Here is a 125,073-nt window from a genome sequence, read left to right as displayed (position 1 = left end):
AGAGTACACACACCGAGACTCTCTCAGGGATGGCTTGAGAGAATACAAAACTAAGGCAGGTAAATTCAACAGAAGGTTTATTAACAAAAGGTGTCCACAAAAACGGGTAAACAAAAAGCGAGATCACAAAAACACTCTGCAACGTCCAACTGAAGGTGTCCTCCAAAACGGGAAAAACTAAAGGCGAGAGCAAACAAACACTCTGCACAGATCAACTAAGGGTGTCCACAAAAACGGGAAAAAACTAAAGGCGAGAGCACAAAACACTCTGCTGGAAGCTCCAACTCCTCTCACGACCGAGGCTAGGCTGGGCTGAGGGCTTATCCACGGGGCAAAAGGCTCCTGGAAGAGGGCAGACAAAAACACAGGTCAGAATGGACCGGACGCACACAGAAGAAAAGTCGACTGACAGAGGAAAGACAGACTACCACGGAGGTAAGCAGACGATCTGACGAGTACTGGAGGGAAAAGCCTGGGTTAAATGCAGCTGCTGATGAGCTGATGATCTGCAGGTGTGAGAGGAGGCAGGCAGGTGGAGCTTGACTGGCAGGTGCAGCCTTACTGCACGGTCCTGGACAGACAGGGGGAGACAAACAGACAAAACACACTGGGGAAAACAGGGGAAAATGAAACAAAAGGGAGAAACACACTGCCAGGTCCTAACATTCCCAGACACATGGATAAAAGGTGGAATTCAGAAGTTGTCAGATGTCATAAATAACGACACTGTAGTACCTTTCAGCAAATTAAAGAGTAAATATAACCTAAAAGATACAGAATTATTTAGGTATATTCAACTGAAAAACTGGATTTCTCACAATTTTGACTTGGGAAAGAACACCAGCCTGGAAATATCCAGTATCTTATGCAAAAATGTCAAAAAAAAAAGAGATCGATTGGTTCTATGTACAATTTACTGATAAGCAAGGAAACCGTGATATACTATTAGAGAATAATTATAATAAGTGGACTGAAGACGTAGGCGCTGATGTTAAAGACAAATGGAAAGAATGCTTGTTTGTAAGTTCAAACACACATCGTCAGATAAATGTTTCAAGCGCTATATGGTGACTCCTTCATGCACGCCTTTTGGTACTGCAAAAGTATTAAGACGATTTGGGAGAGCATAGAGAGGTGGTCATGTAAACAGAAAAATTATATTCTCTCCATGTGAAGGAGCTAGCCTATTACTAGCCACTGAGGTGTCTTACCCTGGTGTGAGCTGTTCGACGCGCTTCACTTCGAGATACCGTGACTGTGTCGCTTCTTCAAAAATCCACAGACAGCTCTTGTTGCAGCATGACAATACCTTTATTGCTTTCCTTTGCACCGATTGTGTAAGATATGGAAGACCAAACACAAAGCTTCACCGTACTCCCTCCACGCCACAGCGGTCAAAAACCATTTGCCCTTCCGGGTTCAACACCTGACGTCAACAGATTTCCTCTTACCTTTGTAGGTAAGAGCATAGGCTGGTATTACAGCGACACCCCGTGTTCACAACAGTGATTAACACACAAATCTTAACACATTTGGCTCCTACACACCGGCCCCTAATTGTAATGGCAACAAGACATAACAATTCATTCAAATCATACCAAAGGAGTCAAATTTCACAGTAAGTACATACCAACAATTTTACACTCCATACACCAAACAATGTTTTGTCACTGGTCGTTCAATGACACTTGATTTTGTCTGTAATCTCACAGAACGCACAGGACCATGCCTATCTGGAAATACCTCAAGGACTCTGCCAAGTGGCCAGGAACCACGAGGAGCTGAAGGATCCATGATCACAACAATGTCTCCAGCACTCAAACTCCTCCTCTTCTGGTTCCATTTTTGTCTTTCTTGAAGCAGAGGTAGGTACTCCCACACCCATCTCTTCCAGAAAAGATCTGAGAGGTACTGCACTGGCCGCCATCGCCTCCTCACATATTGATCATCGGGTCCAAACACTCCAGGTGGAAAGGATGGTTTGCCCTTCAGGAAAAGAAGATGGTTAGGTGTGAGTGGTTCCAGGTCATTAGGATCCTCCGAGAGTTTGGTAATTGGCCGATCGTTCAAAATGGCCTCCACTTCACACAACAATGTGTGTAGCCCATCATCATTCAGCCTTTGCTGATGCAGAACTGAGCTGAGAACTCACTCACCAAGCGGATCATCCGTTCCCATACACCACCATGGTGTGAGCCTGCTGGTGGGTTAAAACTCCAGCGGATTCCAGTCTGCGATAGAGCTCCTTGTATCCTGTCCTGGTTTAAATTAGCAAGAGCCTTCTCCTCCTCACAGTAGACAGAGTGTGACTTCGCCCTCCATGGCCCAGACTTTGATGTACATGTTTGAGAATGAGCATAGAAACATGCTGCTCTTTGGAGAGAATGAGTGGATGCTTAGCTTCCTCTGGCATTGATCCCCTGCTCAATCTACCTCCGACTCTCAAAAGTCCGTCCTCCAGAACTGGGTCCAATCTGTATATGGGACTCTGTTGATTCACAGTTGCTCTTTTTGATGACAGAGCAGCAACCTCTTCGCTGAACCTCTGTTGCTGGCAAAAGCGAATGATAGCAATTTGTGCATTCAATAGCTCATCCAGAGTCAAGATGTTACTCCTGGGCTGAGATGCGACCTGCTGTCTCTCTCCCTTTGCAGAATCATCCCAACTAGAGGCCTTAGAACGATCCACCACAGAAGCTGCTGACTGCCTCTTTAGGAGACTTCGTTCTAACAACATAGCCTTTAACCTAAGGATCCAGGCAAGGGGGACTAGAAACATCACACAACCCGATGGCATTGGCTGTTGCCTCCTTTCTGACTTCTTTGTCTGTGGCATCCAGCGTGACATCCAACACAGTCTTAGGCCAATCCTCTTCTTCCTTCCAAAGAAATGCTGGACCCTTCAACCACCTGTTGCCTTTCAAGAAATCAGAGACCTTCATTCCTCTCGACGCATTGTCAGCTGGATTGTTTTTAGTACTGACGTGTCTCCACTGTGATGGTTCAGATAATTCCCTAATGGTCGAGATTCTGTTGGCCACGAATGTATGAAAGTGCCTGTCTTCATTGTTCAGATATTTCAACACTGAAGTGCTGTCAGTCCAAAATACTGAATCCTCCAACTGGATGTTCAACTCTGCCTTCACCATTGAGTCCACTCTGACAGCGAGGACGGCTGCCGTCAACTCAAGTCGGGGAATGGTTACAGCCTTCAGTGGTGTTACTCTGGCCTTACCAAGCAGAAAGGTGACTTGGATGCAATTTTCCTGATTCAGCATCCGGATGTAGGTTGCCGTTCCATATCCAGCTTCACTGGCATCTGCAAAGTGGTGCAGTTGAGCGTGCTTGACTAATCCAAAGTCCACTGGCTTGATGCACCTGTCTACACTGAATGCAGTCAGCAGATCCAGGTCCTCAATCCACCTTTGCCATCGATGTAAGATGTCCTGTGGTAAAGCATCATCCCATCCACAACCTCTCCAACAGAGTTCTTGCTGCATCATTTTTGCATGCAAAGTGACTGGTGCCAGGAAACCCAGAGGATCATATATGGAACTGTTGACTGATAACATGCCACGTCTAGTGAGGGGCTGATGTTTAATCTCCATCTTGAATCTGAAAGAGTCAGTCTCCACACACCACTGTAGACCCAGAGCTCTCTCCATGGGAAGTTTGTCTCGGTCCAACTCCAAGTCCTTCAGGTCCTTGGCTCTTTGATCCTCAGTGATGGCTTGTAAAACAACTCGACTGTTGCTGATCCATTTTTCCAGGATGAAGCCTCCCTTTTGACACAGAGCAACAAGATCTTTGCTTCTGCTTCTGTGGCTGAGCTCTTCAGACAGTCATCCACGTAGAAGTTTTGCCTCACTGCCTGAAGCACTTCGACTGAAAAGGCGCACTGGTTATCCTCTGCAGCCTTCCTCAATGCATCGCTTGCACAACTAGGAGATGACACAGCACCAAACAGGTGCACAGTCATTCTGTACTCCACAAGATCCTTCATAATATCTCCACCTGGCCAGCAGAGAAAACGAAGAAAATCTCGGTCCTCTTCTAGAACCTTCACCTGGTGAAACATGGCTCAAATATCTCCCATGAAAGCTACTGGCTCTTGTCTGAAGCAAGTAAGAACACCAAGCAGCGAGCTGGTAAGGTTAGGACCCTGCAGGAGCTCATTGTTCAAGGAAGCACCTTGGAATGTGGCTCCACAGTCAAACACCACACACAGAGATCCTTTCCTTGGATGGTGGACACCATGGTGAGGAATATACCACACCTTCCCACTGTCACGACACAGTTGTTGCTGAGGTACTTGCTCTGCATAGCCCTCGCTAATCAGCTCGTTCATATACCTTGCATATTCCTGATGGAAGCGATTGTTGTGACGGAACCTCCTCTTCAATCCTTGGATCCTCTGATTGGCCACTGCAAAGTTGTTGGGCAGAGAAACCTCTCCTTTCCTAAAGGGCAATTTCAAACAGTACTTTCCTTCCTTAAGAACTGCTGAATTTTCCACGATTTTAAGAAACTTGAGGTCTTCTCTGGACATTTGCTTTTCCTCAAAATTCCTTTCGTTGAACTCCTGATTGTATTGGCTTGCCAGCATTTCTTCCAGTTTACACACAGACACTCGGTTCACTGTAGCTGAGTGAAGCTCCTGGTCCATATCGCTGCCTCCATCCAGCGGGCCATTAACCACCCATCCTAGCACGGTTTTAACAGCATATGGGCCACTCCCTTGGCTATTAATGACCTCCAATGGTTCCAAAAGTTTGGGTGCGTTGGTTCCTATCAACAGGTCAACATTTGCCTTTATGCTGAGGATGTGCACCTTGGATAAGTATGGCCACTTACACAGGTCTTCAGATGTTATCATGTCATTGGTAGTGACTGGCATCTTCTGCTGTGTGATAATCTCTGGAAGAAGATAGAAGTCATTGCTGTCAAGACCAGATACTTCTACACCAAATAATGAGTGGGCTGGAGTCACCTTTGTTTGTCCCATTGTACGCAGCAGGAAGTTGGTTCGTTTTCCTGTAACATTCAACTTCTGCATTACATGTTCAGAGCAGAATGTGCCTGAGCTGCCAGGATCCAAGAAGGCGTAAGTATTTATGATGTGATTTCCCTTTTATACTTTAACCTTTACAGGACGGATGGATAACACACACCGGTCCTTACCGGCCCCTGTATGTCCACATGTTGTGAGTGATCCAGAATGTTTAGATGGTTCCCTTTTCTGTTCCAAAGCTGTAGTTTGCCTTTTGATGTGAAGCAAGGTGGGATGAGCTTGACTACAAATTTGACATGTCAAGCGCCTCTCACAATCCCAGCTCATGTGACCAACACATAAGCATGCAAAGCAAACCCCCCTTTCCCTCAAAAAGATAAGTTTTTCCTTGTGCTTCTTTCCCTTAAACTGCTTACACTCCTCCAGTGAGTGATTCCGAGAACAGCAGAGGCATCCTACACTTTCAGCCTTCCCTGGATGAAATGTTGGCCCTTTAACTTCTTCAGGTGGTTCCATAGATGTTACTGTGGTGGCAACAACATTTCCTTTAACTTTGTTTCTGGGCTGTGACTTGAATCTGGTGAGAGCTTTATTCTCAGCGGCACTAATTGATTGATCTTGTATGTCACCAAAAAAAGAAAAGAATGCTGACACGACGCTCAATAAATGCGACTAAATCACTGAAACTAGCTCTGTGGCCTGTTGTTTCCATTATGTTGTGGGCTTTGGTTCTCCATTGTTCTCTCATTTTGTATGGCAACTTTGAAATGATGGCTCTCATATTTACAGGCATGTCAAGCTCCTGCATGTACTCCAGTTCCTCCATTACATTGCAGCAGCCGCGTAAGAATAAGGAATAGGCCTGGAGTGTTTTCACGTCCTCTGATTTTATTGATTGCCAGGCCAATGCCCTTTCCATGTATGCAGTTGCAGTCTTGTATTGGTTACCAAAATGTTCCTGTAGCAGACCCTTCGCCACTGCATAGCCACGCTCAGGAGCCATATGCTGACAGCTACGCACCAGTTCCCGTGGTTGTCCTCTAGTGAACTGCTCCAAGTAATACAGGCAATCCACTCGTCCTGCCTTTTCCTCAACTCCTTGCTCAAAGGCTTTAATGAAGGCTCTGTATTGGAGAGGATCACCATCAAATATGGGGATGTCTCTTGGTGGTAGGGACAGTGAACGCTGCTGTTGTACCAGAGCTGCTGTGATTTCATTTTGCCTCTGCATGATGGCAAGAAGGTCTCCAGATGGATTTTGATTGATTGGTTCGGGATATGCAGATTTTACTTCCTCATCCTTAATATGAGCAGTTGCATGTTGACACTGAAAAGACTGTGACATTCCCAGGAGATTGTTTTCCTGTTGCTGTTCATTGGAAATATGTTGAGGATTTGAAGTATTTTTTAACCATTGAACTGTTTCCTTTGAATGCACATCCATTGTGTTATCATGCAGTAATAACACTTTTGTCATGTCATTTTGGTGTGTTGATTTACATGTTTCAGGCTTGAATTCCTTTGCCTTTGGGTTTAAGACGCTGACATCCCCTTTCCTTTGTTCCCTTTCCACATAAGAATTCATGCCATTTGAAGGTGCTTGAGATGTGCTTTTCAAGTTAAAGGCCTGTAGTACTGCCAACTTAGCAGCAGAGGCAGCTAGCTCAGTTTAGAAACTTCAGCTGCTCTTTCTTTCTTATTAGCTGCTGTTCCTCCTCTTCCAGAGCATGTTTCGCCTTTAAAGCTGCAATGTGGGCAATAAGTGAAGCTCTCTCTGCCTCAGCTTTAATCCTAGCAGAGGACGTGGTACTAGATTTTCCACTATTACCACTCCTTTCAATTCAATTCAATTTTATTTGTATAGCGCCAAATCACAACAGAAGTTGTCTCAGGACACTTTCCATATAGAGCTGGTACAGACCAAGCTCTTTTATCTACAGAGAACCAACAATTCCCCCATGAGCAAGCACTTGGCGACAGTGGCAAGGAAAAACTTCCTTTTAACAGGCAGAAACCTCGGGCAGAGCCAGACTCCGGGTGGGCGGCCATCTGCCTCGACCGGTTGGGTGAGAGAGGAAGAGCAAGAGAGGGAGAGTGAGACAGACGGACGGACGGACGGACGGACAGACAGACAGAAATGCAGTCAGAGAGAGACAGAGAGACAGAGAGACAGACATGCAATCACAGTAACAGTGACAGTGGATGTAATAACAGTAGTAGCAGTTGCAGTGGATGTCAGGCAGGGCCAAGACAGGAGACGCAGCTGCAATCCACAATCCAGATTCAGCCACTGTGGAACCTGCAAGACGACAAAGCACAGAGACTCCGGGGAAGGAGCTAAGTTAGTAACACGCCGTGGTGGGACATGAAAGCGTGCAGATGGAGAGGGACAGAAGGACAGAGGCGCTCGGTGTATCTTTGGAGGTCCCCCGACAGTCTAATCCTATAGCAGCATAACTAGGGGCTGGTCCAGGACAAGCCTGAGCCAGCCCTAACTATAAGCTTTATCAAAAAGGAAAGTTTTAAGCCTACTCTTAAATGTAGAGACAGTGTCTGCCTCCCGGACAAAGACTGGAAGATGGTTCCACAGGAGAGGAGCTTGATAGCTAAATGCTCTGACTCCTGTTCTGCTTTTTGAGACTTTAGGAACCATAAGTAGACCTGCATTCTGGGAACGCAGTGTTCGAGTGGGGCAATAAGGTACTATGAGCTCTTTAAGATAAGAAGGTGCCTGGCCATTTATGGCTTTGTAAGTAAGGAGGAGAATTTTAAACTCTATTCTAAACTTTACAGGGAGCCAGTGCAGAGTGGCTAGTATTGGAGAAATATGATCTCTCTCCCTGGTTTTTGTCAGAACACGTGCTGCAGCGTTCTGGAGCAACTGGAGAATATTCAGCAACGAATTTGGGCAGCCTGATAGTAAGGAATTGCAATAATCCAGCCTGGAAGTTACGAATGCATGGACTAGTTTTTCTGCATCATTTTGAGACAAAATATGCCTGATTTTTGCGATATTACGTAGGTGAAAAAAGGCAGTCCTTGAAATTTGTTTTACATGGGAGTGAAAGGACATGTCTTGGTCAAAGATGACTCCCAGATTCTTTACAGTGGTGCTGGAGGCCAGCGCAATGCTGTCCATAACTGCTATGTCATCAGAAAGTGACTTTCTAAGATGTTTAGGGCCTACTACTATAACTTCAGTTTTGTCTGAGTTTAGCATCAGAAAATTGCAGGTCATCCAGGTCTTTATGTCATGAAGACATGCTTGTAGTCTAGTTAACTGACTGGTTTCTTCCGGCTTCATTGATAAATATAGCTGGGTATCATCTGCATAGCAATGAAAATTTATTGAGTGCTTCCTGATAATTTTACCTAAAGGAAGCATATATAAGGTGAATAGAATTGGTCCAAGCACAGAACCCTGCGGAACTCCATAACTGACTTTAGTGAGCACAGAGGAGTCGTCATTAACGCGTACAAACTGAGAGCGATCTGACAAGTAGGATTTAAACCAGCTTAGCGCAGTTCCCTTAATGCCAATGAAATGTTCCAGTGTCTGCAATAGGATGCCATGGTCAATGGTGTCAAATGCAGCACTAAGATCCAATAAGACTAGTACAGAGACAAATCCTTTATCAGATGCAATTAGAAGGTCATTTGTAACTTTAACCAGTGCTGTCTCTGTGCTATGATGTACTCTAAATCCTGACTGGAAATCCTCGAATAAACTATTATTGTTTAGAAAGTCGCACAGCTGATTGGCAACTGCTTTCTCAAGAGTTTTTGAGAGAAAGGGAAGGTTGGATATCGGTCTATAGTTGGCTAAAACCCCTGGATCAAGAGTAGGCTTTTTAAGTAGCGGTTTTATCACAGCTACTTTAAAGGACTGTGGTACGTAGCCTGTTGATAAAGACAGATTGATCATGTCTAATACTGAAGAGTCAATTAGAGGTAATACTTCTTTAAACAGCTTAGTCGGGATAGGATCTAAAATACAGGTTGATGATTTTGATGATGAAATTATTTAAATTAGTTGGTGAAGGTCGACAGGAGTAAAACAGTCTAAAACTGCGACAGACTGAGTAACAGTTTCTACGGTTTCTGTGTTTGAAGACAAAACAGTACCTGTTGACGGCAGGAGCCGATGAATTCTGTCTCTAATAGTTAGGATTTTATCATTAAAGAAGCTCATGAAGTCATTACTGTTCAGAGCTAAAGGAATACATGGTTCAACAGAATTATAGCTCTCTGCCAGCCTGGCTACAGTGCTGAAGAGAAACCTGGGATTGTTCTTATTTTCCTCTATTAGTGCAGAGTAATAGGCTGCCCTGGCACTGCTGAGGGCTTTCCTGTATATTTTAAGACTGTCTTGCTAGGCGGACTTCTTCCAAATTGGTAGAACGCCATTTCCTTTCTATTTTCCATGAAGTTTGCTTTAATTTGCGGGTTTGAGGAGTATACCATGGAGCTAACCTCCTCTGTTTAATTTTCTTCTTTTTTAGGGGAGCAACAGAGTCAAGTGTCATACGCAATGAACCTGTAGCACGATCAACCAGGTAGTCAATCTGGGAGGGACTAACGTTAGCATAGGAATCCTTTGTTGTATTGAAACATAGCATTGAATTAAATACTGATGGGATCATATCCTTAAATTTAGCTACAGCACTATCAGACAGGAGTCTGGTATAAGATTTTTTGCCTACTGGCTGATAGTCTGGTAATATGAATTCAAAAGTTATTAAATGATGGTCCGATAAAAGAGGATTCTGTGAGGAAGTAACAAAACACAGAGCAAATTACACTCAGAGGAACAAGAGCGACAAACGCACGCTACTCCTAAGGCAGCAACCAGAAACAGGAAGTGAGACAATACGCTTACCTCAGCACGTCAGCACGTCACTCCTTTGGCCTGAATGTTTGCTACCAACATTTGAAACACTGTCATCTGGATTTATATCATCATCAACATCATTTTCATGTGCATTACCCTCATCGGAAGAAACCCACATTTTCACATTAGCAATACACTCATCATTTGAAAGCATTTTGGCTTTGAACCATATTTCATGTTTTTCTCTTTCATCACATGGCAGCAAAACCAACAGAGAATCATGCATGCATTTTGCTTCTTCACACATTTCAATCAGTTCATCAAGAGCATTTTGAACCTTGGTGTTTTCACCCTTTGACATTAAATTTTGAATTACATTTCTCAGAGTAGTTGCTTTACTTAGTTTGGCCTTTCTGCCATTTTGCAACCTGTCCAATTTCTCGGCAAGCGCTTTAGCCGTCAGTTTAACCACCCGTTTTTGAGTCTGAGTTTCAACATCGCTAGTCACACTACCGGGTCTACTAGCAGTTTGCGCGCCAGTCCCGGTGGTAATGTCCGACGCCGCATCGCGCATTTCCATATTGAATGAACAGTCACTCAATTAGCAGTCCGCCGCAACGAAACGAGTGTCAATTACAAAATTTATTATCCACGCGCGCCGGTTACCAATGCACTGGATTTATATCTATGTGTGCACACAATTTAGATGGCCATCAACGAGTGTAGCGCTACACATACCTCCTTGCATTGCATTGGGCGCCGTGCGATGGTCCGATGCTCCACAGCCGGCATTAGCATTAGCAACCTAGCTCCTCCGCGTCTCTCCCGTACGGCAGCAAACCTGGCTCCAAACCGCGGCAGCAAACCAACAGCTCCCAGCAGCTCTCCTCGTCCTCCCGGATCGCCTCCTGGCTCGCCCAAAACGTGCTGAGGCTTCCTCACTGGTTCCAACTGGTGAAGGTTTTTGACAGTATGAAGGAGCTAGCCTATTACTAGCCACTGAGGTGTCTTACCCCGGCGTGAGCTGTTCGACGCGCTTCACTTCGAGATACCGTGACTGTGTTAGGCTTCTTCAAAAATCCACAGACAGCTCTTGTTGCAGCATGACAATACCTTTATTGCTTTCCTTTGCACCGATCGTGTAAGATATGGAAAACACACAGCTTCACCGTACTCCCTCCGCGCCACAGCGGTCAAAAACCATTTGCCCTTCCGGGTTCAACACCTGACGTCAACAGATTTCCTCTTACCTTTGTAGGTAAGAGCATAGGCTGGTATTACAGCGACACCCCGTGTTCACAACAGTGATTAACACACAAATCTTAACACATTTGGCTCCTACACCAAGAAAGTGTATTTTTCATGATATAGAGACGATGAGATATCCAGCTAGTTGGCAGACACTTTTTTCCCCTCTCATCTTTAAAAAGCTTTTTGTTAGCTAGTTTTGTGTACTACGTGTGTTCAGCTCTATCCTATGCAGGGTGTGGGGGGATAAGGCATGTGGGGTGGGATTGGTGGGGTGAATGGAAGGGTGGGTTGGGTGGGAGGGTGAAGGGATGGTAGGGGTGGGTCTGTATAAGCAATTATAAGTATTGAGGGAAGCAATGAACGTAAAAAAAATAAAATAAATAAAAATAAATAAAAGATGAAAATCTGATGTAACTGATTTTGATTAAATTCTGATGAAACTTGTGGTGGAATGTGAAGGCCAAATGCACAAACCACAATCAGGCCCAAAACACAACACAACAAAAATAGCCGTCCAATTGTTTTCAAAGAAATCCTTCTTTTTTAACGAAATGCCCAATAAAGATAAAAATTGTAAAAATTCAATAAAGATAAAGGGTGTCAAATAAAAATAGAGGATGTCCAATAAAAATGAAAAAGAGTCCAATAGAATAAAAGGTGTCCGATAAGACGTGAGTCAGAAGTCCGATAAGAGTCTGATAAGAATAAAACTCTGCAGGAGTCAGAAGTCCAAGGAGCAAAAACACTTTATTGTGCACAATAAAGGGGAACACGCTCAGAAACACAAAAGTGCAATCCTGACGAGCTCCGAAGTACAATGGTCAGTGCTCTATTTTTATACACTTCAGCTAGGTGTTTACCACGCCCTGTTGGCATCTTTTGTTTTTTATGAGTTGCTTCTCATCTTACACCTTAAGGTCATCTCAGGGCAACTGCCCTGACCTTAATATCACCTATCTTTCCCAGATTTGCATCGTTACATTAAAGGTGCATCCCAAGGAGGCAGTCAATTTATTTTTCTCTCTATTCTTCCCAAATTACATCATTATCTTTTGTTTTTTGTTTAATACTTAAGGTAAAAGGTTACAACTTTATTGCAGGCACAGAGTGTATAACAAAAAGCATAAAAACAATACTTTGGTTATTAAGTGCACATAAAGTGATCGTGACAACTTTCAATCCATCAGTGATTATAGTAAACACATAATTATAAAGAATATATGCTTTAAGGTTACTTCAGGACAGTGAGGTTATGTTAGGTCACACACAGTAGCAGCTGCCAGAACACCTACAAGGCCACGAAGGGGGGTGTCACCATGAGGGGTTTCGAGGAAGGGGGGTTTCAAAATCTCGGGCAGCGAACACTGTCCTCAACTCTCAGACCATGAGCATTCTCCTTCCGTCATATCCATGATCACTCCCCCTTCTGTCTCAGTGTATCCCAGATTCATGCTCAGTATATCGGCTGTGGCCAGGTGTCATTCTGAGGGCAGTGCATCACAATAACACACTTCATCAGAGCTACTATAATATAAGGCTCAACAAATCTATCTTCTTCAGTCATTTGCTACCATTGATTATAACACTATATTCTATTTCTCCAGTGAATACATGACATCATCACATATCTGTTAGAAAAATTTACACTACAAACTCTGATTCTGAAATTGCTCTTTTTTTCCTCTGTTGTAGATGTTTTGATGTACTTCCTGGTAATTAACTATGACGACCCACAGAAATTAATAAAATAAAATTCTATTAAAAAAAAAAAAGATTTTCAGCTGGGCTGTGGTCTCTGGACTCTCTACATTTCATCCAGACTTTTAATAGCGTCATCTTTAGAGACTTCTCTCCACTCTGTGGGAATTTCACCTCGGCCCTGGAATCTTAAATTATAGTGATCTTCCAGTTGCTCCTGAAATCGACACACAAACCAGATCCAATATTTCAGCTTGGACTCATCAGGGGTAATTCTCCAGTTAGCATACCTTGGCCCAGCAGTTCGGTACTGTTTGTATCGAACAAGCTTTTCTGGATGTTCAGAATCTGGATAGAAACTTCTGTCACTTGCAACACTTGTTGTGCAGAAGTCAATGGACAGTTCCTTTGTGTTGTGGAAGTGCCAACCTTTGACTGCATCAGGTCGATGAAAAGGCACGCTGTGGTCATCAGGGCTGTGATCGTCCATGGTGTTGGTACACACTGCTGCACAGAATGGACACTTTACCCAGCAGCACTTACACAGCTGCTCGATGAGGATTTCATCGGGCTTCATCCTGAATTCCTTCATCTTATTCAATGAGATTCTGCTCATCTCCTCTGTGATGGATACAAGGCCTTTCACCATCTCCTCTTTAAGAAAGTCGAAATTGTTGATGTCGCTGAAGTTTTGACAGCAAATGGCGAATGTCAGCTCATCTTTGAGCAAACTGGAAAATTCCTGTATCCACATGTCTATGCCTCCTCTCTTGGTTTTGGTTTTCTCTGTCGCAGCAAATAGAGCTTGACCCACAAGTTTTTTGATGTGGTCAATGTTTTCCTTGAGTATGCTCAGTGCTTCATCTTTGTTTTCTTTAAAGATGTAGTTCTGTGCTGTCTCCTTTATGAAAGTCTCGACTTGCCTCCTTGGGTGTCGGATGTAGGTGTAAAAACCATCAAAGTCCTCTTTCTCTGCCAGTGACTTCAACATGTTTTTCTCCAAGTCCAGTCTGTTCCCGTTAAATGCTGGGAAACTGCACCTCATTTTTCCGGCAAGATCAATGGCGGTCTTGTTGCAGACCACCTCAACAGCGGAACTCTTCAGCTTTTCACAGATCAGTTTTCCGAGCACAACAGCAGATGAGCTTCCTTTGCAGAAGCTTTTGAAAATGTCATAATGCTGTATTTTCTTGCTTTCTATATAACTCCGTGAGTCATTGTTCATTTGGAATTTCTTGTGGGACTCTGACAGCCAACCCCCTGCTCTGTCAAATATATACAGCAAGAGATCAACCAAAAAGGTCTTCTTCAGAGTATATTTCTGCTTTGACTCAAATTCAGTCACTTTTTCTTTGACATTGTTCGCCACTTCCTGCAAGTAAGCTGATCTGTAGCCCCTTGTCACTACAGGTTTGGTCTTAATCGTATCAAGGGACTGTTTTTCAACCTCGTCAATGAGGGATCTGATCAGCTGCTGTTCTCCAGACTGAAAATAGCCCCAAATGTAATCTTTCATTTTTGTGGTATTTTCTGAAACAAATCCAGCAAATCTGTTAATAGGATTAAAACATTTTCTCTGCACTCCTGTGGCATTTTCCTTCTCATTCTCTTGAAATTGTTGACCTGTGTTACATAACACATAACAACTGTAATCACCAACTGCTGATATATTTTTGTAGCTGCCACTGCTTCTGGATTCAACAATGAGAGACCACTCAAAACCAAGCTCTTGAAGGATAGCAGTCTGATCTTCTTCATATTCGATGTTCTCAATAGGTTTCGTACCTGCAATTAACTCAGTAACCCAGGAGTTCCAAACAGAGTTGAACTGCTTCTCAAGTTCCTCTTCATCTTCTGCCTTGTCTTTTAACTGATGAGCAAGTTCTTTGCTCTTCTGCAGCAGCTTGTTCTCAAATTCTGTCTTTTTATCCTCAAGCTTTTTACGAGCACTCCTCTGCTGGATAACTTCATCCAGTTTTCTTTTCATTCCTCTCACAAGTTCATCATGAAACTCCTTGATTTTGATTTCAAATTGGCCTCGCCACTGCACCAATATTTCTTTGTTATTGTCCTCATCAAAGTAAGTTGCAATTTCTTTTTTGATTTCTCCATAGGTTTTGTTCATTTCTTGAAAAATATCACTAAGCTCAACCTTGTCAAGTTTTCCATTTTCTATTCTGGTATAAAGCTGGTTTTCAATGGTCAGCATGTTGCTCCTCAGGGCCCATGTCCAGTTCCCATACTGGACCTCCAGTTTTCTGTACACTGCAATTTCAAGTGTATTTTTGAAACTGAAAACAAAGTGTTCGTTCATCAGAGCATTCCACAGGTCCTGGATTTTGCTTTTGAACTGTGAGAGAGTAATCCCAGGAGACTGCGAAGCTTTAGAAAGGATGAAGTTCTTCAGCTCTTGGATGCTCTCACTGTACCCTGGGTTCGGAGGAGCCATAGGTGGACTTCCCTCCCACAGTTGGGCAAAGTACTTAACATCATTTTGCACATCAAATGCAATGATGTCACTGAAGCACTCAAGATCACAACCCTCCTCTTTTGCAGCCAGTAGGGCCATCTTGTCCAGTTTCTCCTGCAGCCGTCTCTTTCCATCCATGTTTTTCTCTGCAGCTGCAACATCTGTAACATTCTGGTGAACGAACACACAACTTGGAGAAAGTTTCACTCTCTTCATCCTCATGAAAGCCTGAACAACAATCTGCAGAACATCTTGCATCTCAGCTGGATTCTCACCAAAGATGTTGATCAATGTCATGTTTCCCAGACCAATAACAAATGTTGCCAGTTCATTGTCGCGGTGTAGGGTGGTGTTACCTGCCAGCTCGAGAGCACGCAGTCCTTCAGTGTCCACCACCAGAATGTAGTCAAACTTAAAGTCCTTCTTGATCTCCTCTGACACTCTGACCAGCTGCATAAAGGCACCCTTGGTGCACCTGCCAGCACTCACTGCAAACTGTAATCCAAACATGGCATTCAGCATTGTTGATTTTCCACTGCTTTGTACACCTAAAACTGACAAAACAAAAATTCTCTTGTCGCCCAGTTTCTGAATGACTTCAGATAAAAGACTAGAGATCCATGTTACAGGCACATGACCTGCATCGCCATCCATCAACTCCATTGGCTGTCCTGATATCATCAGCTCTGCAGCCAGTGCTGGGTATCTGGACCAGTCAGTCTGCCCCAACTTTGGTTGGTTCTTCAGAGATGCATGAGCTTCATAGATCTGTCCCATTTCTCTAAAGATGTGTTCCAAGCCAAAGGTTGCTGCCTGTAGTTTTGTTGATATTTGATCCAGCTCACGTTGCTTGCTTTGTAGCTGATCAGATTTGTTATGCTTCTTCTTCAAAGCCAAGACCTCAGACCACTTCTCATCATATTTTTGCAGAATTAAACAGAGGTCATCTGTGGAGAGGGCATCTATTAAGATCTGAGTCCATTTCAGGAAATACTCTTTCTCTGTTGAAGACAAAGATGAGAGGCTTTCAATGAATGACTTCATCAACTGACTACAGGAAGCACTGCATTGATCTTGGCGTATTTTGATCAGTTTCTGTTGCTTTTCACATTTCTCCTTCTCAATGTGTCCTTTGAGGTGATGTAATTCTTTGTTTATGATGCACCACTTGTGCCACAGTTGGCCTTGACAAGGGAGAAATTTATCTTTTATCTTTGAAACATCCATCCCAGAAAGCAAATGTACTGTTTTCATTGCAGCAGATTTCCCTTTTTGGCAGAGTTTGTCGTTTTCATCCACTCGGATTCCAGAGACCTCAGCCATGGTTTCCAGCTGGAAGGATGCATGTGGTCCGGACAAAATGTTTCTGATGATTCCTTTCAATTCATCAGAGATACTTGACTGGCTGCTGTCCTTTAGACCTATTTTGTATTTTCCCTCTTTCAATTGACTTGTACCACGATCATCATCAGCAATGAGAATAATGAGAGGCTTCTGAGACTTGAAAAGGGCTGAGATGACTCCTGCACTGCTCTGGCTTTTTTCTAGAGTTGGTACAAGAACAACACAGACTGAAGATTTTTCAATCAGTATGTCACGCTGTTTTTCAAACAGCAGAGCATCACCATGAAGATTACAGAAGGCAACACAGTCAGTGAAGGCATCATTGAGTTTTCCAGCAGGGCAATACCAGGCAATCTCCGCCACCCCGTCCATCAAATAACGAGACTTGGTGCTGCCGGGGCAGTTTCTGTGGAAGAAGGTGTTGTGACGCTCGTTGATCAAAGTGTTCATCAGCTGAGATTTTGACAGTGACAGTGAGCCCAGACGGAGAAATAACACCATGGCTGTCTCAGCCTTGCAGATGGGCATGTTCTTCATGGTGACGATGTTTGAATTATCTCTGATTTGAGTTATCTTCCATGTTTTTCTTATTTGTCTGAATGTCCACAGAGGACAGTCAATATCCTCTGTGACCAGGTCAGGAACAAGCATCGGTAAGGCGTACTGACATTGTGATAGCTTTGTGATCATGTTCTGCTTAAAAAAGCTGTCTGAGCAGTGAAATACTGCCATTTGAACATCCATAGGATGGACATGAGTCTGTTTTGACTGATGAGAGTCTACACAGGTGCTTAAAAGGGCGTATAAGTCACTGTCATCTGTCTCAGGGGTGTTAAACACTGGAACAGGCGTTGAATAGCTACCTGCAGCACTGTCTTGTCTTACAGGAATATACCTGCCTCTGTAGTCTAACATCATCAGCCTCTGAAGAAAAGTATCAGCTAGATCTTTCTCACATGTGTCCTGGTCCTGTTTCACAGGTGGACCCACTTTAAGAAAATCTGCTGGTGAAAACTTGTGTTTATGTTTGTCTTGAAGGTGAAGTCTGCCAAGCAGCATTTCAGTTTCTCTTTGATATTGTGTCTTCCTGTTAATCTCTTCAGCTCTCTCCACTGGCTGCTGTAAATATGTAAATAAGCACATACTGTATGAAAATTATAACATAATACAATGGGATAGAAAGTAAATATGGCTGAAGATCTCATGAATTAAATTTTCTTACCTTGTTTCCACTCATATCCATATGTAAGGTACCTGCAGCAGAATAATGAACTTTGTAATTAGAGGGCCACAACAATGAGATGTTAAACATGTTTTTTTTCTTATAAAACATTTAGAATGTTATAATCTTAACTGTTTCATGATCTTGTACCATTAAATAATGAATTCAAATATTACTTTTTTCCTCAGCTGCAGATGGTACAGATGTCTCAGAGTGTTCGACATCACCAGGTTCAGTCACTGGATCACACTGAGAAAGCAAATGATTTTAAATCACTTTAGGTTAGGCTGGTCATAACTATTGACATTAAGTCCACAATTCAGCATACAGTACAGCACCCAAAATAAAAGCAAATGAAAAACAGCGTAATGTAATGGCAAGAAAGTGTTTTCAACTGGACTGAACTAAAAAGGAAAATGTGTCCGATCTTCAGTTCAGTGTGTACAGTTGTGAAATAGGTAATGTTTCACAGACGAGCTAGACTTGGGAAATAGAAATTCTTCAGTGACTATTGAGGATGAAGAGATCTCACCTTTACCTCTGTGTCGGCTGCGCTCTCCTCCAGCTCCTCTACTGCAGGGCCAGGATCACCTGTTTTATCCTGCTGAAACACTGAGAAATCCATCCACTCTTCTTTGTGGGATTTTTGGTCTAGGTGCTCTTTCTGCTCTTTCATTTCTTTACATAGCAGTTCACTGTAGCCGTGCGGATCATTTTCTGAGACCATGACATCTATCTTTTCCAGCAGAGCTACAATCTCTTTTTCATCCATCATACTTCTTGTGCACATGTGGTACCTTTTTTCATCAAAAGCACTGTTAGCTTTCAGGTCTGTCAATGCACTTTCACGTTTTTCATTGGGCTTGTGAGTCACAACTGTCAATAAATAAGCAAGGGATCCTCTCCCAAAAGCTTTTTCTAACCACTGCACGCCTGAGCTGTACTGGCTCTTATGAAGCCCATATGGTACGAGTAAAACAAAGGCATGAATTTCCTGATTCAACGGGAGTTTGCAGATGTTTTCCCTACCAAGAATGTTAATGACAGAGATGTGCCGACCACAAAAATCATACAGTTTGAATGAAAACTGTTCCACAACTGCTTGCTCGTCGTGGTCATGGTCATATAAGATGTTTTTTGATCCGATCTCCATGGAATTTGTGTCACCGATTAACACAAGTGTGAGTTTAAGCATCACTGAAACAAAATAAATGGAAACTAACATCACAACATCATAATGCAGAGATCATTAAAACAAAGCTAGACGGAATTTCCAAAACTCAAATATGATCTATAAAATCTGCTTTATAGTCAGTTCTTGATTGAAATGTCACCTTGCCGGTTGGTTGCAGGTGGTACAGACTTGATTTCAGACTCTCCACTTGTGCTTTCATTGTTCTTCTCTGAGTGTTGAGCTTCACCAGCTTCATTCACTGGACCACACTGAGAAAATGTTATTCAACAGTTAGTTCTCCTCATATAAAATAAGAGCAAGGTACAAAACAAAGTGCAGCAGTGAGATACTGATGACTAATGGAGGTGAAAAGTTCTTGCCTTTACCTCAGCATTGGCTTCACTCTCCTCCATCTCATCCTCTGCAGGGCCATGTAGGACAGAGCAAAATACACAGCATCAGCACACGTTGGTTAGTACTGCAGGTGAAATGTTGCAGGTTTTTAGTCAGAGGGACTGAAGAGGGTGTGACAAACTTCATGCATCCATTTGAAATGTGGAGGAGTATATCAAGGCATGTTCAGCATAAAATGCAAGTGGGGTGTTTAAACTGCAGTCAGTTGTAGAATTAGAGTAAAGGGATAACAATTAAAATTCAAAAACTGACACCTGTTTTGATTGGTAGCTTGTCTGCATGATATGTAGTCCACTGATCAAATGTCCTGACCACACATTCACTCATGACAAAGATTAAAAGAAATGAAACATCTCACCTTTTGTCATGTTTCCTGAGCTCTGCCTGATCTGTGACGATGCGGCTGCCTTGTCTGAAATCCTTGCAGACCCACTTTATATATGAGATCAGACCCCTCCCACATGCTCTTAACTCTGTGATGTGACAGATATTTGAGAATCTCTTCATGCACAATACTCCTCAGAGATGTTAAAAGGAAAAGTGAAAGTGAAAGCATTTCATTACCCCATTAGGCTTAGAGGTCACATTAACCACACAGTGCCAAGGACATGCTGCTGTGCTGACACTGAACACTGAACACCTGTCACTTGAGTAGCTACACCTGCTATAAGAGTTCACATTTGTTTACAAAGACATGAAGTATCTGGGAGGTCCATTTATATTTAACACATGTAAAAATAGGCTTGTCCAAAAGAGGACAAAAGCATTGATACAGTCTCAAGCTCTCAGGTTTGTTTTCCAGCCTCAAGCTTTTGGTTTCATTTTAAACTGCTCCTGATGATACTTTTAAAGTAAAACTGGAAGCTTGAGAATAGATCGATTCATCTGTCCTTTTATGGAGAGAGATCTCTCTCTTAAGTAAAGCAAACACTACTGAAGTACAGTACAAGTACTAAACGATGTAGTTAGGCTAATGATTCTTATTCTTTTTATAACAGATGTGCAATCTATGATTGGACGAAAAAGTGACATTTTTTACCTTAAAATGGAGAATATTATCACTGTGCGGTGCCCAGACCATGCATGATGCAGGCTACAAATGCCAGTCAGTGACATTAAGACCTACAACATGAAGCAGTGCCAACGATAAGAAAAACTCTAAGATCTATTAGATTTAAAAGATGTATTTATGTTTCCAATAATGAACCCAGAAAGCAATGAACAAACAAAAGCAGAATTTTCATGAAATGACATGTATAGTGTAGATCAGACCTTTATTATTTCAGCCACATAGAAAAAAAAAGGCAACTAATACTGATGAAAGCTTGATAAACAGTTCTACATGTTAAAGGTGCAGTCATCACTATCAGCTGTAATTGTACAACTATCTTAGTTTTGACCACACCATTATTCCTGATCACAGTTAATTTATTTACATCGTGGAGAGCTTTTATCACAATTGTTATAAAACAACGGTCCTCAAATTTCTGGTTCAGCTTGACCTCTGACCTTTTAACCCGACTTTGTTTACATAAAATAAATTTGCTGTTGAACATCATGGTGATGTAGTGAGTGATGTTCTGTGTGAAAAAAAGAAAAAGAAAAATCCATTCAAATTTAATTGTTCCCCAGGATATCCACTCAACTGTTATGGGTATAATTAATGCAGGTGGGACATACTGACATACATAAAGTCATTATTAATAGTTTGTCATGACGAGTCCATTTTGTGGTGTCCGACTCATTCAATGACTTATATCTTTAGAATACTTTTAATAATCTGTATAAAATCACGGCTGCAACGTCATGAGGGGAAGGATCAAGATCAGCATCGGCCATCCTGTCGAGGCTGCAGGCAGACCAGGATCTGGTGGGTGATCAGTGACATGAGCTGTAGATGCATGTGAGAGGGGGAGGAACGTGTCTGGAGAGGAAGATCAGAGTATCATATCAACGTTCAGCCTCTCTGACTTGAACCCAAAATTCAGCTCACTGGAAAGTTTCTGCTCTCTTTCATAGACTTTCAACATCTAGACTTTGATCTCTTCCTCCTCTTCAGAAAAGGCATATGGTGTTTTGCGGCCGTGGGAAAGAGCAGGAGAGGTGGTGTTGTTGAGCATCCTCGTTCCCTTCGTGAAGGAGCCTCCGCCATAATGGCGGGACAGCACATCAGCTGCCCTCTGGAACCTCTCTGCCTCCATGGCAGGCTCTGCTCTGTGAGGGGACCCAGCGTACTCATCTGGTGACCTCTGGGACCTCCTGTCCTCCTGTTGCTCTGTCCAGTTAGAGCTACAAGAGCGCCCCCTGCTGACTGACCTGCTTCCTGTGGAAGAGTTGGGTGAAGTCACCGCAGGGCTCTGCACAGGCGTCTCTGTCAGAGAGCTCTCTTCCTCTTCTTTCTCTTCCTCGCCTTCCGCTTCCTCGCCTTCCTCTTCCTCGCCTGCTGTCCGGCTGTGATTAGACATCTGAAGGCAGGTGGCGTTGTCAATCAAGCTCAGTACCTCAGACATCAGGGAAGGGCCAAGGTCTACAGTGAACGAAGTGAGGGAGTCTGAGCGCGTCAGCGTGATGCCACCGCTGTCTGGTAGAGACCCCTTTCGAACGTCTCCATCTTGAAACTGTCTGTCAAGGCGAGAGAGGCGGGGCAGAGTGACGAATCCAGACTGCAGGCCTGCAAACAGACAGGAAACACACCAAAGACACTGACTTGAAAAAAGAGAACATCTCAGAGACATGCTTACACTTGAACTTCGTTTTTACTACATTTTCAGCTAGAAGTCCATTTCCAAAGTGCAAACCTCTGACAGTCACATAATGAAGACTGTATGGGTTTGCAGAATTGCACTTTGAGAGGGAGGTAATAAGATAAGGTAATAAGAATGAGAGTTACAGTGTTGTAATTCCAGCAATACACCACAGGGTGGCAGTATGTAACAACCCACTGACCCACTGCTGAGACTTTCCTGCAGGGACAAACTTGAGCTTTCTGTCTTCTGCACAGACTTCATGCTACAAGATGTCAGACAGAAAACAGGAGGAGATGAAAGAGTGGTATGATGCCAATCATAGCATGTGAAGTGAATGGAAACTAGACATTGCCATGTTGCTCCATGATCGGAGTCCAGTAAAGACCCCAAAGAAGGCCACAAGCCGAAACATGCTGGCCTGATAATTATACTATACTAGGCTTTTGCCTCTTGAGACCTTTTCTCCATGTAGAATACTTTGAAGTTGATAATGGTTTGTTAATTTGTCAATAATAAAAGAGATATGATGTTTACTTTCCTCTATCTAAAACCCAACTGGTAACTACTGAGACAACATGAAACCCTGGATGGAAATAATGATATGAGTGACTGAGGGAGAAACCCACTTGTGACGTAAGGCTTCCACCATCCTTCAGTTCACTGAATCTCTATGCCAGCTCCGCATCACTCCATTGGTCAGATTCCTGATGGATTGGGTAAGGAATCTGGAGATGGAAAGGGGATTTCCAGCGCAGGCTCCACGCTGCTGCCTGATAAGCTCTGATTGGTTAGCAGATATAACGAATGCTGTATTTATGCCATGCGTTCATGCAGTGACACATGCAGACGCAGATGACAGGAAATGCCCACTGAGTATCTTTCTTTCTCCCAAACCAGCTGTGTGTTTGTGTTTCTAGACCTAATTGTGTACAGGTGTTGCCTGGGTGATACCAGATGACTCAGAAGAAGCCTGTTTGTTTGCTGGTTGTCTTGGAGGAATGCGGGAACGATGCTGAAAGGGAGAGGGCCACCTCACTGTCTCTGTTTGTGTGTTCACTGACATTTATAGTCCTGTTTGCGCCAAGCGTCGGCTCAGCAGCTCTTTATGCTGTTTGGTCTGCTGGAGAGCGAACAGAGAGAACTGCGACTGTAATGATATACTACACCACCACTTCGAGCTTTTTTTTCTCTAATTCATGATGACTAATGCAGTGCTGCTCTGCCACTCGGCTTCAGCCCGTAACTAGGTCATTGATCATGCTGTCTGGATTTCAGGACCTTGCAGGAGCTTTTTTAGGATGTTCTGTCTCAAACTCATGAACAAGATATTCCCAAATCTCATCTGTTTTTCTTATTATTTAATTGAATGACTTCAAATTAGCACCCAAAATCCAGTTTGAATTATTTAAGCTCACATGTTTTCCTAAATGCAGTGTTTGTTGAAAACTCTCACTATCTATCTCACCATATGTGCAGACGGAGTCGTCTGTTGAGCTGATGGAGCTGGGGAACAGCACCCTCTGTAGGCACCCATTGGGGGAGTCCATGTTGAGCTGGGGCAGGGAGATGGCATTCTTGATGATGGGTGAGATGTCTGGTGGCGGGGATGACAAGTCACGGGAGCCCCCTCGCGGCCGGGGCACAGAGTTCTTCCGCACATGCCGAAAGGTGCGTGTGAAGAAGCCGGTTGTCTTGGAGCTGTTTGCCGAGTCTGGACTTCCTGGCTCCCTGGTGCCCCCATAGTTGCTAAGGAAGGAAGTGTCGCCAAACACGTCCCCGCCACGGCCAACATGCATAGTGTGTCGGAAGTCACCCAGCGGCGGGCTGATCATGTCCACGGACAGCTCGCTCTTGAAACGACGTTTCCCCTGAGAGCCAGACACAAGGCCCTTAATCCCTGGCAGCTTTCCCAGACTCATGGTGACAGAAAAGTTGTGTGATTTCCCTTTAATGCGAAAGAGAGTGTCTGAGCTCTGATGTGTCAGTCAGGTTTAAATTCCAGTTTAGGGTCCACTGTAAAACCAGAGAGAAAATAAAATTAAAATGCCGGGACAAAACACAAATATGTGGTTGTTCGGTCAGCAGAGAATGTGTGTATAATCCATTCTCCACACGGTCAGAGCCAAGTATTCATCCACTGTCTGCCCACAGTTTCCCTTCCTGATCTACGCTGAAAGATGCCAGTATGGATACAAAGTCAGTCAAGTCCCTCTCTATAACTAGCTCTGCTCTGTCCCCCTCTCATAGTACTGCATGTCTGTCCAAAATGACCAAACGCCCTGCTCACTTCTCCTGCACAACAGCAGCTTTCAGTCGCGACTAAATAACAGAGAAGACGAATTACAAGGTCATACTTCATTTCCTCTTGTTACTGCAGCTCATGTGGTTGGAGAGTTTGGGGCTGGCTGGATCCTGATTCAGATTTGGTTCAGAGAATGACAGTTTAGAAACACAAAAGTAAAAAAAAAAAAGTAAAAGTAAAGTAAAGAAGCAGTGTCCGCTTGAGTTCAGATCTTTTTAGACCTGCAGAACTGTGTTGTCTTGGTGTCACCCCACCAGGAGGCCTTGTAAAACCAAAGTATTTTTAATTTGCCTTTTACCCAAACCTAGTAAAAGAGGCTTTAAGTAGCAGACAGGTTTCATTTGAAAGCCAGAGTGAGACTGTGTGTGGCACCTGCACACTTGATGATTTAAAAATAAGTCTGTTTAGGAAACGTAATCGGATTGAGTCATTTTATAGGCCCGTTTCCACCGGACTGTGGCACCCCTTCTCACTCTTAACCCTACAAGGATTAGTACCTGAGTTTATGTCTGGGATGTCACTCAGTTCTCTGTGGTTTTGATCCTCACTTTAGCCTCCCATCCACGCTGCATGCGCCGTCCTCTGGCAGTGACGAGCGATCGTCCCTTCATTTACTGATTAGTGATCATGGGCTACTCCTTTTGGCTCCAGAAACCTTCAGTCAACGTATGTGATCCTGCACAACTGAACGTCAAAGCAGCATTGTCCAGCAGTGTCTTCACTGTCCTTTTTGCTTGTGTGTCTCATCCAATAAGCTGTTCTGCACTCGTCTCCTTCAAACTCCAAGCAAAAAGAGTGGGGGGTCCACTGCCATGCACCGTCTCCCACGAAAGAGGTTTATCCATGTGTGGCACCGCACTGTCCGTGGGACATCCCGTCACCAGGCCTGCTGCTCTGCTTCTTTGTCCTCTGTTCCCTGGTCCCTCTGTACGCAAGAGGCCAGGCCTCTGAGAGGTTACCAGAGCAAAGGGAGAAGGAGGGCGACGCTTTCTTGAAAAGAGTAATAAAGTAAGGTGCCGTAATCCAGAGAGTATTTTGTCTGCATCACCCTGGAAGAAAGATAAGGCTCCTCCAGGATTGTCCATGCACTGGATTAGCTGCTAATCCTTTCTGCCTTTCCTCCCACTCTGACTCCCTCACTTGCTCTCTGCCGTCTTCAATCCACTTAGTCCTCCGGTGCTTTCTGAGTAGGGGGCTTCTGCGTTTTCATTCAGTTCGCCTGTGGCCGGCTAGGAGGACAGACAGGGAGAAAAGGAGAGAGAAGTGAGTTAGGCACCAGACCAAAGACCAAAGCAGGAGCGTTCAGGCGCTGACTGGCGCTGGGAATGTTTCAGTGTCTCTCTGTTGTCTGAGGAATCAGCAGGTTCTCAAGGATTTGTTCAAGGCCAGGACTTGACAAATAAAACCTGAGTACAGAGAGAACTTTGAGGAGTCCTTTGACTTGTGACTCATATGATTAATATCCATTTCAGGTCAAGCACTTTCCATTATTCTCTCCTGAGTCGACAGCACTTATCTATCATTATACAGATTAGGATCATGTTTACTTTAGCACGATTAGTCTATCAAATGAAATCGCCAACTAATGTGATTGATTATTTCAGTTATTTATCAACTACAAATTCCAAACATTTCCTGCTTCCATCTTCTTTAATGCGAGGATTTGTTGCTTTTCTCTAGTTTTCATCATCACCTGAAACACGATTTCTTAGCCTTCAGTGGAGAAATTGGGGTTGGGATTTTATATTTTAAACAATTAATTATCTAACTGGTAAAATAACTGAGAACTTAGATGATAAAAGTAATTGTTAGTTGTAGTTTATTTTAAAGTTGTTTTATGGACGGGTAGTGATGTTCGTAGTGTGATGTTTACGTGAGCGGGAATCTATTTAACTGAATGAAAAATGAGTAACAATTTTTTGTGATGTGACATGAAAACAAACCATCTGCACATGTTCGAACACACTGAGCTGCTGAGATGTGAGGATTATCAAGCAGATTTAAACACAGCATTAATACCATAAATCCCTTTCTTCGGATAGATGTGTATAAATGTTTTCCTACAACTTCCTGTGTATCTGTTTTTCCTGGACACACTCTGACACCTCCTTCCTGTCTGCTGAAGAAATGACTCCAGGGCAAAGGGAGCACTGATAAGCTCCAAACACGTGACCTCACCAAACCGCACCCACTGTTGGATTAATGTCACAGGAGTCACCAAGCGAGGCCGCTGCCTGGCCAATCTCTACCTGGGATGTGACTGCTTGAGTGAGGTGATGGTGCCACTCTTGCTGGGCACTGGCCTGGGCTTAGATTACCTTGCCTAAATCTTCAACTAATCCCAGTTTTTCAACAGGACAAATGCTCAGCGGTCGCATTCACACACAGCGAGGGGAAGATTTGATGAAAGCATGGATGTGACAGAAGGAGTAATCAACTTAGGAGAGTGACCATGCAGAGGAGGAGGGGAGGTAGGATGGATTTTAGCTGTTGCCTGACCATTTCTGATCCCACAGCTCACTAACATTTAGCTTAAGGGAGCGATTAGGGCCTGCCGGGCACGAGAAGGTGAGGGCAGATAAACATTAGCATCTGCCTGTCGTTTTGGGGCTGCATTTCAGTCATCAGATTCCTAATTTAACATGTTTTCTCCTGCTTTTACAGCTGCCAATTACTCTGGCTTTTATATGGTTTTCTTCTGCCCTCATGGTTGTGTAAGCAGCAAACTTCATGTACAATCAAGTGGAAGACCAGCACAGAAATTCAGTTTGGGTACTATATTTGGGAAAATGACCTCATTAGGAACACTCAGAGAGACATTTAGATCTACTAAACATGTTATTTATCTGTAAATTGTACCTGCAGACATCCATAAACAAGCTTGTTTTGCATGAGCTGCCTGACTGATTGCAGAGGCAGACGGGGGGGACAGCACGCAATGGGGAGAGCAGACCGGATGCCATCTATTATGGCCATTAAATAGAGGATCTGAGGACGCTGATGGGAAACACATTTTTACCTCCTGTCTTTAAGTGTTTTTTTCTTATCCCCCCCAGACTTCTATTTTAGCCTTTTCTTCCATAAATCTTGTAGTCTTTTATCTGCGTTTTTCCCTCACACACACACACACACACACACACACACACGCACACACGCACACACACACACACACACACACATACACAAACACTGCCAAACATGCTTCCCTTTTCTGTCAGGCTCCGCGCTCCAAGCAGATTTACTGTGTTAGTCAAACATCTGGTACCACAGAGCCGCAAATTGCAGAAAAGTGCTCTGATGACATTTGATGGACCGTTCAGTCACAGCGGCTCAGAAAGAGACCCATCTGTGCACTTGTATAGTACACAGACTCAGACACACACATGCACACGCGGAGCTGTGTCACAGTGGGTCAGCTTTGAGGTTGCTTCCTCCGCTGGACCGGAGGGCCGTGGTCCTTTTACAGCACAGCACCAGCAAACTGTGGTTGAGGTCAGAACACCCTGACCATTACGTAGGGCTCCAAAATATAACATGTACTCAGTTTACTAGGATCCACTGCTGCTACGTGGCAATACACTGCAAGGCCTGCCAGGTCCTTATGGTGAGGCTGTCTGGATGTGTCCCTGCACTGCATACACTCGAGTATCTCATATGTATCGTATCTCGTATCTGCCTGCAGTGAAAGCTAAGATGATTTGTGAATGTGATGATATCTCATTGTGATGTATGGTATCTGAGTATGATTACATGGGTGCATGATGTCGTCTGATGGTATCAGGCTGTGACCACAGATATATTTGATGTGACTTGTAATTCAACTTCCTGTTCACTCCCTCTCACATTTTCCTTAATACACCACAGTGTCAACACAATAACTCGTAAGAAGAGACATTGGGGGAAAGAATTTGCTGCAAATTAGACCTCCCCAGCTGTACTTCACTGGATTCTTTTACAGCAAATAAAGACTCAAACAAAACATGACGAAACTACAGGAGGCTAAGCAACCAAATCAATCTTTATGGCCAAGTTAAGCACACGCCACCATTCACTACTTTCAAGAATTCTTTTTTTCTGCACAGGACAACAGAGCACAGGGGAAATGAGGCCAAGCAACACAGAAGTTCAAACAAATCTCATTCCATTTCAATAGCCGCGCTGAACAAAGAGCACAAGGAAATGTTGCCTCTCCAAACTTCCACATAGCAAACATAAACAGAGAGGCACAATTAAAGTGGCCGTTTGAAGGAACTCGTGGTCTCTCAATCAAATGTTAAAAAAGTCTGTGTGATGTGTGGCAGGATAAACTCAATGACCACGGCCTCCATTTCCAGCTTGACAGCTCACTCTATCATCATCTAGATTTGTGTGATTTTTCATTTGGTCCTTTTCTTTTATATCTAATGTCATGATCTTCTTCCTTTTTTAAGCTTCTTTCATGGTGCACCATCACAATCACAGAGAACATATCCACATTTAAAAATCAATCAAACAATAAACCCATTATTATGCACATATATACTTAGTTTAGCGTTCTGCTCAACCTTCTGCAGGCAAGACACTCTGCAGCAGTGTCCCACGCTGACCTACACTGTCCTGTTGACACTTCAGAAGGCCAGATGTTTGGATGGATGAAGGACAGTCTCTCTAACCATGACACCACCTCCCGGACAGGCTGCCAACCCACTGATCTGAGATCTGGCACGACTCTAGTACAGTTGTTCTGTGGTTCCACCGGAAAAGCAGAGTGACCAATTGATTTTGTGAATGTTTCCACCAAACATAGTCTCACCACCTCAGAGGCGAGCTGCAGTGCTCCGTAGGATGTAATGCTGGATGAACGGAGGGCAGAGGGGAACATAATGTAAGCCTGAATGAGACTTCAAAGAAGAGTCATGGTTTTTGAGACTCTTCCTCTTATCTTCCTGTTCCTCTTATATATTTTTAATGAAGACCAGCACAGTCTTTTGACTGCTGCAGTCTGGACACAGATTATCTGGCCTCTTTGGAGCTCTGAATTTGTGTGCCAGATGTTATTTAAAGCTGACAAAGTTTTTTCACACCTATACAGCAATGATTCCGGAACTGTGGTAGTCCTTCCATGAGTTGATGACATTCATTTATAAGAATAAATTAAATGCCAAATAGAAAGATGGACTAAGCATTTAAACAGCTCTTTTTTTCCCACAGGTGCAGACTTTATGTTTGCACATTGATAAGCTATAAAGTCACGCAGTATGTGACAATAACGCATCTGTCAGAAGCACGTGGGCATCAGAGATCCGCCGTGAAGCGTCACTGAGCGCGTGTGGCTGCTCTCACTGCTCTCTTCTTTTACGCACAGAGACACACACGTAATGTTATAGAAAGCCAACAAGGCTGCATTAAAGTTGGACTATGTATTCATTCACTGAGTGCTGTTGATTTAATGTGACCATTACGTTCACTATTCCCAATACACGTCACGCGCACGTCCAACAAAGAGATTTACACACTCCTCTTTTCAGAATAATCTTACCTCAGAATAAAGTCAGAGCGCAGTCCCTTCTCAAAGAGACAACTTCACCACTTGTTGTCTGTGTCATCCTCTGCGGTCTGCACCGTATGTTTCCGCTTGGACGTGAATTTTGCATCAGTGCAGCTCAGCGCAGCGCAGCGGTTCAGCGCCTCTGTGCTGCTGCTGCTGCTGACAAGTGGACTGCAAGGAGATGGAGAGGAGGGAGAGAGGGAGGAGGAGGAGGAGGAGGAGGAGGAGAGGGAGGAGGAGGAGGAGGAGAGGGAGCCGGAGGTGGGTGGACTCCAAAGGCGGTAATGATAATTAATGTTTGATATTGACTGAAGCCCTAATGTCTGGTGTGTGTGTGTGTGTGTGTGTGTGTGTGTGTGTGTGTGTGTGTGTGTGTGTGTGTGTGTGTGTGTGTGTTCCATTTTCTGATGGCCAGAAGTGACTGTTTCAAAGACCCTCAAGTTCCTGAAAACTTTTTAGGGGTCCTGCAAGGTTTGTGGAATGTAAGGGGACATGAGTCAACAAGCTTACATCAAATCATGTCAATTTTCAATCTGAGCAAATCTCTGAAAACAAATGTGAAAGATGTAACAGCCCATGAAAAAAGAAAAGATGGAAGGATAGAGCAATACATGTCCAGAAGCATGTGAGACTGAGGCTGTCAAAGGAGCCAGTGCGATGAAGAAAAGCATGACTGAAGGCTCGATAATAAACCGCTGCGACTCATCACACACTGTCCTGTCAGTGTGTGCGTGTGCCTTGTGGTGTATGTTCATGTTTATGATTTATCAATGTGTGTGAGATGTCTCCTGGTGCTTGAACTCATCAGCTCTGTGTGCCAAATGTTGGACACATTACTGGATTTAATGGGCAAGGACTGCAATGACTTGGATATTTAATGAAAAACATGAGCACACACACACACACACACACACACACACACACACACACACACACACACACACACACACACACACACACTCAGATATCATCCCTGACCTTTACCCAGCTCTGTAAACACGTTCTCTGAAGAGTTCCCATGGGTGTCATCAGCCTTTCTTCTCGCTGTGACCCCTCTTCACCTCACTCTTGACAAAAATACACTCATCATTTTGCAGTTGGGCATGCAACAATAGTGTGCATGTGTGTGATAGTGTGTATGCATACTGTATGTGTACAGCAGGATAAGACACTAGTCCTTTTTCAAAAGGCATTTTTAACCATTTGATTTCCACTGATCCTGTACGTCTTTGTGTAACGCTCACAGCAGCCCATCATCATCAAGTCCAGTGACGTGTCCATCAACACACATTTATCAGGACATCAGACCAAGACGCTGATTAGAAAAAGGTCATTAATGAAGTGACTTGTCCAAAATATAATAAAATGTCCTCATGATGCAGATTTGGCTAACAGAAATCAATGAGCTAGCTAGACATTAATATCACATGAGGAGTGGGAAAAAGAGGAAAGACAGAAGAGTCTGAATTAACTGAGGGACGACATAAAAGAGAAAAGGGAGCGGGGTGGCCACAGGAGAGGAGGCTGAGGAGAAAAACCTGCGGAAAAGGGAGGCGAGTGAAGAGAAGGAGGTGAGAAGGGAGGTGGGATGGGCCTTGAGAACAGACATGAGAAATGGGGGGGGTCATCTTGTCTGTGAATCTGGGAGGGCGAACAGCTCCTGTTGACAACAGCTGCAAAGTATCAGACACTCTGTGATGAACAGTGAATGTGAGGGCGAGGGATAGAAACCCGGGCGACAGAGGGGGAGACAAAAAGGGAGAGAGAGCAGTGACAGGAAGGCCAACAGTATGAACTGTTGTGTTGGAAATGTTGCCTGCGTCAAAAGTGTGAGATTGTGTTTTAAACATTATTATACATTGAAGTTATGGTAGGAGATATAAAAGAGGACAAACAGGCCAAAACATGAAACTCATGGCAGGAGAAAAGAGAAGGGGCTGCAGAGGAAGGAGTGCGAGTCAAACAGGATGAGAAGTCCCTGAGACAGAAAAAGTTTCTCTTCACAGGAAATGACTTTCTCACAAATCAGAGAGGCAGCCAAGACGCTTTAACTCTTTTCAGACCCTAAAGCTCCTTTAGCATTTAACAGCTCGCTGCTGTCCCCAAATAGATTCACACATTTAAACGAGTCATGTATGAATCAGGAGAGCTGATTCCCGTTCGCCCAGAGCATCACTCCTCGTGGTGGGTGTCCGTCAGTCTGCTCTGGAAGACAGATCCAGGTTAGACTCCTGTTCTCATAAAACCCAGATGTGCATTTGGAGAACATTATTCAGGAAATGTGACTGTTCATTTGACGTGGGGTGGGGGGGCGGGGCTGGTGGTCTGATGAGGTTGATATATGGAGGGTTGGGTTAGGGGGTACATGAAAGAAGACGACCCCTGTGTCTTTGTTTGGATTGCGCTGCTGTTTCCGTGGATTCTGAGCTGCCAGGAAGCCGAGTGTTGGCCCAGAGACAATAGAGCATTGTAACATCAGTCCTCAGTGCTTTCTAAGCTACAATGAAAAAAAAATGGGCATGAAAACACAGACACACACTGAAACACTTAGTTCTGACAGTCACTGAACAGTGACCTCACCTTTTTTTTTTTTTAGAAACCTGCTCTAAATTTAGGAGTCAGATGTTTTTCAGAAAAAGTTCTGAACAGAACGTCGCATATCAACAGCCCCGCAGCGGCTATTCCTTGTTGACTACATCTCAGGAAACTGCGTCTTCAGTGGACACACCAGCAAAATGTATTCATTGAGGATCAAATACTCAGCCTATGTATCACAGCAAAGCCTCCACAGATACATATCCAACTATTCCTGCAACATAATCTCAGCTTTTCATGTTGGCCTCCAAAATGTTCACTCAATAAAATGCCCCAAAACACTCAAATATACTCAATTTATTGCAACACGTTATTATTTGTGATTTTCTGGTGACACGTGGAAAATGTGGAACAATGCATGTTCGATGTGTCATTCCTGTGAATTCATGTTTACTACAGCTGCGGTCCTTTGTGAAAAGAGGGCTTTAAACCTTTAGAGTAACTTGTTAAACCTACAGGGTCTGAGGATTATCCATCGAACTCCACTTACAGGGTGTGCAGGTGGGAAGCTACTGAGGGATCACATGTTTGATGCTGCATTAGCAACTTCTACTGGTTGATGGTTTTGGATGCAGCGTTTAAGTTAGCCAGCTCAGATCATTAATTTTAAAACTTCAAGTAGTTTGACTATGTAACCTCACTTCTGCTGATGTACATAAAGGTTTTTTTTTTTTTTGCAGATATCCAATATTTTATCATGTTACTCCAAAACACTCACACCAGAGCAAAGGCTTTTAAGCTCTGTGTCAACAGCCCCTCTGAGGCTGCCAGACAGTGTTCAGGCACCATTAGATGACTTACCAGAAAGGATTTTTTAATCCTTTCTCTATTTTGTTCTACTACTGTCAAGATCGCAGTCATAAGCCAAAAAAACGTGGAGAACCACGATGCTGAAGCTCAGTTCTCTACAGTGATGTGCGAGTCGTCCACTCATAATGTTCAGCGACATGCCAGAGTCTTATGCAGCGATCATGTTTGACAGACCACAGAAAACAGCTCGGAGAATTCTCAGCAAGGGTTAATCCCTCGTCCCTGCATGTCTGCCTGGCGGGGAGACAGATGATGATGTCTGGGAGAGCTGGTGAGAGTTGAAACCAGCCATTGTGCTTTCCAGACATACTGTATTAATGGTTCGAGCATGCACACAGATGCTGACAGACGCTGGAGACGGAAACAGAGACCAAAGATTGCCAAGAGCTTTATTAGGAAACTTAATGGCTTCCTGTAATCTTAATGAACAACGTGAAACTCCTGTAAGACAAAATGCCATTGTTAATATTTGCGTTTGTTGGATGACCCTGAAAATGTTCTGTTAGAGATTACAGACAAACATTGTTGTTTTGAGCCAGAAATAGAGCTTAAGTGTCTTACCACACTGCCACTCTCGCACTTTATTGTTATTGTTCCCCAGAGGAATGCTTTTCTTCCCGGTGTTTGTTTTGTTGATGTCAGCTTAAGAGGGAATCCATGAAGCCAGGGAAATGTGATCCAGCAGAGGGTGAGGTGACGCCTGGACGTCATCTCCAAGTTTGTCCATTAAATTGCAAAAAAGAGCAGGGACATTACATCCGCTTACAATACAATATAATACAGCACATGGGCTGAAATGCAAGCTTAAATACGCACACATAAATACTCAGACAGGCTGTCGATGCCAAAAGTGTCGTGACTGCTCTATTACTATAACCCTGTTCCTGTTCTGAGGCAGCTTTTAGCATGTGGTTAGCAATAGCTGCGTTTTTAAAACTGTTTGTGTATCTGGAAATTGATGTGCAGCGGTTGCTAAAAGTTGTCTATGTCTGCAGTTCAAATGTGTGGTGGAGCTCAAATTTAGACAGCTATGTAACACCCTGTAATTCAAACGTCAGCTCAAACCTCACCGCCCTGGAAGGAGAGTGACAGGAAGGGGAGCAGGCCGGGGCGTCAGTTTTCACTGGCACCACCAAGTCATGCGTGAGTGCACATCTGTCTGCCAGTGTGTCGGAAAAGACACTCCAAACAATATAATGAGCTGATCAACGGGCAATTCATACATTGTTATCTGGGTGTCAGAGCGAACAGGGGCACTTATGGCCAACTGTGGAACCTGAGCTGAGGGGGTGACGCTAGCGCCTAGACTGAAATGCCTTTTTTTTTTAGAGCTACAGTATACATTTATGCTTAAATGTTTATATTTATAGCTCTTCAAAGCGGTTTCTGGTAGAAAACTGAAAGAAACATTGGGCCATCCAGTGCAGAGTTGCTATAGTTTTGCATTTTTTTCAATTCATTTTTATTTTTTTTACAGAGGGAGCAGGTCCTCTTCTATGGACTCCGCCATGTTTCTACAGTAGCAAAGAGCAGACAAACCAAACACTGGCTATGGAGAGGGCCTATATGCTTGGAAGAAGAGGCTGAGGCCAGGGGTATTCAGTTGGTTACAGTCTGCAAGCTCACCTCTAGATGCAACTGCAAGTTCTTTAATTATAATATGGAGTATTTCAGAATAGGTATTAGTTCACTTTGTGAAGGTACCTGACTGACAGTCACGCAGACCTCCCAGTCTCAATAAACATATGCACCAATGCCTCCTCATGCTCGTTGTGAAGACAAATTTGTCCAAAATGACAAAGACAATATTTTTATTCCAGTAAATTAAAATGTTTTTCATACTTGGTTTTAGTTTGTAGTTTAGTTTTGATTAACTATAATACTACTAATAATAAAGACTTTGAGTCAGTCTGAGTCATAAGACCTTCCCCACTCCTGTCATTCAGAGCACTGCAGAGGCCTGAACTAAGTGTTGATCTAGAGTGATTTAATATCTTAAATATGTAAACTTATGCTCAGTTGCTTCTTGATTGTGACCAGCATCCAGGCTGGAGAATGACTTGTCCCAGCCCTCAAAGTTTGCCCAGATGAGCGTCTGTGAGGTCTGATTTGTATCCAGAAGGGTCAGCCACGTTGTCTCCACATGACGTTTGTGTCTGTGAAAACAAAAACTTCCTTCACACAGCAGGTCATGAAAATGAAATCAGATTTTTAAAGTTCATTCACTGGTAAATAAATACTCATAAAATGGCCTCTGGTTTAGATTTTCTCACATTTTTGGCCAACTCACTGTTTTTCCAAGCTTCTTGTTTGCTTCGATAAGAATTCCTTCCTTCACTCTGACCCTCTGGTGTTATTGATGTTGATTCCATGTTAAACAGGAAATTGCATGGTTTTGCTGTGGGATGTTTACAAGATCTCATTAAACTACACTGGTGCTGCCATATAGGACACAGTTGCAGAGCTGAGAATGAGAGGCTATATTAACTGTATAGACCACAAGTGCTTTGATGGTCAAGGCACATTTATCACCACAGCACAGCACCCTTAGAAATCTATCTGTGGAGTGGAGAAAAGAAACGTTTCATGGTGTCTGATATTTATTTCTCACTTAAAATCTCAATTTTCTCATAAGGCATCAAAGGTATCTTGAGTACCACCAGCCTGATCAATAGTGAAAGCTACTGTCACTGCATCCTGCCTACAAAAGGAGGCATAAATCACATGTCAAGATTTCAATCTGTCTCAGTTACTCATGGCCCCATCCCTCTCTATCTCTGCCTCTGTTTTCCAAAAAAAGTCAGAAAAGACACATTCTTCACGGACACAAAGGGGCGATTCTGTGCAGCCGCCAGGCTTGAGTCATAGATGGAGCCACGGGGGGTCAGCTGCTGGGTGAAGAGCCGGGCCTGTTGTGTGCCGGGCAGGATCAGAGTGGGACAGACATAGAAATGAAACCAACAGACGCTGGAGCTGTTTGAGCATTGTTGAGTATACATGAAATGTTCTTTATATCAATTCAGGTGTCTGAACTAAAAATCTTTACATGTGGAGAAACCTCTTAAATTTCTCTCCAGCTCACTGTCTGCATTAGCACACACATATGAAAAGCAAAAGAAACGTCCTTATTCCACAAAGAGCAGCAGTGAGGGTTGTCAGGCCCACCCAGGTCCCTGCTGGACCCAACCTGTCCTCTGCTTCAGGACAAATCATTCAGCTACATCACCACGGTCATGGTGGTCAAGTGGGTTGAGTGTCTTCCCATACAACTGCCTTGTCTTGTCTTTTCAAAACGACGTTGAAATAACTCTTGCTCAACGAAAGTGAACACTGCACTTAAAGAATTCTGCACAGTCTATTTCTGTGTCACTGAAGTGTCACAATATCACACATTCCAGCATGAGCAAGCTGTGGGGTCCAGTGCTGCTGTCAATGGCCCCTCTGTGCCGCTGTCACCTCAGAAACAACAGGAATGCTCATGCACTGCAGCCCGCCCTCCCTCCCTCCTCAGACCAAGGCCCGGACAGACTGCTGGAGGACGGATCGGTCTGTCGGAGGCAAAGAGAAAAAAAAAAAAAAAAATGGAGGAAAGAACAGACAGAATAAAAAGGTCTGCAAGAGGGAGTGATGAAATAATGACAGAAAGAGAGGAGGCGTGACTGTGTGAGTCATAACCAGAGAGAACCAAACAAAGACGATAGGAGGAGATAAAAACACATGGAGGCAATAGAGTCATTTAAATGACCTACTTCTCTCAGCTCCTCACTCGTACCCTCAAACCAAAGGTGACCAAGCTTTTTCTGCTGCCACTCCCAGGCTCTGCAAAAGTCTCCCGTCCCACCAACTTATTACCTTTTACGGAGCCTTTATTTCCTTAATTATGCATACCTGTACTGAGGCTTCTTTTGGTTATAAAGATAAGACTTTATGGAGTGTACACCTGGGAAATTTAGTCATTACAGCCAGCAAGTATTACAAAAAGCAATATCAGTGGGTCAGCAGGGTCAAGATAAAAGTACAGATAAACTGAGCTGACTTGATTTGACTGTTTCTTGTCTGTAAATTCTTACATTTAAAATAAGTTTCCAGATACCTACAACAGAGAGACAACACAAACAACACTGCTCAACATACTGAGTGTGATGCAAAATCTGTATTTATTTCTGCAAAAGCAATTACGTAAACAGTTTATTCAGAAGACTTTGCAGATAGAGCATCCTCGGCTAACATCACTTCCTGCAGTGAATATGAGTACATGATATGCAGTAATGTCTCCGTCACATCCTCTGCCTACATTAACCCACACTATCTCTAAGCAACAGTGCCGAGACCCCAAGCGGGAGGCCTGTTTGTTTAGGGGAGGCCCAGAGACGGAGGGCAGCCTGACATTTCCTGTCCACATGCCAAGAAAAAGATGCATTCTTCTGCCAGGCACCCCATATTTCCTGTCTGCCTTCACACTGTAACCGAAGGACACATTTCACCCCACGGCCTCCACCCAGTCCCATCTCACACTCAAGAGTTACCCACATGATTTCATGTTCATCCATCATTCACCTCTAAAATGTACATAGTCTGAACTGTGACACAGACACAAACTCACCTTTTCTTCCTATTTGATGCTTATTTGGATGGAGAAGAGCACAGCTGACGAACGCGGGGCCTGTAATTATCTCACTAATTTGCATACACTTTCAGGCCACTTGCCTCTACTTGTCTTGACCTTTCATCACTTCCTGGTTTTATCTGCCATTATTAAGCACAGATGAGTTAGCTGATGGTGCTCCGCATCAAACAGTGTGAGTCAGCCATCCCGGTCATTATAATACTCCATTCATTGCAGTCAATCTGTGGGTAGAGCTAGGGGTGGCACAGCCATAGGTTAAAAGAAACAAACAAAGAGAGAGAGGGTGAAACTCTCTTCTCTTGGCTGTGCTGCTGACTAACCTGCTCCCTGTCAGGGCACAGAGTCCTCCACATAAAGCTGTCTCTCCTTCACTTTTACAACTTGAGGAGCTATTCTTATTCCTCGTGGTGGCGAAGCACCTGGGAAGTGACTCACAGTGTTAATGAGTCATATTCTTGAACAAATTTCCGTGACAAGCCTTGATGACAAAGCTCCCAAATTACTGAAACTGTCCTTTCTGAACTGAATACTTTCCACTCACCACTGAGAATATATAGTAATATGATCAGTGTTACTTCTATAATGTTACATGCTAGTTGCAGGTTTATGAGAGCACAATCATTGGTTGAAAGCGCCATCTAGCGCTTACGTGCTCCATTGTACGGAAATCAGTCAGGGGTCGCTTTCTAGACACTCTCCAGAGCAGTAAAGACAGGGTTGACAGAGGACATCCGTGGTGATGTGCTGCTAAATAGGACTTTTTTTTCCCCTGTCTCCTCGGGTGCTTATTGGCTGGTTGTGGTTGATCGAGGGTGGGGGAGGTGAGTGGGCCAAGGTGTGCACTCCGGTCAGGTGGCGCTCACACACGCACACACAGCCGTCAGCGCGCAGTTTCACTCTGGACTCGTCTCTGGAGCTGAGTGAGATGTAAAGCTCTTGATTGCTCGGTCTCATCTTCAAGCGGATTCAAGCAGGTTCAAGACATGAGTGGTAAGTGTAAGAGTTTAACTGTTACTTACCGGTGCTGGTTTGAAAGGTACCTCTGGGAAATGATCGCGGATTTATCAGTCTGTCACCGTACGGCTGCACCTGAGACGGCAGCAGGGCTGTGCTGTGCCCTGATACTGCTGCGTTATCAGCGATTAAGTTCTCAGGTCCGGGTTCCGGTTTGTGTCAATCTCTGAATCTGAAGTATCAAAACAACAGGTTTAATTCTCACATTTTACACAATAATCCATCACATTATGTACAATCCTCAAACGTGTAGGTCTGTAATCTGCGTCATATGAAGCATCCAGTGGCAGGCTGTGAAATGTGACACTATGGCTGATTTTTTTTTATTTATTTATTTTTTTCTGAGCATCAATTCTCAGGTGATTTCTCCAGAACAGACGCTCTCTTTTTTCCAAACACTGAACACAATAATTGGAGCTCCTGGTTATTACCAACAGTATATTTTCAGTCCAGTCAAATGCAAAAGTGCATCTCATATTTATAATTTTCATTTTGTAAAGCTAGACTTTCCAAAAGTTCACGCAAACGCTAAATAAGATCTGACAGCAAAAAACAACAAAAAGAAAAGGAAAGAGAACAAGATCTTCATTTTGCCGTTCAGATTATCTGTTTTTCACAGTTTTCACTGGACCTTACTTCTAACTGAGTGCCATCAATCATTTCCTAAGAAAAGGTGATGGTAGATACAGGATAGTTTTTTTTTCTTTATTACTTTGTGTGTAACGAGGAGGAGTTACGTGGTGAGAACAATGTCTCAAGACTGTTTATTGGTAATGACAGAGATTCCAGAGTGTCCGGACCTGCCTCAGCCTGCCTGTTAGCACAAATAGCTCAGATCAGCTGCACAGAGCAGCAGGGCTTCACTCTCCTCATCAGTAAATGACAGCATTAAAACACAGAGGGCATATACTGATAGGGTTGTTTTCATGACTGCTTCGTCTAAAGGTTGTTTCTAGAATGTATAGAGTAGGACAAACTCCCTTAACACGTTATCAGAGCTTAGAATGAGAGTGTTTACATGTCTTTCTTAGGCTGATCAGCGCGAGATGAGAAAGAAAGTGGTAACCTCGACCTCCCTGTGATTATAATAGAGTCACTACATTGGTTAAACCAGCAGAAATGAGTCATGGGCTTTTGCCTGTATATCTATGCAGCTTTGAGGGGCCTGTGTTGTTGTAGCGCGCCTTGTTCAGTTATCTCTCATTGGATTTGGGACGCCGGTAAAAGCTTTCCCTCCCTTGCAATCAGCCATTCTGGTATTATTGCGATAACATGTAGACAATCCAGAAAACAACTTCGAGTTAGTGTAAGTATGTGTTTAGCTGGTTTTAAGCAAACTCCTGTAGTGGCAGGCTTACTCACTTTCTCTCTCCTCCGCAGTGTGAGGTGAATGGGGCTGAGAAAGCTTTTGTCTGCATCCCCTGGTGTGTTTTTAGGTGTGCGATATGAGTCACAAGGGTATTTTCATTCCAGCACTCTGAGACACTGACCCACAAAGTGTCCTCCCCACTGTAGTTTATGGCCCTCGTAACAGCAGACGCATGGCTCGACAGGAGTTAAACAGTGTATAAAACCACTGCTGCTCTTAAATAAGTCACAAACTCATGCTGTGTATGATATATAAGTTCATTCATTTAAACATTTGTTGGCTTTCACCTGATCAAGTGGCTTCAAGCTAAATGTTCATGTGTCAGACTGTGTCTGATTTTGTAGGGAGTAAATTCCCCTCAGTGTCCCTCAGAAGATTTCCAGTAATCTCAACTCTCATCCCTTAAGTATGGCAGCAGATAAATCCAATAAGCCTTTTATATATCCTTAAGAATGACTTCTATTCATTCAGCGTTTGACAAAGAGGATTTTTAATTAAGGCTGAAATTAAAGGGATTATAAAATGGTTCATAAAGGATCTTCATGTGCTTGCTTCTGCCGTCTTATCTTCTGATCAGACTGTGATTGTTTAGAAATCATAGTTGTAGCATACTGAAATGTCCCACTTTTTGATGGCTGAGAGTTGCAGAGACAGATAAGCGTAGTCAGACAAAAACAAACTGTGGAATTCTCCATGGGGAAAAATATTTTGTCTAGGACTGGACATTCGATATATCTGTCAGTCTGGCCCTCTGCTTTAAAGTGTGACAAAGAGACCAGAGGAAAAAGCATAAACTCTCTGTCTTCTATTCTGTGTCTGCACAATCCTTTCTCACAGAACTCAGACCTGAACTGCTTGTAAATTTTCGGTCTCTTGCAGGTGTCCCAATTTGGGCAGAGGAGGGGGACATACCTCAGGAGGAGGTGCGACCTTCTCCTTCCTGGTCAGAGGAGCGCTGTGAGGAGCTTTGGGATCGCGTGGAGGGCGTACGGCACAAGCTCACACGCATCCTCAACCCGGCCAAGCTCACCCCGTATCTGCGCCAGTGCAAGGTCATCGATGAACAGGATGAAGACGAGGTGCTCAACTCCACACAGTACCCGCTGCGCATCACCAAGGCCGGTGAGAGGTGGAACATCTCATGTGCAAACATCTGTACATCGCCATCCTGCTAAATTCAACACCTCAAGCAAAATCGTCAGGTTTAATCATGTTTAGATGCCATGAAAGACCAAACATTGATTTAAAAATTGCTTAAGATAGCTAATCCATCACAGTTCAGGCGGAGATACTATGAGGCATGAAATGAAAGGGACACAGTGGTTGTTGAGTGAGACCTGTTTACCAATATGGTCAATGGCTGCAGACGCAGTGGTTCTGACACAGAGCTCATGGAGGCATTCAAATCTGAATCTGATACACATAGTTTTCAATTCACTTACACTTTCTGAGGAGAGCATTATCTCCACTGCCCATTGCAAGTAACTGTGCATGAAACTGATGAGAAAACAGAGAAAAAAGTCCTTATAACTTCAAAACATGACTGAGAAGTATCACGTTTTTTAAGTTTTCTTCAGTATCAAAGTAATCCAGTGATAGCTGAATCTAGGGATTCTCTCAGGGAGACGACGTGCAATATGGTCTTTACTAAGATCAAGTAATGTGGATCTTTTGAAAAACCCCCAAAGAAGAAAGATTATGTGGGAATGACTGTGCAGCATGTTGTCAGAGAGGAACAGGTGGGCAAAGATAAATGCTGCAGTGAGAAAAACAGACAGGAACTAAGGAGAGAGTAAGATGAAAGACGGCGTTAAGTAAAGGGGAGTGTGAGGCAGACGCAGAGAGAAGAACGAGGAGTGAAAGAGGATAAAGATGAAGGGGAGATGTCGCAAGTAAAGGCAGGATGAAGACAAACACCTGAGCGCTGTGAGTTAGCTCATCCTGCAGGCAGTAATTCTTCATGGTCAGGTTGGAGTAAATGACACCCACATCAAAGAGGTCGGACTTTATGGCTGGGCTTGACAGCCTGGGACAGTGATTAATTCAACGTTGTTCCAACTTCTTTGGTTTTCCCTTTCGTCGAACAGGCCGTCTGCTGGACATTCTGCGAGGTCAGGGCCAGCGAGGTCTTCAAGCCTTCATGGAATCCCTGGAGTTTTATCACCCAGAGCAGTACACACAGCTGACTGGAGAACAGCCCACGCAGCGATGCTCCCTCATACTGGGTAAGCGGGGGTTTCTCAGCATGTCGAGGATTGCAGAAGTGTGGACCGTCACAATTTTCAGTCAGACATTTCAGATCCTTAAACTGACTTCAGGCTTGAAAAAAATCAACCAAAACACTAACATGACTTGTGACAGTGTCCTGTGATTGAGCCCTTCTTCAAACTGGTGGCCCAGTGCAAGGACAGTCACACACTTTTGAGCAAACAACCTCGATTTCCTTGTCAGGAAATCTGAGAATTTTCATGGGTACCCTTTCGGTGAAAAGATGCTTTATTTCACTGGAAAAAGACACAATATTAGAATATTCCAGTGAATACATCTGATTTGATGTGATTGGAAAGGCTAACTAGAACTGTGTTAGTGGTTTTTAGACACTATGATGACTACTGCACAAAGTTTCATACTTCAGACTTGAGTGCAGTCTTGAGACTTTAATCTGACGTTCAAAAAATGACTTGACTCCACTTGTATTGGCTGGAGGTTGTGTGAAATAAGATAAGATAAGATAAGATGAGATAAGATATACCTTTATTAGTCCCACAGTGGGGAGATTTCAGGTATTATAGCAGCAGTGGATAGCAAACATAGAGGGCATCAGTAAAAGGACATTAAATAGTTCAATAGTTCAAGAACTAAGACATTCAATCTTTGGAAAGAACTCAGTGAGGTTTATCTCTGAATGTTACAGGCCCAGCAAACAGATCTGAGATACAAGCACTTCAAATGACTCACAAGTGCTCAGTGGTATCTAGTAGATAAGTACTCCCTGCAGAGCTGAGCACGCAATTCTTCATGATAATGATGCTCAGGAGTATATATGAGTATAAGCAAATTTAGTTTCTCTATGCTTCATCCAAAAGCCCCCTTGATCCATAACCTCCACCTGTCTTAACTCCCCAGATGAGGAGGGTCCGGAGGGGTTGACCCAGTTTCTGCTTCTGGAGGTGCGTAAGCTGAGGGAGCAGCTGCGAAACAGCCGTATGTGCGAGCGACGCCTGTCTCAGCGCTGCCGCATGGCGGAGGAGGAACGCAGCCGCGCTGAAAGGAAAGCTCAAGACTTACGTCAGGATAGGCTGCAGCTGGAGAGGTTTGTCTCACTTTTGTTGTGAGCTTAGTTTGTCCCTCTGCGTTTGCATCCACCTATTCTGCTCGCTTGTCTCGGAGAATGACAGGCAAAAATGATCTGTGATCCCCAGGCTGCGACAGGACTGGGAGTCAGCCAGCCGAGAGCTGGGTAAAATGAAGGACAGGCACCTGGAGCAGGCCGTGAAGTACTCCAGGGCCCTGGAGGAACAAGGCAAGGCCTCCTGCCGTGAGAGAGAGCTACTGAGGCAGGTAGGTCTCTTGGGAGCAGCATATGTAAAACCAGAAACTCTTTACATGTGAATTCCGCTGTGTTTTCATATTCCATTTAAATTGATTTTACCTGAGGATGGTTAAAGAGACTGCTTTTCTCACCACAGTCAGCTTTATAAACTCAATGAGTCTACAGATATTGATACCTAGAGGTTGTCCAACACAACCACAGTCATTTACTGAGAGGATGAGTCATTCCCTTTCTTTCTACCACCACATTCCTCAGCTGCGCCTGACTTTGAAAGCAGCTGTATGCAGGCTGCAGAAATGGTAAATTTGCTAATAATAGTGATCTTCTTGTCTCAAGTCCCCCAGCTTTTCCCGTTGCCAACTTTAAAGTGCTGTTTTAGGTGCTCCACGAGGGCCATACATTTCTATTTAACGTAAGGGTCTGTTTGCCAGAGGCACCACTTGTCTCAGGCTCAGGGCAAGAAGAATCCAAATGTTTTCGTTTGACAGATTGATAAGGCAGCAAATAATACCGCCCAGGGCACTTCAGGTGAAACTGCTTCGGCTGGCATGCAGCTGCAATGTAAGACCTGAAGTGAGCAGCTCAAACTATGAAGATGTTATCAGCCTCACTTTTATTTAGTTTGAGCACTGCCACAACCTGTCGACCATACCTCTGTGGTGCAAACAACTTGGCTATGAACCTGGAAATGTTTGTGGTTAATAATTTCCCAAAAGATGGTGATGTTAACAACCAACTGCATTATTTCCCCTATGGTCTTGTTACCTCATGTGCAGTGTGCTTGCTTATATAGGTATGCGGGAGGTCTTGTAATTGTGCATAATAAACACTTAAGTTTACTTTTTATTTAACCCCAACTACTTCTTGAATAAGAGTTTGGAAAGAAGATATGTCTGTACCACATATCCCACATAACAGTCCTGCACTGACAAGTAGTTATACCACAAAAAGCGTGTAAGTCTTTTATTTTACAAAATTATATTTATACCATTAATATTGATAAACAGCCGACAAGTCATGTCATTGCATCATGTGTTACAGCAGCCTAAGAAGTGCTTGGTGCAGAAAAGTACAGAGCTGCTTTTCAACATGTCTTTATGGTTACTTTGCCTCTTCTCCATACAGGTAGAGGAGCTCAGGTCCAGGCTGACAGAAGCAGACAATCTCGATACTCCAGGGAATAATATGCCAGCAAAAAGAAACAGTTTGCTCTCTAATGGAGTAAATGGTTCTCCACCTGCTTTACTGGAAAAGCCGCTGCAGCATGCTGAGGTTCAGAAAGCTGAGAATAAAGGAACTCAAGTGAGGGACACAGTTCCTGCGACTGGAGTCATAGTATGTTTTTAAATCTACAGTCTGTAATATGTGACAGCTGTTGATGCTTTTTCCTCATAGTCCTCAAGCCAAATGTTTTGTAGCCTGTTTCAAATGATGTCCCTAAAGGTACAGTGTTTTATGTCCTAAAAATGTCCTCTCTGTTGTTTACCTGAGGCTCTGATGGATATCCTGCAGCAAGACCGCAGGGAGTCTGCAGAGCAGAGGCAGGAGCTCTGTGATGTCATTACCAGACTACAGGGGGAGCTACAGAGCACCGAGGAGCACAGGGACAAGGTGAACCGGTGTCACAACTTTTTCAACTTTAATTAGTTGTCGAAAAGTGTGATTTGCTGTCAAACGCAGTGTTTTGTCTCTTTTCTGCCTTTGAAGAGGCTGTAATGGTAAATTATATTTGCAGCTAGAGTCGCAGTGCGAGCAGCTGCAGTTGAAGGTGAGAACTCTCCAGCTGGACTGGGAGACTGAGCAGAAGAGGAGTGTGTCCTACTTCAACCAGATCATGGAACTGGAAAAGGAGAGAGACCAGGTGAGTATGAGCCTGGACTCGTGGCTCACGTGTGGCACTGCCCAAAACAATCTCTAACCAGCTTACAAAGTGTATTTGTCATTCAGTTTCCCGCATATTAGCATCCCTGACGGTTTTTACACCATGCAAACTTCTTCTTTCTCTTTCTTTTTGTCATCTTTTTGCCAGGCTCTGCACAGTCGAGACAGCCTGCAGCTGGAGTACACCGACTGTCTGCTGGATAAGAACCGCCTGCGTAAACGCATTGCAGAGCTGCAGGCCAACCTGGAGCAGCAGCAGAGGGAGCTGGAGAGAGAGAGGGAGAGGAGCCGGGAGCAGGTGGAGCAGAGCAGCCCCTGTCTGCACTGTGTGAGTTAACACTGGAGTACAGCAAGTTGGGAGTGCAGCACTGTCTTTTGCTGCTGCAACCTCTGAACATTTTACACATACATCATTCCCTGCGCATTCTCCCCAGTCCCACTTGTCCCTGTGCAGCGAGGACCAGTGCTACGGCCCTTGCTGTTCCGTCGGCCTGGACTTGAGACCTCGGGCCAGTAGTGCCCGTCTGCTGCTGCGGAAGGTCAGGGCTGGCATTCTGCTATTATTTTACTCCCATTCATAATAACAGTGGAATCATCTTTTGCCACGGCCATGATTTACATCAGAATCAGTTGTAGGAATGTGGTGCTGTTGTCACATATAGCCGCTACTTGTGCAGTGTAACCTCTTCTTTGTCTAAGGGATCATTTCCATAGGACACAACTGCTCTGCAACAACATCTTTTCTCCCATTGTTATCAAACTATGTAAAGAATGGAGCTTTTGGACCCCAAAGTAAATTTCTTCAGCTACACTAAGAGCTTGTTATTGTCTAGAATATGAGACGTAGTAGATTCTTATGCAATTCTCAGCGTGTTAGCACCTGCACCACACCTCTCACTAGCTCATAGGCCGTAATACCATATTTACATGTTTTCCTGTGCCACAGGCGCCCTCTGGAGGCCAAGCCAATGAAAACTCAGAGGGTAAGTTGTGACTGATGATTCTCAAGTTTAGTGCAGGACAATACTTGATTTATTTCTTATAGATATACTTTATTTATTTTTAAAAAATCCCTCTGCTCCTTCACAGACTCTCGCTCCAATTCTGAGGAGAATCTCCTTTTGTCAGTGAGTATTACAGCTCTGCTCAGAAAAAAAGAGAGAAAGGATGACAGAGTGAGAATATGTGTGTTTTTCTTTACCTTTCTACCCTCAGACAGAAGACAATGAAAAGGAAATCAATCGGCTCTCCACATTCCCCTTTCCTCCCTGCATGAACTCCATCAACCGGCGATTCAACACAGAGTGAGCTCATCAGCCCCACATAACCCTGCCGATGCATATTTTCAGCCTGTTCTAACTAACCTCATTTGATTGACATTCATTCTTTGTGCTTGAAAAGGTTTGACTTGGACTCCTGGGGCAGTGATGAGAATGATAACATTCCAGGTATGTGTGATTCTGTCATGTTTTGCATGAACCACTGTCACAGTCTTCTTTGCAAACAAATGAGGCCCTCAGGTGCTCCCCACCTTCCATTAGTTATCCATCATACTGAAAAAAATGCATGAACTTTGAAGTTATGAGGCTCTGTGGTGTCTTCAGGTGAGCAGAATGAACCGTCTTTGTGGGATTCCTGGAACTCCCTACACTCTCATCTCTTCCCCCCTGACCTGGTCAACCTGCCTGCAGTCTCCTCACATCAACCCGATCCCAGTGTTCCCAGGTACAACCTCACAGTTTTTGCCACCTGTCACTGAAAGCCACTAAAAATATTGTTAAAACTTTGACATATGTGGTTCCTTTCTGCTTAATCATCCATGGTACCACTAATATGCTGCTTGTAGCAACATCTAATACCATCATAGATAAGAATGATGATGCAGCAAAAGCCTTACAAACATTTTAGGGGATTTATTTTACTAGTGAACATTGGCCCTGTCACAACAACTGCATTATCTCATGTTTATGTAAGTCATAATATGTAACCAACAGTTCATTTCTAGCTGATACATTTTAATACAATAGTGATTAACATCTCATGAAACATTAATATAAGGGTTCAACTGTTTTCAAAAGGGTTTAATGCTATAAATATTCACATAACATACAACATGATGTGAGTATATACTGAAATAAATTGTTTGAGCTCAAAACAGAGAAGTTAACTTTTTAATTACAGCCAGTCGATAGACTTGTGGAGTTGTACCACGTTTTGCCTCCTGTGCATGTCACACCGTCCTTATCTGCTGCTGCCCATCTTTGCCATCTCTCAGGATACCCCCCAGCTCCCCGTCTTCAAGCCCCCCCATCTCACCAAAGCACAGAAGATCCAGTCTAGCTGATGATATTACGATAATCGGAGGAAACCGGACAGGGATCTTTGTCAGCCATGTGCGAGCTGGTTCCCCAGCTGAACAATATGGGCTGAAGGAGGGCAGTGAGCTGCTGGAGGTGTGTGTCTGCATAGTGAATAAATCATATGTGTGAGGGTTGTTTGAAAAAAAAAAAGAACAGGAGAATTCAAGGCTGGAGCGTAACTTGCTTTCTCTTCATGTTGTCCAGCTGGAGCGGGTTCTGTTTGGTGGGGGCAGTGTGCTGCTGAGCCAGTGCACTGCTGAGGTAGCCCACTTTTCTCTGCAGTGGTGGACCGAGCCTTCAACGCTCAAACACCAGAGCAACCCAGAGGGTGAGTCCGTTTTCTCAGAGGTTTGACAGAAATGGATGTAAAACAGCAATACCGTTTTCTTTAAAAAATGTCCATTCACGTCTCAGACAGAGAGACTAAGCTGACCTCTCTTACTCTCTTACAGCATACGCCAAGCTGTGCGCCCAGCTCTCGGCACCTAATTTCATGGGTGCTGACTCGTTCTATGTGCGTGTCAATCTCAACATGGAGCCCCTCGGTGACCCGCCGTCTCTGGGTGTGTCCTGTGATGACATCATACATGTCACAGACACAAAGTACAATGGGAAATACCACTGGCGCTGTTCCCTGGTGGACCCACACACAGCCAAGCCCCTGCAGGCAGGAACCATGCCCAACTACAACAGGCACGCCAATTAAACCTTCATTTTACTGCTGCATTATTAGAGATGATGGGGATTTTTTTACACTAGCTCTGAAAGACAAACATTAGCATTAACATTAGCATAACATTGGTTTGAATCACAGTTTGTGTAAGGAGGGTAAATAACCTAGATTGTACCATTTTCAATCTCAGGGCACAGCAGTTGTTGCTTGTAAGACTACGAAAAATGGCCCTGGAGCAAAAGGACTTCAAGAAAAAGGTCGGAAGACAGGAACAGCAAGCTCAATTTCAGTCACTGTACTTAACCAAACTATGACAGAACTGCTAAACACAATAAACACAACTATTAAATGCATTTTTCTAGTTCTTGAAGAAAGCATCTGGACGCGTACGATTGGTCAAGGCAGTGGACCCCAGCTGCCGCGGGATTGGTTCCACGCAGCAGGTCCTTTACACACTCAGCAAACGTAAGCAACAGCGGTCCCTGAATTCAGCAGCATATCTATGTGATAAATCTGCTTTGTGTGTGTGTGTGTATGTGTGTGCACGTACCCTCATGCATGCCTCTCACCTCAGGTCATGAGGAGCACTTGATCCCGTACAGTGTCGTGCAGCCGGTGCAGGTCCATACTAAGCGGCCGGTCATCTTCTCCCCTTCTCTTCTCTCCTGTCGTCTCATCGAGAGGCTGCTGCAACCAGCAGAGTCTGGTTTGAAGTTCAACACCTGCCCGCCAGGTATGTGCACAGCAAACACACTTAAATCACCCATGATGCCCCAAACGCAAGTGAACAAAAACATGGTTCCTTATTTGACCCTCCAATGACACACCCTGGTCTCCTCGTCCCTCTGTTTCCTGTTTGCAGAGCCAATCCAGGCTTCAGAGAGACGAGACAAGAGAGTGTTTTTGTTGGATTCCTGCAGTCCAGAGCAGGCTCTGGGCATACGGCTGCAGTCAATTCAGGATATCATCAGCCAGGTATTAAAAAACACATATCTGTTGTCTTTTGTTTTCCCCTGCCAAACAAACACATAGCCACACCTTCTTATTACTCAACTTCACCGCATTTTGCTCAGTAATTGTAATCATCTCAATAAACAATCATAGCTATCGCCTATAACACCTCTTCATTTTATGGAGAGAGAACATGTTCAAGGTAATAATAATAAACGTGAATTGTCACGTATTATTCCAAATCTCCCTCTCTGTCTCAGGACAAGCACTGTCTGCTGGAGCTGGGGCTGCCCAGTGTTGAGGGCTTATTACGACAGGGGATTTACCCTATTGTCATCCATATCCGCCCCAAGAACAAAAAGCACAAGAAGCTGAGGTATGTGCACATCCATTCAGTGCTACAGTGGTCAACTTCAGATCTTAGCTGCATGCTGGTGCTTCATTCAGACTTGTCCAGGTTCACCACACACATCACATCATTCACATAGAAGGGTAAATAAGCATTTTACCTCATGTACAGATGGTGTGCCATTTTTTTTACCTTACAGATATGCAAAAAGTCTTGTTTTGAAAGAGCCCAACATGTTTCCCTCTAATTTGCCTCATGTGACCCTCCAACACTTGAAACAGGAAGTTTTTTCCACGGTGTGGAGAGGACAGCATAATGGAGGAGGTGTGCCAGGCTGAAGAGCTGCAGCTGGAGACGCTGCCCCTGCTCTACTACACCCTGGAGCCCAGCGCCTGGAGCTGCACTGATGAGCTGCTGGAAGCCATATGCAATGCCATCCACAGCCAGCAGAGGGCGGTAGCTTGGGTGGAACTGGATCGGCTTCAGTAGAGGAGAGATGTTGTGTAAAATGTGTGTATTCACAAGACAAACTAATTTTCCTGTCTTTGAATAAAGAATCTGGCAGCTGCCAACAAGCAACAAACAACAGCCAGGTTTCTATAGAAGATTAACAATTATTGTTAGATCATCTTTTATTTCCTTAGATTAGGCCTATGTACATGTAAACAAACGGAAATTGCATTATTATTACCCATATAGCCAAGCTGGACTGGCAACAATGGAGGAATAGTAGGAAAAAAATAAGGTTTTATTATACAGTTTTATTATATAACTGTACTTTCAAAATTGTTCTTGGGGATCACACAAGGTGCCTATTTGTGTCACTTGTCATTCAGTTATGATGTGAGTGGAAAGTTAAGCTGTGAGGACACAGTTGAGCTGTGAGGGTATAGCTGAAGGGGATTGTAGTATGTTATAAGCAGGGATGTAGTGGAGGGTACAAATCTGCTTATCTGCATTTTGTATTTGCAATAAAGACAATAAAGTGTTTATTTGGGCTGACATAATCTTGAAGATGTAAACCACAGGTCTACAGGTCACACTTAGTATCATACTGGTACAACGGCAGGTATATCAACACAGACTGTTTTAAAAAGGAAAACTTATATTTCTAGGTGGGCTGTGTATTACTGAAAGTCAGCAAGGGCTGCATTTGTATTTACAATACATTGTACAACAGAGGCTGTAGATCACTGTGGCCAGATGGTTTTGTTTTTTAACTACCACATCACTTTTTTCCTTTTGTAACCAGTTTAAGAAATAAATTAATAATAAAAAGGAATTGATTTATTTTGACTTCACTTGTTTGCTCAAATGCAAAACAGATTTGGTATAATTGTTTTAAAACTGAAAGAGAAGAGGAGCAGACATTTAAACATCAGTGCAGTAGCGAGACTGATTGAGGAAGTATAGACAAAGTAATGGAAAACAAAAACAACCTATTTTTACATTTAGACACATGCACTCACGTAGTCTAGACTATGAAAGAACTTTAAAGCATACTATACATGTGTTCCTGTCAAAAGTGATGAAAGTGCTTTGTTTCTCTGGCAAATTTTCAAAGCTACGTGGAACTACCAAAGGACGAACATTCATCATCCTGATTAATCAAATTTTGTGATAAATCAATAAACTAAGTGTTGTAAACCTCTTAAAAAATATATGTTAGGACAATCAAGAAACTTTTGTCTTTCTGCCACTAAAGTTACAAAAACATCGCAGCATTTCTCATAAATGTGCGCACAATTATTCAGCACAATTAGTAAAAACTTAAACACGTGAAAGTGCTCTTTGTGTTTAAGATGTAGATTAAAATTGCAGCTCAGGGAAGCAATCTCAAGGCCTATTACAGTCTCGCGCAGGTAATCTCACTGTAATCACAGATTTTGACCTGTTTGTTTACTTATTTATACACCGCGTGTATGACGTCATTTTTTCAGGGAGAAGACGCCCTCTAGTGGATGGTGTCGGTAGCGCCCTGCTCCTCCTCCCCTCTCTGATCAACAACCAGCTCGGTGATATCATATGCTGCCTAAACCTCTACACAGAAGCAAAATGGCCGATAGTAAACTAAACGATCATACAGCGTCTGACAGTCATCAAGGGGTTATGCATGTTTTGTTTACAGCTTGAGAACTACAGTCGCCCAGAAAGGATAGTCGCCTTTCCTCCGTTTTTCTACGATTAACATTTCGCCTCTCGGTGATGTCATTTCTTATTCAATTTAGCCTTGGAAGCCTCGAAGAACTAGCTCGCTAGGCTAGCTACCTTGCTAGCCTGCTAGCGGTAGGTCTGCAAGAATTTTTGCACAGAAGCACTTTATGTCCTGTGTGATTCCCGAGGTGAGTATTTAACAATAATGTTATGCTCTTTGATAGCTTTCGTTGTGTATCTCCTGATAGATAACAATAGTTATTTCCGCCTTTACGCAGCCAGCGATATTTGGGTTTCAGTTTTGGAAGAGCTTCGCTTGATACGCGTTGCAATGCTGAAGAAACGTCCCTGAAGTTCGTCGTCTAATTTGGCCCTGTCGACCGTTAGTACTGATTGACCAGCCTGCTAGCCGTCAGTTCGCGGACTTGTTCGTAACATTAGTGTTTTTTGTGCCAGCTGCAAAGTTACGAATTTCAACAGTAAGTAGGCTAAACTAAATGCTCCGTGGTTGAAAATAAGGTGCATGTCGCTGGCTAACATTACGTGCCTGTTGTTTGCAGTCAACTGCGTAGAGGTTAGATTGGTCGCGCGGGGCGACAGAGGCACCTTGCTCCCGGACTGCCTACCGCCGCGAGCCCCCGGCTCCCCGGGTCACGGCACGGTGCTCACCAGCCGCTTTAAACTCGACTAGCATTAGCTAGTTGCTCACCCGACCGAAGCCTTTCTGGTGGTCCCGTGTAGCTGCACAGCGATTCCTTATTGGCCTGTTATTTACACGAAATCCAGTTTGTTTGCTCCTAATGCGACAGCGAACATCTGCCATTGGGGGGGTTCTCACATATTACACAAACTGATTATTAAAGATAATGTCAGTTGCTGCATTTATATAGCGTACAGGGAAGGGTTAAAGCCATAAGTTGTCTAGTTAGCTGACATTAGCGCTGTGTGACATGGTGCTAATTATGTGCAGCTTAGCTAACAGAAACACCGGGCCGAGACGTATTTACAGCTCCCTGGTATTTGAGATCCCTTTAATCTTCGGCATGCATTTCTAAAGCCCACTGAAGTATATTTTACCTTCCATAAAAACTGGCTAACGTGACTTGGGTTTAAGTCTTGTATTTTGCATATCTCATAGGTTTAACGTTACTTTTGGCAGGGTGGGAGGCGGGTGAGAGGTCAGAGAGCCTTCGTGACACTAAACAGATTAACTCACATTAAAGCTAGTATTCTGTGGCTCACGCTGCTATTAATGTCTCTACTGCAATGCAAAAGAACTTGACTTTTCCTGACATGTTTTAGAGTTTGAAGTCCCTTGTTTGTTTGGCTGCTGCCTGTGTTGTCTGTTGGTTGGAATTGCAATCGTTTGCTGGTTAATAAATTATGCAGTGAGAAGCGAGGCTGCCATGGGCTGCTGTCAAGCTGTCTGTCCGTGGTTAACGTTACAGTCCTTACAGCACGGACTGTATAAGAGAATACTTGGCAGTAATCTGATAAAATACACATTATTCATTTTTGGTCGAACAATATAACTGTGTATGAAAAGGCTATCCTTGTGTGAGCATTGAATTACTTTCAGTGTGGCCCAAGGTGTACCATTAATAATTGAATGTGTACATTTCTCTGCACAGACAGGAGAATCAGGAAAGGGAGCAGTAGTTCATGGAAGACAAGAAAAAGAAGAAAGAAGATAAAAAGAAAAGGGAAACCTCTCAGAAGGTAAACAGTGTCACCAAAAACCCACACATTGACTGTGTCTAATTTTGTGGAGAATATGTGTGAAATTCCAGTTCCATATCATTATGACTTATGGCCAAGATTGTTTTTGTAGAGTTGGAGCTGATAACATCTCAACATGAATTTTCACTATTTTATTAGGTGACCAGGGTTTTAAAGCTTGGAGCTTTTGTCATGTGCGGATATTGTAAAATGAATTTTCAATGTCCTGCTTAAATTTTTTTGCTTGAACAGGGCATTGCTATTACATTTCTCAGTTGCAGTATGACCAAATCCTACAAAGATTACATTTGTAAGTCCACGTAGATATATGTAGATAGTGATGTCAAAACAAAATAACATCTTCTTGTTTTCTTTTTTAATTTGCCACCAGCAAATTCTCTTCTGCTGTGTGTCTGACTCTGATTCTTTCTATTTTAGGTGCCAGAACAGAAAATCAAAGGTATGTTTTTTCTTTTGTTTGTGTCATCATCACACATTCCATATGATAATGTCAGTGGTATGATGTCTATGTCTCATTGTAAATATAGTATAATCAGCAGTAGCCTGATGTTATAATAACATTAATGTATTGTCATGACCTAGGGAATTATTGCATTAGGTTATGCAGATCTATGCTCACGCTTTAGACACTTAAACTTTCTTAAGCTTTTCTTAAACTCTCAGCTACAGAGAAGCTTCATCTACCTGCAGCTGCGCAATGAATCCACACTGTCTTTCTCTTTTTGTCATATTTTTCCAGTGATTCACACCCTTCATTGTTTGTGTATTTCAGTGCCAGAATCAGCCAAGCCCCCCTGTTCCCAGCCACTCACCACCCCAGGCTCAGTGTCCCCCAGCCCTGGCCCTGCTGCCCCCTCATCCCCCAGTCCTGGTGCAGCTGGGGTTTCTGCGCAAGTTCCTCCTGGTGGCGGGAACAATGCAAAGCAGCGAACTGCTGTGGCCAACGGACAGCCCTCCTCCTCCCCCTCTGGAAGCCAGACCTCCCAGCAGCAGCGATACATGTCCAGAGAGGTTCCACCAAGATTTCGCTGCCAGCAGGACCATAAAGTGCTTCTGAAGAGGGGCCAGCCACCGCTATCCTCCATGCTGCTGGGAGGAGGAGGAGGGGAAGGGGCTGCGGGAGGGGTTGGTGGAGGCAGTGGCTGGGTAGCCACCCCATCTCTCTCCTCACAGGGAGCAGATAACCCCAATGCAAACACCGCTGGAGGCACAGGTGGGTTGATGTCTCTGGAAAAAAAAAATATCAATAAAATTTGATATGTAGTCCACAGAGTTCCAAAAGTAGTGATTTTATGTCTTAAAAATCTATTTTACAGTTTTTCCAATAGCCATGAAAGGGATTTTACAATAATACATCATCAATCAGTTGACATTATGATATAGACATCACTATAATTGTAGTTGTACATGACAACAATGGTATATGTCCACTGTAATGACCACCAGTTTGTATGTTTTGCGAGTCATTGGTATTATTAATGCTTAAACTGTCAATCAAATGAATTGTCTCAATTTTTTCGATGTAGATTCCAACCTTGATTCATCCTCCGCTTCACCCGCCAACTCCTCCTCATCCTCATTATGTGTCGCTGCTCTGTCGTCGTCTTCTTCTTCTACTACTACTACTACTTCAACTTATGCAAATTCCACATGGGGGGCAGGCTCTGGCAGCCCGTCCTCTTCTCAGGGCTGCGGGAACGTGATTGTGGATGGGACTGACCTGGCGGACTGGCCTAGCATCCTAGGCGGGGCCAAATTGAGTTCTAATGGGGCTGGAGGAGGGATGCAGGAGCAAGACTGCCCCAGTAACATCAACAACAGTAGTGCCTCATGGAGTGAGAGAAACATCCAGCAGAAGGGAGGAGCGGTAGGAGGAGGAGCAGGGAACATGGACAATCCTTCCTCATCTCGTTCTTCTCCTCTTTCCTCCTCTTCCTCGCTTAATGAATGTGTTCAGTCAAGTGGTGGTGTGTGGGGCTCTTCCACCTCTTCTCAGGTGGAGGCAGGGCTAGGATCAGCAGCATTTTACAATTCCAAAGTCTCCCATCTTCTTCCTGGGCCTCAGGAGAGCCCTATGGGTGGCAGCAGTAGTGTCCCTGGTGCCAATTTCAACCCTAATGTGAACCCCTCTGCCTGGCCTGCCCTCGTGCAGGGTGGGACATCATCTTCGGCTGGCGATGTCCTTCCACTTCATTCGTCCATTACTTCAGCTTCTTCGTTCTCTGCCAGCACCACCCTCATCACCACTCACTCTCTTTCATCTGTGAATCAAACTGGTCTCCATCAGCAGCACACTGAGACAGCTGTGGAAGCCAGAAGTGGAGAACAGCAGCAGCACTTAGGAAGCCTGGGGCCAGAGTTGGGTTCAGGCGGGGGAGCACAAGGAGCAGGACCAAATCAAGAAGATGGTGATGAGAGGGACTGTGGGGTTGCTAGTGTTGAAGAAGAAGGGAGTGGTAATATTTCTGGCTCTTCCACTTCCTCCTCTGCTGCCTCTTCTTGGAGATCCAGGCCTCCAGTGTCCTCTGACCTTAGTGCAGGTGCCTCACAGGCAGACGGATGGGGTGGAGGAGGGACTGTAGCTCAGGGGCAGGAAGGGAATGTGTGGGGCTTTGGTAGCCAGGGTGACAAGGCAGGGTGGGGCCGGGGAAATGATGGTGGCTCAAATACCCCAGTGGTATCTCAGGGAGCGTGGGAAGGAGGCAGTTCAGAAACAGAGTGGGGTGGCACAGTGGGAGGTGCAAGTTCGAGTAACTTAGCAATAGGAGGTGGAAGAGGTGGGGATGGGAGCAGCAACAGCAGCAGTAGTGGAGGCAGTGTAGGTATTGGTGGCAGCATTTTGCAGGACTCTGCCTCACCAAAGTTTTCAAATATGACAAAAGCCTGGGACAATCAGAAAGGGATGGAAAGTGGGGACAGTGCAGTTGGGGAGTGGGGCGGGCAGGGTGGAGGCACTGGAGGGGGAGGACCCTCATCCTCTAGCGGAGGAGGGTCCATACCTGGAAGTGGTGGAGGAGGCAGTGATAGTGGACAACAGCAGGAGGGAGCCTCATCTGAATGCCGCAGTTCCAACAAGACCTCCAATGCTGAAGTGGCCTTACTCAGCATGCTCAATCGATCAGACCTGGACCCCAGGGTTCTGTCTAACACGGGCTGGGGGCAGACCCAGATTCGACAGAATGTGGCCTGGGACCTGGACACCACAAGAGGAGTAGGAAATAGAAATGAGAGAAGCACTTCATCTTCCTCTGCATTCTCATCAGCAACCATGAACACTACCACTAGTCGCAGTCCTGGGTACCCGTCTAACACCAGTTCAATGAATAATGATCTATCTGCTGGCAGTCACAAGGCCAGCCTGAACTCTGGCACTGCTACAACGAGGGATGGCTGGGATGGTGGTGCTACACAGTCCACCAGTGGTCCCCACATGCCTGGTGGCACTATAAGGAAGCCAGGAACGCCAGAAGAAGATATGGAGGGCAACCAGGGCAAGGCAGCTAGAGGCTGGGGGGATCACCCACCTGAAAAGCAGGGCAAAGGATGGGCCACTGAAGAACAGCAATGGGGGGATCGCAGAGGTAGAGGAGGGAACTGGAGAGACTTTGGAGAACAGGGTAGTGGGTGGGCAGATGGTTCAGAGGATAAACAGGGCAGGGCAGGAGGATGGAAGGGGACTGGAAGAGGGGAGGCAGGTGGTTGGGGAGGACAGTGTGGAGGGGGAGGAGACTGGGGACAGAGAGACTCTTTACCTGGAGGTGGGAGCGGTGATGGGCGAAGCAGAGGTGGAAGCAACTCTGATGATGGATCTTCCTGGCTTAATTTGGATGAAGGGGGATCCCAGCGAGGAGGATGGGGCGGAGATGTGGGTGGAGGCAAATCCCATCAGGACTGGGGGAGTACCAAGCCCCTCACAGCAGCAGCACAGATACCAAACAGCCAAGTGGCACCAATGAAAGCCCCAAATCAACAGCAGCACCAATCACAGGGCCAGCAGCCACAAGGAGGTCCCATGCAAGGAGGATGGAACAGTCGGTCCAATGTTGGAGGTGGAGGTCCACCATCCAAGAATCACAACCAAAGTTTAGGCTGGACCTCTGGCCCAATCCCCCAAATCTCTGGGGCTGGGGGTGACACCCTTGAGCCCAGTGGCTGGGAAGAACCTTCCCCTCAGTCCATCAGTCGCAAAATGGAAATAGATGATGGCACTTCAGCCTGGGGAGACCCAACCTGCTACAACAGCAAGAATGTGAATTTGTGGGATAAAAACAGTGCTACACCTGACCAAAGCCACGGTCAGCAGGCCCCACTACCCATGCAGCAACAGCCACCTAGAAGGCAGCAGGGGATACAGCACAGCAGGGACACAAACCCTGGCAACACTGCAGTTGGTAAGCAGAAGGTGCACCATTTATTTAAAAAAAAAAAAGTACAAGCCACATCCAAAGTAGATTGAGCATCAGCATTTAAAGTGTTCTTAAAGTATTGCAAAAGTTCTTTACTTGCCATTAGTTTCTGTAAGTAGTAGCTACATTGCAGTCAAGGATTTTTTTTTATCTCCTTGTTTCTAAATACCAGGAACAGCTGCTGAGAAGCACAATATTTGCTGATGTCATCCCCACTGACTCTTGCAATCAGAATTCCACATTTAACTTGTCTATTTCTCTTTGGCACATTCTGAAGGCTAGTGTTTCATTTCTTCTCCAGGTCCAGGTATGTGGGGAGGAGGAGGAGGAGGTGTACAATCAGTGGATAATGGTACGGCTGCTTGGGGCCAGACATCAGAAGCAGCGACAGGTTGGGGTGATCCAGATGAGCCCGGCAAAGCTTCTGGCTGGGGGAACCCTTCACCCAATCCTGGTAAATCTGGTAAGAATAGAAAAATATGTGTAATTCAAAATATTACAGTATGTGCGTTCTGAGTAATTGATGTTCTATCATTCTGCGAGGTGATGCTGAGTCTCGAAATGACTGCCGATATTATCATAATCATGCTGCTTTGATTTTGCTTCAGGCTCCAAGTCAATGGAAAGCTGGGGTGGGAAGGCAGAGGGCTCAGTTGCAGCCTCCCGTCACCCCAGCTGGGATGAGGAAGATGATGGTGGTGGAGGTGTCTGGAACAGCACTGGCTCCCAGGGAAGCAGCTCTTCCTTCAACTCTGGAGGCTGGGGTCAGACTCATGGAGCAAAGAGAGGCAACATCAAGGTAAAAGGATGTTCTAGGACACACAGACAAGTTTACATGGTCTCTCTTGGTTCATTGTATTAAGGCAAAACAATTTCCATTCTGTTTGGTAACTTTCCTCAATATTGACAATCGTTTGCATTTTTTGTATACCCTTTTTTAACTGAGAATAATGTTTGAATTTCTTTCTTAAAGAGTGGAGGAGGGGACAGCTGGATGAACCCAGTGTCACGGCAGTTTTCAAATATGGGTCTTCTGGTAAGATGTTAATTTGTAAATTTCTAGCTACTGAAAACAGCAGTCGTCCTGTGTTTGTCTTAAAATTTTACTTTGATATCTTATATGTAATTTTGCTTTTTGTTTCATCAGAATGTGTGTCACTCATATTGATAATGGTATTATGATGGATGGATTATCAGTGAGGCCTCTGTTACTGTCCTATGAATAAGTGTGAGGTCACTGAATTACTTTGTTGTTTCTTAGGGTGACGACCCAAGTGTTGACAAAAAGATGGAAGGAGACAAGAGAGGAATAACTGACTATAATGGAGAGATGCGAAGAGGAGGAAGAGGGGGAGGTTACCGCATACCTAGTTCCAAAGACATGGGTCCTGTTGACATGGGGCCCTATGGTGAAAAGGTATGAGTCTGTCTTTTATATCATCAGTATCTGCCACAGAGTTGTTAAATCCGTAAGTTGAAGTTGTGCTTAATTGAGGACTTGCCAGAAATGAGAAAACCTCATCACAAATATATTGCTATTGTATGTTTTCCATTGTACTCCAGATGGGTGGCCATGGAGTGTTTGTTGGCAGTGGCGGAGGGATGCCTCCACCTCGAGGGATGCACCAGCCTGGCATGCATCCAGTGAACCCCTCCCAGGGGTTACGTGCTCAAGTGCCTCATCAGTTCCTGTCTGCTCAGGTCTGTTTTCTTCTGTCTCTGATGTTAATAGTTACGATGAATGCTGTATTTAGGAGAGACATAGTCCCCTGAGTCCTGCCAATGTTCACTTCACACAAATCAAAGTGTTGTTGTTTGTGTGATTTTCAGTACTAACAGAATATCGCTCATAATGCTGATGCTGCATGTTGAAAAGAGTTGGGGGTAAAGTGGCGTGCAGCAAACCCATAGTGATATGTTATTCCTGTTAGTACACACAAACAAATAGTTTGTGGGTCTTGTTACGTGTTGAGTCAATTCATTGATTGCCTGATCGCTTGTGGTCTGGAAGTAAATAGTAGCTGTGGCTATGGCTTTTAGGCTAGAGGGTGGCTTTTAAGAGGTGATTAACACAATATTTAGACATGAAATAATCAGCTTAATTTTGTTTGTTTCCTGTGCATTGTATATCAACTGTTAATATAATGTTAAAGGTTTTATTTCCCTGCGTTCTTCAGCTCTCTGTTTATCAGACACCTTGTAACCTCGTATCATTGTTCAATTGTTGTCTAATTCATCTGGCCTTAGACAGTAATGCAGCACCACACTCGTTGCATCTTGAAGCCTCTTGACTCAAACTAGGATTCTTCCCAGTCAGTAGTTTTTGATCTTACACACCTGTCACTAAGACTAGATGGTGTGCAAGGACTTTTTTCAAAACTGAATTTCACTTGAAGTCATTCATAAATTTGGAGTGAGTGGAGCTCGATGAATGTGCTGTTCCTCTTTTCTCAAATTACGAGTGTCTGTATCAACAGCCATACATAAAGAAATTCCTGTGACATGCAGGTGCCGGGTCCCATGCTGAAGCAGATGCCCTCTCCTGGTGGCAGTGTGGGTGGAGTGGTTGGAGGAGTAGGAGGTGTCGGTGGCGTTGGAAGTGTCGGAGGGGTTGGTGGTGTTGGTGGAGGAGTGTTCCCTCCTCAGATTTCCCCACAGCAGCTAGCAATGCTCAGCAACATTTACCCCCACATGCAGCAGTTCCATCTGGTACATGACTAACTGTTAGAATGTTGATTGTTGGATTGATTCATCACATTGAATTAAATATTTCATTGTTGTCTGTTTATCTGCCTGTGTGTATAGCCTAATATCTCGAAATACGTGGTCAATTGTAATAAACCCATCCCTAATAACACACTCGCAGTGTCTGTATGTGAGCACTAGCCTATGTATTCTTTGTTTACCTCCATCTCTGACCATTACTTCCCACCAACCCACAGGCTTGTCAGCTCCTGCTACAGCAGCAGCAGCAGCAACAGCAACAGCAACAGCTTCTGCAGAACCAGAGGAAGTTCCCCCAGCCTCAGCCTCTCAGGCAGCAGCCAGACCCACAGCAGGTGAGCATGGTCATGTGCTATACCTCACCATGCAGTGTCAATTTCTGACCAGTCATTGTACTTAGCAGACAATCTGATGGATTTCTTTTCTCTTCTTTTCTTGAATCTTGTCCCTCTCAGCTGGCTAGGATTATGGCTATTCTGCAGCAGCAAAGGCAACATCAGCAGAGTGGAGTTGGAGGAGTAGCAGGAGGAGGGAGCTCCAAACTTTCCCCCTCTCATATGGGAGGAGGCCTATCCAAACAGGCCATGGTAGACCCCCTTCCACATCCTGGAATGGGGGGACCCTTATCAGACCTTCATGCCAAATCTCAAGGGATGTATTCTGGTGAGTCCAGCAGGCAAAAGGTTTTTGGGTTAGATGTGATACAGTCAGGTGAGCAGGTAACTATAAATAAAACTTGTGAAGTGCACTATGGAAATAGAATTCATCCCAGTCCACCTGCAATAATAGAGTCCCAGCATCTTGTCGTGCGTTCGTCTGTCTGTTTGTTCAGGTGGGCCATAAGAACCATCTAGTTACTGAATACCTATCTAACTTGTGTTAACAGACCATTGTAATTGTTGCTATAACAACGGCCTTCCATTTTTAACAGCCTGTAGCCTTCAGCACAAAGTATAATCCCAGTGCTACTGAACACAAACTCTGGGGAAAAATACACTTGCCAGCTCAGCCAAAGGCTGTATTGAACTCAGTGTTAGTAAAATGTAATGTGCCCATGAGTGTTTATGTTTTTGTGCTCGGCAGGGCTTGCCCCCGGTGGTAACCTGTCAGGACTGGAGCTCAGTCCCATGATGGGAGGGATGAAGGACACAGGAGGACAGCAGTCCCGCTTCAAATGGATGATGGAGGGACACTCCCCAGCTCCATCTCCCCCTGACACAGCCCTTCACAAGAATGGTAGGATAACAGGTGGTTTGTAACATGATTTTCGCTAAGGTGAAATTCACACTTTGGGAAAGCATGGCTCCCAGGCTGTTATCAGTCTGGTCTTAACTGCATTGGTAATCACCCTATTTCACAGTGTGTCTGAATGAACTGCTGAGACATATTCATGTCAGTCTGTTTGACCTTATTTCTCGTCTGTGTGCAATTCCCAAGGCCCTTTACCCAGTGCTATAAAAGTGAGAGGAGGATCCCCTTACTCCCAGTATGAAATTCTGGGTAATGATGGTCTGGGGATTCCCCCTCAAGGCTCTGCAGACAACTGGCACCGGACCCCTGGGAGTAAAATGGGGAATAAACCTGCCACATCCAGCTGGCCTCCAGGTGAGTGTGTCTTTCTCTGCTACATCTTACCAAAGTGCCGTGTCTAATTACGATCAGAGACTTAGTACACAGGAGAGAACAGTAGACAGGTGTCAACCTGTCCAGAGGTTATGTGTGTGCACACAAGCTGACTCAATACTTCAACATCTCAGAAGCTATTGTGCTGTTTTCATTGAAGTACCTTACCTAAAGCAATCAAGAACAAACTAATTACATTCATTTTCTACCTATTTTATAGCCACCCAGCATGTACAAAAGTTATGTTAAGAGGAGTCTTAGTCATGTTGTCCCTTAATAAATGACAGCAATAAACAGCCACAGAATTTGGTTACATTCTTTTGGTGTTTGATTTAAATCATTCTTTTCAGTCATATCTTTTCAGTCAATAAGTTTTCTGTTTTTGATGACAGAGTTCCAGCCTGGTGTGCCCTGGAAGGGAATCCAGAGTAGTGGAGACCCAGAGTCTGACCCCTACATGACTCCTGGCAGTGTTCTTGGCTCCCCAGGACCCCCGAGCCTCAACGACTCTGACCACCAGTTGCTGCGAGACAACATAGGTATCTGAGTGTGTTATGTTTTTAATGAGCGTAGTGTCCAATAGCATTGACTTTTAAAATATTACTGACCAATCTCAACAAATCTTGAAATTTGTAGTAACATGAGCTCCATTTATCACTGTAACATGATGGAAATTTTATATGTTGAATTATGATACACATTTCTATTTTCTGAATTATTGCTCCAAAGCAGCCACTTCAATTTCAGTCAGACAAGTTGGACTGCCAACAGATAATTACATTTCCAGTTTGGCTTCTCCAGTATGATGAGCATCAACTGATGGAGCACAATTAAAATTCCACAACTGGACATGAGTCTGAACATGCTTGACAATGATTCCAATGCTATTTTTAGCATATCGTCTTTCACTTACTGACTCATACCCCATGGTTAAGCACACACGCACAAAGTGAGGCATGCAGTGGGTGCAAGTCCGAACATTTTTTTTCTCTCCTAAATCTCATGAAGTAAGTTTTGGCAACATGCTGCAGTGGCATTTATTGACAGAAATTCAAAGGGCAAAGGTTTGACAAACTCTTCCTCACAGGCTCCATGTGCAGTCCAGCTTTATAACAGCGTGTGTTGCTCTGAGATAACCTTTCAATGTTTTGCAGGGCCAAACCCCACCCTTAACACCTCGCTGCCTTCACCTGGTGCCTGGCCCTACAGTGCCTCAGACAGTCCCCTCAGCAATGCGCACAGCACAGGTAAATGCTTTGATTTGTTGATTTTCCTTTTGCATGTTGACTCTTGAATCTCTTGTATCTAATTAGCTCAGATGTTACTTGGCTTTTCAATTTCTTTCTATCTGTCACTGTCATTGTGTTTTCACTGTATTTTACGGGTGTGCAAGTTTTCTACAATGATGCCAAAGGGACCGGCTATACTGTGTCCTCTCTACTCCCATTTCTGTGGTCTGTTTGTCAAAACTCATTTCACCCTCTTTCCCCCACCTCCCCATTTCCTCTTCAGGAAAGTACTCGGAGTACAAGCCCAGCTGGCCCCCAGAGCCCATCGGACAAAACAAGTTGTGGAAGACCAATCGCAACAGCTCACAACTGCCACGCCCTCCTCCTGGCTTAACCAATCAGAAGCAGGCCTCACCCTCCCCATGGGGAAGTGGAGGCCCGCGTCTGGCCCGGAGCTGGGGAGGGGGCGGGATTAATCAAGAGTCAAGATTTGGGCCAGGTATTGTTTACAGAGAAAAGATTTCAATCATTTCATAACTATTTGTAACAGCTGTATACTGTGTAGAGGAAGATCTTGACAGTGATACGATGACTCCAATCTTAGATCATTATCATGAAACCAAGCATTAAAGTTGTCTTTATGTAAATAAAGTAATCTTCAACATAATCTTTGTATTTGCCATCAGTTATTACATCTTCCTCTAATTGATCCATCCTCCTTTATGTTTGTCTCTTCTCTTTTTCTTTTTTCTTCATAGGCTCAGCTTGGAGTGATGGTGTTGCCTCTAGAGGCAGCTGCTGGTTGCTGCTGAGCAACCTGACCCCTCAGGTAAGGAGTGAGAAACGAGGGAGGGACAGGTTAAGAGGGATGGAAACTCTGAGTAAATTCTACTAATTTGACAATTTTCAGGGATTTTGTAGCAAAGGGACAACTTTTAAATATTAACAATGTCACTAGGGGTAATCCTGTTGTCTGTATACTGCAAAATGCTGTGCAGGCAATGTGGAATTAAAATATTCTTACAACCCTTCATCGCAGCAAAGGTTATTGTGGCTATAGAATAAAACAGATGCCCAAATAGACTGGTCAGGGTTTGGATTGAAAAGCATTAAATCTCTGTACTCATTCATCTACATTCCCCTTCAGTATGTCTTATGCAAATTAGACTGAATGATGCATTACCCTGCTGTAATTGGATTGTGAAGTTGGATGAGCCATTTAATCAATTAGGGTTTGCACAAATGACACTTGCGTGACACTGCTGTGGGATAGAATTTAAAATGTTCAATTATAAGTCTAGACAGTTTTTGTTTTGGTAATGAAGATTTTTTTTAAGGCAATAATGCATTTGGCTTTACTCAGTGCTCATGTGCACACGCTTGCACAGCTCATCTAACTTACTGTAAGTGTCAGAATTACAGAATGATAGATCCACAGTGTTCAGTCTTACTACATTACTTATTAATAAGCACATGGTTCTTCATACACATAACTATTGTTGCATAAGTTCATAGATTTCTTGACCTTTCTCTGGCCTTAAAATTGATGGCTCAAGATTGCAGACAATTACTGTAGCATTGTCATATCACACACAAACAATCTTTTACACTTGACCTTTATACTTTTTTTCCTGTAGATTGACGGCTCCACACTGAGGACTATCTGCATGCAGCATGGCCCCCTGCTGACCTTCCACCTTGGCCTGACCCAGGGCAGTGCTCTGATTCGCTACAGCAGCCGGCAGGAAGCAGCCAAGGCCCAGGGAGCACTGCACATGTAGGTTAAACTGTAACCTCACTAATGCACATACTGAATACTTAACATGGAACATGCTCCTGTTGATCTAAAGAGCCTTGTTTTGTAAATCCCTCTCAGGTGTGTTCTGGGCAACACCACAATCCTGGCGGAGTTTGTGAGTGAGGAAGAAGTTGCTCGTTATTTTGCACATTCCCAGGCCGGAGGGGCAGAGGGGGCAAGCTCAGGAGGGGCAGCAGCCAGTGGGACACAGGGTTCATCTGGAACGGGCACAGCTGTGGCCAGCAGTGGCGGTAGCTCCCCGGGGAATGAACGGGCATCAGCGGGCACAACTTCAGGTGGAAATGGAAATGGTGGTGGAGGAGGGGAAAGTGGAGCAGCGGTTGTAGGTAGCGTGAGGTCCTCTGGCTCTGCCTGGCAGAGTCTCGATGGTACAGGCAGTTCTTCAGAAACCTCCTCAGCCCAAGGACCCGGGCTGGGGATATTTTCCCAGTGGAGCACCAACGGGGCAGGGGAAGGAGGAGGTGTCGGCGGTGTGGAGTCTGGGAGGTCTGGGCTCTGGGGTGGCATGACTGCGGGGTACCCCAGCAGCAGCCTGTGGGGGGCACCACAAATGGAGGAAAGGCACCAAATGGACAGCCCTGCTGCATTGTTGCCTGGCGACCTGCTGGGTGGAGGAGCTGATTCTATCTGATAAGCCCCCTCCATTTGTACGTGTAGGTTTGGACACACTGATACGACATACACTGGGATACATATGTACTTACTATAGCACACACACATCCACACAAACACATTTACATGGTATGCATATTAATGTAATACACATATATACACCTGCATACATATACATGGTATGCATATTAATGTGCACACACAAAGCAGAAATGTGAGACATGCTTACACACATTCTCGTGGCCAGACTTAAGCTATTATATAAACAAATGCAGGGACTGTTAGATGTGTATACAGCCTTTTTCCACAGATGAAGATTTCAACTGCTTAGACTTGAAACCTGAAAAAGAATGAAAAGTCAGTTGGTCTGAAAGACTTGACTGGATTGCAATGTGCTTAGTAAATAGGGGACTTTTCAACAGATTTACATACACATGCACTCACCAAATACAGACAAGCCTTCAGACAGATGGGCACTGTAAACAGCATTACCTTCATCGTATAAGAGAACTTAAAACTACTACATGATGTGAGGTTAAAGTGCAGTTTGTATTCACGTCCCCTTTAAAACGGAGACCGAATACACATGCAAACAGCTCTGATTGAAAACAGAACTGTATCTACTGTGTATGTTAAGTTAGTTTTTTCTGTTTTGTTTGTATGTATGGTTTTAATTTTTGAACAGTGAAAATATTGAAAAATGTCATTGTTCTGTTTTCAAAATGCTGACCTCCTACTGTTGTATCTCACGCACTCTTTCTCTGTTATTCTCTCTTGAACATGTTTGTTACTGTTGCAGTGATAAATGTTAAATTGCTGGCAGTTTGAGGCTATGTTGCATTTCTCCATGTGTCAATACTGTGTGCAGTATCATACACACTATACGGACATGAGTATGAGTGAGACTGAGACCAAGTAAATTAAACCACCAGTTGTTGTGCGCGCGCACGTGTGTGTGTGTGTGTGAATGTGAAGATAGTGTGTGTGCGTGTGTGCATGTTACTGCCTGTCATAATGTGGGCAAGGCTGCTTACTATACAGAAGGTCTACAAAAATGAGTGCATTTGGTATACTGCTGACTGTGTGTTAAGAAATATTGGCACTAATGCTTTTTTTCTCTCATTTGAAGTTTTTTTTCTTTTTTCTTTTTTTTTTTAAGCAGACTTGTCTTTTTTATTGTCCGACCTGCAATAATAAAAAAAAAGAGAACATTTTAATGACACAAAGAGCTGAAGGCATATGCGTTGAGAAAATGGACATGCCAAATCTTATCAAACTGTGTGGAGTGGGAGGGAGGGGTGGGACGGGTTGTTTACAGATGCAGAGTAAGAGTTGCCGTACGTTTTTAATGTTCTGTTGTTGTGCATTCGTTTTAAATTAAGACAGGCTTTAACACTCCTGTTCAGTGTTTTCGTTATGAGATTTTACAAAGGAAAAATTTATTTAAACAAATGAGAACAAGATTAATAAAGATGAAAGTATTGGCTTCTAATCGTGTCCTTGTCATTTTTGTAAAGTCTTTTTTTATGTGTGAATTTTGGTCTCTGGGTGTTGGTTAAAAGAAGTTTTTTGTGGTGAGTACCTTTTATATGGTAAACCAGCTTGAAACTGTCCAGTATGCTGTAACACACATGTGAACACTAAGCACTGCCTGCATGGCGGCAGTGAAAAATCCTGCTTTGTGCATGTTACAGTGATGAGTACCACAAAGAAATTACATAAAGCGAAAGGCCTATGAGCTGTTCATAGACAGAGCCACAGAAAAACAAGCCAGCCTGTCCATCTGTCACCCTCTCATTACCATCCACAAACCAATCCTATTTAACACCCACGTCATCCTACAGTAAGCCACTGCTTACTGTATGAAATTATTTACCCTCTCTGATGCAGTTATGGATTTTCATTGTGCTAAGTGGATATACTGTTGCCCACAAGAACGTTATGATAGACCACAGTTTTCCCCATAGAGTTCAGGCTGGATTTACAGGATATCTTAAGGTTTTGTGACAGGGCCATTTTCAAAAGGCTGCTGATTATCAGGATGAGCCCGATGTACATAAGTGCAATTTGTAGGAGAGCAGAAACTCCCACAAATGACTGACCTCAAATTTTGTGTGTGTTTGTGTGTGTGTACATTAGTGAGTGAGATTCAGTGGTTGCCAGAGCATCGTATGCGACATGCTTGGTACTATATGTACCAACTGATAGAGAAATTTCCCATATTATTATTATTAATATTATTGTTTACTGATATCAAAACATATGTGTCGATAAACTCAACCAATTCGACCGGATTCACTTTGTGAACAGTAGTGTGACTCAAAACGAGCAACAGAAAGAAACGGGATAATTAATGAATGATCAAATTTATGGAGGAAGGAGCAGTTTGGTGTGACGTTTTCCTTTAATGACTGTGCCCTGACAGCCACAGAATGACATCATCGACGTTGTGAACGGGCGCGTTGTTAAGTAACGAGAGGGGGAGACAGACTCGAGTGGAGAACGGCCGCTCGTGCTGCTGGAGATTCTTAGGGACTATCAACAGGGAGTGCAACCAACGACGGATCTAAGAGCTGAGGGAATGAGAGCCACCAGAATCCGCTCCCATCCGTCTCTGCCAAGGCTCCTGTCCGACTGACAACCATCGGATCAGAACCTCCACCGAACCAGCTCTCGGACGAACCCAATATCAGGTGAGTGGTGGGTCGCGGAACCAGAGAAACCAAGGGGGAAAAGGGGCCTGATTCGGCCGAATCAGAGTCTAGTATTCACGGCTTACAGGAGAGGGGGAGGGGGCGAATAGTAGGGATGGCTATCTACACAGGCTAGTCCAGTACATAAATGGGTGCGGTTGTAAGTATGATACAAAATGCGACGAAGTGCGATATATAGTTACATTTCCATCAATTTATTTATTTCGACAATAATGCTGGTGCAGTACGTATTACGGTTCTGCTAACGTATTTCTACTAACGTTAGCTTACTCTTAGCAGCTAACGTTAACTGTTAACTAACGTAAATGCCTTCGGACGATATTTTTACTACAGCGCCAATGATAGAAACGTGTATTTTAAAACATCAAGGTCGAAGTTGGATTTCACGAAATGTAATATTAGTTCTAGCAAAGGTTTTTGCCCTTGTAGCGTAAATCACAACTGACTTGCTTCTAATCAAATTGCAATAAGGAAAGAGCACCGTAGCCTGACATCTACCATTAACGTGAAAAAATAAACAACTTAACTGTATATATTTGAGATTTTAAAAACGGGGGTTATATTAATGCTCGCATTTAGTGTTGTGTGTGTAACACGGGATCTGACTGTGGAGTGACAGCTGTCCGAGTCTGAGAGGCGTAGCTTAGCCGTGTTTTTCATGTGACTGAAATCTCTGGTTCTGGGTCTCTGACTTGCTTTCTCTCGTAAACAGGACTGATTTTGTCACTGTAGGATAGGGCACTTTCTATTTTCTATTTGATGTTATATAAAGCAATACAAAATTTTTTGACACTTTGTATTTAGATGATTATTATGAGGTATATTTGGTTTAACCACAGTGTGCACCTCCTCAGGACATCCTGCAACCACAACTGCCACTATGACTCCCCCTAAGCAGCAGATATGGACTGTGGAATCTTAACCAGTCCACTGTCCTGTAGACCATTACTCCCACCTCATGGTCCTTTGTCAGGTCCAGTGTGAAAGGCTAATTCAACTTGCTTACACATCACGTCTGATGGAAACTGAAAACTGTATAGAAACAATGCAATTTGCAATTGTGTGTCACTGCTCCCGTACCAAGTAATTAATCAGTGGCACTCACTGTGTAACCTTGTGATTAATGTTGCCCCCTAAATCGGGTTCCTGGCTGCAGCACATGACATACCCTCTTGGTGTAATGAAACCCAGTCCTTTATTAACCCAAATCCATCTGCATCCATCACATTCACTCTGGCAGGCTGTCCTCTCGTCAGCTAGAGTTGACAAGGAGGTGTAGGGGCGCTACATATCGTACAGTATGCTGCTCAGTTGACGTTTTCACTTGAAATGAGGACAGTGCATTGCAAGTAGTTTGGAGTTTGAATCTTTTAACAAGGCTCAGATCGTCCAAGATGTGAGTATGTAAGCCATCGTTACTGAGAAAGTAGTTTTGAACAGAGCTGTTGTCAGCAGCTCTCTTTTTAATCCTACTCCTTACAATCAAGCAAAGGAACTTCTGGGATAATTTATGTTGTGATAAAGGAGGCTCTGGATGGAAGCAGACTGAATGCAGAGGACTGGTCCAGCAGAATTGATGACTGTTCTGTTTGAGTTGGCATACCCACAAAACTGAGGTTATCTGATAATGCTTTGTTTTGCTAATTCTTTTAGTTGTCAGACTATTTCAGATTTTTTATATGGGGTGTAGGTAGAGGCAGGAATCAGTAAATATGCTGTGCTGTATTTCATGTATTAGTATTATATGTATTTCTTTTCCTCCCTTCACTGCTTTTGCTGATCTCACTTCAACCACCTCCCCCTCCCAGTCCTAATCATGTATCTCTGGAGGCCAGACTAGCTGTTTGCTGATCAGTTAAACATGTGGTCACTTCAGTGTTGCTGTGTTTGTGTGTTGAACCTACAATTCAACAAGGGAGTATAATATTCCCTTGTTAAATTGTTAATATCACATGACTGGAAGTGTTATTTGAAGATGGAGCAATGCTACATTTGGAACGAGAGCACACTGTTGGTGTAAAGAGCTCAGTTTTTGTTTACATTGTGTTCTCAAATTGGTGGTTAGGAAGCAAATTGCTTTGATAAATGATGGTCTGTGCTGATGTGTTCTCCGCAGCACTTTCTGAAGTTCATCGCGCAGAACTGTCTGAGGGCCTTGACACAGATAAAGCCAACCAGTGGTCCGCAGCTGCTCGTGCCTTCCTTCCCTTGGCAGTGCTAGTACAGAACAGTGGAGAGCTTAGTCTTGCTCTTGCAGTGGCTGCACAACGTTGCGTGGCAGAGAGAGCACTAAATAAATGATGATTCTGCTCCAGCATCACGTGCAATTTAGCTCAAAAGATGCACTTCATTTCACTTGATCTTTGCCACGCCTTTGTGCTCGTGCAGCAGTTGATTCTAGTTTCCAAGTGGCAACTTGCATTTCATTGTAGCCATCATTCTGCTGTTTCTCCTCTCCTCCCTGCTTTTGCTGATCTCATTTCAACCCCCCTCCCAATCCTAATCATGTATCTCTGGAGGCCAGACAGCTGTTTGCTGATCAACTAGCCCTGCTCAGGCAACATTCTCACTCAAACACGTGGTCACTTCGGTGAGCATGGGACTGATGGATCATAATGTGAACAGCTGACTGACTCAAGAGTACCATCCCTCATTCTACTACTTGGGAGTCAAGGAAATAGTCTGTCATATTCAGTTGAGTTATACAGTAACTCATCCTATAATATTTCAGTGATAGTGCTGAGAGAAAAGAGGGTTAGCACAGATGAGCTAGTATAGAGTCATGTGTGCTTTGCTTTCTTATGATCATCTCTGTTTGTCTGTTGGTGGCAGTGACGACTTGCAACCATGGAGCTGAGAGTGGGGAACAAGTACCGGCTTGGGCGAAAGATAGGGAGTGGTTCATTTGGCGATATTTACCTTGGTAAGTAAATGCATGCAGTATTTTAGTTTTTTCACGTCTTACACAACATTCCATGTGTCTCGTCTGTTAAGGTTCTTTCCACATTGGTTTCTGGACAGTCTCCCTTTTCATACTGTACCCTTAATTTCCCCCCCTTATCTGGGCACAGAGCTTGATTTTCCTTCTTATTCATCCATCACTGGCCTGGAACGGGTGCAATTGTTATGGGTCTTACAGTCGTGTTGTATTTTTGTGCGTCTCCTCAGGTGCAAACATTGCCACCGGTGAGGAGGTAGCCATCAAGCTGGAATGTGTGAAGACCAAACACCCACAGTTGCACATTGAAAGCAAGTTCTACAAGATGATGCAAGGAGGAGGTAAGGAGTGAATGTAGCTTTGACACGCTTTGCGAGATTCTTCACGCATTCCTTACCAATTTTTTTTGTCCCTGCCAATGTTATAGATGTGAATACCCTACTCAGGCTCTGAAAAGATGTGCAATGAATTCTTTTATCAATAAGAATTTGACTGAATGAGTGTTATCTTTTCAAATGGTTGTGATTGAAATCCATCTTAGCTGAACCTACGTTGATGAGTAAGGGCATTTTAAAGAAATTGATTATCTTCTGTACAGTAAGATTTACACTTGTATCTGATGCAAAGTTTGTCATATGGCATATTATATGAACAAAGATGTTGCAGTATTAACAAGTTGAACAAACTTTATGGTGACAGTATATGTGTGTGTGTGTGTGTGTGTGTGTGTGTGTGTGTGTATTCTAGTGGGTATTCCATCAATAAAGTGGTGTGGTGCAGAGGGAGACTACAATGTGATGGTGATGGAGCTGCTTGGTCCCAGTCTGGAGGACCTTTTCAACTTTTGCTCCCGGAAGTTCAGCCTAAAGACCGTCCTGCTTTTGGCAGACCAGATGGTATGACACAAAACCATATGTTAAAACCAGAATGAGTGGAATTTGTCAGTCGCTGTTTGTGAACCCCTCCTCCCTGGCTCAACGAGAGAGAGCGTGAGTGCAGCAGTGCTTGAATGAGCTTAAGAATGAATGAAGAGAGGGAGCGGCGTTAGTAAGAACAAAGCAGTGAATTAGAGAAATAGCGAAAGTTACTTTTATGTTGTAAAAGCACCTTGGTACACACCTCCCGGATTTTGTGTGAGTGCAGCCGAAGTGCACGCTTCATCCTGTCTGCTGTGGCTTTTCTGCTCAGCTTGTATGTGTAGCTTAGTCAAACAGATGCACAGACATGCAGTTCTTCATCCATTCATGATACAGAGAGCAGAGGAGAGAGACAGAGATGGGGATGTCACATGGTTGCTAGTTTTTATAAAGTACTGACCTCACACGTTATATCCTGTTTTTTGCTGGCGGCTACACCCCCATTGCCCAAAGGTTGATGCCCAGGAATGTACTGAACATAACAAAATAAAAAATCTAGGCAGAGGACAGGGTCTATGCAGATACGGACACCACCACACTTTTTTTTAGTGGTTCATAAGTGATGATTGAGAGGGATGTTTTTGAGGAAAACCCCACTCATCCTGCCTTTGAGTCAGGGGCCTTAAGATGTTTTCACTGTCCCCTCTGTTAAGGTCCCACTATGTGAAATTGTTCTGTAGTAGACTACAGAGAGGTAATATTTATGATTCCACTAGGTCATGTGCATGGCCTACTTGGCTTTTATTTGTTTGTGCACATTCTATGTATAAACAATGCACATGATTCCCCTGAGGGCTTTTTGTGTTTGTTTTTAAGATTATGGATAGTTTAGTCTCCACTACTCTTGTATATCTAGTGTACTTTGCAATCCTGGCCTCTTCTTAGACTGTGCTGGCCTAGATATTTCATACATAGCTCTTTCAAGCTCAACTCCTCTCACCTTTTGTTTTAACTGCAGCCAAGTTGCTGTGTCAGTCCTCTATATGGATGTTTGACTCTCTACTTATAGCCCGGGGTCATCACCTTCCCTTGTCCTGTCTTCATATATCCTGTTGTCCTTCCTTGTCCTTCTTTTTGCCTTAGCTAGCGCGAGGTATTGATGTATCAAGTACACCTACCACTGTTCAGTGACAAAAAATTTAATAGAAGACAACACAAGGAATGTGCTGGGCTGTCAGGATATAAAACGAGGTGTTGTGGCCTTACGACATGAACTCATGTCACAATGACACTCTCTAATGTATCCTGTCTGTGCACTGAAGAATTTTATGTTTTGTTGTACAGAACCTGACAATTTTTGCCACTCTTTGTCTCATGTAACTTCTTCAGATAAGTCGCATTGAGTACATCCACTCCAAGAATTTCATCCATCGGGATGTCAAGCCTGACAACTTCCTAATGGGGCTTGGCAAGAAGGGTAATCTGGTGTACATCATTGACTTTGGCCTGGCCAAAAAGTACCGTGATGCCCGTACGCACCAGCACATCCCTTACAGGGAGAACAAGAACCTGACTGGCACGGCGCGCTACGCATCCATCAACACACATCTTGGAATTGGTAAGGCACAGTGGAGCATATACACAAACCTTATTTCCGCACCAATTAGATCCTCATAAAACAATACTGCTGTTGGTTTTTGACCCCTTGGCCTGGTTACTCACGCACATGTTGTCAGGTAATTCTGTTATAGTCCCGTGTGACGATGCTTTCTCAAAAACCCCCATTAGAATTGATGTGATTCATGTTTGTTTACATTCCATGTATTACTGCCTTGGCAGAGAGGTTAAAGTGTCTAAAATGTGGATAATCCTGACTATAGCAGACTGAAGTTCAGCAAGATGCTATGTGTTCAGTCCAGTCCAGGCCTTGTATCATGCAGCAGGCCCATCTTTCCTCCTTTTTTAAAATGGAGTTAAGATTCGAGTTTGCCCTCGATTCACTTTGAGAGCAGCCTCTAAAACACCATGTTAAATATGATTAATCAGAGCTGTCTTATGATGATATCCCCCTCTACATGATATTCAGCCCTAGCCTGGACGTGTAATGCACTGTACTGGTTGTCAGACTCTCCAAGTCAACAGTTGTCTTTGGATTCTTTATTTAATGAGTCACATCCATTCTCACTGTCTTTGTCAGAACATAACAATGCTCTCTGAATATTTTAACATTTTTTAAATCTGGAGTTGGTGTTGGGGCTTAACTTTCTTCAGCCAGGAAGCAGTTTGTTTCTCATTGTCACCCCTATTCCATCCCCACTGTTTCATTTTGGACGTGTCTCCTCTCTCCATCGTCTTTTTGTTTACACACACCCTATTGGATTGCACAAGGGATATGAAGGCAGAGGACTCATGAGAGAGAGAAAGGAGGAAATGCCATCTGGGAAGGCAAACAGCCCTGTTGTGGTGTCGTCATTTCAGTGCAATGCTCTCTAAGACATTGTGCAGAGCATTTTCATATGACTAACCATTTTAACACATTCCCCATCTCATTGCAGTGAACCAGCAGAACAGTTGCAGCCCCATCAAGTTATTTTTGTTCATACTTTGGTTTGACATTGACTTTCTGTTAAACATTTGAGAATGATTGGGTGTGATATTTCTGTTAGACTATTTAGCCTTACTCTGTGCTTAAAATCATTTGATTAAGTGCTTATTTGGAGTCTTAGTTTTAAATGTGACAAGTTGGCATTGAATGTGGAATTTAAACAACCAGCAATGGCAGTTAGTAACAGTTGATGCGCATACCTTGCTTCCACTTTAAAAAGCATATAAAAACTCAATGTTAGTTTCAAGAAGTAATTTCGTCTGCTTTTAAAAGACTAAAGAACCACACTTTCAAGTGCTGGCTGATGAACAGGCTACACAAGTTTCTCAGTAAGAAGTGCCAGATTAGCACCTTATTTTGTTGGGTTGTCAAGTCAGAGGAAACCATTTTAGGGGGTTGAAACTGCCCCATGCATCAACCTCTGTCTAAACTTAAATAATCATTGAGAGCATGCTTCCATTTCTGATTATGTCAGTTTGTTAAAAATAATTAACAAGAAAACAACAAGAACAGAACAGAGTTAAAGAGCATTACATTCAAGACCAGAATAGTTTGGAATCATGCTTTCAACTTGACCTATAGGTACAACTATGTTAAGTTTTAATGGGTGTTGTAAAATGGTCCAACTGTGTGAGCACAAAAACTAGAAGCACTTTTCTCAAATTCAGTGTATTTGCACACAGGCCTTTCATTAGCCAATCATTTGAACGGATCTAATAATGACTGTGGGATCAGTTTAATAACACAGGGATGAATGATGGTACGATGGTAAGAAAAGGTTCACAAGATTCACAACTTAAAGATCACTACACCCAAAGATCACTTGAAAGTGCAGTATCTAAAAATAGTGCTAATAGGCCCCTATTGTTCAAAGGGATGTCCTTTTTCATTTTTTGACTGTGTGAGCAGACATTTATTGGCCTGTATGACTGTTAATGTGTTGATTTACAGGCCACTGTGACCTGTGACTGGCCACAGGGGATTGAAGAAGATAGTTTATTATTTCAAAACCATCAATAGGGCCAGGGTAAATGGCCCTTTTTTGTAGCACTACTGCATACATCCCTCAGTTTTCTCACTCTTGTTCGCACTCTCACAATTTTCTGTCCACAGAGCAGTCCAGACGTGATGACCTGGAGTCTCTTGGCTATGTCCTCATGTACTTCAACCTGGGCTCGCTTCCCTGGCAGGGCCTCAAAGCCGCTACCAAGAGACAGAAGTATGAACGAATCAGTGAAAAGAAAATGTCCACACCCATTGAAGTTCTGTGCAAAGGATACCCTTGTAAGTAATGTGTCTTTGGTGTCACTTTGTATATGGCAGCAACATACCTGCACTTCTGAAATTCTCTGCAGCTGCAGCATTGGCTTTTCCTCAGTATGGAATTGAACACTAACAACGCAAATGTTATCGAAGTCTCCCCTCATTACTGTTTCCCTTTTTTATTCTCCCACAGCTGAGTTCTCAACATACCTGAATTTTTGCCGTTCTCTCCGTTTTGATGACAAGCCAGACTACTCTTACCTACGACAGCTCTTCAGGAATCTTTTCCACCGTCAGGGTTTCTCCTATGATTATGTCTTTGATTGGAACATGCTCAAATTTGTAAGTTTACATAACGTGTTTCCAACTGTAGAATTGATGATTGTTTTGGTGCCTAGCTGCCACTTAAAGATCTTTAAAAGGAACTTTTAAACATCTTACAATATGATACAGCTACTTTAGAGCTACTTGTTGTTAATGGAAAGACATGAATGTGGCTTATCGCATCTATCAGGGTGCCAGTCGGACAGCCGAGGATGGGGATCGAGAGAGGAGGACAGGAGAAGAGAGAGATGAGCGAATTGGAGGAGCCCCCAGGGGGTCTGCATCACGGGGCCTCCCCCCGGGTCCCAACCCTGGAGCTGCCAACAGAGTCAGGAATGGGCCAGAGCAGGCCATCTCTAACCCTGCCTCACGGGTCCAGCAGTCTGGTGAGTGTACTGTTACATTGCTTAAGTCTCAAACCCCTGCTGTCTGTCTTATAATAACAGAATAATTCTACGATGACGCTGAGATTTATTTTTCTTCATAGTCTGCATCAAATGTAGTTCTCAATTTTCTACTTAATTTCAGGCAACACGTCACCTCGTGCAATTTCTCGTGCAGAGAGGGAGAGGAAGGTGAGCATGCGGCTCCACCGTGGGGCTCCTGCCAACGTGTCGTCCTCTGACCTCACAGCCCGTCATGACCAATCCAGAATTTCCACATCACAGGTGAGAAGACACTCACAGCCCCTTTGGTCAGCCATGTAACACACACTCTGCACTGATAAAAAATATATATGTATATTGATTTATGAGAATGGCTTGTGTTGAAGTGGACAATGCAAGGAACTGTGTCCCAGGAATGGTTTTTTATATTTTTGTATGTATGGATCTGTGTGATGTTGCCTCTAATAGGACATGGATCTGGTTCAGCATGATAAAATAACTGTGTGTGTGTGTGTGTGTGTGTGTGTGTGTGTGTGTGTGTGTGTGTGTGTGTGTGTGTGTGTGTGTGTGTGTGTGTGTGTTCTCCTCTGAGTCTTAATTCTGTTAAATTTTTATTTTTTTGCAGGTCAGCGTGCCATTTGAGCACATGGGGAAGTAGAATTCTTTGTATGCACATGGAACTGACAGGTGAGGTCTAATTTCACTAATTTACTCCGCACACTGAATGCAGAAATCCACCACTCACCAATCCATTGCCCTCTCTGATGACATCACTCTGTTGTTGCAGGGCTGCAAAGTATATTCATCGCTCCGGATTATTTTCCTTTTCTTTTTACCTTGTTTTCTGAAAAGATTATTGCCAATGGACACATGGATCTTTGGAAAAGGACAGTAAATCTTTAAAGGATCCAGGGAAGCACACGACAGTATCCAGCGTGCAGTCTTTCATGAACTTGCTGAACTGTGGACCACCACCACAATGCAAAAGCAAATGAATAACAGTTACTGTTACATGTTACTCCCATGTTTGCTCATACCTGCTCCACTCCTCAAACATTCCCTCAGTACCTTCTGTCTGACAAATGTGAAGAACTGATGGCGTCCTAGAAGCAAAAAGGTATCAGGGACACACGCATGTTTCTCGTCAAAGGTCAACTTTTGTGACTGATATAGGCTTAGTAAAGATTTATCTTTTTCAGTTTTAACACCACAGAAACAACATTTCAGTGAATGTCACCCCTTTTATCTTTCATGAAGACATAAATTGGAGCTTGTTATGAGTTTCCTTGCTTTGCTTTTTTTGAGAGAAATAACAGCTGAAAGATGAAGAAATAGGGAGAGGTAGGTGAGAGGATAGTGGAACAAAAAAGAAAGGTAACTTTGAAAAGGATAAGTAAGTGATGTTTTAGCTGTTGTAAAGTTTCTGGTGAAGTAGCAATTGGTGCTTGCTTGCCCTTCATTCATGTCGTGATGATTTACTCTCCCTCAACACTCTGCCACCAAAACCTCCATCAGCCCTTATTTTGCCAGTTTTGACACGCGTGTTTTCTTTGGTTTTAATGGGAGTGGGTAAGGTGAAGAATGAGCATAGATATTGCAAAGACACACTCCAAGTCTTGAGGGAAAGCTCCTCAGGAAATTCTCAGTGTATTTGACCAGAGACCATAGCTGCCCATTTTGGCTAACAAATAGTGGCTGCAATTTTTATGATAGTTCTTAATGTTACCTTTTTTATTGTTTTGTTATTGGCGGTCATAGGGCAGTGGGCAGGCTCTGTTAGGGATGACTCTTATAGGGGTGGGGACATCCATTTTTTTTTTTTATGTTTACTTCACTGTAAATATTTTTTTTTTTTATTTTGATGTAAAGCCAAAATGTGGTTATTTGTTTTAAGGTGTAAAGTAGAAAAATGCATACTAATGACATAAATTGGGGCAGGGTTCAGAATTTTAGGTATTTAAAGTACTAAATTGTGGGGTTGGCTACTGTTACTCTGCCAGCTGGGTCATCCAACATTGTGTGTGAGTGCATGTGTGTGAGTATGAGAGCATGAGATGCAGTGACTCCCTACTAAGAATACAAGATTCATTTTGAACGTTGATTGTTTTTATCTCTATTCTCTATTTATGTTTAAACTATTTTTTAATCGTCTGAAGTAACTTTTGTCTTATTTCTGTTTTATTTCATCTTCCTGTACCATATTAGAAGTAGCTTGTTTGTCCTGGTTTTTTGTTTGTCCCTTTGTTCTTCTGTTCTTATACGTCAAACTTTGTCCACCTCATGTCATATATAGGGCTTTCAGTGTTCCTTCTGCAGAAATTATACACTAATAGTTTGATGTCACCTTTTGGATTTGAACCTCCAGCAATCTTGATGATGTCATGCAAAAGAAAACAACTGATGCAATTGCAGGGATGTGTAAATAGCAGTGCACTGTGTGTGTAATTATGTTTGTACAAGCCACCATGACCCAGTGGTATTGTAACTGTTGGGTTGGGAATGGAATAAAAGAGGTTGAGGTAATGGGGATTTCACTTTATGTATTGTGTACTGATATCTTGTACAGTTCTTTAACACTTTATTTACAACAGTATTTGTGTATATTTTATGAAGTAATAAAATGAATAACGTTGCTCACAACCTGTGTTGCTCATCTTTCCTTTACTGCTGCATGGAGAGTTTGATTTTAATTAAGTGGTTTTGGGCACAACAGCAGCACATGCTGTGCAGTCTAGTCTATACAAAGTTACATCATGTTCAGTGGCAAGGACCTGGAGATGTGAAGAGCGTGAGTGCGCATGCGCCGACGGATCGGCGTTTGTGCTGGCAGCTGCTGTTGGTATAGTGAATTGTCGATGATGCTGATGTGGAAGAAATATCGGTGTCCACTTCATTAGCTTTGGATAGGAAATGACAAAGTAGACACAGTCGTTTTTCTTAGACATAATACTAGAAGTGAGTGCGTCACAGCTTCAAGTTGTGTTATATTTCTCTGCTTTGTTTTGACTTTCGGGAGAGAAGCAACAGCAAGCTAGCGTCAGGCTAGGAAGGCTTGCTAACGTTAGCTAGCAGCGCTCGGCGTAGTTCACGCTCAGCTGCCGACACTTGCCTTTAGAAAAAAAAAAGGCAATTTTCAGGGCTTCAGACAACGATGCAGCGATAAGATAACCCGACTGGCTGTCGTCTGAATGTTAACGCTTGGCAAATTAACTTTTTGTACTCCTTAAGGTTTGCAACCGACTTGAGACGATGAGCTAAATTGATGCTTTGATTCAGACCAGCGCAGATCAAACAACTGCAGAGAAGGTAAGTAAAGCAGCAGGATGGAGTCAGGAGCTCAGATCAGCCGCAACCGTGTTTTTAGCACAGTGTGATTTTCTTAACTCTTAGATGGTTTCTGTAGATCACCAAAATTAGCTGTACTGCGGTAAATATTGGCTGGATTTCCGTGATATACTCACTCTTTCTCTTTAATGCCTCACGGCTATATGCCCTGAAGGTTGAAACCTGCTCCCTCGCTCTTTGAGGGATTTGTTTTAGTTGTGGTCACTGCAAAGTGGCCCTATGGTCTTCGTTCGTGCCTCTGAGTGAACACATCCTCAGTAATGGCCGACAGCTTTACAGTATGTTTCAGGCAGCTCCCCCAGCCTTAGGTCTTATGATGGTTTGTCACAAAGACTGCTGATTCGATTGAGGTCAAAGTACAATGCATGTTTTGAAACCTAAGCACGGGTGCAGTCAGCAGGATTGATGAGTTGCCTCTCTCTCTTGTCTGTGGTCCACTGGGAAGCATCGAGCTTTGTTTTTGTAAGTGCAAGCTGGTGCTTGTATGCACTGAACGCAGAACTCACCCCATTAAACCTATATTCATTTTTCCCAGATGATATCTAGATATTTTTTTATTGATTTTTTAAATATGTCAATCTGTTTTGACTGTTTACATGCATCCAATCATAGTTGGCAAATAAATGAGTAGAATCCATTTTCAGACTAGTTGTAGCAGTGATGATGATAAGACCTTCCCCTGGTATCAGTGTATAGTACAAAACACCTGTTTGGGCATTGAAAGGAAGTTTTTAGATATGCTACTTGAAGTTAATCACATTTAAATGTTTTGTTATTATGGAAGCCAAACTGGAGCTGTCCGCTGTGTCAGAAATCATTGAGCGAGAAGTTTGACTAAGTAACAAATAAGATAAAAAAAATACACCGATTTAAAAACGTTTGCCTGAAGAAACGCAGTAAATCCATATTCTGGTTACGTCTTCCTGGTATTTCTTCTTCTGTGTGTGTGTGTGTGTGTGTGTGTGTGTGTGTGTGTGTGTGTGTGTGTGTGCATGCTGATGTGTTCCTAGTTGCTGCATTGCCACAAGCTGATTGAGGCTTTGGCAAGTAGCATGAGTCATCCATGAACACACTGAGCACCAGCCTATATTTAGCTGGTGTGCAGGGAGGGTTGAAAGTCATTGTGAAATTAGTTTTCACTGTGAATGATTAGATTACCGCCTTCCTGGAATCCACACCAAGACACTGACGTAGTTGGAGAGATGACAGTGCTTGGAGGTGTGCAGTGATCTGATCATGAGGGTGGCGGCACATGCAGCATCTTTCTGGACACGTCTGATGTTGCTGGCTCCGGTTTTGGCCTGTCTTGTTTTCATTTGTCGAAGTCAGTGTTGCTTAATTATGTGATTCACACCACTTCTCATGTTTTCACTTCACATACATTGCTATTGAATTTTCGAGTTTGAGGGATTTTCCAATGGATGTGATGGTTGATTCCCATTCTGCTGATGAGGTCCACATGCTGTCGAAGCATTAGGGGTGATATAAACCAGACAAAGACAATTTAGTCTGCTTTGGAACTGTGCTGTGCATAGTTTGTTGAGAAACACAGAAATATGATCCTTAAAGCTGCTCATCAATGGGAAAAAAAGAATATCCAACTCAATAACACCCATCTTTTCCAGCTACGCCTCTGGGGATATGGTGGCTACCCTTTCATCATATCTTGTACCCTCCAAAATCTCCGTTTTAGACAGCATGCTTCTGGATGAGATTACATTGTAGTTTTACTCTTATTTCAGGCTTTTTCTCAAGAATCTATCTTATCGCAGCATCAACGACGTACCTGAGGCCACCGCCCTCTATGAAGAAATATGTTTGTGTTAGGTGCTGTTTCCAGTGACACGACGTCTCGTTTTTGCACTCAGCAAGGCAAAGAGAAAAAGAAGGGGAGAAATTGGGTCAGCAGCCCTCAGCTCATTGCTGTCACACTGATTCGCTGTGTTTGAGTGATCCAGCGCCCCCTCCTCAGTGTGTTGGCGTGTGTGGTTTTTATACTCCTGATCAGCCTCTCTTCACCCACCTACCTCATGCCCCCCCCTTCACTCACTCTGTTTTGATCTGGCTTCATCTGTCTATCCACACTGTCTCTTTTGCACTGCAGATCTGTGCAATGTCCTACTTTGCTCTGTAACTCTCTGTTTTACTCATTCTAACATCAGCAGATGTTGGCTTGAGATTTAGGTCTCAGATGGCGCAGGCCTGTTATGATGCACATGCACATTATAGTGTTTCATTCAGCCTTTATAACCTGGAACATGAGGTTGTGCTGCTGAGTGTTGCTGACCATGCTTATTTCAAATGTAGGGGCTATTATTGCTAAAAGAGCATCTTCATTAAGTTTCCTCTACACCCTTTTTTCGTACAGATGAGTCAACTTTGGCGGCGAGACATAACCCTGTCAGAGAGGTTGGGGAATGACTCTCCTGTCGGCTTTGCCCCAGGGCCTCCAGCCACTGTGGCCCCACAAGGATCCAACTCCTCCTGGATACCAGAAGCTCCATTGGTCACACCAGATGAGCCAATTTTCCTCATGACCTCCACTGCCCAAACCATATCGGGTTTCTTTGTTTGGACAGCTCTTCTGATTACATGTCACCAGGTAAGGAGAGCCTGACATTTGGAGGTTGCAGATGACTTCAAGATTTCAGTTACTGTCTCCGCAAGTGGTTATTTTGTCCAGCAACAACTATGTATAGTGTCTAAGTAGCAGTGAGTGAAATACTGTATATCATCTTGGAGGATGTTAGAACGATACATTCATGAGTTTAAAAGATCAAAAGTTTAAAAGTTTTTGCACAAGCCATGTGCAGTCTGACACCGTGTTGCTAATGCTATGGTCTTACTGAAACGAATGAGGAGGTTATGTCTCATTTACGCTGCATGATCATCAGCCTGGATGTGCCCTTTCTGCTTACTCATTGTATGTCACTGGATAAGTGCAGCAACTTGAAACAAAGTGCAAATAAGTGGTTGCATCTGTTTTTTCTGCCTTTGCCCACAGCCTTTGGACAAACAGAGTGACGGAACAAAACCTAAATATTGCTCATGGCCTTTCAAATCTATGCACTGCTCTCCCTTTTTTTTCTTTTAACACTGTGTCATTGAGCACAAACAGCTCCTTTTCAGCAATAGCAAAAAAACAGCAGACACATTCACATGTAGGAGCATTTTTCCATGAGCCCCTGTTATTCTAAGGCTCTATATGTGCACGTTCACACACCAAACACCTGCACGCACTTAGAAATATTTCCTTGTATCTTATCCACACCACCTGTTGTATGGTGGGTAAACACTGAGCACTTCCATGAGGGTGTTTATGTTTCATACACATTTAGGATTTTGGAAATGAATGAGAAAAGCTGGATTGACTTTACTGTTTTGAGGGCTTCCCACTAGAGTATGCATCAGATCTGCCCAAACCATCCTCCTAAGATAGTTGCAAGCATCAAGCATTAGGAATAAATGATATGAGGACTACCTTTCAAATACACATGTGACTGCCTCTGGTAGCGTTGCCATAGGGGAAGCACGATACAGTCTGTTTTCCACTGCATGGTACGACTCAACTCAGCTCACTTTTGGTACAGGTAATTTTCTGGATTTCGTTTTCCACTGCAGATCGCACCCCACCAGTGTGGGTGGGATTGATTTTTAGCGGTGCACCTCGGGGCACAGGTGAATGATTTGTGGTCCATTGTTTGCTGCTGCTCTTCAAATACAGGCTTAAAGAAGAGCCCTCTGTCACTCTGGCAACAGGTGCTCCTGGCTCGACTATGACATCAAAGAGTGGTGGATGGGTGTGAGAGAGAGAGAGTGTGTGTGCGCGCACGCATGCAGGGGTCACCTAGCAACAAGCCCGACGAGTGGAGTGCACCGTCTCGCTTGGTGTGTTGTCATTCACTGTTTGTTATTTTACCAAAGGTGTGTGTCTGTTTACAGGCCAGGGAATGTGATAGGTGGGACATTGTGTAAGCGGAAGGGAGCCAGATGGAGCAGACAGAGGTGCTGGTGACAAAAGGCCCACCCTGTTCTTCCTGCTGTCTGCTGCTCTCAGTAGGAGACAAAAGCCCAATATCAGTTACCCAAAACAACCCCATGTGTCAGTGCACACACACAACACACACCTTTCAAACCCACAGCACTCCAATGTACAACTTAGGCAAATGTTTACTGGCTGGACAGACAGACACGATGAGAACACACATGCAGGTTTCATGAGGCAGCTAACCTATTTATCTGGCACATTCTGAGCTGTAGTTTTACAAGGAGGCCTCACCTCACCGTATCTTTTCCGATCTCAGTTTTACTCATCCACATCTTGTCCACATATCCATGTTTGCAGGGTTAGAGGAGTAGGTGAGTTGGCGTTATCACAAAAAGAAGCCTGTTTGGATAGTTGGGGTTATCATTACATCGATCTGCACATATGAGGAGTTGAGATTGTGACTGCGTTAAAATGCCCATTATAGGTCTCTTATCAAATCTGTTTTTTGTAACCTTAGAGAGTAGGTCATCTGCTCTGTCTCACAGGCATCCTTTGGGTCCACAAAGCCTTCCTCTCCCTCCTTTGATTATTTAATTTCACGTTTAGCTTTTGCAGTATTTCTAGCACAAGCAGCTCTCTCGCAAAAGCCTTAAGGCTCATGTTGTCGGCAAGTTACCAGTCAGTTCGCCTAAAGAACGTGCTGCATTCAGTCACCTCCACGCTTAGAGATGGAATTATTCCCAACTGGAATGGTGTGTGATGTGTGATGTCTGATGTCGGTTTCAGGCTCTGGGAGTGACTCATTTGTGCACCAAATTTGGGACAGAAGCACAAAAACACAGTAGGAAAAATATAAATTGTGCCGTAGAATGGATATTGTCACATGATGTATTCTGGTGAATCCATTTTCACCTCTTTTCTTTCTTTCTTTCTTTTTAGATCTACATGCACCTACGTTACTACAGCTCTCCAAATGAACAGAGGCACATAGTTCGGATCCTCTTCATAGTCCCCATCTATGCCTTCGACTCCTGGCTCAGCCTTCTTTTCTTCACCAATGAGGAATATTACGTGTACTTCGACACAGTCCGCGACTGCTATGAAGGTGAGTGCGTAGAGGAACACCGTGCAGTCCACTGGCACACCAACATGTCTGCCATATTTGGTGTGCTTCTAAGCAGCAGGCCGATGTTCACCACAGTGGTGGGAGTGAGCGTTTTGTGTTTCAGTGTGTCTTTTGACTCCCAGTAGAAATAAGGTTGTGAGAATTTATGTGCGATACCTCAGTGGCAGATGGCCTTTGCAGTGTCTTCATTTACAAAGGTTGCCATCTTTGTTCTCATGTCTCTGTGGCCTCTTGGGATTGCAGGGGAGGGGAACCCTGTTTCCTAGCAACTGTATGAAAACGAGCAAATCCTCGTGAAGACTTTTAAAGGGCTTGCAAGCAGAAAAATTGTAAGCTTGGTTTTTATCTTTCCAGCCAATGATGCATCCACTGCATGTAATTTCATGCAGTTTAGAATAGAACAAGCAATTCTGTACCATGTCATGGTTATGTTCATGAGAAAATACCATCACCATCACGTGTTTTATTAGAATAATTGCGTGCTTGTATTGCTGAAACTTAGTTTGATATACAGGAAGGCAAAGATAACAAATATTAGCTGATTCAAGCTTCTCAGTTGTGAGGATTTGCTGCTTTTCTCTGTTTATATCATTGCAATTTGAATACCTTTAAAATCTGTGCTGTTGTACTATAACTCATAAACCCACAAGGTAACATCACAAAGTGCTGTCCCATTCATGCAGTCATGAGAACGAAGCATTATTGTCAAATGTCAATCTCTGGACACCTTTCTACTGTCGCATGGTATATACTATTGTATTGCCCAACCCAACCCTGGATTCAGAACTTGTGATGGCCACGTATTACTATCACTGTGTACTGTATTTATTTAGTGTGAGCAGTCTGTTGTACTCTGGAGTGTCATCCTAGCTTGTAGCAGTTGTTACTTGGCTGAGAGAGGGCATGGGAGGGCAGCACCTGTGGCCTTCAGGCAACATATGGTTTATTACTGCTGCTGCTTACACAACGCGGCGCAAGCCTGTTACAATTAGTGGCATCTACTGCAGGTAAAGTACACATAAAGTGCAGTTAGTTCACAGTGTTTAGAGAAACTGGCATTTTGCATCACGCAGTCTTAGAATGGACCCTAATTCACTCTTAATTGCTGTACATTTGCACAATGTGTGTATGTGTTGTTGCTCTTGTTATTAGCACTCTTGGATATTTATGCATGTTCAAATGAGTTCCATCTTTCATCTTGCCTGTCCTTTTCAAGATTAAAGCAGCCAAAGTATATTTTTCCATGAAAAGCCAGGGGTTGTCAGTGTGCTACAATCACAGGCTAGCTTTTAGACTCAGAGCTGAGGCAGTAAGGAGCTAGTGTCTGTGGGCTACCCTTAAATTAGCCTGAGAGCACCTGGAGCAGCAGGACACCAATAGCTGGGATCAGTATGCAGCGCAGAGAGGTTTATTTAAATTAGATGTCACTTCTCAGCAAAATGCCAATAAATTCTTGTTTTCAGAACAGTCGGTACATGTGAGTACACAGGATATGGTGTAACTGTCCTGCTTTTTTGGGGACTCCCTGTCTGAATGTGTAAGAAGGATAGTTGTTAAAGGTAAGAGCAGGTCTGTCAGTGGATTCAAGGAGTGAATCTGAAGTATTTATTCCAGTCAAAGACATCAGCAGGTGATTTGGGGAAGTTTGTCTTCTGTTACCTAACTGTAACCATACCGTGGGTGGGTGGTTCATCTGAAGCCATGCATAAATAAAACAAGCCAAAAAAAGCAACCAGTGAAGCTGGCTTCACCGATTCAGCTGATTACATATCTGATCCGACCTGTGGATCGAAGAGAGAGGGATTAGAGACACCCCAGGTGTAGCTTCGCTGTTAGGCCCATGATGCTGTGGAAGAATACTGTGAATAAAGATCAGAATAACGTTTTAACATGCGATTCTTTGTGGTAGTTATGTAACACATTACATCAGTGACACGTGCATAATATCTGTGTTATTTCAGCAATTCTCAAACTTTTGAGTGAACGACGTTCATGGCCCCCACCCCACAACTTTTATCATTCATTAACAATGATAGAGGAGGCAACCCATGTCACCCTGCCACCGTTGTGTGGCAGGGTGACATGACCATGAGCCTTCCTCACTGTTTGCTTTCTCTAACATTTCCACAGGCGTCCTGTTATCACACTGTTCCCCTTCTGCTCCCAGCTCTGGAGAACTCTACCTTAAAATTATGCTTAGGCTCACACACAGCATCACCTAATCATTTCTAAGCCTGCTGATGGGGATGACTCACTTTTCCTCGAAATGGCAAGCTCAGCAGTTCTGATCCAAGAACATAACTGTAATTATGACAGTTTCACCAAGTGTTGGCAGCTCTGTGTCATGAACCGACTGCTGCTGTCGCTATCAATATGTTTTTTCTCTTAGAAATAACTAAATCAGCAACATTGCCATAATGTTTTTTTTGTAAAAACCTTGATATAAATGCAGTTAGGTTGAGGCTTTCTGCTCAGTTACCTCTGACCCATTCTCAATTCAGAATTCACTGCATCAAGCACATACTCCAGTTTGGAAGTGGAAAGTGTTGATGGCTGTTTAATGGAATGTGCTGCTAACTGTCACTCTGACAGCTCAGTAAAGTTTTCTGTGTGACTCTCTGCAGCCTTTGTCATCTACAACTTCCTGAGTCTATGTTATGAGTATCTGGGTGGAGAGAGCGCCATCATGGCTGAGATCAGAGGGAAACCCATCGAGTAAGTCTTGTTTGCTCTTGTCTTTCCCTTTTTTTTCTTTTGTTCCATTCTCTTGCTTTCTGGTAGGAAGAGTTACTGAAGTCATTTCATGTTAAAATAGAGGACATACTTTTCCAGCAGTCCTGACCTGTATGAACCTGCACTCCCCCTCAGGTCGAGCTGTGTGTACGGGACCTGCTGTCTGTGGGGGAAGACGTACTCCATTGGTTTCCTCAGGTTTTGCAAACAGGTACAAATCAAAATCAAACACAGTTCACTGTAATGCTTATTTTATAATGAATAAGCCAAATTTTGCAATATCGATATTTATTTCCATACAACATGAAAACCCACCAGCAGAGAAGTTAAGATTGAATTACAGCGGCTATGCCAGCACAGGAAGTGTGATGTCTTTTTAATGTGCTTGTCATTGAAACTTACTCAATGTCTGACACTTCATACTGAGTTTAGAAATGTAGATAAATGGAAGTCATGAGTGAAACAAACTGGTGGAGCATTGCTGCTGTTATTGGCCTGGTATTTCTCCTGACATCGTTTTTCCTACCATGCTTACTTCCCCTCCTCTCTCTCTCTCTCTCTCTCTCTCTCTCTCTCTCTCTCTCTCTCTCTCTCTCTCTCTCTCTCTCTCTCTCTCTCTCTCTGTCGCTCTCTCTCACGCTTGCCTCCTCAGGCAACTCTCCAGTTCTGTGTGGTGAAGCCCCTGATGGCGGTGATCACTGTCATTCTGCAGGCCTTTGGGAAATACAGAGACGGAGACTTTAAGTATGTTTCCACAACAACAACAGCCACCCACTGTCATTCACAGTGATTTCTTGCGCTCTGACTTCCTGTGTTGTGTCACAGTACTGCAGACCCAGACTATCTTCAGCCAGAAGTCTTTTCTGAACATAATGACTGACAGGCTTTGGTTGAGAGGACCCTCTAAATGCAAGACAATTCATGTCTCTAGTTAACTCTCATGTGCAGTTCTTAGGTCATTACTAGAAAATCCTTAATGAGGGTTGCTAAACATCAAGCGTGCTGCTCTACAGTCCGAATCTCCATCTTTTAATGAACTTACTGTGCATATTTGTGCACCAGGAAGCTCTGCAGCTTGCCAGCATGAGCTTGCCTTGTGTAGCTTCTTTTCTTTTCCCCTCACTTAGACATTTTCTGTGTGTTGAAGCTAAAGCGCCTTCTTTTTCCTCCTCCAGCGTGGCGAGTGGCTACTTGTACGTGACCATTATCTACAACATCTCGGTCAGTCTGTCGCTCTACGCTCTCTTCCTCTTCTACTTTGCTACTCGTGAACTGCTGGTCCCGTACAACCCCGTGCTCAAGTTCTTCATGGTCAAATCCGTCATCTTTCTCTCCTTCTGGCAAGGTATGAGGCCACTGTCTGAAACCGTTCCTTCATTCGGACGTTATTTTGCTCAGTAATCTGTAGGTGTGTCTTTATTTATATTGTGTACATTTGAAGGGAATTTCCAATAGGTTTGCAAAGAAAATGTTTTTTTTTGTAATTGTCTGGGACAGGATTACATGTTGTAGTTAAAAGACAGCTTTGTTTCATGCATGAATTCAGTCGTTTCCTCTGGATAGTGTTTTGCTGCTGCAGTGAAGTGATGTGAATTTTGTGATGCTGAACTGCCAGAAATAAAATCAGAAGAATGTATGAAAGCAGGTCGTGTGACCTTACTTACTGACTGACTGAGTTTGAGTTCACATCAGTTTCCATCACCCTTTGTGGATCATGTTTGTTAACACGCCAACCTTTCCACTTTGTGCAGGTGTTTGTTCAGTTTCTGGGCCCCCAGCGCTCAGTATGCAGATGAAAACTGACTCTGTGCCTGCTTTCTCATTCTCATTTCTCTCTCTGCCTCTCTTGCTACGATTCAGGAATGCTGCTGGCCATTCTGGAGAAGTGCGGAGCCATCCCTCAGATCAGCTCGGCTGACTTCTCTGTGGGCGAGGGAACAGTCGCTGCTGGCTACCAAAACTTCATCATCTGCATTGAGATGTTCTTTGCTGCTGTTGCTTTGCGCCATGCCTTTACTTACAAGGTCTACATGGACAAAAGACTGGACTCGTATGGTAAGGGAAGTGCGTGAGTGTGTTTGCAGGCATTAAGAGACTGAAAACTGGGTCTGATAATGATCCTGTATGTTGTCTTGTGTATTGTCATCATTCTGCTCTGACAGTCCTGAAGTGGATCTGATACAGACTGATTGACCTCACTCTTTGTGTCCCAGCCTTTTTACTGTACTGATTCCTGTTTTTGACTCTCTCTAAGCCTTTCTCTTCTTGACTTTCTTGTGTCCCCTGTCTCTCTTTGTCTCCCCTTTCTTCTTTTTCCTCTTTTCTTGACTGTGCTGCACTGAAAGGCTCATTTCCTATCTATGGACAGTACGGTAGGTCTGCTGTTGGCTATGTTTCCTCTATACCTACAACAGTTTTAACATGTCAACAGTTGTCCGTTACAGTGCTTTTTTGTTTGTGTATTTGTGTCTGATTGTGGTTAAATTTCCATTATGTTAACAATGTTTTCAGTTCAGCATGAAATTACATTTAAAGTCATGGGTCCACATGCTGTCTAGTTCATTTTGCAGTCTGTGATCATTTTGTCTTTTCTTTTCTCCTGGCTCAGTGTTATTCAGTCTGTGTTCCCACCCAGACTCAGTCGTGTCCTTTGGCTTTCTCTCCCAGCAGAAGACAGATTTATTTATTCCATCCTGCTGATTGAATTTAGCAGAATTCATTCATTTATTTTGGCAACATTTCAAAGGCTGATTTGGAAAAACTAACCTGACAGTTGGATGGAAACATTTTTTAATTTTTCTCACTCATCTGTCACGTTCATGTCTTCTTCTTCGTCCATCCTGCTCTGTTCTCTCTTAAATAATATTCCAACCTTCCTACCTCACCTCTAGGTCGCTGTGCCCCAATGAAGAGCATCTCCAGCAGCCTGAAGGAGACCATGAATCCAGGGGACATGGTCCAGGATGCCATCCACAACTTTTCCCCAGCTTATCAGCAGTACACCCAGCAGTCCACACTGGAGCGAGCGGGCGGGCCACCTCTCTCCCGCAGCCACAGTAACCTCAGCACCCGCGGGGACAACGAAAAGACCCTGCTGCTCAGCTCTGACGATGAGTTCTGAGACTGAATTACTTAACTCCTGTAGCCCATATTGAATTTTTTTTAGCCATGTGAGACAAATCAGATCTTCTGTTGCTACCTTAACATGGAAGATCAGATTCTGTTTTTTTCTTTTTTTCATGTCAGACTTATGAAACTGTGGGTAACAGACTGTAGGAAGGGACCGAGTGTTTTTTTACAAGGAAAAAGAGGAACCAGAAGGAAACAAGGGAGCAAGACGAGGATGGAAAAGAGAAGAGAAATTGAGATGTTTAGACATTAGGTTTACTAAAGGGTCCAGTTGTCATTTCTGTTGATGTCATAGAGGCCATTACTGACAGAAACACCACATCTATATTCACCCACTGAGTGTGGATTAGTACAAATAACCGTGCCTGCATAAAGCATCCTTATGCTGCATTTTAAACGCCACAGCAAAAAAGATATGAGAGTGTATGCTAGAGCAAATAAGTGCCATTTTCATCAGAAACACGCAGCCTCCTCCATCTTTTATTTTTCATATCAATCCATACTTTGTCTCACTCCTCTGCTGACTCTGCCTCTTACCGAAACATTGCCAAATAGAAGGAGCAGTGCCCCGTGCTCCAGTTGTAAGATTCAGAATTGATTTACAAGTCAAGGAAAACAAGAGCTATTGAATTGCCAGGCTTCATTTTAATATATACGAATTTAAACACAGATATCTTTTTTTTATTTAAATGTTGTATGACCTTGAAGGTATAACTCGTTTTAAAGAGTAGTTTGTCGGAAAATTGTTATTCCTGAAATGTTCTAAATATTCTGTGTGTTTTCATTTTGTTGTGGGTTCATATGAACAAGTGACTCGAAAGATTAATGGTTGGACTCCAGCTGCTGGCCCGCCTTGGGCTCCTCGCACAACAGAGCTCGTGCAGCACTGAGGGAACAGCTGTAGGAGAGATTTGAGTGTGTGTGCAGAGAGACTGACGGAAGGACAACACCCACACAGATTACAGATTACTGAAGAAGCAACACTTCCCTTCAGAGCCAGCCCAGCTGTGATGTGCTGCTGTGGATTGTAATCCCATAATTAAGGGCATTACATGTAGCACAGAACAGGCCTGCCTCTGCTGGTATTGTTTATAATGGCCTTGCTGCTATAGTAATGAGTGATTAAGGACGTCATCGTTACAGACAGATAAGGCCATGCAAAGATGCGTCAGTGCAAACAAGACTTTGAATCTGATTGGACTAACATCTGGAAAAGGAATATTTGGGCATTAAAAGTTGTTTACCCAATGTGATAGCACGTACAGTCAGTAAATATAGATAAATAGGAGGCACACTATACCAGAAGACTGTGATGCATGGCAGAAGAAAGCCTCAAGTGAGTAAAACCCCTCAGGCCTGCCTCTCATCCTCTGCCTCTCATCCGTTTTCCCCCCAAAGATAATAGAAGCTGTGCTTGAGTTAACTGTTAACACGATTGCTAATATGGATTTTAGCAGAGGCCGCTGTAGAAGTCGCCTTAGAAGCATAAAAGCTCAGCAGATCCTTTTGACTGCTGCTGCCTCTAAATGTGCGATCACTGTCCTCTTCCTGTTGAGTGCAGAGTCCAAACAGATTTGGAAACATTGACTCAAGCCCATTGACTGCAGGTGAACAAACAGTGCAGTCCTTGTGAGTAATGAATGTATTCAGGTCGAAGGAAACAGCCAAATCGATGTGCATCCTCAGAAGAGCACAATCAGCTTCATAATGAGAAAATTGCATTCAGTCAGCAGAATAATGGACATGTTGGTTGAATTGATAAAGAGCTGGTTTCCAGCCATGAGTGCGAACACGCATCCCTGCCAACCACTTTCTACACTCGCATCTGTCTTTCTACTGAACCTGTAGCGCTTCACTTAAAGCCTCCAATCAGTGAATTTGTTCTATCAATGTAACACTAACTTAGTAATACTGAAAAAGTGAAATTCACTGCCTTATACTTCTTGGTTCAAAACACAATCAAATGATTTGTTTTGAAATAAAGCTGAATATATTTAATAAGGAAATATACCGGAGTGGAAAGAATGTTGTAAATAGAGTTAAACTAGGCACTGCGAAACATCCATCATGATCATCACTGTAATGGTATTGCTTGGTATAGTGCTTTAGTTTGATATTTTGAATTTCATATATTCTCCAGTTTTATTTCTGTTGTATACTTTTTAATTTGTATATTGGTAATAATTATCTCACGTTTTGATGCTATATTGGTTTCTATTGGTGTTGAAAAGGAAATAAAAGACAAATGCAGACATTTCTGACAGTTTTTTTTTTTATTTCCAGTTACAGCAACCAGCTAAACCTACAATATGTATGTAAAATATGATGCACATTAAAGTGTCAAACTAGCCAACAGGGTATTAAATAAGATGAGTGCCACCTCCACCTGCTAGCTACAACATTAAAATGCTGCTCAGATGTGAGCTGATCCATCATTGTAAATAATCAAATGATGTACAATAGGCTGAATACCTCCAACTACAATCACGTTTAGTCATCCGTTTTCGTACTGAAATGATGTCAAGATATTATTTAGTGTATATTAATAGTTTTTTAAAAGTTAAACGGGATTAAAAAGGTCTGTGGGGACGTATCAGAGACGCTCCTTTTTGTCTCAGTCGAAGGGGCGTGTACTTGTGTTTGATTGACAGTTGGATGGCTGCTAACACATCTCTTAAGGGGGACAAAGTAAACAAACTTCATCATCCCCGCTGAATGCTCGTTTGGCCGGTCGTTCAACAAGCTAAGGTGCAGGACACGACGTGTGTTCATGTTTGTACGATAGATAAGAAGGAGACTTTAGCAGGAAAGCTAATGTTGGTTGTTGCTGAAAGTCTGGTGTGTGTGTTGTGTAAATGTTTGCAGCTGCGTGGCTCAGCGTGACCACACGTTACTGATTATGCAAGATTTAGTTACGTTGACGTACCAAAAAAATATGTAAAATACGAATACAGGAATTATTTACAGAGCAAATGGTATGCTGTAACAGACAAAAATAAATAAGTAAATAATTATTTCAAGATTAAAATCAATCATACTTGAAGGGCGGGGCTTCCCAAGCAGCAGCCAGTCACAGCAGCTTCCGCTCGCCGGTTGAGCTGTATGCTAACAGAAACATAGCGTTATAGCTTGCTGTTATTGTGTCTTTGAACTTAAGTTTAATTTCATCTTAGAGAAAAACATGGCGTTTGATATTTAAGTTTTCAACACGCCGACAAGAAAGCCACAGTTTCTTGCTGTCAGCGTCTCGAGTTAACGTTAACGTTGACTGAAATAGAGTGATATATAAACGGGATTTAACGGCTAGCTAGCTAAGGTGTTTTTCAATTAAGGCCTGAGACGTAAACGATCAGCGAAAGCCAGGTGAGCTATCCGACTGAAGGGTCCACTGATCTAAAGGCAGCATTAAATATTGGCTTCACCCTCCATAGAAAAGCGTGTGTGTTCAAAATGAGAGGTTCGTATGGGGACAGGGATCGAGACCGTGGCCGTGACAGAGGGTAAGCAGCTCAGTCAACAGTTTGCATGCGAGCTAATGTTAGTGCAAACTGTGAGTGTAGATATCATTGTAATGGGCTTGGATGCGTTTATTACGATTAACAGCCATAACATATATGCAATAACAAAATGCCAACTTAGAAAACTGTCAAGTACCTGACTGCACAGTGTGTCATCATTTTGTAGCAGCCCTCGTTTCGGGTCCAGCAGAGGCGGCCCACCATCGGGTAGAAAGTTTGGGAACCCCGGCGACCGTTTACGAAAGAAGAGATGGGATCTGGATGAGCTTCCCAAATTTGAGAAGAACTTTTATAATGAACATCCGGAAGTGCAGCGATTGAGCCAGGTATTCCTCAATTATTGCAATTTGATCGTGAACTCAGGTAAACCTTTGGTTTTGGCACTGAAGTATTTATCCTGTGTTGGTTGCACACTGTTGTGCTTTCAGTATGAGGTTGAGGAGTATCGCAGGAAGAAAGAAATCACTGTTCGAGGCTCAGGCTGCCCAAAGCCCATCATCAACTTCCATCAGGCGCAGTATCCCCGTAAGCAAAACTGGAACTACACAGCAGCTACAGCTACTAGACAAAATCTGTTGGCACAGAAGTGACCTCATCATTTGTTTCTGCCCCTCCATCTAGAATATGTGATGGATGTACTGATGCAGCAGAACTTCAAGGAACCCACAGCCATTCAGGCACAAGGTTTCCCTCTGGCCCTCAGCGGTAGAGACATGGTGGGCATTGCTCAGACTGGCTCTGGGAAGACCTTATCGGTGAGACACACATCTTCCTTCCATAACGTACTGTTGAATTACACAGCAGCATTATCCACTGACCTCTCCCTGCCTTTCCTTTCCTCAGTATCTCCTGCCTGCCATTGTGCACATCAATCATCAGCCCTACTTGGAGCGTGGAGATGGACCCATTGTACGTGAATAGGAAAAGGATATCATAGAGTGTATAAAAATGATATTAAAAGCCACTGAAAAAAAACACTGAAATGTCTAATTCACAAAACAGTAGTTTGTTATGACATTGTATGTGTGCTCTGCAGTGCTTGGTTCTGGCCCCCACAAGAGAGCTGGCGCAGCAGGTCCAGCAGGTGGCTTACGACTATGGAAAGTCATCCCGCATCAAGAGCACTTGCGTGTATGGAGGTGCTCCCAAGGGACCTCAAATCCGAGACTTGGAGAGAGGTGAGGGGTGTTTACTGTTTGGATTAACCCTGTTTTTGCCCCACGTTCTAAACTCATTTCTCTTTCTCTTTAATTGTCTTAATTGTTTTGGCATCGTTGCGTTCGTCTAATTGATATTGTGTGAGCTGATTCAATTATATAACACATTGAAACACGCTATGTTTGTATCTCCGAGGTGTTGAGATCTGCATCGCTACTCCAGGTCGTCTCATTGACTTCCTTGAGGCTGGAAAGACCAACCTGCGACGCTGCACATACTTGGTTCTGGATGAAGCAGACCGCATGCTGGACATGGGTTTTGAACCACAGATTCGCAAGATCGTAGATCAGATCAGAGTAATGCCAATACATTTAGATTCGTTTCTGGAGAAAATACATTTTTCTAGAATATTAGTGTTTGCAATTCCTGCTTTGTTAGCATATGCTTTGTGTTTTTGTTAAATGAAGCTGTCTTTTTTATATCTCTTCTTGCTGGTTTTTGTTTATTGTGCAGCCCGACAGACAGACCCTGATGTGGAGCGCTACCTGGCCTAAAGAGGTTCGCCAGCTGGCAGAGGACTTTCTGAAAGACTATGTCCAGATCAATGTTGGAGCTCTGGAACTCAGCGCCAATCACAACATCCTTCAGATTGTTGATGTCTGTATGGAGAGTGAGAAGGACCACAAGTAAGAGGCCTGTCGCAGCAGCAGGTCTTTCTTTGCCTGCTTTGGTTTATTATAGGTTGTTTGTGTTATTTAGGACCCTGTGTAATATTCCTTTCATTATTCTTATTGCATGTTTCTCTTTTCCTGTTTCCTCTATTCCACTCCTGCCCCTTTTAATCCTTAATTTAATGACTGATTTGAAGTGATAAATGAGGTGGATATACAATGTATTTACATGTATAACATGCACATTTTCTGTATCTGTTAACTCTTCCTGGTGTTTTTTTTTTGTTTGTTTGTTTTCTTTCGTCAGGTTGATCCAGCTGATGGAAGAGATTATGGCTGAGAAGGAGAACAAGACCATCATCTTTGTGGAGACCAAGAAACGATGTGATGATCTCACACGCAGGATGAGACGTGATGGGTGAGTTATGAAAGGAGGGATTAAGAAAGGATCATTTAAAAAACTCAAAGTAGTGATGTTCACTGGTTAAATATATATATGGTTGCTTGCCTCTCTTTTAGGTGGCCAGCGATGTGTATTCATGGCGACAAGAGCCAGCCAGAGAGAGACTGGGTGTTATCAGGTACAAACAGGCTTGACATTTGAATGCCGGTGGTGCCTTCTCTTCTGTGCTGTGTCTGAGAGGATGACGTCCAGCTCCTCATCATCTGTTCATCGTTGCAGAGTTTCGCAGCGGCAAAGCTCCCATCCTCATCGCTACTGACGTGGCCTCGCGTGGTTTGGGTATGTCCTTTGTGCTCAAGTGCAAAGCAAATCATTCCCTCAGTATAACCACACACACACACACACACACACACACACACACACACACACACACACACACACACACACACACACACACAAGATGTTTGATGTGTAGCATAAGAACAGTGGTCGTTATATGATGATCCGACTCTTCACTGCATGTTTATTTCCAGTAGATTTCTGATCAAAAGTCAACCGCAGACACATACGGATTTGCTTTTCTTTCAAAGAGTGTGTGATGCTTCTCAGATAAAATGTGTATCTAAGAAGTGTGTCATATTTCAAGCGGGGTTGCCCGTGAAGATTTAAGCCACTTTGCTCGATTGAATAACACACAAAAACTCTGAACATAGGAATGATGTTGAATAAAGATGTGAAGATGTAAGGGGTGAGGCTAGTTCAGCAGCCCCTTACAGGATGGCAATCAACCTTTAACCTAATTCTATGTTCATTTGTTTTCTTTTCATTTTGTTTTTGTTTGTTGTTTCCAAGTCTCTCCTCCGACAACTAGAAGCACACAGGCCCTCGGGAGCCTGCAGCCGGACCTAGGCATGACAAATCGAAAGCTGACTTGGGGAGAGAGACGGCCTGATTAATCAGTCCCACACAGCCATCTCCACTGAAAACCTAGAACAGAGCCCACAAACAAAACTCTCCCCCCTTCCAGGACACTGGCTGCCTGGGCGACGGGGTGGGGAGGCGAGCGCGAGGTGCTGCTGGGCTTCCAAATTTGACCGTAGGGTCGGGGGCGGCTGTCAGATTAGAGGGCGAAGAGGGGGGTATGGAGGAGGGTGGGCTCCCCTCGGCCATGCCATCATCACAGTGACGCACCACAACATTAGCTGACCAAATTAACTCAGAGACTTTTTTACAAAGTTGTCAGTATCTGTGCATTTATTCTAATTGTATATGGATTAAGAAAACTTTCCAGTGAAGTCCTTGAGGAGATACATTCCCAAACAAACTTTTGGAGGGCAAAATTTTTCACCTCAATTGGTGCTGCAGATAATCCACTTTGATAGATGATACTGAAGTTTTGCGAAGCTGAGATTCAGTGGTGCGTTACAAGAAGACAGAGACAACTGCCAGGAAGTGAGGGTGGAAAGCAGCCAAAGCCGGGCATGGACGGCTATGCTGGAGGCTCCCCTCTGAACCGCCCCCTGATGCCAGCCCCTGACACCCCCCACCACTGGCTGTGCCGGCCGGCCTCTCCCTCTGCGGACGTCATGTCTGGTCCTGGCTGGCAGGAGTCCTGGCCTGGAGGAGCCACCTCTCTATGATCGATTTCCCTCCCTTTCTGTCCTATCTTTCACTCAGTTTCTCTGCCTCTCTCACACACCTCCTCTTCTTTTCCTGCTCTCACTTTTTCCCACTCTTTTCCTCTTTCTCTCATTTATCTCTTTTCTCTCCTCCCCCCCTCCCCCCAACCACCTATCTTGGTCTCCTATTATATTCTTGTTGTTTTCTTTAAACCATTTCTGACCCCTGTCCTCTTTGTCCCTTTGCCCCCTTTTCCCAAATCTACTGTGTGTCTTGCTTTTAACGCCCCTTTGTTTGTAACACTTTGACCCCGTCCAGTCTGTAAACAACTCACCAGCTCTTGATGACTTGCTGGATTTCTCCATAAGGACTAGCATAAACTGTCAGGAGTCAAACTCCCTGGCAGAGCCCCCTCTCAGACTCCTCTTACAGAAAACATCCACATGTCTTCTCCCTAGTGTCTGTTTCTTGTTACTGAACTTGAAAAGCTGGGCTCGTTGATATCACTGCCATTGGGAGTGACCTGGGAGGCATTTGGAACACGCCACACCAGTCAAAGACCACCAAAGCCCCTAAGAAAATCTGCCACTTCCACTGCTCTCCATCATGATAGGAAGTTACTTGTCACTGCCACCAGCTAATGAAAGAGATGGTAGAGGAAGTTGTTTTTGCAAGGGCTTAAGATCCTTGAAGTGTCCATAAAAGAGGCCTCTCCACCCACCACTTTGCGCTAGAACCAGCGTAAACCCAGCTGTAACGTCTCCACGTCAAAAAAGGCTGGATGGCGTGAAGAGGCGCAGATAAGACTAGAGTAGGACTGCGTCCCAGCGTAGTCCAGCTGGAGCTCTGGCCCAGACACTTTCCAGCTTTGGGAGTGTTGTGGAGGAGTGGCGAGGTGGGAGATGGGACTGCTTTTGTCCTGTGCACTCTCCTCCTACCCCTGCAAACCTCTCAGGACTGTTGATGGGTAGGGGGACAGAGGGCTAACTTTGTAAGCCATCACTAAATCTCTGATACAGGGTAAGTACTATACCTCAATCCCCCTCTTCCCCATTCTCTCCTCCACCAGCCTTCATCATTTTGCTTCCAAAACGAGATTTGTTTTTCCTCTAATCAGCAGTGTTTTCTGAGCCCTTTGTCAACTGTAATGAGAAACAGACCTCTGATTTGATTTGAACAGAAATGAGCTTAATTGTGTTTAATTCTTATTTAAACCATTATCAGTCCTTTCCACTGCCGAATCTGTCTTTATACCTTCATCCTGGTGACAGCCTTTGCCAGAGGGCGCCATGTTTCCAGGTTGTCCACCCGTCTCAGTCTCCTAAACGTGCTATCTGAGGAACGCTTTGAGGGAATTTCTTTAAATTTGACACCAACACTCAGTTGAACTCAAGGATGAACTGACTAGATTTGATGGTCAAAGGTCAGTGTGACCTCACAAAACACATTTTTGGCCATAATTCAAAAATTCATACAGTCTATGCAATTTTATATCTTAGGTCAAAATCAGTTTCAGTATGACATCATAGTGTTCTGCAAAAACACTCTTCTGGCCATCATTCAGCACCAGAACTCAGGAACAGAAGGCAGATTGTGGCCATATTTCACCTTTGGTCAGAGACTGAATTGGTGACTCTAATCTTGGCGTCCACCTTCAAACTGTGCTGTTTGAAGGTGTTTAGATTGTTTAGATCTTCTGTGCTGTCAGGTTGAAGATGTGTGTGAAGCATCACGTTTTACAATGTGCAGCTTCTGTGCAGCAACATCCATATTTGAAGCACTGTAGTCCAGCACAGGCTCATTGGCTCTGCTGATGTTGAGCTTCAGGTGATTGTTGCTGCACCACGTGATGAAGCTCTATATCAGTCAACTGGAAAAACAGCCTCTAAGACATGGAATGGAGTCATACATGTCAATATATTGATTCACCAAAAAATACACTTAGTAACTTTCATTAAATTCCTTCAAAGTCTTCTCTACAGTCTGGACAGACATGGTTGTGAACTGCAACTTGACTGGTTGGTGGTTTTTCCTAAAAACAATTATCTTTATGTCATTTGATTCTTATGCTTAAACCATTAATCAGCAATCCCCCTTTTTACTGCTTAATCTATCCTTTACACAAGGATCACCTGCTAGGCTTAATTTTAGGGTCATTTGCCTCTTAAAATGTCTTTTTTTTTCTAATTGAATTTCACTTAATATTGTCCAAATTATCCAGCAAGCCACTAACTTTTTTCCATCACTCAATTCAGCTGTGGAGCTTCGGCTGCACCTAATTGATTTGCATGTGTGCAATTACTTTATTACTATCGTAGATTTTTGAGCCTTCTTTTGTAATTGGCATGGTAAGTAAATTCATTTTGTAATGGTGTCCGAGTAGCTGATAAGATTACAGGTAAGTGATTCATTCAGAGGATTATGGGTATCTTGGAGGTATTGTCTGTCTGAATGTTTTCAGTTCCAAGCAGCACAGAACTTAACATTCATGAATGGAGTAGGCTGATTCATTTCTCTGCTGGTGTTTGTCTTGTTCTGACTTGTGTTTTTGTCTTCTCCGTCCCTGTAACTGATCCCATCACACTGCCCCTTCTCAACCCTGCTACTGCAAATGTCAAGATGTGGAGGATGTCAAGTTTGTCATCAATTATGACTATCCCAACTCATCGGAGGACTACATCCACCGTATCGGTCGCACGGCCCGCAGCACCAACAAAGGCACTGCCTACACGTTCTTCACTCCAGGGAACCTCCGCCAGGCCCGCGAGCTGATCCGGGTGCTGGAGGAGGCCCGGCAGGCCATCAACCCCAAGCTACTGCAGCTGGTTGACAATGGACGTGGAGGAGGCGGAGGAAGTGAGGGACACTTCTTGCTGGATTCAAACACTGTGTACTTTATGATTTACTGCTGAGATTTGTCTGTCCTAATGTCTCCAGTCTGAGGATATTGTGACAGCCTAACATTTGACTATGTTTGTCGTGGTGGTGCTTTATCCCTTGAACAAATCGTTGTTTCTTTGATGGCAATCTGCCCTCTCTCCTCCTCTGTCCTTAATTTCCAGGTGGCCGTCCCCGTTTCCGTGGCAGCTCCAATTCAAACAACCCCAACCTGATGTACCAGGACGAGTGTGACAGGCGAATGCGTTCTGTGGGTGGGGGCGGCAGCAGCAACAAGGACAGCCGCGGCAGCAGCAGCAGCTATGGCAGAGATAGCCGCGGAGGAGGCAGCCGGGACGGGGACCGCTCCTCGTCCTCGTCCTCCTCTTACAGAGATCGCAGCAGCAGAGATGGAGGACGCAGCTACGGCTCCAGCTCCAACTCATATGACCAGTACCAGAACAACAACAGCAGCAGCAGCAACAGTGGTCAGTACAGCAGCTCCAGGGCCAGCTCTGGATCAGGGGGAGGTGGAGCAGGGCAGGCCCCACCTGCTTCATCGGGCCCCCAGCCTCTAATGGCCCAGCAGTTCAACCCTCCTCAGCCTATGATGGGCCTGATGGGGCACTCGCCATTTCAGTTTGCTGCTCCATCAGGCAGAAAGTAATAGGATCTGTGCATCAGTCACACACAGCACTACACCCAGTCTCAAGTGAGTGAGAAATCTTGATTTTTAAAGGTTTAATCCCCAGGAGTTGACCGCTGGGACAGCACATGGCAGCTGTGAGCTTGTTTGGGTTGCAGCACATCTGTCACAGTGCTTTTAGAGTTCTTCCATTTCTTTATCATCAAGATATTAAGAGCGGTTCCCGGCTCGTTGAAGTGGTCAACTCTTTTTTTTTTTTTGACAAATTAATCCTCAAATTTAGGTTGACAGAAACTGGTTGGTGTCATTTTTTGACTAAGTTTGTCATTTTTGTCTTGAAAAAGAATCTTTTTGTACAAATATCTGTTTTTGTACTGTGATCCTGTGTGAGCTGCCACAGAGGGTCTGTTCAATCTGCTTCTCTTTTTAGGTGTGTCAAAGGTAGGTGCTGAAGTTAATTCTTGTATTTATGTTTCTGTTTTAGGTTTAATTTTGTGTTTGAAACTTTGTTAGCCACACGATCAGTTGGAGATCAATTGAGAAGAAAAAACGTGGGGATACTGGTGTGTCTTGACCAGAACTAGTGTTAAAGCAGTTTTTCTGTCAAGCTATTTTTTCTTTAGAACATTTTCTCTGAAAATATATCCTGATTTAATTACATGGATGTTGATTGCCTTATAGAGGCAACTCTGCAGGGGCTTTGTGAAGCCATGCTAGCAATTAAAGTCGTGCATGTAAATGAACTTTTCTTTCACATTTATGAGTTCGTGTTTACTGACAAATATGAGATCCACCATAGATCACCGTGTTTAATCAGCAGTGATGACTGAAACTTTCCTAGCAAATAGTACGTCCCTTTTTACAGTTTGTTTAATAAAGCTCTGCAATGTATCACTGAACCGTCTCGATCATTGATAAGTGACATTGTGCAGTTTTCATCTGCAACACAAATGAACGTGCCTTCAGGTCACCAAGAAAAAAAAACTTTATTACCCATTAGGAATATATTACCAGTGTTATGCTCCTGCACATTGCACACGTCAAATGTCCATAACAGAACTGCCATCGTCGGTATTTACAAAGCAGTTGTATCAGATTAGTGCAGTGGAATGTGATCGAGAGCCTGCGGGGAGGAGGAAGTGTTCAGCATGGCGGACATGCATCGCAGACTGCAGCAACAAGATGAACATGTTGGAGACGCGCCGTGCTCAGTGCACCCAGGCGCAGCTCCGTTTGCATGTGCTCAAGTTTTTCATATTCAGTTTTACCCAATAAATGCTGCAGTATTTCAAACGAGATGAAGGAAAGATTTCTCAAAATGTAACTCTACAGAAAATGCCTTGAATATATTAAGAATTTCAGGTTATAATGTAGCTGATGTGTGTCTCAGACAAACTGCAGACCCAACGTGAATCACACGTAACATGAGAAAAAAACACAAATCCATCAAAACACAAGAAGTTAAATGTTAGAATTGCAAAATAGGCACATATGGCAGATACACACCTCTGATGTTCACACAAGATGAGGAAAAAAAACAGTCTGTGCAAATCAAAATGTGGACTCAGTCTTTGCCAAAGAAAAGATGCAATAGTCACTCATCACAAACTAGACACCACAAAAGTTGATTAAGTACAGCTTTGTTTTGCAAACTAAGACAAAGTGCATCTATGTAATGCCTATGTTCCTTCTCTATTGGTGTGCTGGATTTCGCAAGCATTGTGTTCCATGTTGGCTGAGCATGCAGAGGTAAACGCAACTGATCATGGATTTAAACCGACTTTGTGTCCTAGGTGGATGAAGGAGGAAACGCATAATGAAAAGTATAAAAAAAAAATCAAGCACACCAAATGATCAAATATGTACATATATGATGTAGTTTACTTCCTTCGTAGCTCCGTCTGTTAAACACAAGATGACAAGACTGCAACAACCTTGGGGAAGCAGTTGCAGGTTTGTTTCAAAGCAGCCACATACAGCAGACTAGACCTAAACACACGTGATTCGTTTTTAAGCAAAGCATACGCACATTACACTGACTGAGCATGAGCGTAATCCAAGGAAACCAATCAATGCCGATCAAAGAAAGTACAGTGTGATCGCAAAAGGAAAAACAGGCTTATGCAGAGTATGGAGCTGAAGAGTTGGTTTAGGAGGGAAGCCGAGTCTGAAAGCAGAGAGTCTGTCGTGTTGTGGTTGTTTCTAAATGCTATAGGTTTCCCCACGTCTCCGGAGGAGGGAACTGTTCTAGACTGCCGCTCTCACTGTGCTCCTGCTCTCCCATGGTGAAGGCTAATGTGTACTGCAGCTGTACTTTCTCCTGAGGAACACACGCGCACACACACACACACACACACACACACACACACACACACACACACACACACACACACACACACACACACACACACACACACACACACACACACACACACACACACACACACACACACACACACACACACACACACACACACACACACACACACACACACACACACACAGAGGATGGGAGAGGTGGATTGATACACAGCCTCTGTGCTAATCTCATTTTTCACTTTTCTAACATGCACCTCAGTGTCAAACCGAGCTGCAGCTTGAAATAATAATGAAGACGGTAAAGCGACAAAGTCTGCGGCGTGGTATGTTGATCCAGGGATTATTTCCTTTCAGAGACTTTCCATTTCTTGCTGTGGATGTCAGCTGACTGTCACATAATCCTGCTATTAAAGCTCTTATGTAGCAGTGAAAGTGAAATAACATTGGTGGTTACTGTCCTGCTCGAGTACTTTAAGTCAAAAGGCAAAGGAATGCTTTTTGTTTATCGTCTAATCAGTTCAAAATCTCATCTCACCTTGTTTGGGTTTGCCAGCAGCAGGATCTGTGTGACAGCAGCAGGAGGAAGGATGGGGTTGAAAGCTGGGAGCTCTGTTCCTGACGGGGGCTGCAGCTTTACTGCCATGGACTGCAGTTGATTAGAAAAAACAAACAACAGTCTTTACTGAGTCATTGGCTGCAGTGCTTATGTCTATGCAAGATGAACCTTGCTTGTATCTACAGCTTATCTGGAGAGCGATGTAACAGGAGATAACGGCCTTGCTGACCTTCGGAGCCGTGGTCTGGAAGCTGATGTTGGTGACGGGGACAGGAGCGGATGACAGCATGGAGATGATCACCACCAGCACATCAGGGCGAGACGGAGGTGAGTCGCGAGCAAAGTGAAAGAGAACCCGCAGACTGTGTCCATCAAACACAGTCACAGGTAACAGACTACCTGGAGAGGGACAGGACAGAAAGACGGGGAAAGAGGAGTGAGAGCCAATCGTATATCTGTACTCCCGGGTGGACAGAGGAATAAAGCCATCCAGTTCTCTTACTGGGCTTAATGGATTCTAGCGGTACAAAAACATCAGTCAGGGTGATGTCTGGAGGAGGAGTCTCGGTGCGAGTTGGGGACATGTCCAGCAACGTCGCTCCAAGGCTGGGCTGACAGTTGAGAGGTGCAGGAGGCTCAGCAGAGAAGGCTGGGATGGGGTTCGGGGCAACGTTGGACCCAGACTTGCTCTGGAGATCCCTCAGAGTTGGTTTGCACTGCTGCTTGTCCCTAAAAGCAGAAAAATGAACAAACATGCATGTCAAAGTAAAACCTGGAACATTTTAGGGCTGTCTTGACACCATTTCCCACAGCGTTAGCAGTGCTATTTAAATACCATTTGACCTGCAGGCCCTCTGGAGGCAGGGACTGCTGCAGCAGCGTCTTTCCTAGCAGGTCCAGCTCATCCAGGGCCGAGTTCCCGGGGGTGGAGCCAGACGAAAGGGGCTGAGAGTGGGAGGGTGGGTCCGGACTCAGGAGGAGACTGGGTGCTGCTGGGATGTCTGCATCTATGCTGTCAGAGGACTGGAAACAGACCGTGAGAGGAGAATAGCAGTACAGATGAGTCACTGAATGCACTGGAGCAGCATCAGGAGTAATGACGCCCGTTAACATCAATTAATAATTAATAAAAAAACTCTTTAGTCTAAATCATACAAACTGTCACAAGACCATCACAGTGGACACAAACGAATCCTCCCTCTGCTCACCTGGAAGGAGTCCCAGGCTGTGGAGTCCTCAGGCTGTGAGGGAGGGTTGGAGGTGTGTGTTCCTTCACTTAAACCTACGGGACGCACAAAGAGTGTTCAGAGTTTTCTTTCCCTTCATTTTAAACCCGAGCTGCACTTCATGAGGTGTGTGAGTGAGGTGTTCCACACGCTGTTACCGAGTGACATGAGCTCGTCGTCGAGGAGACTGATGCCCATCTCTTGCGTGGCAGCGTTGAGGCTGTCTGTCGGAGTGGGAAACTCTGGGAAGGACGGAGGCGACTGTGGCGATGTGTCCAATCCAGACAGATCTAATAACGCCGTCCCTCCCCCTGAGAGAAAGGAAGACAAAAAAAACCCAGCAACTGCTGAATGAAGCTTTCTGTAGACTGCCAATTCTAAAAGACGCATTTCTGTGCTCGGTGCCTCACCCTGTTTCTGCGTGTTCACTGCGTTGTTGCCGTTTATGATCTCCCCCTTCACCTGTTGTTTATACAGGTTGATGACGTGAGTCAGGCTGTCGTTGGCCTGCAGGATCTCCGCTGTGGAAAGACATGAGAAAATGCTCCTTATTGTTTTCAGTGTTGATCAGTCTGAACTGATGTCTCAGGACGTGAGGAGCAGTGCGCTGTGCGGGAACAATGATTTAACACCGACTGGCATCAGCTTTCAGTTATTAGCTCCAGTGTTTCCTGTATTCATATTTTGGCCGTGTCTCTGTGCTGTCCTATCAGGCACAGCTGTGATAGAACAAGGAAGCCTGAGTTCAGTGTCCTGCTGGACGCTTCTACAGCGGAGGAAAGAAAAACACTTGAATAGCTGAATGACACAATGAATTGTGGGATGTCCTGATGAGGATTAATAGAGAAAAAAACACTTCTGCAGCAAAGAACCTTTTTATCTTTTTATCAATTTACGTGACATTTGGATGTATAGAACTAACGCTCACCCAGAGCCTCGTCGTTGTCCTCTGTATCACTTGCCAGTCTGAACAGTGTAGGTCTCATTTTCTCGCAGCGCTGGTACAGATCCTGACCACACAAAACACACCATAAATACCCGAAACCCACTTTCTGTCTGGTTTAGCACTATTTTACAGCTCTCTTTCAGCTCACCTGTATGAGCTCAGCATTGCTCTGATTGCTGCCGGTGCTGTCGTAGTCCTGCAGAAGCTGAGTCAGCAGAGTGACGCTCTCCTTCACCTCCTGAATGGCGTTCACCCGCTTCGACACTTTCTCTGCTCGCTTCTGATCCTACAACGGGGTGCGACCACAAGCACATGCGCATGTATGAGATGATCATACATGAAGCAAGCGGCGAAAACACGCAACAGAGACACAACAACACAGCCAAATAACTACAGCAAGGTCAGGGAGAGGCCATAAGAAGAGTTTGGGTTTAAAAGCAAAGAGCAGCTCTGAAGCCCCTGAAATTAGGACAAATTTACTCTGGATTCCTGCTGAATCACTCTGCCAGTGACACACAAAACCCCACAGTGCAACCGAGCCATTTCCTCATTCAGATAATGTTCCTGCTGTGAGGACAGCACTCTGGTATTTTACCCCTTTCCTTAAAATCACACACAGGACTATGGTGCAGTTAATGTACAACAGAAAATTGCGATTTAGAAAAAGAAGGAGGAGAGAGAAAGAGGTTTACCTCTTGGACCATTTCCTTGATGAGTTTGTTGGCAGCTTTAAGGTCCTCAGGGTGCGAGCTGTTCAACAGGCGAGACAACATCTGACAAAGCAGACCGAGTTCACAAAGGAGAAAATGAGTGACCACGTTCATAAATCCCAAAAGAGAGACAAGCACGATCATGTCGCACGCTCAGTCAGTGAGAAAACGGTTCAGGTCACATTTATTCTCATGCTGGAAAGCATCTCTTCAAAGAACTGATTGTTTTCTTACTTTTGACTTCTCCTCATCCTCAAAAATGGCATTCTTGGGTCTGGGTGGAGGAAGGTTCAGCAGTTTGTCAGGTGGCAGCTCTGGGTCTTGTTTAATAATACCTGATTAACAAACACAGTGTGAACAAGAACAAGATTGAAATGCATCTGATCATTACTTATCACCGTGGTTACTAGTTGTTTAGCCCTCACTAGGGTTGGGTGGTGTGACGGTATATACTAGATTTGGCAATACTGTTTTCACTGCGGGAGCGATCCCTCAAAGTGTATTTACTCACTGTCCTTCAGTGTACGCACTGCTGCCCTGCTCCACAGCCAGTGAGTGGGTGTGCTGATGACAGTGCAGACTGTAGCTGTTTCATGCTCTTTTCTGATTGCCTGTATATTGCTTTCCAGTCTTTCGCTGACATTGTCAGTACACCCAAATACATGCATTACTGATACAACACAAAATCCGTCATCATTACAGATGAGACCTCCTCCTCCTGCACTCTCAACCCAGGCTCCACCCCGCGCATAATCCAAACAAAGCATTTCCGGTAAGTGAGAGTGTGTCTGACACGGACAAATGTGCTCCGTGTGTGAAAGAGCAACTCTGAGCATTGTCTGGACCTGACTCTATGGTCAGTGTTTGGAGTTTATGTGAGAAAACGGCTTTAGTGTCCCTGCTATATATTTGGGGAGGTCAGCATGATGCAGCAATCTCAAACATGGCCTCTGACTTTTAGTGCCTTGTGACAACTTGAGAAGTTATATTTTCCTTTCATGTGGTGGCAGATCAGCCTCTTACCTTGTTTCTTCAGCATCTGATAGGCATCCGAGATCTTGGCCTCATCAGGCAATCCCAAAGTCCAGCTATAGATCAACTCCAAAACCTTCTTTTTCACTGGCTCTGGTGATCGTGAGCCCAGATACTGAGTGGGGGGGATCGAGGACAATAATCATGTTATTTACACATAACAGACATGTCTGAAAAACAATTATGCACACAGAGACGCTCTGAAAATCTCACCTTTGGAGAAACTACTTTGATGAGTTCATTGAGAAAACGGAACTTTCCCACTTCACTGTGAAACCTTTTCCCACAGTTTTTCATACACGTCTCCAGAACCTAGAAAAACAACAATCAACAACATCATGCTGTAAAAGACAAGCCACTTCAAACTATTCAATACATGTTTAGACAAACAGTCAAGGTGGATGTAAGTTTGAGGACATAGACTAACAGAATTTATTACATCTGATTTAGGGTTTGATGTGTGAAGAGTTGTAACTTTATAGCAGTAAAACATCTTTAAATTAGAAAATGTACAAGTGTAAACAAACATATATATCCTGTACAATTAGTGGGGTAGAAAATAAAACCAGGGTCATCAGTGCAGGGGCAGCTTACAACAGATCCTCCTTCAGATGTAAACTCACCAGCAGGGCCTGCATGGCCTCCCACTCCTGTGGAGACTGGATCTTGTGGGCCAGGAGCCTGGTGGCCAGCTGAGGTCTGGAACACAAGTCAGAAAATTACTGCAGTGTCCAGAGCACTGCATGCAGCAGTGGACGGCATATGGGCAAATGCAAGTGTGGTAAAGTGTGCTGTAAATAGTTTACAAATAGTAAATAATCATGCTTGGAATTAAAAACATCTAAATTAACAGCAAATACAAGTGTAAACCTTTGAAATGCAGCAATAAATTGGTCAGAAATTAAAATACCAGTATAAAATACAACTGCATCAAATAAGAACAAAATGCGAACATTAAACTAGTATGATCACACTTGATAAATTAAACCACAATTCATACAAGTAGTATAAACCGGTAACGGTAAACACTCTAAAAATAACTAGGATTTCAAATTCTGTGTAAATGTTAAGTGCAAACAGGCATGTAGATGCAGAATTGAACGGAACTGGCTGGCCCCAAGATCTGTCTCAATGTCACAAAAACACGATCCATCTATCTGAGTCAGAAATGGATCGGTGCATCTCTAAGCCCAACATCAACCATACAATGCCAATACATACAAAGGCGTTCTTTGCTAGAAAAGATGGCCACTACCACAGATGGCGTCTCTGGGATTTCTAAACCTGAATCAGCATCAACTAGACCATAATTGAGGCATGAAGCACAAAAGGCAGTCTTCTTACCCCTCCAAATCATTGTTGAGCTGGTCACAGAAGGCGTGGATGCTGCTCCAGTCCGTGTCTCTGTTCAGTGGGTTTGTGGCTCTGTCTGAAATGTGAGCAAATGGGGTGTCAGATGACACAGGTGACAGTTACTTCAACTTTACTGCGTTATATCAATATATCACAATACTGCTACTCTGAAATTAGAATAAATATCTCTGAGATTTTGGTTACAGCAATGCCATGATATTAAATTACACAGGTTGCATTGCTATTAAAGGTAACATTACTATAAGATTATTTATCTTTCTGAGATTATTCAGTGACAGTGAACAGCTCTACCTGGTCGATCATTGCTTATCATTCAGTCTGTGTCAGTAACTGTCCCTTTTATATTTAATACTGAATGTGAGCAGCAATGTTCATACCCTAAGTATCTTTGACATTAGAAATGTTGCGTAAAAAAACACCTAAGAAAGCTAAAGGCTTCCTCGATGCCTCCATGATTAAAATTCATGAAGTCTCTGCCACAGAACGCCAGCATGCCACCGTGCACAGGGCACGCGCTAACTGTCACGTTAGCTAGCTTGCTGTCGGTAGTCGCACTGTGTCACAGCCTCGTCTAGAACTTTCTTACGAGGCCATAGCATTGCCGACACCATAATCCAAACTCCGTGACTAGGAATGGGGGGGCCCTTGATCTTGTCGCCCACCAGCGTTTCCTCGTCGAGCTATCGTGCCGTAAAGCTAACGCTACGCCTGTCTGTGTTGTGTGTTGACAGCTGGCAAGCACAGCAGCTCCGGAGCTACGTTAGCATCCTGGATGTGATGGCAGGGTCTCAAAGTCCCCTCTGCTCGGACACGCGCTGCTGTGGTGAGCTGTCATCTCATCGACAACAACTCACAGATAATGACTTGTGAGTGTCCAGGTCTCCAAGCGGAATTGCCTCGGTAGAATAAGTTTGAAATACTCACTGATACGAGACTCCAAACTCTCCGCATCGGGCGGCGCAGCCATCACTGCGAGATTTATGTGTTGTATGGGTCTCGCGAGAGTGCACACTGGTACGTAGAGGCAGGAGAGACACAGAACTAGAGTGGATAGAATTACAAATCAAAGACATAATGTTTGGTTGTTGTTGTTGTTGTTGTTGTTGTTGTTGTTGTTGTTGTTGTTGTTGTTGTTGTTGTTTGGACGTTGGTGTATAATAACGTTACCTATATGCAGTATGTAAACTCTCTGCCTTATTTGTATGTCTCACATGTTTTTACTATACATGTATTATTCGAAATTAAGAAATCTCTCACCGGTGTACACTAAATGATAGTGATAATAATCAAACATTGTTGTTATTCTATTTTAGACTAATGTCTGATTAATCCTAATTATTTTGTCCATTTAAAATACAAAATCAACACAAGTGTCCATGAAAACATGATTCTCTATTGAATTTTAGCCACAAATTACAGATTACAAAGCGTAAACGTAATGGGAATAACCATTCGAGCACATCAATTTCTATAATGAGGGGGTGCGTCAAGTGAGAAGACACAACCTCACCGGAAGTAAAATATCTTCAAAATTAAAACAGACCGCTTGATTTTTGTGGTCACCATCATATATCTCCAAGGACAAATAGAAATAGAGCACTCTCTGTGATAGTTTTATAACATTTGATCACTAAACAGGTCGCATTTTCGCTCCATTTTTTTTCATGTCTCGAAAGATTAACGCTGCTATATCTTATTTAACTGGTTTATTTAACTGATTTGACCGGAAATACACCTTTAAACAATGGCTGACTTTACTGATAACTTAAAAGTGGTTGTACTGTCCATTCAGTCAAAGTTAATTTTGTAGCCTTAAACTGAATACGCTCACATAAAAGGTTGTATTTCTTAAACCAGGACATCTGTCAATTGATCAAAAATGGCACGAACTGGGAGGAATGATTAAAATGAGCTAAAGCCCAGTTTTAATTAAGCTTTAATGCATTACCAAGTTTCTATTAAAGAAAATCATTTGTTATGTTTGACTGTGATGCAGTGCAGAGAAAAAGTCTGGCAAGTCTGCATCCGCGAAATAAACTTGTAACCAGAAACCTCCCTTTCCTAATTATAGAGGAGCAGCAGCTCTGTGTCTCCCCCCAGCGGCAGCTATTGTGCTTTTCACTAAGAGTGGAGTACAATAAGGTGGACTGCGGCAAGTAACGGGATTTGATTTTAATTTACACCCCTTCTATCAAATCGACCATGAATCATCGGGACGCTGCAGACGTTTGGACGAGAGTTCACTTTATTGAGAAGGTCGTTGGTGGTTTGTGGTGAACGGTGGGGCTGTGCAGCCGTGAGTGAGGGACACCGTTTGAGAGTTAAGTTGTGGCTGGAGACACTGAAGCAATGTTATACAGCTTTACATGCGCAGACACCTCCGTTTTGACTTGACAAAGCACCATGACAGGGGAAAAACTTCCTTCCTGCTGCTTCACCAACTCGATTCACAAGTTTGGCCGCAGGTTTTCTGAGAAACGAAAAAAAAAAGGTTGTTGCAAAAGTATTCGTTTCCTGTTTCCTCTACAGAGCCAAACCTGGGCAGATTTTTTTGTTTGATCTCCTCTAACTCATGAAGTGCCATGTTTACCCAGCCCACATGTCAAAGAAATGGCATCACCGACGGCTTTACGAGAGTGGTGCCGCGTCTCATGCGCTTATTACCCCAATGTGGAAATAAAGAACATGTCAACCTCATTCAGAGATGGACTTGCCTTCTGTGCCATCATCCACAAGCATCGACCTGACTTGATGTAAGTACACCAGTAGTTTCATAGAATTGTGCTGGCTGTGCAAAGTCATGCTCAGCCAAACAAGGACAGTGAGGTGCATGATTTATATAGTGGCCCTGGCCTAATCTGCAGGTGCATGACAAAGCCATTTCTAACATTATGAACACATTGTCCTGTCTGCTTCCGGGGTCCTGTGCTGAGATTTCATTGTCCTCTTGACTGGGCCTGCTCCAGACTGACTAACGTGCTGTCTAATCTGGAGCAGAGCAGGACCTGCACACTGTGTCTTGGACTAATCTGCTCTCCTTTGCTTAATCCCTCTCTGTCTCTCTGCTTAACCTTTTCTTGTCCAGTTTAATGGGATTAGTTGGTTTGTTTTTACCTCTTACATACAGTGAATGAGCCTCAATTGTCTCATCTGATCTTTGATTTTGATCTGCATTGTGCAGTGCTTTATGTGTGTGGAGCATCTGGTTAGCTACCATTCACCTGTTGTTTTTGTGATTTGCCTCCTTTCATCATCACTTAATAAATCTCTCTATTTTCCCGCCCTCGCTCCAGAGATTTCAGCTCCCTCTCCAAAGACAATGCTTATCAAAATAACAAACTGGTGAGTCACTTCCTCTTGTGTTTTCAGACAAGCCAAAATGCAAGCTTGTCTCTGTCAGCGTTGTGGTTAGTGTTTGTTTACCATTACTTACACAAGAGACTGAAAAGAAACCTTCTGGGTAATCTGTATTCAGGCAACTCCCTTTCCTAACTTCATTCATAGACTGTTTATCTGCCCTGCTCTGTAGGCCTTTGGGATCGCAGAGATGAAGCTGGGCATCCCTGCGTTGCTGGACCCAAACGACATGGTTTCGAGCAAGGCACCGGACTTTTTGAGCGTCATCACCTACGTTTCCCAGTTCTACTACTTCTTCAACAGGAAGTCTTATGGTGTGTCTCTTCTGCTCTTCAGAATGTGCTTTTATTTGTGGGTAGTTGCAGAAAATCCGTAAGCAGAGGCTTATTGTCTTGCTCAGAGGCACTTTATGAAGGTGCACGATCACTGAAGCCACCTGACAGGCTATTGGGATTATATCTTTGTTGTTTCAGGCCCTTAACAAGATATGCAAATTCATGCCCCACGAGGAATTAGCTTTAAGTGGCACCTCTGTTTTTTCACTTGCTTTATTAGCGGTATTTCGGGTCCACACCCCTCCTCTACTCAAAGCAAGACAGCACATTTCCATCTTAAAGTTTTCCGTTTGCATGTCTTCTCTTGACTTTGCAGCAGGTCTTGCCAGTTTGAGGTCATCACATGTCGCTGTCTTAAACAATCGCACAAAGAGTAAAACTCGTGATGGTCTGAAACGCCATAAGGTAATTGCTCACAGTTGAAGCACATGTGCTCCCAAGGTCAACACACCTGTTTTCTCGTGCTCTTTGCTGCTGGGTTAACAGGCTGTGTCGCTGGTTTTTCTCTTTTCAGAGCTCGGCTGATCTCGAAACCAGCAGAGAAGATCGTTTGTCCAACGCACGGCCACGAACAGTGTGCTGTCTGTGTTTTAAGCCTGTCCACCTCATACAGAGACATTTGATTGAGGGAAAGATCTACCATCTCCGCTGTTTCAGGTAACAACACTCTTTACAAGGTAACAGCAGCTGGTTTGTCTCCTTGTCTCCTTAGGGTCCAGATATCCAGCTAGACTGTGAGTCGCTCTGATTGAGACAGACTGCTGTTCACACATAAGAATGTATTTCAAATGCGTTTCAAGTGACCACTCTGGTGGTATTTGATGTCCCTACTATGATTATTTGATTATAGCTGCAGGAATCTGTATCTGAGTTGGCCAAACAGCCTGAGAAGAGGACTGTTTTTTAAACAGCAGTACAGGAGAGTAGTGGGATTATGGTTTCTCTGTTAATATGTGTTAAGGATGTTTTACAGCAACATATTTCATGTTTGTCTTTCAGGTGCACGGTGTGCCACAGCACTCTTCTACCAGGGTCTTACACACAGGGAAGTGATGCCGGCTCCTTGATCTGCACTCACCACGCAACAGACAGTAAAAGTCCTGACCTCAGTCAGCAGAGTGGATCTGCTGAGAATCGGCCCAAATGTTCGCTTCAGGCTGGTTATTTTTCTCAGGGTGGATTGGCTATCGCCAGCGTCCCTCATTACACTAAGAAAATAGAGCCACAGGACAGACTGGTTTGTAAAACAGCAGAGACAAAGAGGAAAGAAAGGCAGGAGAGGAGCAGAGAGGAGAAAGACAGAGAAAACAGAGACTGCACTGTTGGATGGAAGAGCCAAGAAAAGAAGCCACCGCCTCCTCATCTCCCACCAGCCAGTGTTAAAGGGGGGACCTTTGAAGGAGCTGGGAAAGTTGGACCTGCAGTCATTCTGACAGACAGTAAGATACAGCAGGAAGGAAGAAAGATTCAAGAGCCCTCTGAGCGCTCCTCAGCTTGTGCACAGGTGACCGAAGGAAGTAGTCGGCCGGTTCCAGCACCCAGGCGAACGCTCGTCCCTGTTCCTGCACCCAGGACCAAAACTTCCCAGACAATGAGCAGCTCCCCTGCAGCAGGTAAATGGATGCTATATTTTATTGTTAGTCATTTATTTCTGTCTACTGCATGTATATTGATTTAATGTCCTTCTCTTCTCTGTGAAGCCATTTGTGTTTTCCTCTCTCTTTCTCTGCACAGGCAGTTCATCCAACCAAAATAAATGTTCACCCCGCTCACCTCACATGTAAGTGTGCAGAACAAGTCTGTTCTCTGCTTACCTTTGTCACAAACCTCAAGCTGTCTCCTGCCCTTCTCTTGAATATGTCGTGTCTTTCTTTTACTCGTTTTACATCTGCAACTCACAGCTACAAATGAATGAAATATTGGCAATAATCAGAACAATTGTTTAAACATAAATCCAATTACAACAAATAATGTTTAATGTTTGACAAAATCTTAAACTCGTATTAAAAGGCTTTATAGAAAGAGTACTGAATCAAAAGTCATTTTCAAAAGTTAATATTTAAAGAAAGCAAACAGCAAGACATCATGAAGCAAGAGCCACAAAATAAGCATTCACAAGACATGCAGAGCAACAGAAGACAGCGTTCCACGTCCCATTATGATAATATAATACATTACTCTATTCCTCAAAAGTTCTTCCTCATTTGAGTCATCCCTTAAAGCATCTCTTGTCTTTCTGCCTCGTAGCACCAGCCCAAAAAGTGGTAGCCCTAAAGTGAAAACCAACCATCCATGGTTGACCATCATCCATCCTGGACCATGGACACAGCTGCCTCCCGCTCCAGCTCCAGTACCCACTCCTCGATCCAAGTCTGTCTCTAACCTGCGGAGGTTAGGCTACACACCCAAAGTGCCTGCTCCTAATCCATTTGGAGAAGATGTGGATGAGGACGCTAAACCCGAGCCTGCAGACCAAACTCAGGCCTCAGTGTCAGCTAACTGCTCAGGGAACAGTAGCCATCTGAGTGGAGTTACTAACCCAGTGGCTGCTTCAGGTGAACCAGTTGGAGATGCTTGTCAAGTTGATCAATCAGATTTGGATGAAACTGGAAACGCAGAAGGTTCACAATCAGATGTGACTGCAGGGCCTCATGCCACAGCAGATGAAGCACAGGGTCACACTTTACCCAGGAGCCTCTCTGTGCCAGCCATCACATCCGCCCACCCTCTGCCTGATGACACCACAGAGACAAACGAATGTGATCAGGTCACATCATGTCAGAGTAAGGTATGACTAAAGATAATAGCTAACTTTTACAAGTGAAATCTAACATGATTTTTTCTATCGCAGTCACAGACTCATAAGCATAACACCCGCCTCCTCTGACAAGAATGTTTTTATGGGATGGTAATGCTATGTAAACAGGTTAGGCAGGTTTCACATCAGTGCCTGCCCTTCACTAACTTTAACAATCATGTATCATATGGTATTCACTGCCTTATATGTCATTTTCAGCTGGCCTGCCAAGTGAACCCTTCTGACCAAAAACCTGCGATGCCCAAATCAAAGACTTTTCAGGACCTTCCATCCTCTCAACGGGGCCCTGCCCCCGGACATGGCTTCCCTCTCATCAAGAGAAAGGTAGTGCTGGATATCAAGGTCAAAAGGCAACAAACAAAGAAGATGACTCAGTTCATGTTTATGGTTCTAAATGCATATTGACACATTTGCCCAAAAGGCAAAAATCTGAATGACTTTTAGGTTTACCTCCATGTTATCACCTTGACAGAAGGATTAGATGCATTGTTACGTTTTAAACACAGTGATCATCGCCAGTCCAGTCATTACAGACCACATGTAAATTGTCCTGGCCTTACTTTATACATGCTTTTGCAGAAATGATGTGTTCGAGTTTCAGTCTTACATGTTGCTTGACAGGTGCAGACAGACCAAAATGTTTCTGCAGAAAACCTGCAGGTGGAGCTGAGAGAAGTGGATAAACATCTGCAGGCTCTGGAACAAAGAGGAGTCGAACTGGAGAGGAATCTGAGAGACTGCAAGAATGGTTCACTGAGTCGTTCCCGCTGGTTCTAGATCCAGGCACAAAATCACTGTTTCTGTGAATGCACTGCACATGAATACTAACTGTGGGATAGGGATGTTTATATCTCTGCCCCCTCTTTTTTTATTTCAGATACAGAGGAGGAACAAATGCTGATGGAGTGGTTCTCTCTTATCCAAGAGAGACACAGTCTAGTACGCAGAGACACAGAGCTGGTTTACCTGTAAGTAGTTTAGACCAGGACAATGATTTTGCTCTGGTAATGATTTGTATGTGCCATTCTTTTTAATGGTAGTTTACTCTGCATCCAAAAGGTTTTCGTGACTTCTGTGATGAGAGGTTTCTTAATTTTACCGACGTGTTGTATCGTGCCTCTCCCCAGGACAAAGCAGCAGGAGTTAGATGAGAGACAGGCAGATGTGGAGTACGAGCTCAGATGTCTCCTTAATAAACCAGGTCAGCATGTTACTGTGTGCATCACTTTGTCGCTTTTTTGGCAAACCTATCTGACAATAATGACTATGATTTCTCTCAGTGAGCAGGGTCATTCCTGTGGGGAAACCTGGGGGGGTTACATAATAATAGAATTTATAGGCCCAATATTTCTAGTATATATATATATATATATATATATATATATATATATATATATATATATATATATATATATATATATATATATATATATATATATATATATATATATATATATATATATATATATATATATATATGACATTCTAATGGATTTGTTTTCCAGAAGTTTTAACAGTTCTGTGTGTTTTTGCATAAGATAATAACAAATAAGAAATCAGAAACCTCACTGGTTGCAGTTTCCTGAATGTGGTGATGCAGTGCGAAGGAGTGATGTGCAGTGTTGTGTTTTGTTCAATCTGGCACACCATTGTCTTCACATTCAGAGAGTGAATGGAGTCAGGAGGATCGAGGTCAAGAGCGGAAGCTGACGGACGAGCTGGTCGCCATCATCGAGCAGAGGAACCAGGTTGTCAGCAGCTTGGATCAGGACAGGCAGAGGTGCACGAGGATATGAAACAAGACATGGTGCTTTCATATTCTTTTTTTTTTTTTCTTTTGCTTTGAAATGTATAAATGCAGCTGTGTTTTACTGATTAGGGAAAGAGAAGAAGATATGCTTATGGAAGCTATGATGAAGAACAAAGGTGAGAAAATTACTTTTTAGTTCCCGGCCTTTTGTCACACTGTTGTGTCACTCCTGTCTCTCCACTTTTGAAGAAGGCTGAGCAAGTTCAGCCTCGGATTCTCTGTCACTCATGAATACTCTATAAAATGCTCACTCTCTTGAAAATGGTGACCCATGTCTTACTGCGATATCTCTCCTCAGAGTTCCAGAAGGAAGGACTACAAGAACTAAAGAAGTCAAAGGGAAAGTTCAAGCCCACCAAAATGTTTAAGATGCTGCACCAGAAAGCAGAGAGCACCAAAAACCCCATGGACAAAAAGAGCTGAAGTACTCGCTCAGCTGCAGAATTCTCACAGGCAGCAAACTCATTTATGCATTCACATGATAAGGATGTCCAAAGTGTTGTGGAAAAGTGGAAGAAGATCATAACATGGAATGGTTTAGTACTTTGTTGAAGAGCAGCTCAGTAGCAAAGACAAAATGAATGAATCGTTTTCTCAGCGCAAATGATTCAGTGTTGTTAATACTTTTTCTCTCCTCTCCTGTTTCATTAGCTGCTTCATCTCTTACATGTAATCAATATTTATGTTTTTGTTTTTATTCTGTTGCATACTTGTATTAGTTGAAGTATGCAATAAATATTTATTAGGCAAAGTTTTATGCCTTGTCTATGGAGAAGAATTGTATGTTTTATGATTAAACAACTGTTCTTGAAATGCTAGTGATCTGCTATCAGTGTAAGATCGCTGAAAACAAATGAACATTCACACTGTGTAGATGTTATTTCCATTATCAGTATCACTTTGATTATTTTTGCTCAAATGTTATGAGAAACACTGGAGAGCAGAACTTGGAAACCCTTGAAGAGCTAAAAAAAAAAAAAAAAGAAAGAAAGAAAAAAGAAAGTGATGCAATAATTTCATGGCTGCAATCTGCAGTCCCAACTTTTTGTCAGAGTTTGTTCAATACAAAAGTACTGCAGCAATTTTGAAAAGACATGCTTGGGGGTCAAAGGTGAGGAAATTATATACCGACACTTGGCTGTGTTATTACAAAACATTTTAAAGTTATGGAGGAATTGCCTACACGTTCCTGATGACTTAAAAATCAGTACATTAAACAACCATAAGTGAGTTTGTCACTATTTTGTTCAACTCAAATTAAGGGGGCAGGAGGGATGGACACCACTCAACAATAAATTGACACGTAACATTCAGACCGTGTCAGTCTTTTTATTTTATTACGTTAGACCAAAGAGTACTGGTTTTAACGTTCTACACACTTTGTCCAGTCCAAGCGGAACGGAAAACTAACTGTCTTCTTGAACATCCGGAACATTTCCCGACGCACCAATCCACCGGAAGTAGGAAGTTTTGAACGTTCATGTGGGCTCATATTGACAATAATAAGTGTCTCTGAAAATTCATAATACCAAGGGTTCACACGTACGAGCTTCAAAATAAAACATGTCCGACAACGAAGATAAGTAAGTACACACAGCTTTTAACACGTTGCATTAACGTGCGTTATTTGCTATAACGTCACAACAACGTGGGCTAACGTGAACGTTATAGCTAACTCGTTAGCTAACGTTTAGCCAGTTAGCTCTAGCGTAGCTGTCCATTACACATTTATTCTGGTTCCGTTTTCTTTGTGATAACTGTTTGGATGTCAACTTTGTAGCTTCGACGACGGAGATTTTGATGATGCCGAGGAGGATGAGGGATTAGATGACCTGGAAAACGTTGAAGATGTAAGTTAACCTTTTAATTATTTGATAATTGGCTTTTCTAATTGGATGAAACATAGAGTTAGCTAGTATGTAACTTACAGTGCCATCGTTATTAGTCCTTTCTAGTTCAAACCTGTTTTGTTTTGTTTTTTCTCGTTCTTCAGGAGGACCAGGAGAATGTGCAGATCCTGCCCGCAGGAGAGGGGCAGCAGGCAAACCAGAAGAGGATCACAACACCATACATGACTAAATACGAGAGGGCCAGGGTGCTTGGGACACGAGCTCTCCAGATAGCGTGAGTGTCTTCATATGTGTTGAACTACAAACTGTGTCCTGGATTCAGATCTGGCCTCTGACCTTTGATTCTTGTCTACACTCTCTTGCCTGCCATGTTCACTCTGTTATGACCATGTATGATGGAGGTGGAAGCGCTGCGAGTGAGGACAGAGACTTATTCTTCCGCTTGTATTTTGTGGGTTGCCAAGGTAGCTCACCTTGTCTGCTATCTGCTGATTTGTCTCCAACAGGATGTGCGCTCCAGTCATGGTAGAGCTGGAGGGAGAAACAGACCCCTTACAAATAGCTATGAAAGAGCTTAAGTAAGTGATAATTGTGCAGTTTGCATGAGCAGTAATGCTTTATATAATCATACCATGACTGCATTTTTACTTTCTTTTTGTCATTATTTAAAGAGATGGTCAGTATTCTGTGATCTAGAGCTTCTCTGTACTTCCAAGTGTCTCACTTTGAATTTTCTTTGTTTCCTGCAACAGGAGCAGAAAGATCCCCATCATCATCCGCAGGTACCTTCCTGATGGGAGTTATGAGGACTGGGGCTGTGATGAGCTCATCATAACTGATTAAACAACTTATCCAGTCAGCACTGGCAAAACAATATATGCTGGTTCACCCCCCCACCATCGTCTCAGGTCAGTCAGCTACACAAACCCAGAAGAGTCCTGATTCGGATGCAGTTATCACCCACCTGTTCATGCCTCGATTGATCCAAAAACATCCATCACATCAGATGGCTCTGTTGGTGAAATATGAATACAGAAATCTACTGAACAGACACCAGAAGACTCAGAAAAATCAAGTGTGTGTTGGTGGTTATGTTCTTGTTGCACACCACGCGACTCGAGTTAGTCTACAGAATTTTTTTATTTTTACAGCTGCATTTTTACTTAGAGCCACAAGGGGGAAATGTAACTTAAGTCAAACAATTACTTTGTTTTACAAAATAATCCTGTATTGTAATGATTCCATTTATTGTTTTTGAAGGAGAGGTGATTAGTGTGAAAGAACTGTTTTATTGTTATTAATAAATTCTTTTGTATAAAAGGACCACGGCTCATTCATAACAGTCATAATGAATAGTGAACCTTAGAGATGGTATGAGTTGGAAGTTGTGCTATCGGTTGATATCCCTGTCACCAAGATTTAACTATAATTATATAGTTATGCAATAGGTAACTTACACCTAAGTAAGTGGGAAGTCTAGCTAAAGTGAAGGAAGTGCAAAGTGCTGTTTACTTTCCCTGAACCTACAGTGTGTCATACCACTAAATCATCTTTCAGCCTTGAAGTAAATAAGCAAATCTTCCAACAAGGAACAAAAGCAAATTTTCTGCAACACAATGCAACAACCTGTGGTTAATACCAAGTTGGTAAAGCTCAGTGTTGAGTATTAACTGCCAGAGAGTTTGTTTCAGCTTTAGATTTAGTAGTATTGACTACATACCTTGCAGATTTCAAAAGTTATTATAATTAATAGACTGCCACATGAAATAACTTCACATCTGAAGATCGTGCAGTTCTGCTATAGACAGCTGAAACTGAAATACACAGACAGCTACACAACTAACTCCTTATCATGTTGAATATCAGGTAGCAGTTTGTGCTTGAAAATCACCATTTGATTTTATTGGTGAGGTTTCTTTAAAAAAAAAAAACGAATGGCTGATTTCTGCTACATCCACCACATCAAAAACTAGTTAATGATGTCATAAGCAAGGGAGGATGTCCTAAAATCAATCTGCACTGCCTCAGAAATGGTTACGTGTTATTTCCCACCCTATCTTCTCCCCTGACTTATTGTTCCTGGAGCTTTCTTAAAGACGAGAGGTGGGGAAGTGTCGTAACTGTCATGACAGTCTCAGTGCCCCCTCCCTCTTCCCCCAGACAAACACATAGGCACAAAGCAGCCAAACAGTGAAAATGAGTTGTTGCCTCGGCAGAAAGAGGGCCAGTGCGTGCTGGAAGATCAGGGGGGCTGAAAGTTTGTGAGAATGAGAGGATTAACAGCTCCGTTGTGGATGAAGCTGTATGACAATACTCCAGCCTCTGGTAGACACATTGATGGATTCTATCTGTTCAATTAATGAGAGTATATATGCATTATATGTATATGACAAAGACACCCCACTTGATAAAATTGCAGCTGGATAATAAAACAGCCAAGATACAATCGGATGAAGTAGCATGTTTTCCCCTGTCCCCCGTCATCAGGGAGATGCCAGTTTGCGCTGGTGTCCATAACTATGCGTTACCACAGTCATGTTATTCATTTCTGAACAACTGCTTTCATCTGTGAGTCTTTTGACTGGAGGAGACAACGCCTCAGGGTTGTGCTCCTTTCATGGGGTGATGGTGCAGCCCATGTGACACTCAGCAGCACCAACCACAGGGAGGCCACCGTCAGGTCGTCCTCAATCCATCTGAGGATATGATTAATATCTTATGACTCCTTCTTTTGCTCATTACTTTATGCTTTTACCTGTTGTTCCTGACCGTTCCTCATTAAGCCTTTGATCACACGGCACCTGGGCTAAATAGTGCATACTTCATTTGTTGACTGGATTTGTTGATTGGATTATTGGATCAAAGGATGATGGCTTGTGTTAATTGAGATAGCGTCGTACTTTAATTCTTCAGATTTTATTTTCCAGATCGTCTCTCAAATCATGCTACTTGATTCCAGTTTGATAGCTATTCTGCTTTACATCTGAGACCAGAGCCGTCTGATTGTGTCTTTGATAAATGTACCGACCAGGCTGCATTGCAAACCCTTTCTTGATTTTTTTTTTTTTTTTTTCCACAATTTCCGTCAGCAAAATTCATGTTTATATGGTTTTGTGCTTTCACAGCCAATCTTTAATCCCAGTTCCACTGACCTTCCGTGATTGCTTGTTCTCTCATTGAGGTGAATCACAATCTATATTGCGTAACAGGATGAGATCAGATGAGTGTTCTGGAGTTTTATTAGACCTTCATTGTATCAGCATGTCTGGGAGAAACAAACACAGCCCTTCCACCTAACAAACATTGCCCTTGATTCACTCTTGCTCTGCACCTTTGGGTGGCAGGGTGAGTTGATGGCTTCATCGACTGTCTGGGTATCAGCTGCACATGCCGCTCTTACCTGTTCCTGGGTCTGCTGCTTCTGGCTGACATCTGCTTTGACAGTTTGTTGCTCAGAATTAACTTAAGCAGATAAATAACTCTGTCTAGGTCTTCCCTGCGGGTGACTCTCTTTACGTTTGGAATGTTTTAATCCCATCACAGCTCCAACCTGAGTTTTTTTTTTCTTTTCAGTGGATATGGTGAATGCAGGGGATGAGGGGAGGAGGGTGGGTAGTGGGGTGGCAGGGTCTATGTGCAGAGAGAGTATGAGAGTCCCTTTGTATCCTGGTGAAGCTACAGGCCAGGCAGTTATGGGTAAGGCTCCCTCATTGCCCTGTTTCCCTCCTCCCTGAGCTCCCCTTCAATGGCCCTCTTTGTCTTTCAAAAGTATCACACAGCCGATTAAAGAGAGGGAATTAGGAGTCCGGCTTAACCCACAACACACACACACGCACACACGCACACACTATGACAAACTTGAAATGTAAATAGAGGCATGCATAACCAATCGTACCCCCATCTGGGGCTGGATTAGTTCAAGCTGAAGGAAACTTTCAGTTGCAGTAATCAGCCACAAA

At 43.6% G+C, this 125,073-nt stretch overlaps 10 protein-coding genes across 15 annotated transcripts; 7 read left to right on the top strand and 3 right to left on the bottom strand.

Moving 5' to 3' along the window:
• Nucleotides 1-12,897: 12,897 nt before the first annotated feature.
• LOC139343164 (interferon-induced very large GTPase 1-like) lies at nt 12,898-18,599 on the bottom strand. The gene is made up of 3 exons (XM_070980650.1): nt 18,360-18,599; nt 14,415-17,574; nt 12,898-14,321 (listed from the first exon to the last, which is right to left on the bottom strand). The coding sequence occupies exons 1-3, from the start codon at nt 18,597-18,599 to the stop codon at nt 12,898-12,900; spliced, it is 4,824 nt and encodes a 1,607-aa protein (XP_070836751.1).
• A 1,986-nt stretch (nt 18,600-20,585) lies between these two features.
• On the bottom strand, nt 20,586-30,174 carry LOC139344127 (cdc42 effector protein 1-like). Of its 2 annotated transcripts, none has more exons than XM_070982073.1 (4): nt 29,983-30,174; nt 24,962-25,693; nt 23,628-24,175; nt 20,586-22,086 (listed from the first exon to the last, which is right to left on the bottom strand). In XM_070982073.1, the coding sequence occupies exons 3-4, from the start codon at nt 24,079-24,081 to the stop codon at nt 21,446-21,448; spliced, it is 1,095 nt and encodes a 364-aa protein (XP_070838174.1). In that variant the 5' UTR covers nt 24,082-24,175; nt 24,962-25,693; nt 29,983-30,174; the 3' UTR covers nt 20,586-21,445. The 2 variants fall into 2 exon arrangements, with proteins under 2 accessions (XP_070838174.1, XP_070838175.1); XM_070982074.1 differs by having other exon boundaries at nt 25,013-25,693; nt 29,983-30,164.
• An 8,726-nt stretch (nt 30,175-38,900) lies between these two features.
• Nucleotides 38,901-51,419, top strand: LOC139343152 (caspase recruitment domain-containing protein 10). Its single transcript, XM_070980636.1, has 24 exons — nt 38,901-39,013; nt 41,286-41,528; nt 42,494-42,631; nt 43,533-43,719; nt 43,829-43,971; nt 45,089-45,294; nt 45,451-45,570; nt 45,695-45,820; nt 45,989-46,168; nt 46,275-46,379; nt 46,787-46,823; nt 46,930-46,967; nt 47,056-47,144; nt 47,242-47,288; nt 47,445-47,565; nt 48,116-48,293; nt 48,405-48,528; nt 48,653-48,893; nt 49,064-49,130; nt 49,236-49,338; nt 49,448-49,606; nt 49,736-49,848; nt 50,085-50,200; nt 50,455-51,419. Exons 1-24 carry the CDS (start codon nt 39,007-39,009, stop codon nt 50,660-50,662), a joined length of 3,096 nt encoding a protein of 1,031 aa, XP_070836737.1. The 5' UTR covers nt 38,901-39,006; the 3' UTR covers nt 50,663-51,419.
• Nucleotides 51,420-52,215: 796 nt separating this feature from the next.
• LOC139343030 (trinucleotide repeat-containing gene 6B protein-like) lies at nt 52,216-67,972 on the top strand. 2 transcript variants are annotated; one of them, XM_070980409.1, is made up of 21 exons: nt 52,216-52,515; nt 53,959-54,046; nt 54,485-54,506; nt 54,840-55,280; nt 55,594-58,458; nt 58,775-58,936; nt 59,082-59,272; nt 59,447-59,509; nt 59,735-59,890; nt 60,037-60,174; nt 60,982-61,182; nt 61,416-61,532; nt 61,653-61,860; nt 62,281-62,433; nt 62,635-62,802; nt 63,213-63,359; nt 63,975-64,067; nt 64,333-64,548; nt 64,808-64,878; nt 65,687-65,826; nt 65,926-67,972. In XM_070980409.1, exons 2-21 carry the CDS (start codon nt 53,990-53,992, stop codon nt 66,497-66,499), a joined length of 6,183 nt encoding a protein of 2,060 aa, XP_070836510.1. In that variant the 5' UTR covers nt 52,216-52,515; nt 53,959-53,989; the 3' UTR covers nt 66,500-67,972. The 2 variants fall into 2 exon arrangements, with proteins under 2 accessions (XP_070836510.1, XP_070836512.1); XM_070980411.1 differs by lacking the exon at nt 60,982-61,182.
• A 972-nt stretch (nt 67,973-68,944) lies between these two features.
• Nucleotides 68,945-80,200, top strand: LOC139343040 (casein kinase I). The gene is made up of 11 exons (XM_070980429.1): nt 68,945-69,173; nt 72,027-72,117; nt 72,363-72,473; nt 72,880-73,028; nt 74,379-74,607; nt 76,708-76,878; nt 77,051-77,199; nt 77,372-77,567; nt 77,710-77,849; nt 78,193-78,254; nt 78,355-80,200. Exons 2-10 carry the CDS (start codon nt 72,042-72,044, stop codon nt 78,223-78,225), a joined length of 1,254 nt encoding a protein of 417 aa, XP_070836530.1. The 5' UTR covers nt 68,945-69,173; nt 72,027-72,041; the 3' UTR covers nt 78,226-78,254; nt 78,355-80,200.
• Nucleotides 80,201-80,363: 163 nt separating this feature from the next.
• LOC139343589 (transmembrane protein 184B-like) lies at nt 80,364-94,142 on the top strand. Of its 3 annotated transcripts, none has more exons than XM_070981316.1 (11): nt 80,364-80,522; nt 80,796-80,873; nt 83,281-83,514; nt 85,840-86,005; nt 88,651-88,741; nt 88,895-88,970; nt 89,412-89,503; nt 89,935-90,104; nt 90,620-90,814; nt 91,105-91,131; nt 91,651-94,142. In XM_070981316.1, the coding sequence occupies exons 3-11, from the start codon at nt 83,281-83,283 to the stop codon at nt 91,878-91,880; spliced, it is 1,281 nt and encodes a 426-aa protein (XP_070837417.1). In that variant the 5' UTR covers nt 80,364-80,522; nt 80,796-80,873; the 3' UTR covers nt 91,881-94,142. The 3 variants fall into 3 exon arrangements, with proteins under 3 accessions (XP_070837417.1, XP_070837420.1, XP_070837418.1); XM_070981317.1 differs by having other exon boundaries at nt 80,451-80,485; XM_070981319.1 differs by lacking the exon at nt 91,105-91,131 and having other exon boundaries at nt 80,385-80,522.
• Nucleotides 94,143-94,960: 818 nt separating this feature from the next.
• Nucleotides 94,961-103,678, top strand: LOC139342868 (probable ATP-dependent RNA helicase DDX17). The gene is made up of 13 exons (XM_070980131.1): nt 94,961-95,388; nt 95,573-95,732; nt 95,835-95,931; nt 96,028-96,161; nt 96,250-96,315; nt 96,443-96,584; nt 96,760-96,920; nt 97,078-97,250; nt 97,543-97,653; nt 97,755-97,816; nt 97,918-97,977; nt 101,878-102,114; nt 102,321-103,678. Exons 1-13 carry the CDS (start codon nt 95,339-95,341, stop codon nt 102,800-102,802), a joined length of 1,935 nt encoding a protein of 644 aa, XP_070836232.1. The 5' UTR covers nt 94,961-95,338; the 3' UTR covers nt 102,803-103,678.
• Nucleotides 103,679-103,744: 66 nt separating this feature from the next.
• On the bottom strand, nt 103,745-111,929 carry LOC139342867 (ADP-ribosylation factor-binding protein GGA1-like). Its single transcript, XM_070980130.1, has 17 exons — nt 111,869-111,929; nt 110,915-110,999; nt 110,194-110,269; nt 109,784-109,882; nt 109,562-109,685; nt 108,773-108,873; nt 108,521-108,601; nt 107,977-108,114; nt 107,811-107,892; nt 107,293-107,403; nt 107,041-107,193; nt 106,865-106,938; nt 106,492-106,679; nt 106,159-106,385; nt 105,886-106,055; nt 105,636-105,746; nt 103,745-105,101 (listed from the first exon to the last, which is right to left on the bottom strand). The coding sequence occupies exons 1-17, from the start codon at nt 111,909-111,911 to the stop codon at nt 104,991-104,993; spliced, it is 1,974 nt and encodes a 657-aa protein (XP_070836231.1). The 5' UTR covers nt 111,912-111,929; the 3' UTR covers nt 103,745-104,990.
• Nucleotides 111,930-113,096: 1,167 nt separating this feature from the next.
• LOC139342858 (MICAL-like protein 1) lies at nt 113,097-120,235 on the top strand. 2 transcript variants are annotated; one of them, XM_070980120.1, is made up of 15 exons: nt 113,097-113,697; nt 114,238-114,286; nt 114,474-114,615; nt 114,956-115,041; nt 115,151-115,293; nt 115,636-116,249; nt 116,371-116,416; nt 116,884-117,424; nt 117,653-117,778; nt 118,076-118,202; nt 118,332-118,422; nt 118,582-118,655; nt 119,120-119,234; nt 119,334-119,380; nt 119,563-120,235. In XM_070980120.1, the coding sequence occupies exons 1-15, from the start codon at nt 113,555-113,557 to the stop codon at nt 119,685-119,687; spliced, it is 2,469 nt and encodes an 822-aa protein (XP_070836221.1). In that variant the 5' UTR covers nt 113,097-113,554; the 3' UTR covers nt 119,688-120,235. The 2 variants fall into 2 exon arrangements, with proteins under 2 accessions (XP_070836221.1, XP_070836220.1); XM_070980119.1 differs by having other exon boundaries at nt 114,953-115,041.
• Nucleotides 120,236-120,704: 469 nt separating this feature from the next.
• On the top strand, nt 120,705-122,437 carry polr2f (RNA polymerase II, I and III subunit F). Its single transcript, XM_070981298.1, has 5 exons — nt 120,705-120,847; nt 121,045-121,114; nt 121,258-121,388; nt 121,621-121,692; nt 121,867-122,437. Exons 1-5 carry the CDS (start codon nt 120,828-120,830, stop codon nt 121,955-121,957), a joined length of 384 nt encoding a protein of 127 aa, XP_070837399.1. The 5' UTR covers nt 120,705-120,827; the 3' UTR covers nt 121,958-122,437.
• Nucleotides 122,438-125,073: the final 2,636 nt, after the last annotated feature.

The sequence above is a fragment of the Chaetodon trifascialis genome, chromosome 15, assembly GCF_039877785.1.
Source record: "Chaetodon trifascialis isolate fChaTrf1 chromosome 15, fChaTrf1.hap1, whole genome shotgun sequence".
Classification (NCBI taxonomy): Eukaryota; Metazoa; Chordata; class Actinopteri; order Chaetodontiformes; family Chaetodontidae; genus Chaetodon; species Chaetodon trifascialis.
The sequence above is the reverse complement of the archived record's forward strand: the minus strand, read 5'-3'. Positions and strand labels throughout refer to the sequence as shown.

What these genes read in the sequence shown, in the direction of transcription:
- LOC139344127 (XM_070982073.1), bottom strand. Translation starts at nt 24,081, where the DNA reads ATGAGTCTGGGAAAGCTGCCAGGGATTAAGGGCCTTGTGTCTGGCTCT. An exon ending in CGACTCCGTCTGCACATATG is followed by an intron (nt 22,087 to 23,627) that starts GTGAGATAGATA and finishes GTCTGTTTGCAG; the next exon opens with GCCTGCAGTCTGGATTCGTC.
- polr2f (XM_070981298.1), top strand. Translation starts at nt 120,828, where the DNA reads ATGTCCGACAACGAAGATAA. An exon ending in ATGTCCGACAACGAAGATAA is followed by an intron (nt 120,848 to 121,044) that starts GTAAGTACACAC and finishes TCAACTTTGTAG; the next exon opens with CTTCGACGACGGAGATTTTG. An exon ending in ACCTGGAAAACGTTGAAGAT is followed by an intron (nt 121,115 to 121,257) that starts GTAAGTTAACCT and finishes CTCGTTCTTCAG; the next exon opens with GAGGACCAGGAGAATGTGCA.
- LOC139342867 (XM_070980130.1), bottom strand. Translation starts at nt 111,911, where the DNA reads ATGGCTGCGCCGCCCGATGCGGAGAGTTTGGAGTCTCGTATCA. An exon ending in TCAAGGAAATGGTCCAAGAG is followed by an intron (nt 108,115 to 108,520) that starts GTAAACCTCTTT and finishes ACCCCGTTGTAG; the next exon opens with GATCAGAAGCGAGCAGAGAA. An exon ending in GCAATGCTGAGCTCATACAG is followed by an intron (nt 107,893 to 107,976) that starts GTGAGCTGAAAG and finishes TTGTGTGGTCAG; the next exon opens with GATCTGTACCAGCGCTGCGA.
- LOC139342858 (XM_070980119.1), top strand. Translation starts at nt 113,555, where the DNA reads ATGGCATCACCGACGGCTTTACGAGAGTGGTGCCGCGTCTCATGCGCT. An exon ending in TCTGAGAGACTGCAAGAATG is followed by an intron (nt 118,203 to 118,331) that starts GTTCACTGAGTC and finishes TTTTTATTTCAG; the next exon opens with ATACAGAGGAGGAACAAATG. An exon ending in ATGTCTCCTTAATAAACCAG is followed by an intron (nt 118,656 to 119,119) that starts GTCAGCATGTTA and finishes CTTCACATTCAG; the next exon opens with AGAGTGAATGGAGTCAGGAG.
- LOC139343589 (XM_070981316.1), top strand. Translation starts at nt 83,281, where the DNA reads ATGAGTCAACTTTGGCGGCGAGACATAACCCTGTCAGAGAGGTTGGGG. An exon ending in AGTCCGCGACTGCTATGAAG is followed by an intron (nt 86,006 to 88,650) that starts GTGAGTGCGTAG and finishes GACTCTCTGCAG; the next exon opens with CCTTTGTCATCTACAACTTC. An exon ending in CAAAAGACTGGACTCGTATG is followed by an intron (nt 90,815 to 91,104) that starts GTAAGGGAAGTG and finishes CTGCACTGAAAG; the next exon opens with GCTCATTTCCTATCTATGGA.
- LOC139343164 (XM_070980650.1), bottom strand. Translation starts at nt 18,599, where the DNA reads ATGGATGAAAAAGAGATTGTAGCTCTGCTGGAAAAGATAGATGTCATG. An exon ending in CAGCCGACACAGAGGTAAAG is followed by an intron (nt 17,575 to 18,359) that starts GTGAGATCTCTT and finishes CCTGTGAAACAG; the next exon opens with GACCAGGACACATGTGAGAA. An exon ending in TTATGTGTTATGTAACACAG is followed by an intron (nt 14,322 to 14,414) that starts GTCAACAATTTC and finishes GATTTGTTTCAG; the next exon opens with AAAATACCACAAAAATGAAA.
- LOC139342868 (XM_070980131.1), top strand. Translation starts at nt 95,339, where the DNA reads ATGAGAGGTTCGTATGGGGACAGGGATCGAGACCGTGGCCGTGACAGA. An exon ending in AGCGTGGAGATGGACCCATT is followed by an intron (nt 96,316 to 96,442) that starts GTACGTGAATAG and finishes TGTGCTCTGCAG; the next exon opens with TGCTTGGTTCTGGCCCCCAC. An exon ending in GAGAGTGAGAAGGACCACAA is followed by an intron (nt 97,251 to 97,542) that starts GTAAGAGGCCTG and finishes TTCTTTCGTCAG; the next exon opens with GTTGATCCAGCTGATGGAAG.
- LOC139343030 (XM_070980409.1), top strand. Translation starts at nt 53,990, where the DNA reads ATGGAAGACAAGAAAAAGAAGAAAGAAGATAAAAAGAAAAGGGAAACC. An exon ending in TTTCAAATATGGGTCTTCTG is followed by an intron (nt 59,510 to 59,734) that starts GTAAGATGTTAA and finishes GTTGTTTCTTAG; the next exon opens with GGTGACGACCCAAGTGTTGA. An exon ending in AGAGTCAAGATTTGGGCCAG is followed by an intron (nt 64,549 to 64,807) that starts GTATTGTTTACA and finishes TTTTCTTCATAG; the next exon opens with GCTCAGCTTGGAGTGATGGT.
- LOC139343040 (XM_070980429.1), top strand. Translation starts at nt 72,042, where the DNA reads ATGGAGCTGAGAGTGGGGAACAAGTACCGGCTTGGGCGAAAGATAGGG. An exon ending in TGCTTTTGGCAGACCAGATG is followed by an intron (nt 73,029 to 74,378) that starts GTATGACACAAA and finishes TAACTTCTTCAG; the next exon opens with ATAAGTCGCATTGAGTACAT. An exon ending in CCAGAATTTCCACATCACAG is followed by an intron (nt 77,850 to 78,192) that starts GTGAGAAGACAC and finishes ATTTTTTTGCAG; the next exon opens with GTCAGCGTGCCATTTGAGCA.
- LOC139343152 (XM_070980636.1), top strand. An exon ending in TGAGAATGATAACATTCCAG is followed by an intron (nt 47,289 to 47,444) that starts GTATGTGTGATT and finishes TGGTGTCTTCAG; the next exon opens with GTGAGCAGAATGAACCGTCT. An exon ending in AAAAGGACTTCAAGAAAAAG is followed by an intron (nt 49,131 to 49,235) that starts GTCGGAAGACAG and finishes GCATTTTTCTAG; the next exon opens with TTCTTGAAGAAAGCATCTGG.